Genomic DNA, 117,354 nt, shown 5'->3' on the forward strand with positions numbered 1-117,354 from the left:
AGAGAAAAAATAAAACTCCTTATGCAGAAGAACGATGTTATAGAAAGGAGTCAAAGGACCTAATACAAGGAGAAGAAAGAGAAGCCAAAGAAGAAGTATAGTCAAGAGAAGAGAAGAGGAAGCTGATCTGGGAACCAAAAACGCTGGGTTTGGTATAGAGAAGAAAGAAGACAGAAAGTGAATCATGGCATTAGACGGCCGCGAGTAGACATGAGGCTATATGAAAGGAAGTAAAAGATGAGGAGAGGATCAGTTCCCCTCTAATATTGTCGTCTTCTGTGACATGTTTTTTACCGTAACACCCGTAAGTTTTAGCTCATAACGTCCGTGAGTATGCAATTACTGATTACCCCAACTTATTCCAAATTAGTGGATATGCTTGCGCCACCTATGCCCTTATCAGTGGCTGTAAGTTAGAGCCAGCGCATTCCAGCCTCCTCCATAGAAAGTTAGAAACGACACCTAAAACGTTAAATTAGAAAAGGAAATCATTTTGTCTAGACTCAATAATTCTTAACAGCCAACTGATATACAGATAAACTGTGGCACACAGAAAGAACCTTGAAATTACGGATGCCCATTCACCACAAAAGTATTAGCCTGGAAGACTGGTAATCATCAACCCATGCATGCATGTAATTGAATGGTGTAGACAGAGACTGGAAGGCCAGCGGCGGAGCTAAGAATTTTACTTTGGGGGGGGGGGGGTGGTCTGATAATAGAGGACTAGATTTAGAATTTTAATTATTTATTTTAGTTAACTATATGTTAAATGTAGTATTTTTGTAGATTATTTTTCATCATGATACTCATAAATAAATAATTGAATACTTTAGAGAGCTAAATCTACAAAATCTTATAAAACCATATCTGTTTAATCAAGAATGAATTTCAAAAAATTTAGTTCCACACCATTGTAATCGCGGACTCGAAATAAAAAGTAAAGGCACAAAATTGACAGAAAACTTCTCATTCAAAACCATTAAAAACCCTAACATCTATTGCATATTATATATTTCGTTTTATTAATCGGGGTCGTCTTGGGTACATTGATGTATGCAATACCCTTATTTTTTTAATTTTTTTTAACTTTTAGTAAATTAATATAGTGGAAACCAACTGAACTGGTCAACATGTTACCCAATTAAATATCGACATGTGTCATTTTTAAAAATAAAATTTACCATATTAACAACACACTCTTTCTTGATATGTAATATTGTTAAAAATCATGTAACAAGTATTGTCAAAATAATAAATTACACATAGTTGAACTACAATTACGATTTATGACAACAGTTGTTGTGGTTCTTGTAATTGAGTGGTCAAAAATGTAAATATCATATTTAGACAACTTTTATCAAATTTAGAACCTTGATTATCAAGTGGAGAAGCTCCTTACAATACTAAGTTTTTACATATCTTTTGGTCTAATTTTAATTTTACCATGTTTACAACACAAATGTTGTCGGAATTGTAAAATGGTTGGTAATCTTGTAAATGGTATAGTTTTTGAAGTAGTTACTACAATCAGAACAAAATTTACCGCTTTTACACCAATAGTTGCGAGTTATGGTAAAATATGTAGTGATTGAGTAATTATTCCATTAATGATAAAAATATAACGATTTACCCCTTTGACAACAAATTTGTTGTTGCACTTGTTAAATTGTCCATAAATTAGTACATTAGTTTAGGTTGAGTAATTACTATAAATAGGACAAAAGTTACCGCTTTTACATCAATTTTTGTGATTGGGGTAAGATGTGTAGCCATTGTAGTAATAATTTCATTAATGATAAAAAGATAAAGATTTACCACTCTGACAACAAATTTGTTGTCATACTTGTTAAATTGTCCATAAATTAGTACATTAGTTTAAGTGGAGTAATTACTATAATTAGAACAAAATTTTTCATTTTTTTGTCAATTGTTGGAATTTGTGGTAAATTACGTCGATTAAGAGTAATTACTAATTCGACGATGGACATTACACCATATATTACTTTCATTACGCAAGGGAGAACGTTATTACACAAATGAGGACGGGTAAAGCTATGGACATTAACATTTCTCATACATGTTCTATTTTATATAATATTTACCACTCTGAGGACTCATGTAACCACTTTGAGGACACATGTGGTAATTAGAAAAAAAAATCCTCATTAAAGTAAATAAGGTCTTCGTTAGAGTAAAGTATGTTCTCATTTGAGTAATTAAGTCCTAAAAGTGGTAATTGTAATAGGTTCTCATTAGAGTAAATTAGATTCTCATTTGAGTAAATAAGTCCTAAAGTAGGTTCTCATTTGACTACATTTAAAACAAATATTATTTATTTTTACACTAATTGTTGTGGTTGTCATAAAATTAAATGCATGTAAAAAGAATTATATTTGGTTAAGGAAACTACTAATGATATAATTAATTGGTAATAAAGACTACTTAACTAATACTAATTTTGCAAACTTAGGTTAGAAGGTTTTGTTTTTAATAAGGAAAAAGCATAATTTTCAATTGTGTAATTGTCCATTAATAACAAGCATTAATCAAACATTAATTCACTAATAATAAAATTAATTAGTAATATAGACTATTTAACTAATAGTAATTCGGTGAACTTAGGATAGAAAGTTCTTTTAATTTTTTTTAAAAAGGAAAAATCATAATTGTGAATTGTCAATTGATAATTAAATATTAATTGGCTTTATTGTTTTCAATTCAATTAATAGTTTGTATTAACATTTTTGCATAATTAGAAAGGCTAAGCAGCTAAGGGCTAAACAAGTTACCAATTTGCTAAATATTTTGAACCATTAGATATATTACTAATCCAATGGTCTAAAATATTTAACAAAATGAGGGTATGGCAAACACCAAGATACCCAAGAATTCTCCCTATAACTAATTGTTAATTATTTTTAGTTAATCAATTTCAATTCAATAAAATATTATATATAGAATAGTAATCAGGGGGACATTTATGGCTGTTTTCTTTCTCTTACCTAGCAAGTGGCACATGGTAGTGTGGGATTGGGTTTGGGGGAGGAAGGGAAAGGGCCCCTGTGGAAGACTATCAACAATACCATCTGAAAGCTTTGAAGAAAAAGAAAAGGCTTTTGACTAAGACTGAAAATTAATGTTGATGGGGCTTTTAGGCTGGAAGTGAATGTACTGGGGTGGTGGTTAGAGATGATTTGGGCACAGGTATTGCTGCTATTGCAAGGCATTTTTTGTTTCCACACTTGGCTATTAATATGGAAGTCGAGACGTGTAGAGCTGACATTCTTCTTGGTATATACCAAGGTTGGATGGAAATTGACATTGAAAGCGACTCTGCCATTCTAATTGCTGCTCTCAATTGTGAGGAGGAGAATTTTCGGAGGTAAGTCAGGTTTTGGATGATTGTAAAGATTACTTAACTGCTTTTCAATCATTTAAAATCGACATATTTACCGTGAAGCAAATAGTGTAGCACATAAACTTGCTCATCTTGCTAGTGTTGATTGCTTAGATGATGCTTGGTTAGATGAGACTCCTGCTATTATTCATAATGTACTCTACGAGGATTATTATAATTGTTCTAATGTACCACGAGGTTAAGGTTTTATGTCCCTCCATTGCAAAATTTTATTTCAATAAATGAAACCGGGCGTGGAGCTGAACCTAGTTCAAACTCCTATTTCATAAAAAATAATATAATAACGGGACCTGTTGTGGTCTTCCCTCCACTAAATCAAGATGTTTATAGGTTGAGTTCTATGGTTTAGATGGAAACTTGGTTCTTATGGCTTCGAAAAATTATGAAAAAATTTGCGTTGTGATTTTTGTGTTCCGTTAATTTGGGTGTTTAAAAATTATTATTTGAGGGTTGAAAATTTTTTGATGAGAAAACAAAAACATGGGATTTTGGCCAAATATCGTGTGCGTTCAGGTCAGGTCAGTCTCTATTCGAGTATTCTCTCCACGGATGGCAGCACCCCCAACGAGGACGTTTTCTGACTAATCGGCGTCCCTTGGTTGTTTGGCAGCAAATGGATTGACTGTTTGGTTGGTCTGACTTCCAAGACGTTTACGTTGGTTTGGATAGATGGATTGGTTCGCACCCTCATTGCTGGCAGGTTGATGACACGGTGGATGCTAGCGTCTTCTCTCTGCCTGGGTCGTCTGGTGGTACGAGAGTCAGGAGTTCTCTGGTTTCGTGGTGCAGGTCGACCGGAGGCGTGGTGGCAGTTTGGTGCGGTGGTGGTAGTATCACATACACTATTTCTTTGGCTACAAGGCTGTTTGGCTCCAAAACCAGTCGGCGTGGAAACTGTTTCTTTTAAGTGTGTGCCCAGGTGTGCCAGCACCGTGGGGTGCAGTCGTCGGGGGGGGGGGGGGGGGAGGGGTCCCTTGACCTGACTTCTTTTTCAAGCGTTGTGGACGAGGAGAGCACCAACCTCGCCACAAGGTTCTTCTCTAGCCTTTCGAGGAAGGACTTCTTGCCTTACAGATAAGGGCTTTGGATGTGATCTCTTCGCGTCACCGAATCGATACTCAACATTGCAGGTTGAGCAGAGCAATCACTGGGAAGTCCGGAGAAAGCACGGGTTTTGCTAAAGCGTGACTTTAGCTTCGTTGGGTTGCGAGGGCGTTACGCTTGCTTCGCTGGTAGTATCGGTGGCAGTAGCACTGGCAGTAGGCTCTTGGAGAGACTAGAACTAGAAGTACGGTCGCCGGGTTTCAACAAGGTTGAAAGTTTGCTCCGGGGAGGCTTTGTAATCGCTGGGATTGATTGATTCGAGAGAGACCCTTTGCTGTGTCGTCTTTAGCCTCTATATATAAGCTGCTCGTAGATTTACTTTCCAAATATGAATGAAATACTATATTTTAGGCCACAGTTATTAGCCTTGAATCAAATCAAAACTCTTAATATTTTTGATAACTAATCGTAGGTAATAATTAATATTATCCGCCTCTGTCACCGCTAGAATATAGGCAAAGATTAATTGCCTTTTAGAGTCTTAGACGTAGTCTTCCTCTTAGCAACGTAATTGCCCCAAGGACTGATTCTTGGATATTGCCTTCGCGAGCACTACGTAGCTCGAGGCATGCAATCATGTATCCCTTGTTTGTTGCAATTAAGGATAATTACATCCTTCCATTTTATTGGCAGCGAAGAGTGATGGTGACCCACCAAACTTCCTTCCTTAATTGTCTCACCATGCATGATATATATGTGAATATGTTAGCCACGTATTGGCCTCTTCCTGTTGAGTGCCATTAAAGGATAATTATACCCTCCCTTATATGTTGCATGTCCAGCACACTTCTTAATTGCATGGGAGATCTTTGATTGCTTGCACATATATATGTACTTGAAGAATGATAGCATTCCTCAGTTGATTAAGGCCACAAGAATCCTAACCAAAGGCATGCACGTAACCATGACTCTAATCTAATGCAATATCTTTTGCCAAATATGCTCCGTCTTTGTAGCCAAGTAAACCACCATTAATTATCAAATCTTGATAATTACTAGTTAATCCATGAATATCACGATTCACCCCAGGATTGCTTGATCCCCAAGTAGGCCTTATTTAGCCTCTAAATAATATATTCTGAACTTGTCGAAAAATAAATACTTGGGCCACCGGTATTGGCCCGGTTTTCTTCGAATCCCCCTTATCGGGAAAAAATGTTAATTTTGGGTTCAAACAAAGGCAAACCCTAATTGGGTTTGGGCTATGATCTATTTTCCTAATTTGGACTTGGGCCCTAATGGGTTGACTAAGGCTGCAGCTTGTGGGCTTATTCTGTTATGGATTCGGATTTGGGATTCCGGTGGATTTTCCATAAAAATTTGGGATCCAGGAGGATTTTCATCTCGATGCCTTTACTTTTTATTTTTATTGGGATCAATACCCGCGAGAAACTGCAGAGATTATTGGTCTGAGGTTGTCAGCGAGTCTATTGATAGATTCTGCAAAAAAAAAATTATTGTCAGTTTCTTATTAGTTTACTCCCCCCCCTAAGCTTTACTCAATAGGTGGGGAGTAAACTAATAAGAGCAAATGCTCTGAAATTAATTATTGTTAGTCTTGTTCAAGGAAATCTCTATTCTGTGTTTGGCCCAAACTCTAGGTTACTTAACCTAGTGGTAATAGGGTTACATTAGAAGGATTTAGATTCCCATTCAATGTACGATTACTTTCCTTGTATGATTCAGACTCTGTGCCTTGTAATCCTCTATATAAAGAGGCCCATATTATCAATGAGAATACACATAAATTTTCTCTCAATTTCTGATTCCCTAAAACACGTTATCAGCACGAGCTCTAACCCTAGCCCTAAAAACCAAAACCCTAAATCCCCCGCAGCTCCTACGCGCCCTTGCGCTGGCTGCACCCCGCAAGCGCGCACTGTATCCTCGCGGCATCCCCGCAGCAACCTCTGCAGCCACCCCGCAGCATCCCTGTACAATCCCCTCAGCTGCCCCTGCAACGACCTCACGGCATCCCCGCAACAGTTCTCACGACATCTCCGCAGCATCCTCGCGACATCCCCTCAGCATCTTCGCAACCTCGCTGCATCCCCGCTGCGGCCCCGTAACAGTCCTCACAGCATCCTCGCGACATTCCCTCAGCATCTTCGCAGCCTCGCGGCATCCCTGAAGTGGCCCCGCAACAGTCCTCATGACATCTTCGCATCATCCTCGCGACATCCCCTCAGCATCTTCGCAGCCTTGTGGCATCCCCGCAGCGGCCCCGCAACAGTCCTTGCGGCATCTCCGCAGCATCCTCGCGACAACCCCGCAACAGTCCTTGCGGCCTCGAGACAACCCCGCAGCATCCTCACAGTGACCCTACAGCATCCCTACACAGCCCAGCCAACAACTTTTCCGGCCAAGATTTCTGGCTATTTTTTCCAAGGTAAACTTTTCTAAAAGTTCATGTTTTTGAAGTTTTTATTACTTTTCTGTTTTTTTTTTCTCAAGGACTTCCAACATCCCTTCTCCTACCCCCCTTTCTTCTTCATAGGGGAGACCAATAGCCGAACTGTGGGGGTTCGTGCTCACTCCAAGCTTGGAGCTTGTAGAGTCCTCCAAACTTAGAGTTTGTTGAGAAGAAAACGATCGACCACATATATCGTTGTTTCGATCTAATACAAAACCCCTATTGGAATCAGATTTTCTTGGAAGCGACTACGCTAAGAAAATCCCTAAATTTCTTGGAAGCAACTACGCTCAGAAATTTTATAATTTTTTGTGGCAACATTTTTCGCTCCGAAACTAACCCTAATCTTGTGTTGTTGTTCAGGATGAGTAACCTAAACAAGCTTAACTTTGTTCCACTAGAGACAACTGGCGCAGGATACCATAGGTGGGTCTGAGATGTGCGCCAACATCTTAAGGCTGATGGACTTCTTGAAGCCATCCAAGAGCCTAGTTAGAACGTGCTCTCCGTTGAGCAAGCTATTGCTTTCAAAGCAAATCAAGCTAAAGCCATAATTCTCATGACAAGGCACATGAATGACGCGCTCCAAAGTGAATACCTCAATGAGGAAGACCCCAGAAAACTATGGGTGGAACTTGAGCAACGATTTGGTAACGTTCATGACTCCTTGCTTCCTGACTTAAAAGTGAGATGACATAGCCTCCGCTTTTGTGATTTCAAGTCTGTGCTTGATTATAACTCGGAAGCTATTCGAATCAAGTCTTTGATGGAGTTTTGTGGACAAACCATAACTAATATTTGCGACCGCGAGCCCCTATTGTGCCAATTCAGAGGCCGTCACCGCGGCCTTTATCAACAATACCCACGACCTATAAAGGAGAGATTGGTTCTAGGTAGTACCTTGCGTCCACGTAGCTGGCGGACATCGAAAAAGATCGCGGGTCTGCTTTGAAAATTTTCGCCTTGTCCGCGACTCTGTCCCATATGATCAGGATGAAGGGTGGATGGGACACAATAACTTCTGTGGATCCAGTTGCGGCCCAAAATTGCGCTATATGCCTCATAGCAATCTGTAACAAAGAAAGCGTAAACCCCTTCTGCTGGACCCACCTTGACTTGTAGGAAAATCAAACCCAATGTTTTGGTTACAGTCCCCACGAAGTTCTTTAGCGTAAGGGACGTGGATTGGATCTTCTCTTTCTTGATACCTAACAGATGCATGGTTCTGGTGGTTAAGACGTTGACTGCAGCGCCTGTGTCTACCATGATCTTGCTAACCATGATGTCGTTCACATCGACGAAGATATACAATGGCCTCATGTGTTGCGCCATTGCTGGCGTTGGCTTGCTGAAACCCATGTCCTGGTCTCTCACATTGGTGTTTGCTGCCTCTGCTGGTTCGACCTCCTTTGGCGTGGGTTTCTTCGCGAGAGATGACGCCACTAAGGTGATCTCGAACGTTCATTTGTCCAATGATTTATCATCCTCTGCTTGGAATTCCCGAGCTACCACTGGCAAGGCATATTTTGATGATAGGACATACACCATGTTACATATAATGTCCAACATGTCTGCTTCTTCTGATTTCACTGCGGGAGAGCTCAAGTCCACTTCCTCCGTGAAATTGCTTGCGACGTAAGTAGCCAGCGATCCTTCTTTTTGGATCATGACCTGCTCTTGCTAATCCGTCGCTGAGGTAAATTCCTTCTTGGGTGGGTCCTGCCTCTGCTTTACTGATGAAGCCCCTTTTGAGTTCGCAACTACTATGCTTTGAACCTTCTTAGGCCTCCACTGCACAATTGCAGACCGATTATCTTTGCCCCCCAGCCTGTCAAAGATTGAAGGCTCGTTATCTCTTCCTTCGCGAGATATTCTCCGTCAAACATTGACTTTACAAGCTGGCAGCGATTCTCATCTCGTGGGAGTTAGGGACTTCTCCTGACTGTCCTTCAGGCGAGCGCTGGTTTTTGGAGCCCGTTGCGACATCTTAGGACGCCGCTGGAAAACCTGCGGGGCGATGAACCTTTTGGAGGTCAGTGTCTTCACCGGTCTTTGGTATTCTTCTGGAGATCTCACCAACTGCGATGGTTTAATCAACCCCTGATCCAGCACTTCTAAGGTTTGCTTTGCTTCTCCAAACCTCCGTTGGAGTTTTCTCTTCGTTGAAGAGCTCATCTCCACCGCCTTGCCTTTCTTCTGTGTATACCATCTTCCTTCTTTGACGGAAGACGTCGGCACTGGGGGAATATAAGGTCTGGTCTTAACATCAGGCCGTTCATTCGCCTTTTCTCTTTCTCTCGCAACCTTCAGCTTCTTGAACAAGTTAGAATCCTTTGGGGAAGAAGTTCCTGACCCAGCGTGTGTTCTTGGGCTACCTGGCTGGAAGCTTCTAGAATGTGCCAGTAACTTCATTGGCGATAAGGAGCCAAAGCGAACAGTCCGTTCGTCCTCTTCATGCAATGCCTGGATATCACATTCCTCCTTGCACCATGAGCATAGAATAATAGGTGGAGCCGTCTAGGATCTCCGCTTCACGAACTGTTCTGTCACCTTTTCTAAGCCCCCGATGGTACGATCTAGGCTCCGCCTCTGTTAATCCTTTGTATCCCAAACCACGTCAACCATGTTGACTCCAGTGTTTGGGAAGGGATCAAAATCTACCAGCGCCGCTGCTGTTGCTGGCGCTTCAACCTGTAAGCTACCATTATTCAACCAGATCTAGATCTGATCCTTTAACCTGACCAGTCAGCTGTGTTATGATTCCACAAATTGTGGAGCTTACAGTATTTCTTTCTCCTAAGCTGATCCGGTTTGGGGAATCGCCCTAAGTGGGTCTTCACCATCTTCGCAGTGATCATCTCATCTAAGATCTCATGAGCTTTATTTGCATCATAGGTATGACTTGCGAATTCAGGTTTGGTAAAGACCATCGACTTGAGTTTCACAGGCTCTTTGCACAGTTTCAGCTGCTTTAGCACTGATGCCTTCTTTCCGGTGAGCTCGAGTGCTGCTACTTCATCTTCCTCGGACTCTTCAGCCTCTGCCAGGCTGGATTCCTCGCTCCTATAGTAAGGATCATAGGAACTTGATTGATGGCTGAGCGCAGCCACTGTTATGCTTTTCCCTAGGATGTATGTCCCTTTTGAGGCATTTTTCATAGCATCCATCTCCCTGAGCAAGTGCTCGAAACTTCCTACTTCTGTGATCAGTTCCTTTATGGAGCTGAACATGCTTCCATGCTTCCATGCTGCTTCTTGCGTTGGCGAGGCTCTAAGCCAACTTCACCAGTTATTTCTCTAGAAGAATCACGTTCAACTTCCCCTTCTGTATCTGGAAGCGCTGAAGGTATGTGACAGCAGATTCAGTTGGCTGTTGAGACATCTGAGTAAGTGAAGCCAGATCTACCTTAGGCTCGATAGTCCCGAAAGTTTCCTTGAACAACTTTTCCATTGCGGGCCAACTCGCAACTTATCCTGGTTGCAGCTTAGTGAACTAGGTGGAGGCAGTCCCCAACAAAGAAGTGGCGAAGATCTTACATTTCAGATTGTCATTGTTCTGGTATTGGCCACACTGTACTCGAAACCTGACCAAATGGGCCGCGACACTTTCGACTTCCTCTCCCGAGAAAGTAGAGAACGTGATGTTCTTATATCCCCTAGGATAAGGTGAGTGCATAATGTGCTGTCGGAAAGGCCCCTGATAGGCCTCTAGTTCGCGGCCCTGATCATCTTCTCTACCTCTTCTCTCCTTATGTACCAGGGATCTGGGGGCAGATGAGGGACGTGGAATATTGTTTCACCAACTAGCCGGATCAAGGGTGGCTCCAGTGATGTTTGACCAGTCCACGATATGCCGCCTACACTAGCCGTCTTGGGTTGGGCTGATGTCTGCAATGTAATTCTTGCTGCTATTTGACTCTTCGCGGTCGCGGTAACCTTTGCTGAACTTCTAGCATGGTCAACCCCTAGAGATTCTTCGAATACGCAATCGTATCCATTGCTGTCGTATTGGGTAGCTATGACAGGCTCAAGGTCGATTCCCCTGGCGCTATTAAAAGTCCCCCTTTAATTTCTGCATGACCGTTGGTGCCTTATTAACTTTTTCACCGATCGTTAGAGTATTTGCCTTACTCCTGGCCGACGTGGTGGTTGTAGCCAGAATGTGGGTTGCCGCGCCACTACCGATGACTTTGTCTCGAGCATTCGGCGGTACATACTTGCCTGACCCTGTGGGTTGGCCAAGCGAACCAAGGATGGCATTAGGATCTCCCAGATCTTTATTCAGAACCTCTTTAGCCTGGTCTAAGTCAGCTTTCTGCATGGCAACCTGGGTCGCGAGATTGGATCCCTCATTTTTGATAGCCGCGACGTCTGTGGCGATGTGTTTGCTTGCGGCTAAAAGCTCTTCGTGGTTCTTCTGCATTTTTTGGTTCATGCCATCCAATTGCCCTTGTGTTTGTTGTGCCCCTAGCTCAAGCCTCTTGACCGAGATCGTGAACTCATTAAGCCGTCGGTGGTCCTCCGCAAGGGCTTTTTCCATCTTCTCATGGTATGCGGCAGAATTCTGTTGAAGGATATTAAGCCGCTCTTCTATGGTGGCATTCTCTGGAACAAGAATAGGCACAAAGTCAATAGTTGTAACCGCCCATGCGGCTACCTGGGTGATGCTATCGCCAGTCTCATTAGGCTGGGCGGCGGGAACTTTGTAGCCTTCAGTAGTAGGCTGTCGATTTCCTCCTTACTCGGTTGTCATCTAAGTCGATGGCGGATTGAGGGAAAATCTCTGGATTACCAGTTCTTCAGAAAGACCACGACAGTCTGCACGCGAGTGCTGTCTGTAACTGGAGGTCTTGTGTTTCGGGCAGTTAACGTAAACCTTTTGATAAGGGTTTGCGTTTGACTTCCCAATGGCTGCGATCGTGAAGAAACGCTATGCAGTAGGTCCCATTGGGCGTGCCAAAATGTTTGGCTCCAGTTTTGTTGCAGCTGGTCAACAGTCTCTTTTCTGCGCGGGCGTGCCAGCACCGTTCGGGTGCGGTCGTCGAAGGTGTCCCTTGACCTGACTTATTTTGAGCAATTGTGGACGAGGAGAGCACCAACCTCGTCGCGGGATTCTTTGTGCCTCGTGGTGAGGACTTTTGCTAAGCTTCTTCAAAATCACACAATCGATACTTGATGTCGTAGATCGAGCAGAGCGAAAATCACTAGGAAGTGAGGAGAACTTGCTAAAGCGTGACTTTAGCTTGGCTGGTTTGCGAGGGAGTTACCCTTGCTTGGCTGGTTCTGTAACCGTTGTGGTCGCGGTACTACAGTCGGCTCCCGAGGAGACTAGGACCGAAGCACTTTGACAGAGGGTTTGGTGGCACTGACAGTCGGCTCCTGAGAAGACTAGGACTGGAGTGTGATCACCGGTAAGAGAAAGAGAGGGGTTCTCCGGAGAGACTTGAGTAGTCGTAGAGATTAGTTGATGAAAATTGGCTGTCTCTGTTACTTCGTCGTAGCCTCTATATATAAGCTACCAAGCCATAGTGGTTGGCCTTAAACAAATCATGATGGGTTAAACACTTAAGCACTAATGGAATCATGGTGGGTTAAACACTTACGGAATCATGGTGGGTTAAGTACTTATAGAATCATGGTAAGCACTTATGGAATCATGGTGGGTTAAGCACTTATGGAATCATGATAGGTTTTCCCTGTTGGTCACCATGAAATGTAGTTGAATGCTTTCCCACGTGCATGTCATATTCCTTAATTGGATGGAGTTAGTGTTCTAAAACTTGGCCGCCCAGCCCACCTAGGCCCTAGGCGGCGAGTGACTGCCTCGATTAATGGGTAGGCATTAATGTTGGGCGGCCTAATATTGGGCGGGCGAGTAGGCGGCCTAGGCGGGCGATTAAGCGCTAGGCGACTGGGCGGAAAATGCTAGGCGGTTGGGTTTAGGGTGCTGTGGTCAGATTTCGGGTAGACCAGGAGTTCAGATATGGAAACATGCACAGAGAGGCGGTCTGGGAGTGAAGATACTGAGATGGGTTTGATGGGTAGATATGAGAGGAGGGTGGATGGCATAGCAGCTTTGAAGAGATTTGAAGGATTTCAAAGATGGGAGCTTTCTTGTTTCAATGGCCAGAGCTTTTTGGATCAGAAACAGAAAGAAATGAGAGAGAGAGAGAGAGAGAGAGAGAGAGAGAGAGAGATGGTTTTGGGGTTGATGAAGAAGAAGAAGAACGAGAACAGGAATATGGTAGGTTTGGTGGATCCACTCAAAGATAAGAAGATAGAGATTGGAAAAAAAAAATTATTGGATTTGAAAATGGGGATAACGTGCTCAACTTTTTTTATTTCTTTTGTTGACACAGTAGCTAGATAATGGGCTCTGTGCCTCTTTTGGGGATAACGTGCTCACTATATCATTTTTTTGTATTTTATTACTCTTGCAATTCTTTATAGTTTCTTATTTGGGTTATTATCACAAATGGTACATGAACTTATCATCTATTTTATCAATAAACTTCAATTTTGATCACAACCAGTACCTAAACTTTTCAATTTCATTTTAAATGGTACCTAAGGCCACCTTCGATACTATTCCGGCCAAAAAAGTCAAATCTAAAAAAACAAAAAACAAAAAAACAAGTTCAAGGCAAGTTTATTACCAAAAAATCATCACTATATATGATTGCAACCCTCGAAATCATCAAAAATCATTACTATGATCGCCTCCCATGCCGTTTTTAGTGGGAATAGTGATCGGAGGTGGCTCTAGGTACCATTTAAAATGAAATCGAAAAGTTTGGATACTAGTTGTGATCAAAATTGAAGTTCAGGTACCATCAATAAGATTGAGGTATAGTTCATGTACCATTTGTGATAATAACCCTTCTTATTTATATAATTATATGCTATCAAAATAAAATAAAAATTAAAAAAATACAAAACCGCCTAGGCGCCTGAGCGCTAATCCCCTGCCCACCGCCCGACTAGCGCCTAACTTTTTTTCGAACTATGGATGGAGTATGAATATTCGCATGAGCGTGCCTTTTCTTACAGCTTGCATAATCTTCCATAATTCTGAAAGTCTACTTTATTTAGCCTCTAAATAATATATTTCAAACTTGTCGACAATATATAGCTTGAGCCACATACATTGACTCAATTTCTCCAAGACACGCCTTGTCAGGCCAAAATGCTCATTTTGGGTTCAAACAAATATATCACTAATATACTTATAAAAAAAAAAAAAACAAGAAGAAGAAGAATATATCACTAATTAATGATCTCTATTAGTAAGAGTCATGTCTTCAAACTGGTTCTGTTTATGATGGTTTTGGCGGCCGGACTAATTTGTACTAGCCAAATGAAAAAATGGATTTACCTTGATTCTATAGACAAGGTACTTGACAGTTTAAACTTTTTAAGAAAAAATAACTTTCGGCCATTTTTCTTGTTCATGTGAAATTCAGTATTGTTCAGGTAACTTAACATATTCAACATCTTACTGGATATCAGCAAATGAAACGTTATAATATCGTTGGCTGGGCTGACTTTGAAGACAAGAGAAAAATGGGGTCTAAGGTATTCGCCCTTCACCATCCGATCGATGTTCATTTCATTTTCTCATATACAAGTATAGTCAAAGGCATACGAAGATTTTTCTCAAAAAAAAAAAATTAAATAAATAAAAAGGCATTTATGTGAAAATGTATTTATTGATTCTTGGATTGTTTTGGAGATGAGTATTGTGTTAGATACAGTTACTGAAGGAATTCAACCTTTTGAATTTGTTTACTGCGGGAAGGTGAGAGATATGCTCCAGAATTGGTATGTCTTGAAACACCTGCAAAAACTGTGCATTATGGCAATGAGCTCGATAAAATGCTAATTTGCATAAATTAATCTCTATTTTCTAGCTCCACATGTCAGTTTAGATTTCTCTTATTTGAAATATTTTAATCCATTGCCAAGCCTTACAAGACCTTAATTACCTTAAGCTGATCAAACAAGAGGTGACACTACAATGGGGCTCCTGACTTTGTATTTTCCATTTTCTTCGACCCAAACAAGTTCACCAAAAGAAACCTTTCTATTCTTTTTGTCCCCCTCATACTTTATAGTAACAGTGTAGTTTTGCTTTTCATATATATTTGCAAATTTCAGTATCTCAGGCGACACTGTTACCGTAGAACCCTTTGGAGCTGTTACCACAGCCTTGTACTTGGCTGCAGCATCTCCCACATTTGTTGCTGTCCTCTGAAACTTTTGAACCCTTAATTTCTTTGGATGATGTCGACCATACAAAGCGACGAACGATGGGTAGTTCAGATCACCCGATGGCTTGGAACAATCGTAGTCATGTGATCTAGTGATGGCTGAGATTTGCTTGCGGGTAAAGTTTGTGGAGCACAAGAGATTGATATAGTCTTGAGTGGTTGCATCATATATCAAACCAGGTTCAAGTGCTCTGTTAGGATCAATCTGGCCTGCTCCCATAGCTAGAGGTGAAGCAAAGTTGAAATTGTCACCATTGTCACGAATTGGATTCTGAGTATTGTCTAATGGGTTGGCTGTGGTGACCAAAGCAGACCTAATGGCAGCTGCACTCCATTCTGGGTGTGCACCTTTCAGTAGAGCAGCTACTCCTGAAGCATGAGGGCAAGACATGGATGTTCCAGATATCAAATTATAGTCACTTGGTAACATCACATTTTCACCAATTTGGGCAGCTGCTACATTCGGAGGCCAAGCAGCCAAGACTAATGACCCCGGTGCCATTATGTCCGGCTTTAAGATACCTGGATAACTTGATGAAGGACCTCTTGAAGAGTAAAATGCAGCAGCCGGTGCAGGCTTTGTCCCAACAAATGTTTGTTGGAAAGTTATGCTAACGATAGGGTCAGCACTTTTTGCATATTTGAAAAGAGCTGGTCCATCATCTGGACTTACCACCACCATAGGAGTTCCAACATATCCTAACTCATGAATATTAGGATCGTTCGAAATAAAGACAGCTCCAAGCACCTCTGCAGCAATGATATGAGATATTTGACCACGGATATCCGAAATGTCATCACATATGAGGATTGCACTGGGGCCAGTATATAATAGTTCTGTGTCGTTGCAAGCTGATAATGTCTTGTTGTAAACCAGTGGAAGCTTATTTATCAGAGCATTTTCTGGGAACAAGGTAAATCCAGGAACGGTTAAACCATTACCAAGACTTAATGTTCCACCAAATGATCGGTCAATCGTGCCAGCTGCAACAGTCAGGGCCCAAGGGATGCCATTGTGCAATTTCCCAAGGCCCTTTGTGCCTTCATTTCCGGCTGAAGATGAAACTACTACGTTCTTCTCCATAGCGGCAAAGGATGCTATTGCTACGGGATCCTCGTACAATGGCGTGTCATCAAAGCCCAGTGAGATTGAAATAACATCCACACCATCCGCAATAGCTTGGTCCATGCCTGCTAGAACATCAGAGGCATATCTACCTTCATCCCAAAGGACCTTGTACATGGCAACCCTGGAACGTGGTGCTACACCTCTAGCTGTTCCTTTAGCATAACCGAAATAAGATGCCCCATTCACGAAGTTCCCTGCAGCGGTCGAGGATGTGTGAGTCCCATGGCCTTCAGAGTCTCTAGCAGAGTTCATGCTAAGTGTGACACCGGGGTTTGCAGCCCTCACACCCTTGTTAAAGTATCTTGCTCCTATTAATTTGTTGTTACACAAAGAGGCATTGAACTCTTGTCCAACCTCACATCTTCCCTTCCACTTAGCTGGAATGTTCTTGGTCAGACCTGTTGGGAAATTAATCCCCCGTCACGCAAGTACTACTAGTAGAGATGGAAATAAGAAATAAGCAAGCCAATAAGACAGCAAGATTTAACGAGGTTCGGCCAATATCCTTGCCTACGTCCTCGGAGAGTTTCACCTTCACTAATGAGAGATTTACACAAGTACAAGATTACACCGCTCAAATTTATACACAATTCGAGCACTCAAGTTTATACCCAACCCGAGCCCTTGTATCCAATCGGATACCCCTTGTACACCCTCTCTCAACCTAGAAGATTACTCTACCCCAAGAGCTATTCACACAACTCACTTTATCTTCTATACACGAAGACCCGAGTTGCTCACAAAGAAAGTTTCTGCTCTCTCCTTACTCTCTTTGTGCTTCTGCCCTCTCTCCCTCCATGTTGCCGATATGGGGAATATATATCCCCCTCTCTCACATTCTCTCTCCAGCTCTTTCTCCAAAGCCGGCATGCTTTCTCCTTTTCTTCTTTTCCCTTGCATGCTTTCACTTTCCTTGTTTGCTGCCTTGTTTTCTTGCATGTTTTCATCTTTCTTGTCTCCTCCAATAAAGGAAGTGTGAAAGGAACCATTAGAAAAACACTCTTGTTTTTCTTCAATGCCAGCAACATGCCTACGGGCTAAAAAAGAAAGAATCCAACTCTAGCTTTATTCTTTCTTTATTTCCTACAAGACAAACATCATTAATAATGATGTCTCTAGCATGAGGAGGGAACCCAACAATCTCCCCCTCCCGACTTAGGTGGAGAGCTCCGCATCACTACTTCAATTCTTGAAGTCATCTCAATCCGAGACACAACTTGTTATACCCACAAGCATTCTATTGGCCTTCTAGTTGCGCAGTTACATATAATCAGAGTCAATTGCATTTGGTCCTAGCTCCCCCTGATTCAGTCGGCCAATACCATGTGTAACTGCCCCGAGGCAACGATTACCTGTTGACTCTGAAGAGGGACCTCGACTTGACCCCTTCCCTAGCAGGATTTACCCTCTCACCATCGTCTAAAACTTGGAAACTTGTCACTGGAGTCTCTGCTATGCTCGCAAACGAGACCCGCTTCAGGTACCTGCATCCTCGTGCACACCGTTTCCCTTCAACCTTCGAGGTCTGAGTTTTTCCTATCAGACGGAACATACTTCCACACTTTTCTCCCTTCATTAGGACCATGCAGCCACGTGATATTTTCATAGCTCCCCCTGCTGATGAAACCCTGCAGCCCTTGGAGTCTAGCTGGCTCAAGGATACTAAATTTCTTCGGAACCTTGGGACGTATACAACATCACCCAAAGTACGAACCGCTCCATCAAACATCTTGATCTTCACTGTTCCAACACCCATGACGCAACGCCTTGTGCCATCACCCCAAGTCACAAATCCTTTGACTTCTTGGAACGTATCAAAATATTCTCTCCTGGAGCAAAGATGATGAGAAGAACCAGTATCCAATATCCAATCACGTTGAGAACAAGTGTAATTACCTTTGGAGACTGTGAGAAATTCTCCAAAATCATTTGAAGCTTGTGCTATACCAGTCATGGAGCAATCTGAGCCCTTATCATCCTTCTCTTTCCACAAGGGACAATCCGGCCTTATGTGTCCCCACTCCTTGCACTTGTAGCACTGCTTGCCCTTTCCCCTGCCTCTGGATTTAGACCTGCTATGTCCACTAGATCCCCTGGCAGTTGACCTTCCCCATCGATTCTGATCTTGAGCAACAAAGACGGAAATTTGGGAATCATCGGCTTTCCTCCGCTTCTCGTGATTTAAGAGAGTCGATTCCACCTCCTCCATCTTTAATGTATCCTTACCATACAAGATTGTAGTGATAATATTCTCATACGAATCGGGAAGCGAGGTAAGAAGTAGAAGGGCTTGATCTTCTTCCTCAATCTTTACATCAACTTTTGCTAGTTGATCTACCAATCCTCTGAACACGTTCATGTGCTCCATGAGACTCGCACCTTCTCCCATCTTGAGCTTGTAGAGATCCCGCTTTAGATTCAACTTCGTCTGCAAGCCTTTCCCAAGATGAAGCTTCTCCATTTTTTCCCAAAGCTGAGTTGCCGAATCAACATTATTAACATTATTGATAATATTGTCAGCAATATAAAGCCTAATAGTGCTGACACACCGGGACTCCAACTCTTCCCAATCTTCATCTGACATCTTCACCGGCTTCGCATCCTTTCCCTTCAAAGGTTTTGCAAGACCTTGTTGAACTAGGATGTCCTTCACCCTCCTTTGCCATAGAGTGAAATTTCCCTTTCCATCAAACTGCTCCACCTTGAAATGTGAGACGCTAGAACTTGCCATGACAAACAATCCACGACCGATAAGCCGAAGCTCTGATACCACTGTTGGGAAATTAATCCCCCGTCACGCAAGTACTACTAGTAGAGATGGAAATAAGAAATAAGCAAGCCAATAAGACAGCAAGATTTAACGAGGTTCGGCCAATATCCTTGCCTACGTCCTCGGAGAGTTTCACCTTCACTAATGAGAGATTTACACAAGTACAAGATTACACCGCTCAAATTTATACACAATTCGAGCACTCAAGTTTATACCCAACCCGAGCCCTTGTATCCAATCGGATACCCCTTGTACACCCTCTCTCAACCTAGAAGATTACTCTACCCCAAGAGCTATTCACACAACTCACTTTATCTTCTATACACGAAGACCCGAGTTGCTCACAAAGAAAGTTTCTGCTCTCTCCTTACTCTCTTTGTGCTTCTGCCCTCTCTCCCTCCATGTTGCCGATATGGGGAATATATATCCCCCTCTCTCACATTCTCTCTCCAGCTCTTTCTCCAAAGCCGGCATGCTTTCTCCTTTTCTTCTTTTCCCTTGCATGCTTTCACTTTCCTTGTTTGCTGCCTTGTTTTCTTGCATGTTTTCATCTTTCTTGTCTCCTCCAATAAAGGAAGTGTGAAAGGAACCATTAGAAAAACACTCTTGTTTTTCTTCAATGCCAGCAACATGCCTACGGGCTAAAAAAGAAAGAATCCAACTCTAGCTTTATTCTTTCTTTATTTCCTACAAGACAAACATCATTAATAATGATGTCTCTAGCATGAGGAGGGAACCCAACAAGACCATCATCTCTGAAGCTATCGCTCTCTGGCCAGATCCCACTATCAATGACACCAACAATGATGTCTTCACCATAATTCGAAGCAGGTAACAAACCAGTGGAAGGGTTGAGGGAGAGGAATGTAGTGGTATGGGTGGTGTCAACTGTGACAGTTTTATCCTTGTAAGCAGAAACAAAAGCTGGAGACTTTTCTAAATTCAACAATTCATCTGCGGACAGAACTGCAGAGAAACCATGAAAGGCATTATCGTAGGTGTATAAAAGGGATGGCATGGACCTGTTACGATCCAAAGAGGTGTGAAGATCAGTTTTGAAGGAATCAACAATGGATGAGTACCAATGTTGATGGCTAGTGAAGGACTTGGGCATGAGAGACTTGTCCATGTGGACAATATGAGTAGACCTCTCTGCCAAAGCCATGTTGACATGTACAGTTAACAGAAAACATGAAAGAACAGAGAAAATGCAAGGAAGAGGAATCCCATTGTTATTCCTCATTGCTTCTTTAGCAACTAGAGCTTTACTTGAGTTTCATGATAGGCTTCTATCTGCTGTTATATAAACGTTTGAATGTTAGTGTGAGTGACCTTATTAGGGAAATAACGATGAAAAACAGTACATTGAAAATTTCTAACATACAAGAAGCCAAGAACAGAGGCCGGCGTCTGTGTAAACATTGGTATCATCAACTTATGGCCAAAACAAGAAAGTAGCTAGGTCCCATCAAGGAATAATTAGCAACTAGGTCATTGTTAATTGATGAAGGGCAATGCTTACCATACAGAAGACCAAGTACTTAATTAAAAATGCTACTTGCAAAAACGACGTGCTGTCAAATGAGTGTCAAAACAAGAGGCATCAGTTCTTTATGCAACTGTTTTTATTTCTTTAATCGTCATTCTATTACATGCATTGATTCTACAGAATGAACCACTGAAACAAATTCTCACTCTTTCTCTTTCGCTGGTAAAAAGGAATTTGGTACAAGGATTATGGATATTCCAGCAATTCATAAAGTAAGTTATAAGTTTGCTGCCATAAGGCACTGAAGTATTAAAGAGTCAACAAAAAAAAACAAACACTAACCACCTTGGCCGGTTTTTCCATTCAGCCATGGCCATTGGCCAAGTTTTGTAGTACTTCAAACATAATCGAAGTGGTATCAAAGAGACAACAACAAAAAACAAAACAATTAAACACTAACCACCTTGGCCGGTTTTTCCATTCAGCCATGGCCATTGGCCAAGTTTTGTAGTACTTCAAACATAATCAAAGTGGTAATCCCCATTGATGAACTGATTTGAAAGTTATATATATATATATATATATATATATATATATCCTAATCTATGCTTTGCAAAAGCTCAAGCTTAAGAAGAATGGATTAATAAGCTGGAAAAATTAACTAATAGATATATGTTTCCTCAATTGGCCTGAGGCTTGAGAATCTACCGGCTTGAGCCTTGAGAAACTACCAGCTTGAGCCTTCAATTCCATTTGTTTCCACTATTGGCTCAAGGCTTGAGAATCTACCAGTTTGAGCCTTCAATTCCATTTGTACTTGATCAAGAGAACTGGCAATAAATTCATCTCCAGGAAACTCCTTGCTCAATGCAGAATAGTCCTTTAAAGAATCCTCCCATCTTCTAAGCTGGTCCAGTAAAAATTGGCTAGTTAGTTATTTTGACCAAGAAATAAGAAACCTAAAGAAAATGGGAAATGTGTACTTTATGAGGGCCATACTTTAGCATAAGAGTGAGCGCGCCATAGAAGAGCTTTGTGGAAATTAGGCCGTTCTCTTAGAGCTGCATTGCAATCGTCAATGGCCATTTCCCACTGTCCAAGCTTAGACCTGCAAGCGGCTCGATCACAAAGTAAGACATTGTTTGTAGGAACATACTGCAGACCATGGCCAAACATTGTGCATGCCTCCAAGTATTTTTGATCCTTGTAGAAAGAATTTCCACATTTCCTGGCATCTGCGGCACCCCTAGCTTTCTTCAGCCAATTTAAAGACTTCCGGGTTGAATCCATGTCCACAGCTCTTTCTGCAGACTTAAATCCTTTCTCAAACCTGAAACACAATCAAAAATTTAGTGCCATTGTAATTTCTAGGGATGAAAAGCATAATCAAGTAAAATATCCTACGTACAGAAAGCAATCAGACAACATATGATATATCCGTTTTTGGTGCTTTTGAGTGATTAAGAATTCATGTATTAGCATTACATATTAAAAATAGCTCGCATAGCGTTTTCTGTATTTCTAGCTTTTCTTAATATATTTAGGGCTAATTACATTTTACTACCCTCTATCTTAAGATTGCTTTCATTTCACAACTTTCTAGTTTTTCAACACATTGCAAACAAACTACTGTTTCAAAATTGAACAATTTTGTACTTCAGTCTTTTTGGCTATTAATTAAGGAAGCTTGGGTTTCAAAGTGTAATGTAATATTGGTAGTTCACTTTCAGGCAATCAAAGTGACTGAGGTGTGATAAGAATGCAATGTGTGTAAATGAAAAGGAAAAGAGGCCAGAACAGGGGTGGGATATAGTGTACTTCGGCCATATATTATGTGACAATCCACAATTCAGAATCTTATATTAGGACAATGAACCTTAATCTAATTAAGTAAAGCGCCGTTGCATACCTTCCAAGATACAGATTGAGTTTAGTTTCAATTATCAGCAAGCATGCTGTCCCCTTGCAAGGTTTTGTGACTCTACTTTCTTCTGAATGACTTGCAGCATTTACTAATTCAAAAGCTTCATCTACCCTTCGAAGCTTAAATAGAGCCTCAGCTTTTAAAGCAACCAACTGCCTCAAGAAAGCATAGAATATAATCATATAATTAAATGTAAACAAAGTTACTTGCTTCAAGCCATAAAACTTAGTCAAGTAATTTCAAATCACCTGGTTTGATGCATCTACTCCAGCTTCAATACATAAAGTGCTTTCTCTCAAAACCCCATCCCAATCTTTAACCTTCTTGGCCTTGTTAGTATTTACGTAGTGAGCTTCAATACGTGATAGACGCTGCCTAATTTCTGAGCCAATATTCTTCCCAGATAACTCGAAATGCCAACTTGCATTATCAACTTGACCAAACCTGCATAAAAGGTCAAATCTCATAACAAATTTATGATAAGAAGAAAGGAAACTAATTTCAATAATACAATCACAAAGAATACCTAGTATAAAGAGTTCCAAGCCTATAATGGGCTCGAGAACACGATGGTTCACATTTGATTGCCTTTAGGCACTCTTCCACAGCTTCAGTTAATCTACCAAGGCTGATAAATGCTGCAGCCTTATTGGAATGGAAAGCAGCATTTTGAGGGCACAAGGCAATGGCCTTATCATATAAGGATATTGCCTCCTTAAAGTACCCATTTCTATATTTCATGTTGCCCAAATTGTTGATCTCTTCCACACTTTCAGGGTCTTGGGGTTTTGTTACGCTATTTAACCCCTTTATGATATTTCCATGGCCGTAATACTGACATCTGGTAGAACTTAAACACTGCTTCGCAGCTTGATTTGCATCAGATGCCCTTCTCGGGACTAAATTATTTTGAGGGTTTTCATAACAGTTACCTTGTGAAAAACTTCTTTGGTGATGAAACTTCTTCTCGGTGACCAAATCTCTGTCAGCTTGACTTGCCCACTTTACAGCTTGACTTGCATCAGATGACCTCCCCGAGGTCAAAATATTTCGAGGGGGTTTATGTATGTTACCTACTGAAGAACTTCTTCGATGACAAAACTCCTTCTCAGTGACCAAATTTCTGTCACTTGGGGATTTAGAACACAACATATTAGTATTTGAATGAGAAGGAGAAGACTCAAAACTATCAGAAACATATTTCCGAGGATTGGGGCTCAAATGCTCATGACCTACACTGGTCTTTTTCTTTCCAAAAGGGACATAAAGGCCACAGGTGCCTAAACCCATTATCTAGTTACGAATACTGGATCACAAGAACTCGCTAGTTTGATTTCGAAACTAATCAAATTAAAGAAAAAGTAGGATTATATTTGAGGTATATAGCTTGAGATGTATATATACATATATATATAGCAAGGCATTGGAGATGGACGAAGAGTCGAAGAAATTACAGAACAAGTGACTCACCTCCAAGGAAACAGGCATAGACTGAATTTTTTTTTAACATGAGCGAGTGAAAATTGGAAATTTGAAATCTGAATGATGCAGCAATTAGAACCTGATCCATTCGATACTCCTATCTATAGATTCCTTACCAAGAAAACCCAAACACTGTTATAATTAAGAAATTAATGCATAATGAATTCATTCGCCATCAAATCTTTTCCAAGATTATTTTTCTCCTTTTGCGTTCACGCGGCGGAATGAATCTTGATTTGCTCTTAAAACATTTATTTTAATTACAACATATACATAGAAAGTACTGCCACTAAGACAATCAAAATCCTAAATTCATGTATATATAATTTATATTACCCACTTTTCTTGATATACTATACTATACAGGGGAAATTAAAAAAGAAAAACGTTATAGAGGGAGATCAAGAAACAGATATTTCCCCTTACTGATTCTGAACCAAAGTAAATATGCATTTCCAAAGAACAATCAAACATGCATGAACTTCAGATAGATTAGATGGAGCTGGTTTTTGTTCCATCAAACAAGGATAAAGAAGAGAAGGATTACAATCTGAACAAATTATAACAGGTTGCAGAAACTAATTAATTAGTTACTAGCTAAGTCACTAAATTTTTCCAAATCAAGAACATATATGGCACCACCTATCTGAGTCGTAAATGCGTCGATGACATTGCCATCCTCCATTTCAAAATGTTCCGGAATATGACTCTCCTGTACTCTTTTTCCCTCAAAGGAAAACCTTACCGTTTCGAAGTCGAGATATGTGCGTCTGCATTAATCTCGCAACACATGTCTGAGCGGCATACTAGGACTGGTCATGTAGGATATGTCAGGATGTTCTTGACTCTGAACTCGAAGAAGAATCGTAGGATCTTCTTCTTTCGGAAGAGAAACCCTAACTAGGGTTTCCTGTGTCAGTGTGGGTATGTGATAGAATTCATCGTCCGTTATCGGTTCTTCTTTTGGGTTAGTAGTACTCATTGTACGTTCTTACTTCCTAGTCCTCCTGCTACTCTCTGACGTTGAGTTGTGGAATGTGGATTTATAGACTAGACTTTAGCATATCTTCTAGAATGGTAGAAGGAGTAAACGTACATTTGGGAAATGTATTTTCAGCGTCGTCTCTTCCAGTCTTCCAATGCATTTTTTGAGGCAAGTGAAATTTTAAATTTCATTGAATATATTAACTAGGATATAGTTGTAGACCTACCTCCAACAGTGTTATTTAAATTTAGGTAAAACTGTTTATTTATTTTTATTGACTGATTAGTGAAAAAAAAAATTAACCTTTAAGGCGTTATTAAATGTATTAGGGCATTTTACTAGTGTAGAGTAGCATGGTTCCACCAAATTTCAACAGCCACATTGGCTCCTAAATTTCATTAAGAATATCTACACTAACAATCGTGAATTAATTTCTCTTTAGAAAATTAGATAACAACTCCCAATGGCCAAATCTCAGAAAATGTGCTTTCATTTTCATTTTCCTACGAAGCACAAAACATTTCTTTTCCTTTAGATTATGACAATGTATGGTCCTATATGAAGAAATATTTCTTCCGCTTTGCACGCTTGATACGAAAAGTTTTGCCTAAATTTTTGAATTGTGTTTGCTAGTGTTAAAAAGAAAATTGGGAGTCGGGAATAGAGTTCCGGCAGTTGCGGCATATTCTGCGAGTCTTGTGCGAGTCTCAGAATCCTAATTTTACAATCAAAATAGTTTTTTGCTTGAGCTTAAAATTTGACCCAATTTGTGTCAAAATGCCTTGCCATACACGCGTTTTTTCATCAAAAATCCAGCTTCTTTGAGTTTGTTGGGATTTTTTGTCCAGGCTCGAGGGAGTATCGTCGTAATCTCACATTCTCATGGAGACCGGTCCCAGATCCCATACATATTGGAGTACCAAATTTTTTTTTTTTGTAGGTAGCCTTAATGTCGAGTTATTAGATGTGGAGTAATATGGAGGGTTTTGGTTATGTTACTCTAATGTCCAGATATCGCTGATCTTAAATGTATAAAGAGTGATTCCTGATGCTCCTGTTCTTTTACACTGTCCAACCAATGCCTGAGTAACCATGACATGAGTGTAAACTTAATTGAAGCCAACTTTCATCAAAGTTAGTGATGCTGCTACCTTTAATCAAACTAAATCTCGAAAAATTGTAGAGGATTTCAGCTATCCTCCTCTTATATGTTAACAAAGAGCAACCGATGGTGCTATATGTCAACATAGGACAATCAATGGTGCTCAAATTCTTACAGTGATGAAAACTGCTCCTCCTCTTGGATATTAACAGAGTGATCAATAGTGCTCCTTCTCCTGTAATTGGAAAAATAGGTCGAACTTTGCATTGCATTATTCGTTCCTTCGGCCTGGTGATACAGATGCAGTGTTCTTGTTTATAAGAAGGTGGAGACTCCAAGTCAACACCATTTGTATAACTTCCATCCTTCAACAGTCCATCACGCCCAATGTTTATTCTGCAAGATCAAGCCCCCACCGTTTCAGCTTCAAACAACCAACGTCTGTAGATGATTCAGAAACACAACAACTCAATTGAGGATCAACATCGGCATCAGTATCCGCATCTTCAGTCTCCGCTTCTTTCCAAATCAAAGGCATCACATTTCCTCGCAATTTCCACTGCCAAAACCCTAAACTTCCTCAGTCCCTAATCAAACTTGTTCCTATTGCTCCTACGTCTCACAACTCCTCTCCACCCAGTCAGGGATTAAGGAACCCAGTAATCGGTCAGAACTTCCATAGCAAACAAGTAATTGGACCAGAGCGCAACACTTTGCTACTCAGAATCAGTATCTGTGTGGACTCTTTGCTCACACTGGTAGCAAGATAAATATTCATGGGATGACGAAATGATGAAGCAGTAGGAGCACAGCTCCATGAAATCAACATGAACGACGCATTTCTTGCATAAAAAGACGATAAGCCACTCGCTGTACAGGATTTGTAGCTTGTTCTTGGCTTTGGCGAGGTCAGATTTTGAGAGATTTGGCGAGTCCCCTGTTTCCTTGCTTGGGTTTCACTGCTTGTCACTGAATCATAATTAGGTTAAGGAACACATATTCCTTTACTCTGCCCACCTTCCAATATCCATTGCAAAGTCTCATTTCAGAAAACTAAAATGTCCAACAATTGCAAGGAAAAAACAGAAGAATCCTATACAAAAATTAATAAGAGCGTTCTGTTTTTCACAGTCCAACCAATACCTTTGGAAACATGCCAAGTGAAAAGGATCTTTAACATAGTCTAGAATCTTATCATGAATTGAAGTTACTTCCCCTACCATTTAGAAAAGGTTGTAGCTTTCTAGTGGTAGACTTGTTGTTTGGCTTTAGCAGGCATGCATCTGTATTGACATTATACCAATTTACATTGATATTAGACTTCTAAATCTTGTGATATTTGATCATTAGTTCATTACCATTACAATCCAAAAAAATAATAAATAAAAACATTGTGAGTTCTTGTCTGAGCACACAATATGATATTTGAAACTGCAACTACACGAAGAATCATACAGTGACTATGCATTCAAGAAAACAGAAAGAACTACCAGAATTCAGGAAAGGCCCTCAAGACTAGTTATTCGGCAAGCATGGAGAATTTGGTTCTCCTACTCCTATATACTAACATAGAGCAACCATTGGTGCCTGTGCTCTGATATGTTAACTTAAAAAGTGTGATTAATGGTACTCTCCTACTCTTTTTACACTGTCCAACTAATTCTTTTGAGTAACCGGGACAAGAGATTGTAAACCTAGTCTAGAAACCTCAGATTTAATTACGGTTAGTTTCTCTGCTTCTGACAAGAGACTGTTTCTTCCAGCTATCAAACTAAACTTTTTCCTTCAGCTAGCACGCATATGTGATCACAACAATGAATTAGACCATATATAGTATATCTTTAATTCTTAAATGTAAATCAATGTTATCTTCATCATTACGAACCAAAATGCAGGAAAAATGAATCACATTGAACTCTGGCATGGCAACACAACATGATATCTGGATTAATACTAGATGAATACTCATACAGTGTCACTAAGCATTCAAGAACAAGCCAATTGGAAGCACATGACTGTCAAAAAAAAAAAAAAAACCAAAAAGGAAAGCGCAAAATTCAGCAAAAGCAAGAGGTTCTATCCTACCTCTGAACTATGAGGATTCAGCACTGACCCTCGAGCTGCATCTTTGAACTCGCGTAAACGATTTCAGGTCTCCTCCTCTTATATGTCAACATAGATTGATCAAAGTTCCTCCTCCTCTTATACGTAAACATAAACCGATAGTCAACACTGCCTCTCCTCTTATATGTCAACAGAGGGCAATCAATCTTAAAGCAGTCAACAATGCTCCTCCTCTTGTATGTCAACAGAGACAGATCAACACTGCTCCTCCTCCTGTACTTGAAATAATAAGGATCAAGCTTTGCATTCCCAATTTCGACTTTCGGCAAAGCGATGCAGTTGCAGTCATCTTGTTTATAAGACGGTGGAGACTCCGATTCGACACCATTTGAGCAACTCCCTTGTCCTTCCTTCAACGGCTCATCATCCCCAATCTCTTCTTCTTCTTCTTCTTCAACACCATCAAGTCTCAAGCACCCGGCCTCCTCCTCTGTAGATGAATCAGTCGAATTTGGATCACATTTCCTCTCATACTTCAAAACCCTAGATCTCCCCAATCCCAAATCCGCCCTACTCTTTCTACCACTACCGACGTTTCTACTTCTCCTCCACCTGGCCAGCGACTCCGACACCCAGCAATCGGCGCAGACAGAGACCTCGTCGGCGGCCGCAGACGACGACCCGGACCAGACGGCGGCGCTGCGGTACTCGGAATCGCAGTCCCTGTGGACTCGCCGCCTGCACTGGCGGCAAGAGAAGCAGTGGCCGGACGACGAGTCGTTGAAGCAGTAGGAGCAGAGCTCGGTGGATTCGACGCGGGCCAAGCACTTGTTGCAGAGGAGGACGATTCGCCACTCGCTGTAGAGAATCTGAAGCTTGTTGTTCTGGGAGGATTTGGCGAGGTCGACTCTGAGGTGGCAGCAATGGCACTCCGTCAGGTTCGGCAACTCCCGAGTCTTCTTCTTCTTCTCACTGCTCGTCGTCGTCGTCATTGAAATCGAAGAAGCCCTTTGGGCTTTGGAAATTTTGGGGAAGACGACCGATTTAGGGCTCCCTGTATTTAATTGATACCCCAACACGACGTCGTCTCCAGCATTTAATTACTGAATTGGAGTACGAAAGCGACGTCGTTTTTGTACTCTAACATGACGTCATTTTTACTGTTATACATGCATTAATGTATCTTGGATACATCAAATTAAATAAATTTGATATAGGAGTAGACTGACTACATGCATAAGTTAGACCAACTTAACTTGAACTCAAATTAGTCTACCTTTGTGTAGAGCTAGTCTATCTCTGTATCAATTGTAGTCTACTTAATGTATCGCATGAACTAGTCGCTTTGTTTTGGTGAACTTGCTGAGTGGTCGTCTGTATTCCACAATCCTTCCGAGTTCCGACCATCTTTAATGCTTGCAATTTGAATCACCCAAAACAACAACATACTTTACATTCAAAATCAAGTTCATTACAGCTGCAGTATCATCCATTCTTTCTCCGCAATGAGAGCAAGAAATGGCACTTTACACAGAATTATACTGGAAGATATTTACACTTTAAAGATGCCGGTACAAGCTCCTGAAGATATTGTTTTTTAGCACGAAAATGTTCATCTGGTCAGTTATTGACTAGGAAAATAATGTTAATAGTTATATCCTCAAAGATAAAAGGGCATAGAAAACAGAGTTGTGTATGCTTGCCCAGCTACAAGAGAATACTAGTGTAAAGAACCAGTAAGCACCAACAGCATATGTCATCAGCTCAAGCCACAAAGTCTTCATGCCGAACAAATGACATTTTTGAATAAGAAATCAATTGCAGGAAGTAGAATCCAGGGAGTAGGTACTCAGAACATATTCGGGTATTATCAGGGTGACCATCATATCTTCAAGAACTGTTGCAATGAAGCAACACGCAATGTACAAGAAAACTACTTGGATGGAAATAGTGCGAATGTGGGGAAACAACAACTCACAAGAGCACCATCTCTTTGATGTATTATTTAGCAAGACCAAACAAGCAGTCTTGCATCCGTTGGTTGAGCATTCAGTCTCATTCTGGGTCATGGACGCACATTGAAGCTGTCAAAACAATCAAGTAGATAAAAGTTGTGAAGGGTATGAAGTTAAGGCAACAAATATATGGACATATAAATCTATTATACTTCTGAATCCAATAATGTCACAAAGTACAACAATATGTTCATACTTACCAGAACTTTGGAAACACCAGTGAATCACCAGCAGATATCGATAGAGAAGCACTGAAGGGTATCCCCATTGACTGACAAAACCAAGTGACATTTATGCCTGGACAAAAATAAGAGAATTGATCTAACAAGAGGAGGACATTGTAAACAAAATCAAAGAGCATTTCAGATATACAATATAACTTCGCCATGCTTAGGTATAGAGCCAGAAAACCACAGAGATGCTGCCACTATGTGCACATGACAAATAGACAGAACTGTGCCGAAAAGGACTGAATCCTTATTTCACATTTATAGAAACTACTTAATTAAAACATACATTATCATTACAAACATCCCACTGACTCTATTGCATTTTTCGAACAATGAAAGGAAAGTGAGCCAGAAACAAGGGAGGGAAAAAGAAAGAAAGATCTAACGAGCTACTTCAGGTCATATTGGCAAGGTGCATTTCTTTTGAGAATGTCCTAACATATGGCACCGACCACATTGAACAACTCTCTTTGGGCGCTTGAAGTTCTCTACACGAAGGACCTTCTTTTTCGGTCTGCCAGGGGGACGCCTAGTCTTGGGTGGACGAATCGTGATATCAACCTTGGCGCTCCCACCCTCTGTTCCTTCACTGGGCTCATTCCATAAGCTCTTGTCTGGAATAGGATGAATCATTTGTGAATAGGTCTCTCTGTAACTTGCTACTGTGAAGCAAGGCTCAGCAAATAAAGGGACATTGTGTCCACAAGAAATAAGTGCAGCAGCAGCATGCGCACAAGGTAAACCATATATATGCCAACGACGACATGAGCACACTCGAGTTCTTATATCCACGATATTTGTCCGTTCAGTTGATACAATTTCAAATTCAACTTCATTTGCACGAAGCACTTGATAGCAGCGAGCATCAGCAATTGCCTCTAAAATTCGCTTCTCAGCAGAAGGTACTAGAATCGATGTCAACCTCATGCCCATATCCCTACGATCATTAAACCACGATGCCAACTGATGACGAATATGCTCCATCATTTGCACAATAGGGAGCTCATGGCATTCAAGGGCCCAATTATACAGCAGCTCTGTCACCCCGAGGGTAAAATGGCCAAATCGCACACCTTCAAAGTATGCTACAGCCCAAAGTTGAGGAGGGAAGTGTTGAAACCATGGAATCACGTCTTGTGAGATCTCCATCATCTCTGCAATCTTGCTCTCAAATTCAACTGCAGTGAGAGCATAAACAGCATTCCAGAAGATATTCACCAACTTTGTGTTCTTAAATGTATCACGGAAATTTTCACTTACATAACGCAGACAAAAACCATGAAAGGCACTTGGGAAATGAGTTTCCACGGCTTCCACAATGCCCTTTTGTCTTTCAGAGAGTATTGTAAGTCTAGGCATGTTGTCAGTGTTTACTCCAAGAAGCTTTCGTAATTCTGACATAAACCACATCCAATTCTCGTCACTTTCAACATCAACAATAGCTATTGCCAGTGGAAATAATGCATCATCAGCATCAACAGATGCAGCACAGAGTAATGTACCCAGGTATTTGCCTTTAAGATGTGCTTTGTCAAGTTCTAAAAGTGGTCTACAAGCATGTATAAACCCATAAATTGATGCACGGTAGGAAACAAAGAGCCGCTGGAAACAATTTTCTTGTCCAGAGGCAAAAACTGAAGCAATGCTTCCTGGATTGTTTTTCCTTATTTGCTCACAGTAGGCAGGAAGAAGGCGATATCCTTCTTCAAGAGTTCCATGAAGCGCTGCCATGCTACGCTCCTTGCCACGCCACGCCTGCATGTAAGAAACAGCAACCCCATGCTGATCACGGATATCTTGCAGGATCTCTTTTGGTTTATATCGTGGATTATCCCGAACTCGAGCTTCCACAGACCTAGCAACCCAACCTACTGATGCTTGCTGATGATGAAGGTGGCGGACTCCTTCACAGGTATGCTCACCATGCAGGGTTCTTATTGTAAAGGTGGGAACTCCAGGACATTTTGCTACATGGACACGCCATGGACAGCCTTCTTTGGAGCACTTGGCTATAAACCGGCTTCGATCTGATTTGACGATACGAAGATCAAAATGCATTGCAATGGCAACATCCTTCAATGCTCTTCGGCAGGTTTCAACATCAGGAAATTCTTGCCCAATAGCTAATGCATAGTCTGTCAAGCTTAGAGAATCATCGGGTACAGGAACTAGAGAATGATCTTCCATGAATATATCGGCAGAAAGAGCAGAAGTATCACAGGATTCTAACCCCTCATCCTGACGCACATTAAAACTTGTCTCCACGGGTGTGTTGTAAACACTGCACGACATGACACCTCCTGTTAGATATAGAAACATCAATAAAAAGACCAAGGGAGTAGTATTTCTATTTGTGTGCGTACATATGATAATGCACATGAATAACGAAAAAAAAACAGGAGAACAATACCAGTACTAACTAATAACTAGTTATAAAAAAAGGGTGCTTTTGTTGATTCAATAACATCTGCATTTCACGGTGTATACCCTTCCTTAGATATTGAATGCATTATATCCTTTCACGATTAACCTCACCTGTAAGGCCCAAAAAAAAAAAAAAAAAAGACCAATCAGCAGTTTACATTGACTTTAAGAAATATAAAAACAACAGTTTCCGGACAGAACAAAAACCCACTCTTGCCTTAAGTTTCACTTTAACAGTTAATAAGCTTTACTTTAACAGTTCTAGGCTACAAAACACCTCATTCCCCAAAGATATATGGCAAATCATCCTAATATTGAAGGATTATGCAGAAGTCGAACAATTTGACTTTAAGACAATCTTCTAGGAACTCTGAGAGTTATCACTTCTTATCCATTACCCCCTGAACACAATGTAGGCCAAACAGCTCTAGAACTAAGACCAGATTCGACTGCATAAAAGGCAGAGTTAGGCTGCATAAAAGACCATATTCCTTCCTCAAGCCCGAACATCAATTTCCTAAGCCAGATTTACAGCTAACAATGGAATTACTCACTCATCATCCTAACATTGGCAGACTGCGCATGAGTCCAAGAATATGACTTGAAGACGTCTTCTAGGTACCCGAAGAGTTTTTGCTTCTCATCCATTACACGCCGAACACAATGTAGGTCAAATGACACTAGAACTAAGACCACACTCGACTGCATAACAGCCGCAGCTCATAGAACAGTAAATGTGACCATTTGAGTCAGTGAACTAACTCACCCACAACCCAATGCTCCATAACAATTCCCCAGCTCAACTCCCAAAACCAGAACTTCAAAAACCCAGAATTTTAAACCAGAGAATCTGACATTTTCCATTGAAGCAACAATTGGGTTTCTCAGAACGGATCTAAAACAGTAATCCAGAGATCCCAATGCCCCAGAGAGCATGAAAAATCAGGACTTTCAGAAATGGGTTCTCCTCCTTTTCAATTGAAAAGACGATTCCTCGAGAATAGTATCAAAAGGAAAATCAACAAGTTTTCTGCTTTGATTTCATTCAACTTTAGTGTTTCATATTTTGGTGGAGAAAAAAACTATGTAAGAGGGAAAAGAGGAAGAGGGAGAAGAAAAGGGGAGAGGAGAAACAAAAGTACCTGGTGTGTGAGATTAAGTGGGTTTCTGCTTCTTCTGATGAAGATGAGAAGATGCAGTTCGCCTGTTCAGGTCTTCTTCTTCTTCTTTGTCTGTTCTTCGAGTCCGGCAATTCGAAGAGATAGATAAACCAAACCTAACAAAACCTTTTGTCCTTCTTTTCTTTTTTATGTCCTTTTCTTTTTTTTCTTGTTTCTCGTTTTGGGTTTTTCTCAGTAACTCTATATTTTCAAAATCGTCAAACTCGTATTTGAAAGAAAAAAAAATTATCTGAATGTGAATTAGAGATTTTTATTTTGGAATGCCTCTTATTTTATCTTCCCAGATTTAAAAAGAAAATTAACTTTTTTTATCTTTTAGAGAAGATATTTTCACTCTTTTATGCCGATTATGTATTCTTTGAAGTTTAATTTTGATTTTTTGTCAAATTTTATTTCTTTTGTAAAATACTTATGATTGCTATAGCGTTGCATTTTGTTTTTTACGGTAGCTCCATCACATTAATTGAATTTTCATATTGATTGTGCTCAACTCACGTCATCATACCAATTAAATTTACATATCAGTTTGAATTTATATGTCGGTTGCGCTTTGATTCAAACAATATAATAGTCAAATCAAAACTTACACCGAAGGAGTTAATCTATTGGAAATGAAGAGCTTGTTAGAAAATAGAAGAACAATATAGTTGTCACATCAAAACTTTCACACTGAGGGAGCCTATCTATCGGAAACGAAGAGCTTGTTAGAAAATAGAAACAGCGAACTCGAATGGCAGCATGTACGACAGCGGACAGAAGACAACAGGATATGGGAATTCTTACACAGAGCCAGAGTTTTGGCTCTGAGATCAAAACTTGAAGTAGCTATATGAAGTATCAACACCAACCACATTCAAGCATACAAGCTAAAGTTCAATCATACTCAATTCTTGACAAATGAGGTCAGTTGATAGAAACCAATACTATTATATACTGAGGAACCAATACTTTTATCTTTATACTTCACACATCAAAGTAATGCAGATCATTCATTAATCTCAATTGCAGCAAATTACAATGTAAAAGGAGTCCTTCTTTCCTTTTTCTTAAATTACAGAATAGTAACAGCAAATAAATAAAAAATCAAACCCTTAATTCAGACGAATCCTACTAAAGCTAGGACTTCCTCTTTGGCCTGACCTCAATGCCTTGAACAATAAGACCACCCTTCCACTGACCACCGCTGGTTTCCAAACAAGTCATTTCCAACTCCCCATCTACTCCTCCTTCACAGAAGAACTCACCCAGCTCAATCTCCAACCACCCGTCTGCTCTTTCCTTCGGGTATTGATTGTCATTGGTCTCTCTGGGCTGGGATACTTGCACCAAAATGCGGTTTCTCAGGTGTAGGCCAAGACGCCTTGGCACAATCTGGGAGCTCTGAGTCCGGCCACTATCGGCGACAAGAAACACTGGGTTCTTTGTGGGTTCTTCTCCTCCAACCAGACCTACACTGACCTCGGCAGGTTGGTAGTCAAATCCATAAGCCGCTGCAGTTGACTTGAACACAAGGTAAGCTTTGTACACAGTCGATGGGGACAGCAAGCGAGTGTCAATTTTGCCACGGATTTCAAGCCAGCAAACACCAACAAGCTCAGCAACCTCCTCAAATCTGTTTTTGCTTGATTACATTATAAAAAAATGTTAGATTGTAAGTCAAAAGTCAAAACCAACCCCTATACAAAGAAGCAAACTAAATTTAGACCTGGACTCGGGCAGAGAAATCCACTTCCAATAGTTAGGAGTATCAGCCCAAACAATCACAAGGTCCCTTGCAGATACCATGTAACATTTTTTCCCACTCCATTTGTCTAGTGAAAAGCTCTGCACAATGTCAAGAAGAGTCACCATCATAGGAATATAGCACATATATATAGGCATATAGCAAATCGAAATAACAAGACAGCTGAAACCCTATTTATTACAGTTTGATCACACACTACAAGAATCGAACTCTTAACCTAACTTAATCCTATATATCATTATCGATCTAAGGCTGCACAAACAGGCACATTAACAATGTGCAGAATATCAATCAATTAAGTATCAATCAACTAAGGTACAGCCATGTACTCACAATCATCCAACAAATCGATAGATTTAGGTTTCATGTGTACATTCGAAATCAATGAATAAACCAAACTAATTCGACAATTCACATCAATGTATCTTGATAATGCCAACACAGAGACAAAATAAGTCCAAACATGTTTTAATGTTCACCCTAAAGTTTGACACAAAGTTCCGCAACCCGTAGTGGTGTAGTAAATTTACCATTTTGCCATCGTCAATGAGCACTGGATTGTCGCAGAGAGCGAGGTAGAACTCCTTGGATTTGGATCGGCAACTGGGGGCGTGAGGCCCCGAGTGAGACAGGATGGTGGGAATCTCCGGCGGCAGGAACCTGCTCCAAACGGAGTCGGATTCGGCGGCCGACCTGAAACTCCTCGAAACCGACGACAGCCGGCACGCATCTGGAGGAGTCGTCAGGGAGATGACGTTGGCTATGCATCCCTCCGGCAAAGCCTGCAGATCCAGCCCCACCGTCACAGCACCGCAGGTGATTCCTCCTCCTCCTCCTCCTCGTCCATCTTCTTCATCGTTACGCATGGTTTTCTTGCTGCTCTGTTTCACTGCGTGGTGCCTTGTTCTTGTTCTTGTTCTTGTTCTCGTTCTTCCTTCGTGTGTTCGTGTCAGCATGGAATTGTGTGGAAGTGTTGGATCTGGTTTTGGAGGATTTATAGCTAGGGATGATATCTTAGCGGTTAAGTCTCTTTTGTTTTTTCCATTATCAACCGCTGAAAAAGATAGGGGGAACCATTTTTATTATTAGCTATAAAAGTTATATCCTTTTGGCATCAGAATCCATTCTATTTCCTCTTTTTACTTTCTCTTTCCATGTGCAGCTAGTGCTTTCTGGTAGAGACCTAGTTACTGCATGTAGAAATGAGTAACATGCAGCAATGGTGGGTTTTTCCTTTCTTTTTCTGCGAAGATAAAAGAAAATAGGAGATCAATGGGGACAACCTTGGATAGTAAGGAACATGAAGAAGAGCTTATAATAAGAAGAAAACAGTTGTGCGGTCAATCATAATCCACGGGGAAGAAGAAGAAGACCTTATGAGTGCCACATCAGCGTTGGTGAGAAGCTTGGGCTCAATGACACCACATCCCACCAATGTAGACTCTACCTCCCATAAAATGGACAAGATGACAACGCACATAGAGTCAGAAGTTTGAGAGGTCGCCACGTTTCTAGACTAATAATCCATGTATCCATCCAATGATTTTGTTTTTTTTTTTTTGTAACAGTTAATGTGGTTATACTATATAGTAATTTAAGAACATGACGTTCGGAAGAGACACTTTGTATGTGTCAATTCTATCTGGTTTGCATGTTCTAGCTAGCTCTTTTTTTTTAACACTCCTAGGAAAATATAGCGGCCACGCAAGTCGCAATCTTTGTGTACATTGATGGATCCATCTTTTCATTCTTTCTTTTTCCTTTGAAGTCGGAATCGCACTTCTGAAATATGTTCTGACTTTCCACTTCACCCCTCACAATCCCATGCTCAATTTGTTTCCTCAAAGAAAGAAAGATAGATTACAACTACTATTAACAACAAATGATAGTAAAAGTCCAACTCTTTTGCGTAATTTGAGCAAAAGAAACTGATATGGAACTAGGAATAGTGGTCTCATCCGGCAGTAACTCGCCCCAAGCGGCGTCAATTAGGCGGCCGACTCGAAACATAGAACGTCGGGGAACACCCACTACTACAAAAAACGCATCACACAACGGTGGAAATCTGTTGTGTGATTTGGACCATGTCTGTCGTCTATCTCGGTGTTGTGTGATAAGCATACTCACACAACGGTGAAACACCGTTGTGTGAATATTATATCAAAATTTTGTGATAACTGATCAGAGAGAGCTTGCCTTTTCGGTAACTTTGTTATTCTTGACGAGGAGGATTGCTGGATAAACACGTCCCTTGATGTTGTACCTATGACTACAACACATTCCAGATTAACCAATCAATCAAATTTCAGTTTTCTCTCAAAAACAGAAGCTAGAAATTCATTTTGAGAGAGAGAGAGAGAGAGACTGAGACTTACTAGCCATTGAGGGTAGTGAGCTCAAATCAATGTGAGATGCAGATCCAAGGAATGCCATGAATTGCATACCTTTGTAACAACTTGGACAAGGTCACCCGAAAGAATCATAAGAGTATCTATCAAACTGCCCATTTGCTACGTTCGCATTTTGGAGTTCTTTGGTGGGATTTGGTAGGATCCAATGCTTCACGCGATCCAAACGGTATAGTTCTTAAACATGTTGATTCCTGCAAAAACTCTATCTTCAATAGATGAAAAACATACAAAAACTTAAACCAAACAAGCATAAAAATATCAGCGCGCTGTTTCGAAATCAAACATCAGCAGGATCATCAGACTCTTATACAAGATGCCACTGATTTCACTGCCAATCAAGTAATCAGATACTTTTCCTTCCGCAATTCTCATAAAACCAAATATATAATGAGTTGTGTCTCTCTCCAAAAGAGTTACACCCAACTCATAAGATCAAACAATTCTTATGAAATCTATATAGACAAACAAAATCCAACAAACACAATACCTCAAGAGAATGGCTTTGCATATGCTGCTCGAGATATTAAGGTTTCTTGAAACTAGCACCACATTCTTCACATGTATTAGAATTCTCCACCACAACTTCCTCACTAGCCTTTGCCATTTCCATCTCATCCTACAGACCAAAACACAAAGAAGCCAAATTTAAACCACAATCAACAGACCCAAAACCAGAAACAACCTAATTTCAAAATCTCCAAACCCAGAACCCTATCTCCCTCATAATCAAAAACCCAATCCTAATAATCACAACTTTAATTGTCCAAACAAAACCTTGACAAAAGTGTAGAGAACGGTGACGAAGGAGATGGCGGTGGTGAGGACAAGCTGAGCGGATAAGATGCCGCAGACCTTGCTGGTTCACGCCTTTACTGAGGGGCCGGGCTACAAGACCTCGCCGGACTCGATGTCGACCTCGTTGAGCTTGTCGGTGGCGCCAGTGGTGTTCACCTCCATGTAGTGCATCCTGTTCATGGATTCTCTCTCTTTTTCTCTCGTTGATGTCGTCCTACCAACGAGATCGATTTCAATCAAAGATGAAGAGCGAGCCCTAATTGGTGAATTAGGGTTTAAGGATAAGAGTAAATCGAAGGTCAAGCAACACAGTGACAGAGTAAATCGGAGTAGAGGTAGAGAGACAATTGGGAGTGGAGTTAGTGAAGAGGAGAACAGTGACGAAGAGAATTTGGATCGAGAAGCTATTCTGAGGGTCGAGATGTCGAGAGAGAGGGTCGAGAGAGACGAGAGGTACATTTCGTTTTGTTTTCTTTTTTCTTTTAGACATGATATGGTATGGCAAATTGGCAATTAAACCTTGAAATTTTCTCAAAGTCACTCCCACAACAGAAACTTAACAAACTGTTGTATGAGTGCATTACGTAAAATCAAAATGTGAAAACATGGAGGGAAACATGCCGCCCATAACATTTTGGCTCAAAGTATTGTCGCCTATGTTCCTACTTCACACAACAGAATAGCTTAAATCTGTTGTCTGATTTCTACAACTTGCACTTGGCGTACCTAGTGGATGACATTCAAGCAAACTTCCTCAAAATTTTGTGCTCAGTTTTTCAATCACACAACAGAAATAGTTATACCGTTGTACGTGGTAGCCCAAATTTCAGTGTTTCAAGAGGCAACCAAGACTCCAGAGTGAAGGAAAATCTGCCGCTAAAATTTTTTAAGACTCAGACAACGGACAATACTTAATTCCGTTGTGCAATGTAGTTCTGATAAAAAAGTTATCACTTTGTTGACATTCACACAACGGAACATCACTAATACCGTTGTACAATAGAGTTTACTTAAACACACAACATATGATTTATGTTCCGTTGTGTGATTAACTTTTTGTAGTAGTGGCCAGAACTACAGATCGATCCGACCACATCCGCAATCACTGTCCCGCAGGTGATCGATTACTCCTCATCCTTTATCACGTACGTATCCTAGCTAGCTTATGCATCCTTTGAAGGAATTGTGTCCTAAAACAATCATTTTGATGTAATTATTATTGTAATTATTATTAATCAAAAGGGCAAGTTTATTGTTCATTGCTTATATTTGATATTTGATTGAACAAGGTCCAAGGAATATGAGTTAAAGAGAAAGTAATCTAAAGAGTTAGATGTGTGAGACCTTTACTCTTTCACACTCTTATCCTAAAAGGTTCCTAGTCATAGGATTATCACTTGGACATTGATAATCCGGAAAGACTAGCACATACTATGTATGCTCAATATGGAGGATGATATGTCTCTTGTCATTTGTGTGGAGACACTAATACAAGTATGTGGGTGCTCTTAATTTAAAGAGTACACTGAACGCGATCATTAGAGTTCTTGTATGGAGTCTTACTTACATGTCAAACTTGAACTCTAAATTGCAATAATACAAATTAGTCCTTTGACCTGAGACACCATAGTTGTCTTATGAGTGAATTGATTATTTCTTGATGATGCAATAATATTGTGTCCCTTAATGGATATAATAGATGCATTTATTGGTATAATCAATTCGGTCATGGAGACATGTGAGTGTACAATAAGAAATCTCTATCCTTAAGTAAATAAGGTGTATGTTCAAAGATGTGATTCAATGAGTCTTCGGCCAAAGCATTGAATGAGATTAAAAAGGAGTTTCTAATCACATTCTAAGAATCACATAAGAATGAAAATCACATTAGGGGATTGACATATCAATTCCATACCCCGATGATGTGATTTAGAACATAGTGTTAGAGAAGGACTGTATTGTATTGTAATTCCAATTGAATAGATTCTTTGTCATTCTACATTAACTAGGATAGTCATGATATGTTGCAAGACGTCACTCATGACTTGTGAAGTCCCCGAGGATTAGTAAACATTTATAATCCTAATAACAAGGGAGAATCAAAAATGGAGTTTTTGATTCGTAAACAAAATAGAATGGTTTCTATAAACTTCACTGCCTTGTTAATTAGAACCTAAGAGATCGCACACCATATAAGTGGATCATTGAGATTGTATATGAAGAAGATTAAACAAGAGTTGGTTATGACCAAATAATTAATTAGATTTATTATTTGGACATAATTAGGATTTTCGGGTAAAATCGAACCTATTTGGCCTAAACGATTGTCGGGTTTTTTGGTGTGGACTTGGGCTTCACTAAATGAGATTTAAATGAAAGCCCAAGACACATTTTTAGTGCCCAATAACATGTTTGGACCAGCCAACATATTGGCTTTATGAAAGCCAATATTTTTCTTTTAGTAATTGGAGTTATTTCCTATTATATAAAAGTGAAAGCATGGACATAATAATTTAAGTGTGTCTCCACACTATTATTTTCAGATTTGAGAGAGAGAGAAAGAGTTCTCTCTTGGTCCATTACAAAATTAAAGGAAAGAAGAACACTTGCATAATTTCTTCTTTTCTTTCATCTTTCTTCATCTCTTGATTCACTTGGTGAAGATCCTTAGAGGCCATATCTTTTTGTGGCTTTCCTTACTACATCAAGGAGAAGATTACAAGCACAAGAAGGAGTACAAGAAGGAGTTCTTAATTCAAGGTGCTTCAAGGTGGAGGAAACACACACAAGGAGAGATCAAGGAGAGGAACTTTGGTGGTTCACTTGGATCGGATTGAGATCACGCTTCAAGGGTGAGTAGAACATAAACTACTTCTTTGTTCTTCCTTACTATGCATGCTATGTTTATATACATATCACAATAAGCCAAGATCATGGGTTAAAGGAATGGATTTTATGTTTAGTTAGTAGTTTAATGGTTAAACTAATTCCGCACTAATTAAAAATTTTTGAAATCCATCCATTCCTTCATCGTTGTCTTTCGCCATCAAATTATTCTTCTTTCTCGACCGTGTCTTGAGAGAGAGAGAGAGAGAGATTATCTTGGTAAGAATGGTCATAACCTTGCTCTAAATCATGACCTAGATAACTTTTTTTTAAAGGGAGGGCGTCAATCCATTATAATGAAACTGTAGGCAGAATTACACAATGACCCAGTAGGGCTACGCCAATATTGAATCGCTGGCGAGACTAAGAGCTAGCTTAGATGAATGTCGCTATAATAATAAGCACCGATATGGTAACCAGATGGAGGAGGGTCGCAATCCGAAGAGTGCACTTATTCACCCTACATTATTCTTAAAGAACTAAAGAAACCAAACTAACCCCAATGATAGGAGCATTTTAATGTGATATTTTAATAGTTAATTCCTCACATTTTGCTTAGTTAATTCCTTAACTGAATCGATTTTAATTCAATTTCTATTTTTAGGTACATTGGAGTAAATGAAGGTGAAATGAGCGTTAGGTCCATAATTACCTAGAAATGATGGAGAAGAATGAAAATGCACTAAAAAGTCAACCTTGAATATTTTCTTACTCCGGCTAGGAGAATCAGAGCCAAGCAAGGAAGAAGGAGCGGCCGCCTGACCAAATGAACTTCAAATGTGCTGAAACCTTCCAGATCCATTCTAGACACCCAAATGATCATTTCTTATGAAGAGTGCCAGAGAAAAATATGAGTGGAAGGCCTTCAAACAATCAGCCCAATTTTCTACAGAAGCAAAACCGGAAAACTGGACCTGTAAGAGGTCCAGCAGCATTTCCGGCCCAACCACATGGATTGAAGCTCTGAAAATTTGTCAGGATGATCTACACTCATAGTGGAACATTTCATATGAAGAAGTCAAAGGCATATAATGAAGTCTTGTTGGAGAAATAATTGAAGGAATAAAGGGGAAGAAACTGACCTGAAAACAGCTCAACACCACATATTCATGTTTCCCACCCACATGAAGAAAGCTAGATGCTTTTCTCTTTTTCCTTGGATATATTTTTTCTACAATCTCTTTAATAGATCATCATCACTTCCATGTTGCTGCACCTTCATGCTTTGCTTTCATTTCATCATTTCTCTTTCTTTTCCATATTTTACAAATCACTTTCATACTCCACTTTCATTATTTTCTTCCACTCATCATTTCACTCTTCTTTTTCTTCCCTATATAAACACCTTCTCCTCTCATTCTAAAAACCAATTCCTTCATCCATTCCATCTTCTTTGTCTCTCCATTTCCTTTCCATTTTCTCTCACAAAATTCCTTCATCCATTCCATCTTCTTTGTCTCACCATTTCCTTTCCATTTTCCTTCTCCATTCTCTAGTTGCAAAGTTCTGCGTTTTCAAGCAAGGAGAGGAAGAAGAAGAAGGAGCCGTGAAGATCATATCCTCCATCATCCACCTTGAAGGCTTGCTTCCAAGATTCAAGATCCAACCATCTAGCTCTCCATCTCCATCTCCACTCACGGTGTAATTCGTTCCTTTTCCTTGTAACCTTTTTGGTTTCCTTGTTTGATTTCGTATGAACTTGTTTCTAGTTAACCTAACGTTTAGGGCAAAGTTTAAGCCCAATTTCTATGTTTAAATAAAGTTTTCGAATTCTATAATTGTGATTCTAAGTTGCTTATGTGAGTTTGTTCGATTAAATTTGCTTTACAGAAAACTTTTATATGTTTATCTTATTTGGGTCGACACTTATAGGATTTGCATGTAATTGGTGCTAGGTTTAAGAACATGAAATCGACTTTTCGTTTTGTGTAACTTGAATCAAAAGTAGTAAAGGTTCTGTACAAGAATCGAATTTAATTGAAGAGGATTGCAATTAGGTGGACTTTTCCATAACTAAGTTGTACACTTGAGTTGATAGCCTTTCTCTATGTCTAATGCGTTGAACATGTCATGATTGACTAGCTTTCTAGGGCTTGATTGCATGTTTGATAGGATTAATCTAGGTGCTTTCGCTTAGGTTAATTAGCATTGAAAAGTAAAATATGGGAAATCATTTGCTTTCGAATGTTTCACATGATCAACTCCTCTCTCATGACTTGGAAGAACAATTATAGGGTTTGAATCGAATTTGATTACATGGAATTGATTTTTATCTTTGTTCCTTGCGTTCCACTCTTGTATATATGTTTTTACGTTTTCTTTATTTTATTTATTTTAATTTTAATTTTAAGAATCCTAAACCCCCCCTTATTTTTGTTCACTTGTATATATTTCTATTCTTTATTTTATTTTTGTAAATAATACTTTATTATTTTAATTCTTTATTTGTTTATACAATTGTATATATTTATATTCTTTATTTTATTTTTGTAAATAATACTTTTCTTTATTTGTTTCACAATTACAGGTGTACCCTCAATCCCCGGAATAGAACGATCCCTATTTGCTTATACTACTAACGATATTTCAGGGTTAAATTATGCGCTCGCTTTGAGCGCATCACCCAACCCATCAGCAAAAAGCCCAGACCCAACATCACATAGCCCATGCTCGATCAGTCACATGAGAAACCATCCCAGAAGCCCAAACCCTAGCTTCCACATTGTCAGCCACAGCACCTGCACCACGATCGACCTCCCGCCATGAACACGGAGCCATCATGAACCGTCTACTATCCCCGGCAGAACTGACCACCTTAGAATACCTAAGCTTGTCCCTCCTCGAGTCCGCATCCACCAGACGAACGAAGTCTGGATTGTCACACCGCCCTTGCATGGTTTTCAGCAACCGCCCAAAAGTTGTCGCTGTAGCACCCTGCCACCAACCGAGTAGCCCTCCATCTCCAAAAGAAGAAGAAGAGGCCAGTGAAAATAGGACGCCAGAGCGCTTGGGTGCCAGAGCGCGGACATGGCAGCCTCTCAGGAAGTGATCGGGACCGATCTGTCAAGAAATTAAGGCTAGCTTAGCCTAGACCAAACCCTAGACAGTCATGGGAGAGAGACGAGAGCTCTACAGTTCGACTTTTTAAAGTAAATTTGGTATGACCTAGATAACTTGATAGCAAAGTTGAATGTGTTCTTCATTCCAAATTTCAAAATGGTACTTATATTATTATAAATTGGAAAAGTGGTATTTTCTGCCTTAAAAAATAATTCTTTTGTATTGTTGTTAAAGACTTATTGAACACATGATAGACAATTTTAGACACCTTTATCCTATAATATATATCTGTATATATATATATATATATTATATATATATATATTTATATAGCCCCCTTTCAACGAGGGATACCTATTTTTGGCCAACTTGAGGGATAAGCTTCCGGCCCTTGGATCAGGTTTAATGAGCTTGGACGGCTCAAATCGTAAACAATGATAAACAGTGATTTAACCCTTATCTAACCCCAATTCCTGAACTCAGGCGTGAAAATGGATCCTCAATTCTTTCGATTTGGCGCTCAGAGAAGATCGGGAAGCGGAGTGAGAGAACGATCAAACAGTCCGCTCAAGAGAGAGTATCAACAACGATCAAACAGTCCGATCAGATTAAGTCAAGGGTTTTCACCCTTTTCTAAGCCTCCAACCCCGAATTCCCTATCTCCCCGATTCGTTCTGGAGAGTATCAACAACGCTCAGAGAATTCACCCGACCAATTCTCATCTCAAGCACCATCTATTTCTTCAAGTGGGTTTTCTCTTTGTAGTGAGTATATGATTTCTTGAGTTTGATTTAATATTTTGACCTTGATTTTGAATTGGCTGAAACTTTCTCGGCGGATCTCTGTTATTGTAACAGATACTTGTATTCTTCTTAGCTTGTTTTTTGTTTTGGAAATTATTTGGCTAGTAGATCTGTTTCAGCATTAGTTTGTTCCTTAGATTTTAATTATGGAAAGCTTGATGCGTTTGATTCATGAAATCTGTTTGTTCTATTGTTTGTTAATTTCTGGATTTCTTAAATTGAGTTTGTTGAATTACTGACTGTTTATTTGCTTCTAAGGGATAGGAATTCATGAGTTCTAGATGAATGAAGAGTTGAAATGTGTTCAGAATTGTTTTCTGATTCTTTCTTTGCCAATTATATGGTTGTTTTGATATGGTTTGTGAATTAATGAATTTCTATACATTTTCAATTTTAGTATCTACTGAATATCCTTACTCTCATACATGAATAAGCAAACTTTGTTTTGACAAACTGTGTAATCATATATGTTTTGTTTGGATTTGATTGTCTTTGGCAGCTAATGGGATGTTAGCAGTCCCCATGAGAAAGAAACTAATGAGATGTCAGTGCCTCTGGAATTAAAGACTTCTCGAACTCAAGCTATCACTCAACACTGAAGTGGGGTAGGTTCTCATATGTTGCCTATTCGTTTGTACTGATTTGCTCACTAGTATTTGTTGCCTAATTTTGAGCAGCTACAGGACGTGACAAGAGATTCCAAGGTTGATGATACTGAGGTTGAAGGGAAGGATCACAAAGAATCAGATGTATCAAACCCAGAGGATGATGTTAAAGAAGCTGAAAGCTAGATGGGTCTTATTGTGGAGCAGACATCATTTATGTTTCTTCCTTAAGGAAAGATGATTGTATTGAATCTCTATATGTTGTGTCTGTCTAGTTTTGGATGCGAACACAACCTTGTTGTCTTACATTATGTAGAACTCTTCTGAACCAAATTATGTGGAATTTTGTGTAGTTTTCTAAATTTGAAGAATCTTTTGAAGTAACTTTGATTCCATTTCAATTAGTGGAATTCCATTTGCTACTATTATACTACCATATCAGTTCATATCAATAGCAAATGGAATTGAAATAAGCACAAGAATTACAATTCACATTGTCTGTCTCTACAAAAATTAGCATGCAAGAATATGAATTAAAAAAAAACACTGATATTTAAGAAAACAACTTTGATCATTGATCTGCAGCTGCAACAGCACAGCTGTTACAATTGTCTCATTTTGGCTAAAGAAAAAACTGCCTCAAAAGCATCTGCAAGACTACAACAAATTGTAACCTACAACTAGTCAATTGGCATATACAAGAATATATATACAATCAACATCAATGCTAGACTTGTGACTTTGCATCAGTGAGAACTGAGAAGGAACCTGCATTTGCACTGTCAGTAAAATCAAACATATGTAGGGATATATAACTTCATCTGGGATTGATAAAACTCAATGACTCATAAACGTAACTGAAAGAAACTGAAATTGCTGAAACAGTAGACCATCATGGTATCCCATCGTATGGAATTGATCATGTCTATAAGCCAATATTATGATCTGCCTTGTCCATATCAAATACTTCATTCACTTCGTCATTAGGACCATACCATAAGGAGCTTTAATTTATTCTCTGTCTACACACAACATAAGCTTCGTGTAATATCAACATGACCATTGATCCAAAAAAAAAAAAGGTAATATCAACATTACCTCTGCATACACAGATCATAAAAAGGAAATGGCAAATCTCCAATTAAAGTTGGTGTCTCAAAAATTGGTCATCTTTGAAAAAAGCCTGCATATAACTTGGCACCATTTACTCATGATCAACCTAAAAGTAGACATAAATTACTTCAAACAAAGAAAAGATTGGGATTTAATAAAGAAAATATACTAAATGGTCTAAAGCTGCTTGGAGATCAAATTAAGCACCTACATTCCTCATCTGAAAGAAAGTCTATAAACTTGAATGTATATAAAAATTGAAAAAGCAAAATCAGTGATAGTGCATCAACAATGAATTCCCAGGCAATTAATGGTTTATAATCAAAATTTAATTTACAAATTACACGGCTATATTGATTATATACCACTATTTTAACATGTGCCTCTTCCCATGTTTTAAATTGCTAACCCTTGAAGGGTTTAAGCTCATTCCTTACTTGAGGATAGAAAGCTGAAGTAGAGACATTTTCTTTTGACGGAGGGATAGCTTGAATAGGTTCAGTTTCCATTTCCGCAGGTACAATAATCCCATTAGTCTCCATTTCTGCAGGTACAACCATCTTATTATCTGTCATATATTCAGCTCTTCTATCAATTACAGAATGCCACAACACATATAGGAAAACTAAAAGTTTTCGTTAAACTAATGAATGCAAAGTCAATTTTAAATGAATGAATGCAAAGCCATTTTCAAATGAATGCAAAGCCGTTTTCAAATTGATGAATGCAAAGTCATGAAACTAAACACATGCAGCAGGACTAAAAAGTTAAATACAAATGTTAAAAGATCACAGAATTGAAAATATTGTGGGCCAATTGCAGCAACCACATCATTTTCAATGAGCTGCAAAGCTACATGGAGAAAGAGTGAAAGACATCACCATTACAGTTTGTTTTAAAAGAGAAATAAAGGCACATATAACAATTATAAATATGTCCTAGTTGATTCTTTCTCGTCCATAACTTCATGGATCTTCATTACTGGTTATCAGACAAGAGGTGAGTCAGTCGTGGGATCAGCTTAAATGAAGGTCCTATTTGATAAATAACTTTAAGAAGCAAAAGGTAGACCTCTTTAGCTTCATACATGATATAAGGACATATTAACTCTACAAAATCAGAACCAGTGATTATTATATAAAGACAAAATCGCAGATGAACAGAACATCAAGAAATTCATGCTAACTATAGTGTTCAAGCAGGAAGAAACACACAAACCATACCATCTGCAAATTATAAGAAAAATACAAGGACAAAATCTTTATAAAACATCACCAAACGTATCCTTGACTAAGAAACAAAAGGGCCTGATTTAACATTTGTATTTTCAAGTCTGTGATCTTTTAGAACTTGTTTCGAGCATAAGCTCATAGCACAGAACTTCATCGATTAAAACATACAAAAGCCAAAGAGTTTCAGGTCCTCCATATTAATCAAATCAAATTCCCATGTAAACTCAAAAAGTTTAATTCTTTTCAAATAGACAATCAAAGATAAAGAGTGAATTGATGACAAAAATTAGAACAACAAAATAACAAATGTGAATAAACCCATAAAATTGAGCATCAAACAAGCATCAGAACAGAGGTCCTTGTACATAATTGAAAAGAAATACCATAGCAGAAGAAGAGCCATACCGGATTTGTCTTAGAAAGTAAACATCAGGATACCACAAGCCTTTGTTTCTTCGACGCTCTCTATCTCTCTCTTGAGCGGACTGTTTGATCGTTCTCTCACTCCGCTTCCCGATCTTCTCTGAGCGCCAAATCGAAAGAATTGAGTATCCCTTTTCGCGCCCGAGTTCAGGAATTGGGGTTAGATAAGGGTTAAATCACTGTTTATCACTGTTTACGATCTGAGCCGTCCAAGCTCATTAAACCTGATCCAAGGGCTGGGAGCCTATCCATCAAGTTGGCCAAAAATAGGCATCCCTCATTGGAAGGGGGCTGTATATATATATATATATATATATATATATATATATATATATATATACATATTTACTATTATTAAAAGAAGAGGGTTTTTTAGCCAAAACTAAAAAATTTGACAGAAATGACCCTGAAATAGTAAAAAACTTTAAGAATTAATTAAATCACAAGGAAAATATGACAATTACAAATTATATTTTTATTAAAAAAAATAAACAAAAAATTCTTTTGTCTCCCACTAACTTCTCTCTACAATAACTGTTTTAATCCATTATCTTTTTTTCTTTCTGAAATTTTTTAAAAAAAAAACACGTGCACATGCAGAACATGTGTGGAGGAAAACTAGTGTGTGTGTGTGTGTATCATGAACTAGCATAACTTGTATCAGACTAAACATAATGACCGGGTCATCTCAACAAAACTTAATCGGAACATTATGTCGTGGAGAGGTTGGTAGAGTTGAACTAGTTGCCAGGTCCAAGATGTCTGAACTACATCATCAACATTAATCACATTTGAGCTCTCAATTTGTATGCCAGGTTGAGCATCATTCATAACTATGTTCATTTCTTGCTTCACTACAAATCTGTCAATCTTTCTCCACCTGATCCCCGTCACGCTCTGTCGAAGGAACTTGAAAGGAATTGGACAAAGAATCGGATAAACAAGTTGTTGCCTGATCCAAATATGTGGACTAGAAGCATCAAGTGTTTGAAGCACACCCGTATATGTATTCCTTCCAAGTTCTGAAGTCTAGATTCTAGTCCGCCCTGATGAGTGACGCATCACAAGTTCAATTTTAACAGAAACAATGACATATGAATCACCCATATTGGCCAATGACTAAAATTATATACCGAGTACTTCATACTTCACACGACAAAGCAATTCACACGAGTGCTTAGGGTTCCTTGAAGGTTGTGCAAGGTCTGTAATTTGTAAAAGACACAAAGAATTAGTAGCAAGCAATAACAGTTAACCAAACTTGAGCAAATAAAATTTAGGAAGCAAATTACCAGTTAACCAGTCATAAGCAGCTACATCCATCTGCTTAATCAGAACCATCTCCTTCCAGAAATAAGTCAGAGTGATGGATTTGGCAATTGACCAAAGCTGGACCTTTATGGCTTTTCCAGGAAACAACTTGTTGAAGTTGGTCCATAGGTGTCTGACACATAACCTATGATCAGCAAGAGGGAAAACCTATTCACATGCAGGAAGCAACCCCTTTTGCTTGTCAGAAATAAATGTAAATCCATTTCCTTCTCCAGTAATATTAAGGTCCTTTTGTAAAAGCCTCAGAAACCACAGCTAAGAATCCTTGCTCTCTTGCTCCACCATTGCATAAGCTACCGCATAGGTGGTGTTGTTTGCATCCAGCTCCACTGCAGCAAGAAGTTGACCTCCATAGGCACTCTTCAAGTGTCAGCCATCTACACCCAAAATTGGTCTACAACCACTCCTGAACCCCATCTTCAGTGCACCCAAGCAGATATACATTCTTTTAAAGACAGGGGTCTTGTCAGGATTGTTGAAATCACACTTGATTTCAACAGTTGTGTTTGGGTCCACCCTTCTCAGCTCACTTGCATATTCTTGCACCCTTGCATACTGTTCTTTCATGGACTTTTCAAGTTGTTGCACAACAGCTTTCTTAGTCATGTATGCTTGCTGAAAGGACACCATTACCTTTACCCTAGCTGACATGGACTTCATAAGTGCTTCTGTTGCAAGAAAACAAGATATACTTATGCAATCAACCACAAAATACATATTTAGTTCAATAAACTTGTAAACAAAATAGAAGTGGACTTTAACATTTACCTGTTGAGATGTCAGGATTAAGTTGTATCATGTCAGCAAACTTTTCAATAAGATATGGGGTTCTAATAGTAGTGTTATCAATAACTCTTGCACATCTATGCTTTTTTTTGGTAGGTCTTAATCTAAAATGTATTCTCATGTTACATCTTGGATGCAAAGAGCTCAAAGTCACAGTTCTAAGCCATGCATATAGCCCTCAGCCTTTTTTGTCATTCTTTACAAAAATAGAGACCCAACCCTTCTGAATTGTCTGCTCCCTTATAACTGCTCTCAGGATTTGAGGGGTAGCAAACAACATACCCATGTAGAAATGTGGGTCCTTCATGTCCACCTTAGGGTTGAATTCTGGAAATTTAGCTTCATTTCCATCATCATCAGAGTTGTGTTCTTGCCCTATTCCTTCTTCATCAGAGTCAATAGCCCCAAACATATCCTCATTGTCATCATCCTTACCTCTTTCATCCACATTACTTTTCCCCACATAAGCAATACCACATCCCTCCTCTGGAGCCCTTTCACATCCCTCAAGGTCTGTTAACCAGTCAAACAAGAAGTCATCATCAACTCCATAGGCTGTATCATCATCATCATCATCAGCGGGGTTATAGTCATCATCTTAACTATCTTCTTTTGAACTGAACTTCAATAATCCTTTAGACACACATTCATCCCCATCCTTACCTGATCCCCAGCCATCCTTAACTTCATTTTCTACATCCTCTCCCTCTTGTCCTCCTAAATCCTCACCATCATCTCTAAACCCTAAACCCTTACCATCATCATGTCTTCCTAAACCATCACCATGATATTGTCCTTCTAAACCCTCACCATCATAGTCATCATTACTATCACCATCAACTTGCTCAAGCTCCAATTTACCCTTTCACTTATCAGTAGGATCTATGACAGGAACTCTGCTTGCTTGAGTTAGCACATCCTCTTGATGCTCAATAATCTTCACACCAGGCAAGGCCTTCCTAATTGCATGCCTCTTATACCTTTTTCCCTTCACTTGTTTTGGCACTTGATGCTGCTTCTTAGGAGAATCAGGCAGCTCCTCAATCTTGACACTTGTTCTTAGCTTTCTTGGTGAATCTGGTAGCTCTCTATGACAACATTGTTTGATGCAGTTTGACTCCAACCAGGTATTTGGTCTTCATACATGAACAGATCATCTAGAGATTCTTCATAAGCAGGGTCCAGCTCCAAATGGTCAAGGTAAAGTATCACCAGCCTTATTTCAGGCACCATGCAGCACATTCTGATTACATTACTGTCACAGCTCAGCTTTGTCTTTCCATCCTCCTCACTGCCAATGGAATACCAGTAATCTATCCTTGTCCCAGCGTATTTAGGGTTGATGCTCCTCACCATGCCATCCACTTTAGCCAACGACATTATGTCTTTGTCAACGTTATCGTAGTAACTGATGCTTCCTCCAATGTACTTACCTTCAATGTGATCTATATAGCCACCATGGTATACATTGGTGGTAAAATAATCAGGGTGAACTGAAAGTTAAAAAATACATTGTTATAACAGCATACCACTAACCAAACGGTCACAACACCTTGTCAAAAGTAAACCATAATATAGCCCTAAACATGGTACGGTTGCATAAAACAACAATAAGCACAATAAAGGACAATAAATAAGCCAACAACATAGTTTAATTGCTCCAACAACCAAAACCGACCAAAAATAAATTCTTTAGTAGGACCACTGGCCCTGCAGGACCACAGACCCAGTCTTAAATCCTGTAATTCACATACTCAATGATTACACTCATTTTTATGCGCGTAATTACGTTCTAAACACTATAATTAAGCTAATCACCAAAGTAATTATTATGTAATTAATCTATTTTTATTTATATTGTAGTAAATAAGCGGAGTTGTGGATTTCGAAAGAAGTTGTGCGAAATTGGAGCAAAATGGGGTTTCTGACAAAAGGACGAAAAGTCAACTTATTGACCATCGGGTCAACCAAGTCAACTTGACCCAATACCAAGAAGTCCGAGACCCAAGCCCATTTTTATTACATCTTTGTATTCAAATTTCAAATTCAAAATTAATGTAAGGACAATAATAATTAGTGGACCACACACCTCATACATGTGGATGAAGATATTTATTTTTGTTCACACTAGCCACACACTCACTTACAAGTTTTCTCTCCTATTTTCTTTATATTTTCCAAAATGTTTTCTACACTTCTAATACTCTATATTTTTATTAGGTTGTTTTAGTCTATTTATTTTACCCATTTTCTACTTGTTTTTTAGCCATTGGATCTAGGGTACCAGTCCAATCTTGACCCTAGAACCCAAAGGGGTATTTAAGCACCTTTGCACATACATTTCATAAGCTTGAGACTTTTTTTTCTACACCATAGGTTGGCGGAATTTGGGGAGATCTCTCCCTTCTCACCTCTTCTTCTCTTCTCCCTCCTCGATTTCTTTTTCTTCTTTTCATCTTTGCCTTAATTTTATATTGTGATTTCAAGGAGATCTCACCCAAAGCTTCAAGGATTCATCAAGGACTTCAACCTCTACAAGATTCAAGATTTGGGTAATTGTAAATCAAGACTAGTCATGCTAGCTTTTTGGCTATTTGTGACTATTCTTGTTTTCTCCTACACTTCTATACTCTTTTCTCTTTGAATTTTTATCTTTGATGTTCATAATTATGGGTAGTGAGTAATTTTCTTGTTGGGGGTTAGGGTTGTGTGCCCCAGCCCAAATTTTGTGTAAAAGATGTTTAATTTAATGTAATGATGCAATTTTCATTTGATGGATGCTTATATCTATTTTTGTTGGGTTAAAATGCATGTCTAAGAACCTAGTCAACTCTAGGGTGTGTATTTTGAGCATGTCTAGGATGGAGTTAGAGGCTTGACCCCCTCTAATTCCTAAGCTAAAAACCTTCAATTTAGTATTCGAGGGGTTATAAGCATGGTGATTTACACCAGTTGCATGATTGCATGGGCGGGACGCTTAGTAGTCTAATTCATCGATCTCTAGGTCTCTTGATGTGAATTAGGGACCTTTGAACCGGCTCTAATTTATGTCAAGTGAGTTCCTACGACCCTTGAACCGGAGTAGGAATACCATGAAAGGGAATTTCGGTCATTGAGCCTTGAACCGTCTTCGATATGACTACCGCCAAAGTAGGAGATTTGCATTTACATTATATTAGCTTCCGACACATAGAATTTGGGTGAAGGAACCTCCCTAACACTCGACATTCCCATTTATTTGGTTACACTTTTATTAATTTCTTTGCATTTAATTACAATTTGTTAATCTAAAATTCACTCTCAAAATATTGAAACTCCGACTCATTGTAAATATCCACCATTGGCTCTTAGTTTTGATTAGGCTTTGGTGAGAATCAAAGCCGAGCATTACTAAGGCTTGGTGCTGTAGATTAGCATTTTTATTTGTTTTACTTTCCTTTATTTGCTTAGTGACTTTAGTTCCGACTATCCAAGGATTGTGGGTTAGCCACTAATCCCAGTGGTATGATAATTTTGGGTTTAATACTTCCCTATCTTGACACGATTCGTATGCTTGCGAGAGTTTATGCATCAAGTCACTCAACAACAAGCACATGCAACCTTGCATATTTAATTCCTTTCTTATATAAAGAGAAACAGAAGACCACAAAATACAATTCCAAACCCTAATTCTTGAAACCCCCAAATGAGAAGCTTCCGACCCTTATCTAACCAAACCTAAACCCTAAAATCACAACCTTGTACTTCGAAGCTTCCAAACCCTAAATTTCCAAACTGAGTAACCAAACAGCCAATAAATTTCAATTCGAATGCAATACGATATAGCCAAGAATAAACAAGGCCCCAAATCGAAAAACCAATAACCTCTTAATCAAACCCAAAACAGAAAACCTCGGAAAAAAAAGGCAGAAATCTTCATTTTCGAATTCAACCACTCACCGCAGTTTGGAATTTCTTCGCCTCCATTTTCCAATCGAGGTATCCAGTCATTGGACTCAGCCATGTCGATGCTCTAATCCAGTAATAGGTTGGTCTGGGTTCTTCAATCTAGGGTCCAAATTTTCAAGGTGGTTCACGAACACATAGAGAGAGCTCGAGAGAGATAGAAGGGATTACGATTTCAATTAGGGAACGGTTTACACCTTTAGGAATTGTTACTGAGGCCGTAATGGAGGGAAAACGGTTAGTAGGGTTATTTTGGACATTTCATATAAATTTAGGTTTAGAAACTGAAACATAGGCCCTCCTTGTTGAGTCCAGCTTAGTGCATGGTGTCACTTTTGGCGCCGGATTCAAATGTTGATGGAATTTGAGAGATCAAGGATGAGTTTGATTAAAAAAAAAAATGAAGGACCAAACTAATGTTTGGCCTAAAGTCTAATGGACTAAACTGAATTTAGTCCAAATTCTTATATAACCACCGTACAAAGTTGTGATAAATGTTTAAATTTTAAAGTCTTTACATAATCAACATGTGAGTCAACAAATAACACATATTTTAAGAGGAAATGAATCTTTCATGAGAATCGTCCAACCAAAAAAAAAAAAAAAAGGAAATGTATCTGGAAACAGAATATTATAAGATTTCCCACTTTTGGTTGAAATATATAATAGTAAATTAGTGTGATTAGAAAACCTTTATAAATGCGACCTCACGCTCATAGAGGCCTTAATTGTTGTTATAGAGCATTGGCTAAACAATAGTCAATGTAGACTTACACCAAAAGGAACGAACAAAATGACAATACATGAGTCTCCCAGGTAGGCTGGGTTCCAAACCCCTTTTCAAAAAAAAAGAAAAAAAAAGGTCACATGAGAAAGTTTTATATTAGACGGTCAAATCATTGGATTGGTTTGATCCACTAATAAGATCGAAAAGAGCACATAAATAGAAAAACCTTGCACCTCTTAAAACAATTTATGTATGTCACCTAAATAAGTAAATATCCAGCTAGAAACACAACTACACAAGAATTACGGTATTCCAACAAACAATACCTCTGCTCTTTATTATTTTATTTTTATTTTTTTATATTCTCTTAATTAGGGAGTTGTAAATCCATGCTGGGAGTACTCAACGGTGTGATCCTTCATGAATCCAAATCTTGCTTCAAAATAAGTCCCAAGCAGTACCCACTATTATGAATCTTTTCTATCTTCTCTCTATTTCTTCCTCCTCGCAAGATCAATCGTGACATGTTGATTATTGGTTTGCAAGTGCTCTCATTAACACTCGTAGGCATAGCGGCCATGCAAGTCGCACTCTTTGTACTGCAATCAATCTTTTCATTATTGCAACAATTTTTTTTTTTTACATTCTTTAACCCAATTTGGAGGGGTAATACACTTTTGAACAAAGACTTTCCTCTTCACCCCCAAAATCACATAAACGTTCCTTCAACTGAAAGATTATACAATAATAATAATCGAAGTACTGGCTTTTACTAATAAATTAAGCAAAAGTATATAGAATATGGTACTAATTTACTGTAATTCAGGAAGATATAATTACTGGATTGTACATCAAAGGTATTTCATTAATTTCTGGCCTGCAGATTAGGTAAATCAAAGGTATTTCATTAATGTCAATTTATGTTGTGAGTTTCCTCTCTCTTTCTGATAGCCCAAGAGTCCAAGACAAATAAAAACAGTGGTGATGAAGTTGGATTTCTTTTTACTGATAAGAATATCATCTCTGAGGATAAGTGAAAGATGGAGGGTTGTGGACATTTGTGTTAAGGTTTACAACTGTTCTTCAAATGGCAGCTGAGGCTGTTCAATGAAATTAGCTTCGACTTTTTTTTTTTAACTACTTTTACATTGTGCATACCAAATCATAGGTTTCTAGGTGTATGATTATAACTCAATAAGTCCCTTGTAATGTTTTTTTGCTTATAAATCAAGTCATTGAGATATTTGAGGTAGCTAGAATATAGAGAGGTTATCTTCGATCTATAATGATTGTGAGGTGTGAAGATTAGATTTTTGTTAAAATACACCAACAAAATGAACAATTTAGAGCTGCCGAGCTGGTTATAATGGCATGTTAAGACAAAACAATGTCCCTAAATAACTGATGACAAAGATTATTCATCCTCAATTGGTTGGACACCCTTGTATAGCCTGTATTGCTAACTGAAATTCAATTACATTCCCACAATTTCCTCTCTTTATTTTCAAAAGGGAAAGCATCCCCCTCACATCTCCCACCTTTTTCTGACGAGAAGTCTAAGGAAAAGTCTCACATTTTGTACCCTCCAAAACTTGGCAATCCCATTCGCTTTCTTCTCCTTTGTTTGTTAATGATTCAGGTTTTTTTCCCTCGTAGCTCCAAACTGCAATTAGCTGCCCTCGCCCCACCTTCGGGGTCCTCCTTCTTCACTTTCCTTGGAGGACCCTGATCCCACTCCTCCACCTCATCCTCGTCTCGTCTCATTTCATTTCTTGTCAAACAGTTTTGTACATTAAAAAACTGGAAGGAAAGCCTTCTTGCATTGTGTATGTTTGCTTTATTTTGAAAAGCATTAACTTGCTAGAGTGGACGAGATGAGTTGCTTTCCGTGTTTTGGCTCACAGAGAAATAAGAGATCAAGTATCAGGAGAGTAGATCATGCCTCTGCACCGTCTGTTGAACAGGGTAAGTGTTTTCTCTTTTGAATCATTGGTTAATTACTTCTGATATCAGAATTTCACTGGTAACTTATCCAAAAAAACAAATCTCGTTTATAAACCCTAATTACATCAAATTTGTCTAGACTACATTGTGAAATAGCAACATATATGTTCTCGAGGAATAAAATCAAGTTTCAGAAGCCAATGAGATTATAAATTTATAATGCAATTTCTACCTTTAGCCTTGTAGTGTTTACTTGTATAGAAGCTATGGGAAGAAAACAATAATATTAACTAACACTTGCAACATATATATATGAAAGGCATGGTTGCAATTTAGACAGAAATCTTCTTTGATAATAAATGTGTGGCTGAACTCTACATTCAGGTTAAACGTTTGATGCTCTCAATCCCTCTCCTTTTCTGTGATTCATAATGCTGTCAACAGCTTTTGGAACAATGGTGGAAGGGACTTCCCTTTATGTTATACTAACCTTCCTGCACGCGTCTTAAACATCACTATTTTTGTCTGCAGAAATGAAAAAACAAAGACCCGCTGAGAGACATGTGACACACTCAACACACTCAACACACCGGACACACTCAAGTGTGGAAGTTGATGAATCACAAATCAATGCAAAGTGTTTCACTTTCCGTGAGCTAGCTACAGCAACAAAGAACTTCCGTCAGGAGTGCCTTCTGGGCGAAGGTGGATTTGGAAGAGTCTATAAGGGAACTCTTCGGTCGAGTGGGCAGGTTAGAACAACTCTTACTTTCTTTTCAATATGAGTGTACAAAATGCAAGTTGTTCTTTCATGTTGGTTTATTTTATGAACACTTGTTGATGTACTTATAAGGTTTGTTTTCCTATCTTGTTTGTAGGTGGTGGCTGTGAAGCAACTTGACAGAAATGGAATGCATGGACACAAGGAATTTCTCGGAGAAGTTTTGGTACTAAGCCTCCTACACCACCCAAACATAGTTAATCTAATTGGATATTGTGCCGACGGAGATCAAAGGCTTTTGGTTCATGAATTCATACCAGGGGGTACTCTAGAAGACCGAGTTCTCGGTACATACCATCCTCTTTTCTGCTACTGTTTCCTTGATTTAGGGCTATTTCATTAGTTCCATATCAATCATGAGTGTATTTGACCTCAATAGTTATGTGCAGCTAATCAAACAGGTGAAATGACATTGGATTGGTACACGCGGATTAAAATAGCTTATGGTGCTGCTCTGGGATTGGAGTACTTGCACGAGAAGGCCAATCCACCCATTATATATCGGGACTTCAAATCTTCAAATATCTTACTAGATGAAGAATTCAATCCAAAGCTCTCGGATGTTGGACTTGCCAAGCTTGGCCAAGCCGGAGATAAGATGCATGGACCATCAAGGCTGATGGGTGCCTATGGTTTCTGTGCTCCAGAGTACTCGAGAACTGGTGAAGTCTCAATGAAGTCGGATGTGTATAGTTTCGGAGTTATTCTACTGGAGCTAATTACTGGAAGAAGAGCCATTGACACTACAAGAGCAAATGATGAGCAAAATCTAGTTGCTTGGGTAAACTACCTTCTCATTAATTAAATTTCACCTGAGAGTGTGACCTTACATGCAGTTTATCAAATTTAATGTAACTTTGTTTTGTACGTGTGACCAGGCACAACCCTTATTCAAGGACCCAAAAAAGTTTCCTGAAATGGCAGATAGTCGTCTTAACAAGCAATTCCCTGAGAAAGATCTAAATCAAGCTGTTGCAATAGCTGCCATGTGTCTGCAAGATGAGGCATCAGTCCGGCCCTTCATGAGTGACGTTGTAACGACTTTAAGTTTTCTTCACACTAGTCCTGCTCCTGTTCCAGTTGGTACAATCCCTAGTACTGAAAACCAGGGTGGTAACTCTGAATGTGGTTCTGATATTTCTGATGATGATGACAGCAATGGGAAGGCTTCAGATAATGAGATTATCAGAAGTTCAGACATTAACCACAGCCATGACAACTCAGATAAGGATGGTAATGGCCAAGACTTACGTCAATTAAGTGGTGTAGAATCCAAAGAATGGCATTCATTTGAACGAGACGTAGGCGTTTCTTCACGTGACGAGAGAAGTAAAAGCAAGAGCAACAAGGGTGATCAAGATACTAGTTTAAGCCAAGATAAATTTGAAAGTGTAACTTCTAGAAGCAACAGTGAAGAATCGAACGGAGAAGGTGTTTCTCATAGCAACAATAGAGTTCCACAAAAAGAAGAGAGTACTGTTAAGGTTGGCGAAATTAAGAGCGCAGAATCATCCGAAGTGGACCTCTCAGTCACTCCAGTCGTAGGGAACCTGAATCAATGAATGTTACACCTATAAAGAGTGATCACTAGACCGTCCTTTCTTGCACATACATGCATTCAATATCGGATTTTTAATTTTGTATGATGAGCCATGTAAGACTTTTGTCCCTCAGAGACAGCAAAGAAGAAGCCTTCACGTCTGAAGAGCCGAATCAAGACTTGGGGCAAGAATTTTATGATGAGGTTCTCCTCTATCTTTTTTTTTTTTCCAACATTTTTTATACTTGACTTTGAGGTCTTCTTGTGTGATATTATCTTCTTTCTTCAATGACAATGTAACATTAAAACTTAGAGAAACAAAGAAAACTTACTGAAGTATGAGAGGCATTAACCCTTGGTAATAAGCCAAATTATTGAGACGACAATGGGGTAAATTGGCAAGGGAATTTCTGTTATTATATTTACCCACCACACTTACCTTCTTGAGTTTTATGTATATAGTCGTCGAACTGTGGGATCAGTTGGCTAAAGTAAACTCTTGTAAATTTGTGATGCTCAAAAACAAAAGTAGAAGACTTATATTTGATTGTGGAAGCCAAGTATAGCTTGGTTGCAAGAAGGATAATATGTAATTTCAGCTTACATGCATTCTGCAAAAAATATATTAACAACAGTATGGTATAACCGAGAAGCGTATGATTCCTTCAGTCCGACTATCTAAGCTTCCGAAGAGGAAGTGTTCGTCCGAAAAGCTTTTCTACTTCGGTTGCTTCCATTTTGAGCTCGCTCAATATATCCATCTCTTCTTTGGAAAGCTCTCTCAAGAAGTTCTCCTCATCTTGTTTAATCTCATTAAACCCTTCTGCTAACTTTTGAAACAATGACCGCTCTGTCTGTTCAACCTTCTCCACTTCCCCTTCTATCTGTTGAACTTCCTCTATAATGACCCTCTCCCCTTGCTCAAGTGTCTTCTCCAACCTCTCTACAAGTGGAGGTTCAGGCCCGCAAGTATTATCTGTTTTGATAAACTTGCTGAAGTCTCGTCCCACGCTCTTAGCTGCTTTTTCAAGATCAGGAACAATGCTTTGTGGCAAAACTGAACTCCTTGTATATATCACAGCACCACCGTATCCATCCCACGCATCATTCCTGCCACGGTAGTATACAAATATATAGTCTTCCGGTTTATTCTCTATTTGTGAAGATAGAATGTACCTGCATAAGTCATATTCAGAGCTCTGGTAAAATGGTAATGCTTTGAGGTAATGAAAAAAGGCACATCGACCCAAAAAAATAAGGTATACATGTGACATGAATTACCAGTCATCTTGATAGTGAAGATAATCATTGTCGTGATTGTATAGTATGCCAGGCTGGTTTGGAACTTGCACGAATTTCTGAATAGCTGTTCGAGTAAAAAAACCACCATCGGGGGTTCTTATTCTCCAAGACAAATTTCCTACAAGTCTGCCAGATTCTGTATGGAATTCGTGCACTTGGCAATCAAAAGCATCAAAGGTAGGATTCAAGCCACTAGTAATGAACCATTTCCCATTAAACTTTTCCATATCAAAGCTTTGAACAAGAACAGAAGGATCTGGGATAGGAAATTCTCCCACATCGGATTTCATAGGTACACACTTCTTTCGTGACACTGCACATTCATTAAATTCATCAACGACACTGTTCTCAAACAGGTCCCCGCATTTAATCTGAGATAAGAAAGAAGACAAAGACAAAGACATATATGACATATCAGATTTTCCCTCCTATTGAGTTTGGCACTGTGAAATTGATCAACATAGAGATACATGTGAAACAAACTTAACCTGACATTCCGTCTCATCAGGTCGATTGTTACAAGTTTGCAGACAAGCAACATTGGCAGCACAGGACGGGTTTGAAATGCACTTTGCAAGTTCTACCCTGACATGAACAAAAGCTCCAGTAATCAAATTAAAGACCAAAAAATAAAATAAAAGAACTGCAGACATGTTAAAGAAGCCAGCTGATTGAATTACCTGCATTCCTTAAGTAAGCAAGAACAAGTTTTGAGAGCATCGACAGCATTGGCTGATGGAATCACCATGAGAGTGCATACCAGTAAACCAGCTACTTTCATGAAGTGAAACTGACTCGACTCTTTAATGAAGCTGAGTATTTCTTCAAGTATAACATTAATCACCTGTTTAGTCTTGAAATATGAAGAACAACAAATCATCAATTACAAGCTAGATTAGAAAGAAAAACCAATGGCAGATGCATTGCGCAAGTTACCTCAGTTTCACTAGTTCTTGTGCCACTTTTCAAAAAAGCCTTCTCTGTCCTGCTAGAGAGCAGAGAAGACCATTTTGACCCCAAACCAGAAGAGTTTCTATCAGAACTAATGAATTGGGAGTATCTTGATTTTCTGCTATTGGGACAAAATTTCACAACCACTTGAAAATCAACCATCCTTCTCTTCTGAAACCTTTCCTCACTTGTAAATCCCAACCTCATACATGTATTGCCAATACTATCATTATGGGACAGCAAGATTGAACGCGCAGCCAGTGCCATACTTCAGTAACTTGGCTTCAAATTCGGACCTGAACACCGTTCATTATATGAGTTGGTAGTCATTCTCTTGTTTTGTATAGTATGCACAAAATGAGAACTTTATTCCCTCAATTCTTTTGATACAATTGATTCAACAATAGTAACCAAAAAAATGAAAATTGGTCTTACCTAGTTGTTTTCAGAGAATGATGATCCAATCATCCAATTGTTCCAATGGAGAGAAGATCTATATGGCATTTTGAACAGAACATAGTTATTTTCCTTACAATTTTCAAATGACAGTACATAAAAACTCATAAATCTTCATACCAAATGCAAAGAAGATAACTTTCCCTATTTTTGTCAATACCAAAACATACAGATAAATGAATCAACACTAAATTCTCAAACTTCACTAGTGACTATTGTCAAGCAATGAATTCTTCAACATGCTCTAGAGTCTAGATAAGACCAACTATTGTAGAGAGATTGAAACCCAATAGCTGAAAGTTTCAAATTTTCACTACCCAATCTAAGACGCAACAAGTTTGGTACAACTAGAAAGTGAAATATAGAATCTATGCAATGTGCAATATTGGGTACATAGGGGGAGAGAGAGAGAGAGAGAGAGAGAATACCTAGGGGTGAGTTGGAGAAGATTATATGCATGGCAGCAGCAGCTTATCTTAGTTTTGCAGGAAGTGAAATGAAGAGGACAAGTGCATGTAGTGCACAAAAAGACGACGCAGGCAAAGAGAGGAGGTGTGTGTGAGGAAGGAAAGAAGGGAAGGGCGCCAAACTCTTATCCAACAACAGAGTAGCAAGCGTGTGGAAACCAGGGCCGTAACGTATCCAATTGGGCTTTTTTTTTCTTTTTTTTTTTTTTCTTTACCTATTAATTATTGTTTGTTTCCTTTGTCTTTTCTTTGGACTACACTATTGAGCCTTGAGGAGAAGGCATTGACATGTACCATTTTTGCCCGTATCATACATAGAAAGTTATCTCTCCAAAACTCGAGTCAGAACAAATTTGAACAATTTCTTCAATGAACAAATTTGAACAATTTCTTCAATGAACAAATTTATGAAAATACCCATTGTCCTATATGGGATGGTTGGAGTCCCTTAGCCATCTGGCCCTGAACTACCAAAAGTGATGCACCAAACTCCAAACAACGTTATTTGGAATAAGAACAATTAATAGATGATGATTTGATCAACACGCCCGAATCCTAAAAGACACGACAACGATCAAAACTACGACCAAACCCCAATCACAAGACAAGACTCGATCCGGCAACGAAGATGGAGGGAAAGAGTAACTAGAAGCTAAAAAAATGGGCACTAAGCTCCACCTATCCTAGCTTTGAGTTTTGAAAAAGAAATTCACACTTGAGCCACACTGAGTTTTGAGAAAAGAATTCACACTTGAGCCATATTTGAGCTCATAAATTACATCCAAGCTGAATTCTGAAACACTAATTCGTCATTTTTTTTCTATGGACTCCTAAATCCTAATAGATTATATGTGTCAAAATCATCAATCTATTTATAAATAATTGGTGTAATAGATCATAATAGTCGGTTTTAAGGATTGTTTATCAAAAGAACAAGACCCAAATTTTTCTTTTCAATTTCTTCTTCATCCAAGAAGATATTATTAGTTCATGCTTAGTGTTGGGAATTTACATGGCATGATAACCATCAAAGAATGACCAAATAATAACATATGAGATATGATTGTACGTACGAACATTTCATAGTAACTAGAAAAATGGCCCATGCTTTGCCACGGGTTTTGTTCTTGTAAAGAAATTAGAAGGATCAAATAAAAGGAGGCTATGGACGGGAGATCATGGCTGTGTACATATCAAACAAAGTCCGTATCAATTCAAAACTCAGACACTGAATAATAAAACTACCAAAAGATGGCAGCTTGTAATTAAGAAACAATGAAAGGGTAAAAACGTTTTTTTCATATGTATATGGCAAATGCGAAATTGTGGTAGAATATCGAGGATAAAATCGTCAGTTTACTGTTACATGAACAGTTGTGAATAGTAAACTCATCTTTCGTATATAGTATGACTACAGCGATGCGGCGATGTGTTTAAGGATCTACACCATTGGTTCAACATTTTTTATAAGCATATTGAATTCCCTTGGAGCTATTCCCCTAGTGGATGGTGTTTTTAATTGTCATTCAAAAATATACATCTCTCTGAATAAAGGGTTCAAGTACACGATCAAAGTCCAACCGGAAATTACAAGGTTTGCAGGAGCTAGCTGTAAGAACCATCTACCAGAGATACTAAGAATATGCCTATTTCTTTATCTCTTCGATGGCTTCAAGGATTTCCCTCTTCTATAAGCTAGTATTCAGTTCCATTCTTTCCTTGGAAAAATTTCGGTCGCATTGTTAGTCTCTCACTTAATTACTAATTAAACAGCTAGCATTTTCTTTCTCATGGGCTATGGTATGATCTAGGGTGAGGTTTAGGGTTTAGGGGGATATGGCGTTAGCAAGACACCTCACCATTTTGTTCATTGCCACTTATCTTGTCCAAACCCTTTCACTATCACCAGATGATCGCTCAGGTTGGTTTATTGTTTTGTTCAGTTAGATTCATCAAATTATATCGAGTAGCATATGCATGTTTGAAATAAGCTATATGTTATTTTAGATAAATTAAATTTTGCAAGGCATGTGTTCGATGAAATCGTACGTATTAGTTAGTTTGATATACATTATTAATTAGTTTTGATAGTTTAAGCTTTCGATATTCAATGGTTATCTAACATGTTATATAACTCTAACTATAGAGATATATTATTGACTATATATTTTTTGATAGCTTTAATTAGTTTTGAGAGCTTAGTGGTTATCTAACATGGTATAATAGCTCTTAATCTCGATTGAGTTGAAGTATAACGATTCCATGCATGCATGACTTCTGCAGGAAGTTGTGTGCTCAACTTTACATCCTACCCATACCAACCAACTGGGGAATGTATAAGTAAAAATGCCAAGCTGAAAATAAGCGTCTGGAACAGCTGGACAACAAATCTGTGCTGTCGAAATGTGCTCACCACTTTGTCTCGAGCCTTGGCCTTCCAAGCATTTATAAGGCAGGGCGGTGTCTTTGTTTCCGATGTGGAATGGAATAACTGCACTGGCTCATTTGTTCGTCAGGACGTGTCTGCCGATCAGTGTGGCTTTAATGGTCTTTACTATGGCAGCAGCAACTGCGCCAACGTAAACTTGGCAGACATTAAGCAAGAGCAGGTGTACCAACAGGCATTGAACGATTGCTCTCAACTCAGCAATGCTTCATCATCATTCAATGCTTCTTGTGGCACTTGCACCACTTCCTTGTTAATTCTTAAGCAACATTTATCCAATAAATATTATCAGAAGAATGATGGAAACAAAACTGAAAATTCCATATGCGGTGTGGCGGCAGTTATCTCTGTTGCAGCCGGGAACATCAACAATTCCCTTTCTATGGACAATTACTTTGCGTGTTTGACAAAGTTAGAGAAGTTCGGTAAGAAAATAAACTACTTCATGTTGGTCACTAATTAAATTGAACTCTATCCACTAACTGTGTGTTTTTGTTTTTGGTCCACATGCAGAACCAGGTTACTTCAAACTCACGTGTAAGTACTGATGTTTCTATCAGCTTCGTGCAATTTCATGATTTGCATATTTTATGTCGGGTTATTATCACAAATGATATCTGAATTTATCTTTTATATTATCGATGGTACATGAACTTCAATTTTACAACCAGTAACCTAAACTTTTTGATATCATTTAAATAGTACCTTATCACTAACTTCTTTTAATCTTCCATTAAAAAGTGACATGTGCAAAGCACATGACCTATATTCAATAATAGTTTGACGAAAATACCCATTTAAATAATTTTGTTTACCAAAAATCCTAAGTAATAATTTGATGAATCAATATGTTAATAAAAATAGAAATTAAAATATATCTCCACCCTCTAATGAAAATAAAATTGTTTTAAGATCTCATCAACCTTAATTTGCTTTATAGATAGAGACAAAACATTTCAAATAAAACTATAAAACATTTTTTTTGTACAAACTTTAAAACATTTAAAACCAAAAACTTATCAAAACTTTCGTAGTTTTTTCTTTTCCTGTCATATTTTTAATTGAAGTTGAAAGTTCCTTTTTGATAGTCTCATTTTTTGAAGCCACAATATAAGTGAAAATAAGTGACGTTACAAAATTGAAGTTCAAGTACCATTTATGATAACCCTTTCATGTTTATAATTTTATAGAAGTTAATCATTTAGCTCAACAGATGCCCTGGTAGAAGCAGTATTTTCGATCTTGATAGCCATCACTGGAATATGGCTGATAGTCCTGCTGGTAAAATACGTGACGAAGAAGAAGCCCCTAAAACCGGTCCTCTCAGGATCGACTACTGCATGGTCTGGCCTGTACAGATTCTCCAAGGCTGAGATTGAGAATGCCATAAATTATGGACCTGAAAGAAAGAACCTCGGACGAGGAAGTGCCGGTCATGTTTATAAAGGGGTTCTTCCGAGTGGACAAGTTGTGGCCGTTAAGCACATAAACAAGAGTAACATATCTGATTCTTTTACAAGAGAAGTGGAAGGGCTTTCAAGGGTTCGACACCCGAACTTGGTTTGCCTCTTTGGTTGCTGTGTTGAAGGCGGGGAGCAATATCTTGTGTATGAATATTGCTCATCAGGGAATCTAGCTCAACATCTCCTAAGTATATACTCAATATGATCGATCCTTACTTATTTCCTGATTAGATTAATTCCTTAGCATCTTACTAATCAAAACTCGTGTTTATGTGTCTTTACATTCAGGAAACGACCCTGTGTTAACATGGGAAAGAAGGGTTAAGATTCTCAGAGACTGTGCACTTGCTTTGAGGTATCTCCACCACTATATTGATGGCTGCATAGTTCACAGAGATATCAAGGTAACCTGTCTTTGAGGCGTACGAATTTCTAACTTCAATCGAAATTTAGTGTATAAAAGGCTATCACTTGATGTTGATGCATGTTAATTTCCTTTTATAGCTTACAAACATCCTTTTGACTGCGAACATGGACCCCAAGCTATCTGATTTTGGGTTGGCAAAGATGTTGGGGATGGAGGAGAGCAAAGTATTTACAGATGTTAGAGGAACAATAGGGTATATGGATCCAGAGTACATGACCAATGCTAAATTAACCTGTGCCAGTGATGTCTATAGTTTTGGTATCGTTTGCCTGCAACTTCTTTCAGGCCAAAAAGTATTTGAGCTTGATCTTGATGCGAGAGATCAACTCACAAGAAAGGTATATACACATACACATACGCATACACATGTTCATATGTACACCTATACATAGAGCTAGATATAGAAAGTGAGAGAGATCTGAATTTTGGTTTTGTAGGCAAAGGATGTGAGTATGAACAAGCGTCCACCCGAGGATCTTGAAGATCCAAGACTAAATGGAAATGTCAACAAGGCAGACTTTGAATCGATTCTACAAATTGCAGTACTTTGTGTTGCCAAATCAAGCAAGGGTCGCCCTACGATTGACGTTGTCTTTGAAGAGATGGAAAAGGCTTGGAAGAACACTGCTGCTGAAATGGTTAGCATCTAATTAGATACTCATAATTGTTTTATATCCCAGTTATAATTAGGATATGGAGAACTAGCTAGTAAGTACTAATATTAATATCTTGTCCATCAATTTCTTTAATTCGAGTGCAGAAGGCACACAGAGGGGTGAGTTCATCGGCCACACCATTGTCTTTATCTTCAGGTGTGTTATCAGTTTGACATACGAACATGATCGAGATGCTGGTTTTATCTGCAGGCTGTTTTTAGATATATTAATATTACTTTTATTATTTGAAGAGTTAAAGTGGAGTTTATTAGGAAATAAACGATGTAATCTAGGTTGCCACTGCATAGTACTTGTCGTACGTACGTAGTCCTACAAAATTAATGATGTATATATTTTTGTCATCTTTATTGAAAGTCCAACTTCAATTAAAAGGAAAAAGATACAAAATTAAAGCTAGGTAAGAAAATTCCTATACTTAATTTCCAGTCTTCTACAAATCCTAAATTAATTAGGAATAAATCCAAATTTAACGTACACCTATCCTATATATATATATACATATGCTCGACTTTTTGTCCGGCCGTCTCACTTGTATCCAAGTTCTAAATTGAGTTGGTGGAAAGGGAGACAATCATGGGGAAGCGACGCCGGTGTGATAGTGAAGAAGATAGTGGAGGAGAACCCATGCCCAAGAAGATCGATAGTGGATGACGAATTTTCGTATGAGGAAGAGGAAGATGGGTGTTGTTCTCTTCCTCCTCTGAAGAATAAGAGATGAACCAAGAATTGCAAATAGACTATGAGCTAGAGGAAGAGCCAAATAACGAACCAAGTACTGGTTTTGGTTCATTCCCACCCGTGAAGGAAGATTCTGCGGTCAGGACTTTTACTGAACAAGAAGTGCTTCATTGCTCAATTTGCAATGAACCCATGAACACCACCACCCATATTTGTTAATGTGATCAAAATAGGCATATAGCCTGCTCCTCTTGCTGGAATCACGACAGTGATTATAAATTATCTAGCTTATGTTCCTCCCCCTTTGGCGCGCTCTAATCGCAACCGCGCCATGGAGAAGGTTCTTGAATCAATTACAACTTCTGCTACTAGTACTGCAAGGGTCATAACCCTAACAGAACCAGAAGTGCTTGATTGTCCAATTTGCTGTCAACCATTGACCATTCCTATTTTCCAATGTGACAAAAATGGGCATATAGTCTGCTCCTCATGCCGAGGTAACATCAAAGATAAATGTCCCTCTTGTGCCTGCACCTTCAGCTCCAGTCGTAATTTGGCCATGGAAAAGCCCAGAAGCTATCTTGTTTTTGTTCAAAACAACCTTAATTTAACTAATTAAGACAAATGTACATTGAAAACAACAGGCTCAAGGTTCACTGATATATATTTTTTTAATATTTTTTTTTATTTCACCGGTTACTAATACAAACCGGCTTCTATATCAATCCGTGCTGGAGTTGCAACATTTGAGGTTCTTTGACATTCTACTTTTAGATCTACGTGCTAACCATATCCCAAACTGATTCCCAGAGTCAGTGATCCTATTGCAAGGCAATGGGACTTCGTGCCTGCTAATCAGAAGTGCTCAACGGCTCCTTACAAAGTACGAGCTCGGCAACTGAAGGTTAAACTAGTGATATGAATCTCGATATATAATGTAGAGAAAAATTCAGTCACCGTTCCTAAACTATGCTGCCAAAGTCAATTTGATATTCAAACTCTCAAAAGCATCAGTGTGATACCCAAACACATATTTTGACATCAACGTGTTACTTCCGTAAAAAATTCCTAACGGCTCCGTCTATTTGCTGACGTGGCAAACACGTGGGTCAAAAAAAAAAGTTAAATGACTAACTTACCCTTTCGTTTTTGTTTATTTTTTTTGTTTCCCTCTTCATTTCTTCTTCTTCTTCTAGGATTTTCTTCTAGCCAAACCGCCACAGCCTCCAAAGCAAACTCCGCCACCACATTTTCTTACTTACCTGACAATGTCATCAGCTACCAGCCACCCACACCAAAATGAATTCTGATTTCGGCCTCGAACGCAAGCTCGGCCCTGACCACAGATACCGCCACCAACATCAAGAATCTCACATTACATGCAAATGCAGCAATTTGACAACTTCTAATCCAATTCAAATTGAGAAAAGAAGAAACTAACAATGTCTGAAAACAAGAACAAACAATTCAACTTCTAGTCCAAAATTTCAATCTCTCATCTCCACTACCAAAATTGGAATCTCACTTGAAAACTTTCACTGTTAACATGAAAGGCAGTCGGCGACACAAGCCGTCAATGAACCCACGGCCACCGCCACCATTAAGGCCGCTCGACCACTTCTGCCACCGCGACTCTGACTCCAGCAGCCTCCCATAACCCTGGTCGCATTCTCGTGCGTCAACAGCGCATTCCAGCGACTCTCATCCTCTCTGATCGCTCTCGTGATCTCTGAATCAGAACTTCCTCCAATCTCTTCTTCTTCTTCTTCACTGCTACTGCCATTATCACCCTCGACGTCATCGTTTAATCTGAGTGACGACACTCCCCTCTGCCCCTGGTTCACAATTTGCCATTGGGAAGCAGCTGCGAGTAGGAAACGACGGCGTAGTTTTGGGGATGGTGATCCTCGTCGTCTTCGGAATTGACGACTGCGGCTGCATCGTAGTCGTCGATGTTGGTGTCCGAATCGACTGGTCGTGGAGGAGCACCAATAGCTACTATGGATATGGAGGCATGGTGGACAACGAAGAAATCACGGATGAAGTTGGTGAGAGAGAGGAGACGGGGGCTCGAGAGAAGGAGAGAGAGTAAGAGACTGATAGCCTCCAAAGCCATCAAAACCCAGAAACCCGAAAACCAGAACCAAGAGAGAAAGATAGATGAGAGAGGAGAGAGAGAGAGAGATGGAGCTATGTGCTCCGTTCTTTTTTTATATTTTAATTAGTTAGTAGTAAAAGACAATTCTGTCTTTGATACAAATATTACACAGGACCCACGCGTTGATGTCAAAATATGTGTTTAGGTATCACACTGATACTTTTGAGAATTCGGGTATCAAATTGGCCTTAGCAGCATAGTTTAGGAACTGTGACTCAATTTTTCTCTATAATGTATAATTCGTATGTTCGGCAATTAAATTAAACTTACATCAAAGAAGTGTCTCACTTGTAACCAAAAGGTCATCAAATCTCAAGACCATCTTATACCTGAAGTAGACAGATTAAATACCAAGTAAATAGCTTTATGCATTACACTACAGCATTGCATGAACAGTGAACCAGCTGTGGCAATCTATTTTAGTTTATCCTCACTCAGCAACGATGAAATAACAATAGAGAGATAGGTTTACAACATGTACTTTCATGTGAAAAATCTTTCACAGCTTAAGAAGTTGTCATATATGAACTTCATATTTTCCTCCAGCATCTCAGAAACCGAGCCAACTTCAACCTTCTCTTCCTGAAAATTAAAAGAAAAAGAAGTTACTCAGGATGCTTAGAGGAGCAAAGTGTATAAGGTAGGCAGAGTGAAAGTCACAGAGGAATGTTAGCACTTACCTTCAACTTTGAGACTAGCTTTTTCAACCTCAGGCTGATCTCCCAAGAAGCTTCACCAATTGAGGTTCTGAAATCAAATCGATCGGCATGCCTGACATTAAATCTTAATGACTGATTTTTATATACTTTGGCTCTTACATGCCAGGCCCCAACAACGTTGTACTTTCCAGAACATGTCTTCTCCAGGGGCCATCTCAACCCACCCTTCACATCTGGATCTGTAATTGCAGAATCAACCAGATCCCTAATGCTTTGCATCTCATCATCCTGAAACAGAAAAGATTAATCCGATTACACAACCTCATTACAAGGTACAAAAGTTCATCCCTTGATCCAATGTGATTAACTCTCATCATCCGAACACATAGATAACATTTCAACTTTTTCTGTAGCTTGTTTTGGTTGTGGCTGCTATACTAATATATAATAATTAGTTTCTTCTTTTTCCAAAACAACAAAGAATAGAAATGAAATTTCCAATGGTACGAGGTGAAGTAACTTACAGTGTGAGTTGTTACGACTCTCTTCATGTTTAACATCAGTCTCAGGTCCAGATTCTTATTAGGGACGGACATATCCACCACCATATTACGCAGTTGGTTTAGTTCGACCTGGATGAAAGTTGAATATTGATACAAGTAAATAGAACTATGACAAGCAAAAGGGAAACTTAGAGGGGAGAACTTGATTTCATTCACATCAACAGTTGGTCTTCTTATAAAAATCTGATCATTTTGCAGTAAATATATTATATTAAATATGATGCAATAGAAGCATGATCATCATGATTTATGAAACACCGAATTCAATATAGTTGGATGATTAGAAAACATGCCTTGTAGAGTTGTAGCTTTCCATCTGCTTTCACACTACATTTGCAGAGGAGAGTTGAATCTGGTGTTGTGGAATCAGCCAACTATACAAGAAGAAACAAATGAGGGTTTCAATAGCCAAGATCAGAATTTTGGAAAGCATAGATTCAGTAAGTCTATGGATATAGGATTAGAAATACCTTTACTTGGTACATATCTTTCTCCCATTCAAGATCAACCCCAATATTCGGGACAACTTCGTTTACAATCTTCTCCGTATAGGAAACAGGAACATTTGTGTAAAATGATCTCTTCCAATTTTTCAACATATTTGTAGTCAAGTTTTCTCTCAGAGATTCCTGGTTAACTGAAGGGCTCCTGAATTGCAAAGATTACCATTTGGTTTACATATGTTCATATACAACTGAGTATAATGTGCTTTTTCATTGTTGCATATATGAAGCAGCGGGACATTGACAGTAATTAAGCATCGATATCAAGGCATAGTTCTATTAAGTAGGTTTTAGTATCTATACTATTATATACAAACAAGGGCAGGGTCTCAGAATCACGGGTCACCTCTCCAACCTAGCACCCTACTTTACAAGCTAAAATGCGAACATTTACCCTTTATATAAAATGGACTATAGTTGGCATTTCTTTCTTTCTGTTCACTTCAAATCAGCAGTAGGTTGGACTAAATCTACAGGACCTTCTCTCCCACATAACAAGTAGGTCCTAGTGTTTTACAGTTTGTTTGATCAAATCAAATTTTGGGCAGTCATTTGGCTATTACAAAGACAACCTACTTCAACTTAAGATGAAAGTGCTTGACATAATCTTCAAATGTCACCTATCACTCATAAGCTCATGCACCCATGATACAGGATTACTCTCAGCAGATAGGTATTGTCATAGATCTATTACAGTTTCTTTAAATACATGATTGTCAAAATCATACGCAGCTAAAAGAACAAGAAGAAACAGGATAAATATAAGAAATGTTCAAGTTAAATGGATGGAAGAATAACAAATTAAAATAAGAAGGAAGCGTAACCTATGGAAGAGAACTTTTCCAACTCGAGCAACCAAATTAGGCTTCAGTTCTTCTAACTTTGGGGACTCCATTTCCTTCCTCATATTGTCAAAAGACGCAATTAGGTCTTCAAGCACATTCTCGGCTATATACACCCAAGGACTCTTTGGCAAGTCCCATTTCACCTCACTACCTTCTATCAAGTATCAACCATATAAAACATTACCAAAAAGACTAATAACCCAGAGTAAAGAAAGTTTCAACATAAATGCACTAAAAGAAATTTTACAGTACTAACCAGTAGCAAGACCAGAATTCATTAAAGCTAGACGCTTTTCTCCGATTTTGTGCTCAATGGTTTCCAAGGAAATGAGTTCAAGATTAACAGAAGATGGAAACTGGGTGTCATCATCCAAACCGAGTGCACACCATTTCGAAATGGCTTGGTCTGCCCAAACTACCTTCCCAGTCCAATTATCATTAGACTTCGATGACCTTACATTTACATTTCTCTTAAATAAAGGAGCAAGCTTGTCCGGAGTTGGCCACGGCCTCTCAGCTCCATTTGAGTTTCGCTTGTGTGGTGGGATGTAAGCCATTATAAAACTAGCACTTATGCCTAAACAAAAAGAATCCTGTTAAGACAAGAAAAACAGAAATGTTTGTGTAAATAAGATACAGAGTGGGCAAAATTTAACTCAAAGTACCAAAATTTATAAGCCAAGAGGTGTCCTTTGTTATGTTTATTGAAGAAAATCAAACTAATTTCATCTTCTTGTAGTTATAGTTCAATCAGCAGTGACTACAACACTAAATTTTAACTGGGTAAATTATCTTGATCACTTTTCTGGAGCCAGAAACACTGTCAAATTGATACTAAGTTACTAACACAAAAACAGAGCAGATGGGCAAAATCTAACCAGAAAGTACTCAAATTTATAAGCCAAGAAGTGTCCTTTCTTATGTTTATTCAAGAAAATCAATCTCATTTCAGCTGTAGTTTTGGTTCAGTCAGCAGCAAATATTACACTGAAAATTCAACTGGGTAATTATCTTGATCGCTTTTTTGGACCCAAACACACAATCAAATTGATATTAACACAAAAACAGAGCAGATAGTTCATTCACAGCAACATTCTCATAGTAATCATAAAGAAAATGGAACAACAAATCATGAAAAGGGTTTTGAGGTACCGACAATTACAGTTTAGCTGATAGTAAAAACTGGGTTTTGTTGGTAAAGTAGTAACAAAAATGGAGTAGGAGAACATAGAAGAGCAAAGGGTTTGGGGTTCTACCCAGAGGTAGAGAGAATTGAAGGCAAAGCACCAGACTTGCAAGCACGATCGGAATTCGGAAATGACGAAGAATCGAATGAAAAAGCAATTTGCTTTGTACTCCTGCTTTTCAGTGAGTCACTCATTGGCTGAAGAAAAAGAAAAAGGCACTATTTCTGAGTAGTAATTCATAAGTTTCAATTCCCACTATTCACTTTAATTGGCGAAAAGGTAGACAATCATGGGGAAGCGACGCCAGTGTGATAGTGCCCAAGAAACCTCGTCTAATGTAAGTTCTATGATAAATTTGTTGCAGACGAGAGATTACACGTTAGAAAAGTAACACATAAGTATGTGAATCACACTCAATTGTGTACCAAGGTCTTTTATAATTAAAACACAACACCTAACGAGTGGTTAAATTAAGACAGTATCGATACAAATGCGGCCCACCAGCCACACTTGTCGCTGTTTAACAGAATTTTCGTGCGTATGAAGAAGAAGATGGAAGTGTTGTTCTCTTCCTCCTCTGAAGAAGAAGAGATGAACCAAGAATTGCAACTAGACTATGAGCTAGAGGAAGAGCCAAATAACGGACCAAGTACTGTTTTTTTACCTTCCCACCCGTGAAGGAAGATTCTGCGGTCAGGACTATTACTGAACAAGAAAGTGCTTCATTGCTCAATTTGCAATGAACCCTTGACCACCACCACCACCCATATTTTCCAATGTGATCAAAATGGACAAAAAGCCTGCTCCTCTTGCTGGAATCACGACGGTGATTATAAATTATGTAGCTTTATATTCCACCCCCTTTGGCTGTAATCGCAACAGCGCCATGGAGAAGGTTCTTGAATCAATTACAACTTCGACTACTGTACTGCAAGGGCCATAACCCTAACTGAACCAGGAGTGCTTGATTGTCCAATTTGCTGTCAACCATTGACCATTCCTATTTTCCAATGTGACAAAAATGGGCATATGGATGCTTCTTATGCCGAGATAACATCAAAGATAAATGTCCTTCATGTTCCTGCACCTTCAGCTCCAGTCGTAATTTGGCCATGGAGGAAGTTCTGAAATCGGTTACAACTTCATGCAAGCATGGTTGCAACCAATTGCAGACTTACGACGAGGCAAGAAAACACGAAGATTCATGTCTACATTCGCCTTATAATTGCTCATGCCCCCATCCCGATTGCAAATTCGCGTCTCCAACCAAGGACTTGAAACAACACTTCAGTACAAATCATATGGATTCTACAACACAATTTAAGTACCTGGACAATTTGGACCTCACTTTGGAAAAAAACGAAAGCTTCCTTGTTCTTCAAGAAAGGTATAATGGTACATTGTTTATCCTCAATAATCACATTATTGAAGGACTACGGAATGCTGCGACACTATTTTTGCCATAGGCTGTGTGGTTGTGGTTGTGGTTGTTGGGCAGAGGCGTTCACTGGCCATCTCCATGACATGGTCGGGGTGTGTAATTGGGTCTCACTTGTAACCAAAGGTCATCGAAACTCGAGAACATCTTATACATGAAGTAGACAGATTAAATACCAAGTAAGTAGCTTTATGCATTACACTATATATTCAAAATACACAAACCCCAGCATTGCATGAACAGTACGCCAGCTGTGGCAATCTATTTTACTTTGTCCTCACTCTGCAATGATGAAATAAAAATAGAGAGATAGGTTTACAACATGTACTTTCATGTGAGAAAACTTTCACAGCTTAAGAAGTTGTCATATATGAACTTCATATTTTCCTCCAGCATCTCAGAAACCGAGTCGACGTCAACCTTCTCTTCCTGAAAATTGAAAGAAAAAGAGGTTACTCAGGATGCTTAAAGAGCGTAGTATATGAGGTAGGCAGAGTGAAAGTCACAGAGGAATGTTAACACTTACCTTCAACTTTGAGCCTAGCTTTTTCAACCTCAGACTGATCTCCCAAGATGCTTCACCAATTGAGGTTCCAAAATCAAATCGATCGGCATGCCTGACCTTAAATCTTAATGACTGATTTTTATATACTTTGGCTCTTACATGCCAGGCCCCAACAACATTGTACTTTCCAGAAGATGTCTTCTCCAGGGGCCATCTCAACCCACCCTTCACATCTGGATCTGCAATTGCAGCATCAACCAGATCCCTAATGCTTTGCGTCTCATCATCCTGAAACAGAAAAGATTAATCCGATTACACAACCTCATTCCAAGGTACAAAAGTTCATCCCTTGATCCAATGTGATTAACTCTCATCATCCGAACACATATATAACATTTCAACTTTTTCTGTAGCTTGTTTTGGTTGTGGCAGCTATACTAATATATAATAATTAGTTTCTTCTTTTTCCAAAACAACAAAGAATAGAGATGAAATTTCCAATGGTACGAGGTGAAGTAACTTACAGTCTGAGTTGTTACAACTCTCTTCAGGTTTAACATCAGTCTCAGGTCCAGATTCTTATTAGGGATGGATATATCCATCACCATATTACGCATTTGGTTTAGTTCGACCTGGATGAAAGTTGAATATTGATATAAGTATTAGTAAATAGAACTATGACAAGCAAAAGGGAAACTTAGAGGGGAGAACTTGATTTCATTCACATCAACAGTTAGTCATCTTACAAAAATCTGATCATTTTGCAGTAAATATATTATATTAAATATGATGCCATAGAAGCATGATCATCATGATTTATGAAACACCGAATTCAATATAGTTGGATGATTAGAAAACTTGCCTTGTAGAGTTGTAGTTTTCCATCTGCCTTCACACTACATTTGCAGAGGAGAGTTGAATCTGGTGTTGTGGAATCAGCCAACTATACAAGAAGAAACAAATGAGGATTTCAATAGCATACATTCAGTAAGTCTATGGATATAGGATTAGGAATACCTTTACTAGGTATATATCTTTCTCCGATTCAAAATCAACTCCAATATTCGGGACAACTTTGTTTACAATCTTCTCCGTATAGGAAACAGGAACATTTGTGTAAAATGATCTCCTCCAATTTTTCAACATTTTTGTAGTTAAATTTTCTCTCAGAGATTCCAGGTTAACTGAAGGGTTCCTGAATTGCAAAGATTACCATTTGGTTTATCTGTTCATATACAACCGAGTATAATGTGTTTTTTCATTGTTACATACATGAAGCAGTGTAACATTGACAGTAATTAAGCATTGATATCAAGGCATAGTTCTATTAAGTAGGTTTCAGTATCTATACTATTATATACAAACAAGGGCAGAATCTTAGAATCACGGGTCACCTCTCCAACCTGGCACCCTACTTTAGAAGCTAAAATGCGAACATTTACCCTTTATACAAAATGGACTATAGCTGGCATTTCTTTCTTTCTGTTCACTTCAAATCAGCAGTAGATTGGACTAAATCTACAGGACCTTCTCTCCAACATAAAAAGTAGGTCCTAGTGTTTACAGTTTGTTTGATCAAATCAAATTTTGGGCAGTCATTTGGCTATTACAAAGGCAACCTACTTCAACTTAAGATGAAAGTGCTTGACATAATCGTCAAATTTCACCTATCACTCATAAGCTCATGCACCCATGATACAGGATTACTCTCAGCAGATAGGTATTGTCATAGATCTATTACAGTTTATGATTGTCAAAATCATACGCAGCTAAAAGAACAAGAAGAAACAGGATAAATATATGAAATGTTCAAGTTAAATGGACGGAAGAATAACAAATTAAAATAAGAAGGAAGCGTAACCTATGGAAGAGAACTTTTCCAACTCGAGCAATCAAATTAGGCTTCAGTTCTTCTAACTTTGGAGACTCCATTTCCTTCCTCATATTGTCAAAAGACGCAATTAGGTCTTCAAGCACATTCTCTGCTATATACACCCAAGGACTCTTTGGCAGGTCCCATTTCACCTCACTACCTTCTATCAAGTATCAACCATATAAAACATTACCAAAAAGACTAATAACCCAGAGTAAAGAAAATTTCAATATAAATACACTAAAAGAAATTTTACAGTACTAACCAGTAGCAAGACCAGAATTCATTAAAGCTAGACGCTTTTCTCCGATTTTGTGCTCAATGGTTTCCAAGGAAATGAGTTCAAGATTAACAGATGATGGAAACTGGGTGTCATCATCCAAACCAAGTGCACACCATTTCGAAATGGCTTGGTCTGCCCAAACTACCTTCCCAGTCCAATTATCATTAGACTTTGATGACCTTACATTTACATTTCTCTTAAACAAAGGAGCAAGCTTGTCTGGAGTTGGAAACGGCCTCTCAGCTTCGTTTGAGCTTCGCTTGTGTGGTGGGATGTAAGCCATTATAAAACTAGCACTTATGCCTAAACAAAAACAAACAAAAAAATCCTGGTAAGACGATTTAAACAGGAATGTTTGGGTAAATAAGACACATAGTGTGCAAAATTTAACTCAAAGTACCCTAGTCGAAAAAAAAAACTCCAAGTACTGAAATTTATAAGCCAAGAAGCTTCCTTTGTTATGTTTATTGTAGAAAATCAAACTAATTTCATCTTCTTGTAGTTTTAGTTCAATCAGCAGTGACTACAACACTAAATTTCAACTGGATAAGTTATCTTGATCACTTTTCTGGAGTCAGAAAAACTGTCAAATCGATCCTAACACAAAAACAGAGCAGATGGGCAAAATCTAACCCCAAGGTGCTCAAATTTATAAGCCAAGTTCAAGAAACTCAATCTCATTTCAGCTTCTTGTAGTTTTGGTTCAGTCAGCAGCAAATATTACACTGAAAATTCAACTGGGTAATTTATCTTGATCGCTTTTTTGGACCCAAACACACAATCAAACTGATACTAACACAAAAACAGAGCAGATAGTTCATTCACAGCAACATTCTCATAGTGATCATAAAGAAAATGAAACAACAAATCATGAAAAGGGTTTTGAGGTACAAACAATTGCAGTTTAGCTGATAGTAAAACTGGGTTTTGTTGGTAAAGTAGTAACAAAAATGGAGAAGGAGAACAAAGAAGAGCAAAGGGTTTGGGGTTTTACCCAGAAGCAGAGAGAATTGAAGGCAAAGCACCAGACTTGCAAGCACGATCGGAATTCGGAAATGACGAAGAATCGAATGAAAAAAAGTCTCTTGCTTTTATTTAAATGCTTTTCAGTCAGTCACCCATTGGCTGAAGAAAAAGAAAAAGGGACTATTTCTGAGCAGTAATTCATAGGTTTCAATTCCCACTATTCACTTTAAATGGTGATATATGGGTGAAGGCAATTTGATATTTCTGAAAGCATATAAAGTTCTTTTTGGATATTAAGAATCATGGTGTTAGCATTCTAATATCATCTTAATTGGTTTTTTTTTAATTAATCATCCACTAAATTTATATTATAATTTGAGTGATTGTATTATTCACCGTTAATAAAACAATAGATTTCAGGTTACTAATGAATTTCAATTTCACAAGACATTAGTTACTATCATCGTTGTAATGCAAAAAAAAACAACAATTCGACATTAATTTACTATATTATGATACATGAACATTATTTTAATTGCATAATCATCATCATCATTTTACTAACGAGTAGTAGACACCTAAGAATAAAATCACTTTCATAACCACTTAAGAAGAATCAGTAACCCAAAGGTCCATGTCCAAGATGGAGTCATCCCACTCCCATTTCTTGTTTTTGTTGTTGAACTCTTGATCATATTGCTCTATAACTTGTTCAAATTGATCAAGGTCTACCATTCCCAAATCACCCATGAAGTCATTGTTCCCCTCATGTTCTTCTTCCACACATAGATTGTTGCTATCCTCTCTCTCAACTATCTGACTGATCTGCCCCTGATCTTTATCAATATTGCAGAGCATTGCCACTGATGCATTGCTACATTCTTCCAAGGCTTGGCAAGTTTGATCCTCAAGAGTACTACTTATCATTGACCTCTTTGAGTTTGAGCTGGCGTATTTTGAAGCTTGGGGTCTTATGACTTGTAAATTATTATTCCCTGCATGATTAATCTTCTGATGATCACCATGAGTTTCTTGAGCATTTAGCTTTTTGCTCAAGTGACAATTCCAATAGTTCTTCACATCATTACCAGTCCTTCCCGGAAGCCTAGCTGCAACTAATGACCACCTGAAAATTTAAAAGCTAATAAAGTTCAATTGGGTATGTCATATATGTAGGCATATATGCCCAAACAAACGGCTCTTTACTTCAAAAACTGTTAAAAGCACTTTCAGATCATCAAAAGTACTTATAGCACTATTCATTTGAAATAGTGAAAAGTGTTTGTAGATGTTTCTTCAAGAAGCACTTCTCGATGGTAAAATTTTAAGATAAACATATCAACTAACAAAGAGCTATGTGAGTTTGAGATGAACTTGCCTGTTTCCCAAGAGCCTTTGGAGCTGGATGATGAGCTCAACTTCCTCTTGTTCAAAGCTCCCTCTCTTGATGTTCGGCCGAAGGTAGTTTAGCCACCGAAGCCTGCAGCTCTTACGGCACCTGTTTAGACCTGATTTCGAACCTTAAGCGTGTCACTGATCAATCTTTTCCTAATTTCCATAATACATACAAGCTAGAGTTGTGCAGAAAACAAATTAACATAACTCAAATTATTTACCGGCTAAGTGAGGAATTCGATGCCATTTGCCTTCTCCATACTTCTCTATGCATTTCCTCAGCAACTGATCCTCTTCCTTAGTCCAGGGAATACCACCCATCTCTCTCTCTCTGATATTGCAATTTTGAGTTGTTGAATCTCTACAGTGAGTGTTTGATGTTATATATATATGGATTTTCATATTGTACTCTTGTGGCTCCTTCTGTCCTTTTCTTTCTGATTAGTTCACGCCTACTCCTTAGCTGAAACGCCATAATGTACCAGCACATGGTTGTTATCGAAGTTAGAAGAATATACATAGTCAATGGTCCATCATCTTTCTAAGTGTGTGTGGCTGGAGGTGGGTTTATAATGAAGCAGCATTACTATGTCTCCATTGACACATCTTTATCGATATATAGCCCCAGTGGAAACTTCAATAACTATTTTGCCAGAAGTGATGAAAATCTGCATGCTATTTCTGCCTTTGCTTCTTATCTTGGTTACTTATATCACCAGAGTACACACACTCACAACTCACAGGTTCACAGGTATTTATCATACTTCATCAATGATCAAGCGGTCCAGACTTTGGTTCCCCAATCATAAATGGACCTTGTTGATGCTACGGCACTAAATTAGACATTCAACTACTAGTGCATTCAACATTCAAGGAACGGGCCACAATACATTGAAACATGCAATTTGATGATTTGAATCGCCTATAAAAAAAATCAATCAATTTATAATTGTTTCGATATCTGATTATACGTACCATCATTCATAATATGTAAAGAGCTATCGCTTAACTCTGCATAAATTAGATGACTAAACAGTTATTTCGCACTTTGAAAGTTTACTCTTTTTAACATGGAAACAACAAGAAAGAGGGATCTACATGAATCTTGCGCTTCACAAAGTGTATCTCGCTCAACTTACTTTGACACCACACTAGTTGCTCTTGTGTTATAGTTGACATGTTCAAAACCCTTGAAACTAATCTGATGTCCACTTGAGAAAAGAAGTTATGGTGACCATGATCTCCGCTGTCTTCCTCTTCTTCTCCTCCTTCTTCATGCTTTTGGAATCTCTTTATGATCCGGTTCTCACTCCTCAATAGCTCTTTAAGCTTCCTCTCTTTCTTCCGAAGATCTGCTTGAACTTCCACTAAAAGCTCTGGATCCAAGCAATCTCCATCAAGTGATCTTTTTCGACAAGCGGTGGTTATGTTGGCATTTTTATCAGCTCGAATGAATCGCCAAATGGTCCTTATCGATTCTCTCAACATCTCGACAAGACTGTCAGTGGTAATTGCATCCTCTTTCTTTCCTTCCTCCGATTTGTCCTCTCTGATTACTGGAACTTGTAGAAGTTTATGCATAGCACATCGATTTTTAACGTAGTTTTCGACCCTTGCCCCTTGAAAATGCTCATCCTCTATAAATCTTTGCAGGAGCACTTGAAAATGTTGCAATTCTTCTGCAACTTCATTGTATGAATGTATTTGATTAGGGGCAGATTCCAATAGCTCCAAGGCCTTCTCATATTGCCATTGAAGGAACTCCCATGAAAGGCACAACTGCCCTACATAGACCAATTCCAAGTCACTATGCACATCCTTAATGAACTTAACAATTGGATCACAATCTATTTTGGGTCTACATAGCCTCCAGTTGGAAAGAAAGGACTTGATTGCTGGAGTTGAGGATTTGTAGCTCGAAAACGGTCTAAGTGGATTCTTAGACTGCAGGACACCTATTGCATATGACTTCTGGTAACTCAAAATATCCAACTTGCGCATTCGAGTCCTGTAACTCTTGTAGAACTTGTGAAGCACCCTCATTCTATCTCCGTGTTGGTATTTTTCATCAATCTTGAGTGGCTTCAAGTCATCCATATCCAGAGACTCGGATTCTTCAAAAATTGTAGGCAGACCAGTTGTAGCTCTGACTGTCTTGAGCTCCATTTTCAACTGGTCTATCAACTCTTGGTGTTCCCACAAAACATCCAATGTGTCTGAATCCTCGGAACCATTATAATCATCCACTAGCTTTTCTTCTCCTTTAGGTTCGGACCCTTTCGAGTTTTGACCATCAGTCGTACACAACTCTTCTAGTTCTCTAACTTGTTCCATTATATCATCATCTTCTTCATCAAAACCATCAGGCTCGTGCAATCCAATGTCTTCCAAAGCACCTACTTCATCCTCATCTAGACTTGAGCAAATCAAATCAGAATCAGATTCCGAACTAACAAAGTTCTCTTCCGAAACCAACTCATCTTCATGACTAGTAGCCAGTTTCTCATCACCAGTACTATCACTTTCCTCATCTGAATGAGACATTTCTTCATTATTAACATCTACTTCTTCCTGACTCTCCGATCCTTCTTCGTCGTCCGAAACAGAATCTTCTTCAATCACTGATTTCTTCTCTACCTCCTCTTCCTCAAATGCACCATCTCCAAAACCCTGATCAGCACCTTTTTCCTCATGAACTTGTACTTCTCTAACCAATTGGTCAAAACCCTCGGTAAAACCCTGAGCACTTTTTCCTTCATCAACATCAGTTGCTTCGATAGAACCACAATTTGATTTCTGAGCAGACCCATTTTCTGATTCTTCAATGAAGCAACTACTACTAGTATTCTTTTGGGCCTGAAAAGCTACATAATCACCAATTACATCCGCTTTTTCCGGTGTTTTTAATATTTCCCAAGTCTGGTACTCAAATTTAAACACGAAATTTGGCTCTGAGATCTCTATATCACCAACATCAAAGAATTCTGAATCATCATCATCATCATCATCTTCTTCGTAACTTTTCCGAATCTCAGATTCAGCTCTTTCCGGTACAGTGCTAGAGAAACCGGAATTCCTCATCGGAGAAATCTCTTCTTCGACGAAGAGTGTGCTGAAGAATCTGAACACAACGGAGTCGGAAAACTGAGCAATCATTTGTGGGTATTGGGAGAGATGGAAAATGAGGGATTTAATATGGGAAATGCTGGGTTGCTTTGGAGAGTGGAAATATGTGAATGAGAATTTGGGTGTGGCAAAGATTATATATAGACAGGGTTGTGATTCCTGTGGGCTGAAGGAAGGATATTTAGGAGAATACCCAAAAGAAATTCCTAAACAAAACAGGACGTGTTTGGGTTTATTAAATCCCTAATCAAATAGGAAACTACCGAAAAGAAAGGAAAAGTCAAGACTTTGGGTTGGAAATGGTTAAGATTCACCCAAAAAGATTTACCAAGTACCCCCATGATGGGCTTCACTCCAATTGTGAGATTGTGGTTATAACCTATAAGCCCAATGGAAATTGAATTTTCCAGCACAGCCCAAAGCTTCTTAAGACAGTTCTAGCCCATGTTTATGGACTCATTATTTGCATTTGTAGGTCCAAGTCGTCAAATTTGTGGCATCCAGACCCAAACTAGAACCAAAGCCTAAGAGAAGAATAAAATAAAATAAAATGTATCTATGGTATAACTTTTTGAATATCATGTAAAAATATTAATAAACTCAAGTTAGATTAGGCCATTAGATATCCTCCATCTACCGACTTAGGATATATATAGAGTTTGTGGTAACACTACAGTGATATATAGATCTAATTTGACGGTTTCATGCTTACTTATTAAAGAAAGCATATAAATTATGTAACATAAAGATATAGTAAATAGGCAAAATTAAAAACTTAAATAAAAGCCAGCCCCAAAGGGCTAAGTCACTCCCATGAAGTGCAAGTTGAGGCCCAAAGGCCCTATCCCAGACCCAAAGAGAGCAAGCCAGCCCAATAGACAAGCTTGACTGCAACCATGACCCGCCGCCATCACATTTAATTTCTCACTTGGACCAAACAGCGCCACCTCAACCACCGTGCCTAGACTACACCCCAGTAGGAAGACGACATAGGAGCAGCCCAGAACAAAAGGCGATCATCATTAACCTGTAAAATTCGATTAGGCCTTGTCGGAACTAAACCACCCCCGGTAGCAAGAGATAGAGGCCCTTTCCAAGACAAAGCTGAAGGATCTGAAACCCGAACCCTTGCAGGGCTTCATCCACCATCTACAGATTGCATCACTGATCAAATCTTTTCTTGATTTTCAAAATGTTGGAACTTGTGGGACTCTAGAGTCCCACATGGAAGAAATTTTGAAAGATCATACCCTTTATAAGAAAACACTCATGTAAAGATTTAAATGGCCAACAAGTATATGTGGGCTTTCCTATTGGGCTTACCATAGGAATATGGATGGATATATATATATATATATATATATATCCTTGGGGCTCTTGGGCTCAGTTTGACTAAATCTGATTTTATTTTTTGCTTTACTGTTTAATTTTCGGATAAAATCTAACAGTTGCAACAGATGGAATCAAACAACTGCCGACGCAACTTCTCATCTTGGCTTCTATATGGTCATTGATCAATCAATCAATCTTCTTCTTCCTCCTCCAAAAAGTTATTCTGAGAAACATAAAGTAAAATTCGTCAGGGTCAAGTTCTTGTGTAAGAACTTGTACCAGATAGTTGAATCCTCTAGATAGACGTCCGAAACTACAGCACAAGTGGGGACGAATTTCTGTCTTAGGTGACTGCAGTGCAGACCTCTATCTGATCAAGTTAGTGAATTCAATTTTGAATTAAAGTTATTTGATTTCAATTGATTACTTATTATATTAATTGAGTTTGTGTTCTATATTTAGATTATATATATTGTTACGGACTTACGGTTCGTATATACTGATTGGTTCTAACACAAAATACATACAAGCTAGAGTTGTGCAGAAAACAAATTAACACAACTCAATTTAGTTTACCAGGGATATGATGCCATTTCCCTTCTCCATACTTCTCTATGCATATTCTCAGCAACTGATCCTCTTCCACTTACCCATCTTTCTCTACTATCTGTTATTGCAATGTTGTAGTTGTTGATACTCTACACCAAGTGTTTGACATTATATATACGAAAATTCTTCTATATATAGGAGTGTTTTTTTTTTTTTTTTTTTTTTTATTTATTATTTTTTAGAAAATAAAGAGGATCAAAGGATTTCACTCCTACCCCCATGGTGACTCGAACCCATGACTTCGTCAGTACGTAGTGGGTGCTCTAACCACTGAGCTAAATTAATTATGCAATCTCAGCCGTCTATATGTGGGGTCCGTTATTTATCACTAAAAACCGTCCAATTTCAACGGTACGTGTATCTTCATGCCGTGTACCGAAAACTCTCCTAATACTGGGCTAAACATCATAACATATACCAACACATGATTGTTAGAAGATTATACATAGCCAATGGTCCATCATCTTTCTGAGTGTGGCTGGAGGTGTGTTTATAATGAAGCAGCATTACTATATGTCTCCATTGATACATCTTTATCAATATACAATGGAAACCTCAATAACTACTTTGCCAGATGTGATTAAAATCTGCATGCTATTTTCCTTTGCTTCTTATCTTAGTTACGTATATCACCAGACTACCAGAGTACATACCCACAGCTCACAGGGTCACACGTATTTATCTTCATATTTCACCAATGATCAAGCAGTCCAGAGTCCAGACTTCGTTTCTCTAATCATGATGAACCTTGTTGATGCTATGGCACCAAATTACACATTCAACTACTTTTTCATTTAACATTCAAGTAACTAGCCACACTACATTATTGAACAATTTCTCATATATTTAATTTCAAAGTGTTCTTTTATTGGGCGGGAGTCATTTAATTTCAACTTCGTTGTATTATGAATTAATGTATTCGAGCCTTTGAAGGAACTCCCATGAAAGGCACAACTACCCAACATAGACCAGTTCCAATTCACTATGTAATCCTTAATGAACTTAACAATTGGATCAAAATCTATTTTTGGGTCTACATAGCCTCCAGTTGGAAAGAAAGGATTTGATTGCCGGAGTTGAGGATTTGTAGCTCGAAAACGATTTAAATGGATCCTTAGACTGCAGAACACCTATTGCTTGTAACTTCTGGTAATTCAAAATACCCAACTGATGCGCTCAAAGCAAGCGCATAATTTAACCCTAAAATATCGTTAGTAGTATAAGCAAATAGGGATCGTTCTATTCCGGGGATTGAGGGTACACATGTCATTGTGAAACAAATAAAGAAAAGTATTATTTACAAAAATAAAATAAAGAATAAGAATATATACAATTGTATAAACAAATAAAGAATTAAAATAATAAAGTATTATTTACAAAAATAAAATAAAGAATAAATATATACAAGTAAACACAAATAAGGGGGGGATTAGGATTCTTAAAATTAAAATTAAAATAAATAAAATAAAGAAAACGTAAAAACATATATACAAGGGTGGAACGCAAGGAACAAAGATCAAAATCAATTCCATGTAATCAAATTCGATTCAAACCCTATAATTGTTCTTCCAAGTCATGAGAGAGGAGTTGATCATGTGAAACGTTAAAAGCAAACAATTTCCCATATTTTACTTTTCAATGCTAATTAATCTAAGTGAAAGCACCTAGATTAATCCTATTAAACATGCAATCAAACCCTAGAAAGCTAGTCAATCATGTCATGTTTAACGCATTACACATAGAGAAAGGCTATCAACTCAAGTGTACAACTTAGTTATGGAAAAGTCCACCTAATTGCAATCCTCTTCAATTAAATTCGATTCTTGTCCAGAACCTTTACTACTTTTGATTCAAGTTACACAAAACGAAAAGTCGATTTCATGTTCTTAAACCTAGCACCAATTACATGCAAATCCTATAAGTGTCGACTCAAATAAGATAAACATATAAAAGTTTTCTGTAAAGCAAATTTAATCGAACAAACTCACATAAGCAACTTAGAATCACAATTATAGAATTCGAAAACTTTATTTAAACATAGAAATTGGGCTTAAACTTTGCCCTAAACGTTAGGTTAACTAGAAACAAGTTCATACGAAATCAAACAAGGAAACCAAAAAGGTTACAAGGAAAAGGAACGAATTACACCGTGAGTGGAGATGGAGATGGAGAGCTAGATGGTTGGATCTTGAATCTTGGAAGCAAGCCTTCAAGGTGGATGATGGAGGATATGATCTTCACGGCTCCTTCTTCTTCTTCCTCTCCTTGCTTGAAAATGCAGAAACTTAAAACTAGAGAATGGAGAGAAAAATGAAAAGGAAATGGAGAGACAAAGAAGATGAGATGGATGAAGGAATTTGTGGGAAAATGAAAACTAAGGAAAATGGAGAGGAAATGGTGAGACAAGGAGATGGAATGGATGAAGGAATTGGTGGGAAATGGTGACTAAGGAAAATGGAGAGGAAATGGTGAGACAAGAAGATGAAATGGATGAAGGAATGTGGTCTTTTGAGAGTGAGAGGAGAAGTGTATTTATAGCCCAAAAAATGATGAATGGAGGGTGGAGATGAACATAAATGAAGGGCTAGATATCTTAGACAAATTTGTAAAAAATATCTTCCCACTTGTTTATCACTTGTTCAACTTGAATTGATTTTCCTCCTCAAGATTTTCCACTTGGTTGCAACTTTGATTTTCCTCCTCAAGATTTTCCACTTGCTTGCAACTTTGATTTTCCTCCTCAAGATTTTCCACTTAGTTGCAACTTTGATTTTCCTCCTCAAGATTTTCCACTTGGTTGCAACTTTGATTTTCCTCCTCAAGATTTTCCACTTGGTTGCAACTTTGATTTTCCACCTCAAGATTTTCCACTTGCTTGGAGGTCCTAAAAATAGAAACTAATAAGAAAAATAGAAACTTTCCTAAAATGAAAAATGGCAATTTACTAAAAATGATAAATAGAAACTACAAAAATATAAACTTTCTACAAATAGGAACTTTCCCAATCAAAGAATGGAAACTTTCCTAAACAGGATTTTAATAAGGAAATAACGTAAGAAATGTAGGGAAATGCAGTTAAAACGTCGCATTAAAATGCTCCTATCAAATTCCCCCACACTTAGCTTTTGCTAGTCCCTTAGCAAAATCACACTAAGACACACACTAACACTCAACGAAAATTAAAGACTCTACAAAAACAATGACTCTATTGCCCTTCAACTTTTTGTCTCAGAAATCTCCTACTTTCACAACATCAAGATTAGCACTCAACCAAGAATCAATATGTAGATATTCAAGAGTTAATTAAAACATATAATCCACACATACACAAGTAGGACTTGGTTGTAATAATGGTGATGGTTTCTGTTAAGCATGCTTCGAACAAGTATGATTCATATCCTCACAAGGTATATCCACTATTTCTTCTCTCAGAATTCAAGACAATGCTTAAAAGCTTATAATCACTCAATTATATGTGAGAGAAAATATTTTGAGGCAATCAAATAGCTCACATATATAAGAAACGAAAAGCACTTTGTGAATATAATTTTTTTGAAAAGATCTCATGAAGGATATCAATTACTTGCACGGATGGACCCAAGTCATAGGTTCAACTCTTGTAACTCATCTCCACATCAAGGGCTGTCCCATCTTAAGGATCAAGAAGGTCTTCTCAAAGGTTGTAATGGGGCTAAGGCTCAAGGTTTAAAGAAATGAAAGGTAAGGATTTATCAAAGTGTCCTAAAAACCTAGCAGAGCACATGTAGATGTAGAGACCTCAAGAAATCCACCAAGGCATTGCAAAAACGTCACTTTCCCTAGAGGTAACATAAAAGGGCCTAATGTCTTCATGTTGGGCCAAATCTTCATTGTAAACTTCCCTAGAACTATAGTGGAATGGACAAAGGCCAAATTTTTCTGTAGTGGGCCTTCAGTTCAAAGTAAACTCCAAAATCACTAAGTATGGGGGACTAAAATCCATAAACGTTTTTCTTTCTTTTCTTTTCTAGCCGTACACAATTTTTTTCTTTTCTTTTCATTTTTCACGGCTTTCACAAATTTTTTTTTTTTCATGGACAAGTCTACCCCCACACTTGAACTTTCACCTCTTCTCAATCTTCTTTCTCAATGCCAAATCCTCAAGTAAAGTCCCAAAATATAGCTCCACTAAGTTTTTAGAACAAAGGGTAGGAGTGTAGCTATACTAAGGTTCAGGGTTAAGGATTTAAGGGTGATGAAAGAAAAGGCTTAATGTAAGCTCAAAGGGGTTTATCTAAGGGAGTCCCATGACGGGCACAAATATGGACACATGCTTATTTGGCAATGGTGATAATTCCTAGGTTGCCTCTATCCCTTCCAGAATCAGGGCCATGTATTGACAAACGTCTCAACAAGCACAAGAGCGAATTCTAGCATTCTCTAGTCCATCAAACTTAATCTATGGCAAGCAATCAATCAAATGAAAGAGTAATGAGATCATCAAAACATCGCCAAGAAATTAAGAATATGTTTTTCATTAATCACTCCAAGAAAAAGGGACATGGCTCAAATATCTCACATGGGCTTTTATGAATCAAAACTCATCCTAACATGCTCATATTCTGTACCAAGGTTACGAAATCCATATCCACTACACATGCATGCATTTTTCATATATCTCAATTAACCAAAGAATACCATTTTAAAAATCATCTCAATTTTGTGATCCTCTTTTAATCATGATTTCAGAGATATAGAATCATCCTAGACAGTTGAAAGGGCATCCTAAGACTCAAAAACAAAAACAAAAGTAAATTTTTTTTTTTTTTTTTTCAACAATTTAATTTAATTTCAACACTAATTAGGTACGGGAACAGGGAGTCTCGATGTGCAATGGGACTGAAACAGCTACCCTTTTTCAAGACTATGTTTAATCCAATATACCTTAGTGTATCACAACATCAATTAAAAACACAATCCAACATCAACTATTTTTTTTTTTCTTTATATACTAACTACTAAAAACACAATAAAGCAATAACCCTTCCCCCATACTTAATTCATGCATTGTCCTCAATGTATAAACAAATATAAATCATGCAAAGCATAAATCAAGCATAGAAGAGAAAGTTAACACAACGAAATCTAAAACAACTTAAAATTCATGAAAATAAAATAGAAGGAAGAGTTCAAGAAAGCAAATCTGCGTTTGATGTCTCCTCCACAGCTACAGTTGAAATGGGTTGCCTCCCATGCAGCGCTTAATGTTTAAAGTCTTTCAGCCTAGACTTGTACCTCTATTTACTCCTTTGGAGGAGCGGTATGCGGGCGAGTGACAGCCCTCTTGCTAGTTTCAGCCTTCGGAGGCGGGTCCTCATGTTGTGATGCAGTAGCGTCCTTGCGAGGAAACCCAGGAGGATAACTCTGCAAGTTATTGACTTCCTGAGCAAGCTTGTTTATTGCAGTGTGACAGCGGATCAAAGAGCAGTTCATCTCAGAGATGTAATCGATCATGCAATTGACTCTCCAATCTGTCACCATAATACCATCGCGGAGAGAGGAGCGCAAATCATCAATAGAATCCGACAAGCTTTCCAGGGTGGCTATAGGTCGAGGAGCACGAGCAGCTGGTGAGGAAGAAGACTCTCCGGGATGCAGTCTGGGAGAGCGACGAGGCAGAGGAGGGGGACTGCGGGTACGCTCACGGATAGGACGACGGTCCCATGGACGAGTAAGCCCAGCTCTAGTGGCCGCTTGACGACCTTCTTCTTCCAAAGAGAGAACACGGCGTTGATTGACGCCCCTGCGAGGGGTTACCTTGGTTCGAGCCATGAGGAAGTAGAAGGAATTTGAAACTGCACGCTTAGACAAACCTTAGTAAAATCTGGAGGAGACAAAAAAAGATGTATATGTAAAGCACAAAATAGGGTAGAAATCTCAACAGGCACACGGTTTTAACAAAGCTTCTCCGGGAAGGAGAAGAGTTATGACAGTTCACGGCCCAAGAAACACGTATGCACATGAAAAACTCCCCCACGCGTAAATATTCCTTTCTTTTCCTGGATTTATGGCAATTAGACTTGCTTTCGGCTGTAGCTTGTCTGTCACAGCTCCTCGAGATTCGTTTGGTTCCCCCACGTGTCCTTTCTTTTCCTGGATTTATGGCATGCTTTCGGCTATAGTTTGTCTGTCACAGCTCCTCGTGTCCTCCACGCGTCAACAGCTTTTCCGTGTTTTCGGGTGACTTTAATCCAACGCGTAGATTTAATTTCAGAGATCGTCCATCCAACGGTGGAGATATGCTTACTCGTTCTATAAATAGGTACATTCTGAGGGAGCGACTGTTCACTCCAAAAGAAAATTCTTCCGAGTTCCAGCATTTCTCTCTCAATCCTTCAGCCTTTCTTTCGAAACTCAAATCCTTTCTTCATCAACATGGAACCACGAACTCTGCAACTAATGGAGTTACAAACCCAGCAACAAATGGAATTACAAGCCCAGCAACCAACCGAGGAGGGAGGAAGCATCCAAGCAGCCGGGAGTAGTAACCGGTGGGCTCCCACACCGCCTCAACTAAGAATCCTCAAGGGCCTTTACTATGATAAGGGTTTTAAGTACCCAACTCCAGAGCAGATTCAAGAGATCTGCCTTCATCTGAAACAGTATGGGCAGATCGAGGACAAAAACGTCTTCTTTTGGTTCCAGAACCTCAAGGCTCGTGAGAGGCAGAAGTTGAAGGAATTTCGGAACGTTCCGGTTGGTGGATCTCTCGATCTCAATTTTGGTTCCACTGGTTCTACTAGTAATGACAGATCCACTGACAGATCCATTGATCTAAACTTTGGGTCACGTGTCGGCTATGGTGCTGATGGATCGATCATGGAACAACGAGGAGAATATCACCAGGAGATTGAAACCCTTCCACTATTCCCCATGCATGGTGAGGACATCTTGGGCAACATGAAGACTACTTCCGAGGGAGGTGGCGGTTATGGCGGTGGCTCTCACATTTCCCTTGAGCTTGATAGGAGCATTTTAATGTGATATTTTAATAGTTAATTCCTCACATTTTGCTTAGTTAATTCCTTAACTGAATTGATTTTTAATTCAATTTCTATTTTTAGGTACATTGGAGTAAATGAAGGTGAAATGAGCGTTAGGTCCATAATTACCTGGAAATGATGGAGAAAAATGGAAATGTACTAAAAGATCAATTTTACACATATTCCTACTCCGGCTAGGAGAAACCAAGCCAAGCAAAGAAGAAGGAGCGGCCGCCTGACCAAATGAACTTCAAATGAGCTGAAACCTTCCAGATCCATTCTAGACACCCAAAGGATCATTTCTTATGAAGATTTCCAGAGAAAAATATGAGTGGAAGGCCTTCAAACAATCAGCCCAATTTTCAACAGAAGCAAAACCGGAAAACTGGACCTGTAAGAGGTCCAGCAGCATTTCCGGCCCAACCACATGGATTGAAGCTCTGAAAATTTGTCAGGATGATCTACACTCATAGTGGAACATTTCATATGAAGAAGTAGAAGGCATATAATGAAGTCTTGTTGGAGAAATAATTGAAGGAATAAAGGGGAAGAAACTGACCTGAAAACAGCTCAACACCACATATTCATGTTTCCCACCCACATGAAGAAAGCTAGATGCTTTTCTCTTTTTCCTTGGATATATTTTTTCTACAATCTCTTTAATAGATCATCATCACTTCCATGTTGCTGCACCTTCATGCTTTGCTTTCATTTCATCATTTCTCTTTCTTTTCCATATTTTACAAATCACTTTCATGCTCCACTTTCATTATTTTTCTTCCACTCATCATTTCACTCTTCTTTTTCTTCCCTATATAAACACCTTCTCCTCTCATTCTTAAACACATTCCTTCATCCATTTCATCTCCTTGTCTCACCATTTCCTCTCCATTTTCCTTAGTCACCATTTCCCTACAAAAATTCCTTCATCCATCTCATCTTCTTTGTCTCTCCATTTCCTCTCCATATTTCTTCATTCTCTAGTTTTCTTGTTCTTCATTTTCAAGCCAAGAGAAAGAGAAGCCATGCAATACATCAATTTCCTAACCGCCATCCACCCTTGTGTCGTCCCTAGAAGATTGCTTGCTTTCAAGGATCTTCAAGTTCTTCGTCTCAAGGCTTTATCATTCATCTTTCAAGGTGTATTATATCCTTTCTCTTGTTTTCTTTGTTTGATTTTGTAGAACTATGAATTCTATTTAACAAATAATGTTAAGGGCAAAGTTTAAAGCCCGTTTATATGTTTTGAGATAAAGTTGTGATTTCTATATGTTGATTTTTATGTTGCTTATGTGGGTTTGTTTAATTAAATTTGCATGATAGAAAACTTTTGTATTTTAATCTTATGTGGTTGCAAACACTTAGGGTTTTGATATAATTGGTGCTAGGTTTAAGAACATGAAATCGACTTTTCGTTTTGTGTAAACTTGAATCAAAGTAGTAAAGGTTTTGTGCAAAGACCGAATTTAATTAAAGAGGATTGCAATTAGGTGGACTTTTCCATACTAAGTTGTACACTTGAGTTGATAGCCTTTCTCTATGTCTAATGCGTTGAACATGTCATGATTGACTAGCTTTCTAGGGCTTGATTGCATGTTTGATAGGATTAATCTAGGTGCTTTCGCTTAGGTTAATTAGCATTGAAAAGTAAAATATGGGAAATCATTTGCTTTCGAATGTTTCACATGATCAACTCCTCTCTCATGACATTTAAAATCAACTATAGGAATTGTAATTGGATTTCTTGCATATGGATGTGGTTTTGATCTTTGTTCCTTGCGATCCACCCTTGTATATATGTTTTTACATTTTCTTTATTTTATTTATCTTAATTTTCAATTCTATAAATCTTAAACCCCCCCTTTATTTGTGTTTACTTGTATATATTTATTCTTTATTTTATTTTTGTAAGTATATATTATTTTAATTCTTTATTTGTTTATACAATTGTATATATTTATATTCTTTATTTTATTTTTGTAAATAATACTTTTCTTTATTTGTTTCACAATTACAAGTGTACCCTCAATCCCCGGAATAGAACGATCCCTACTTACTTATACTACTAACGACATTTCAGGGTTAAATTATGCGCTCGCTTTGAGCGCGTCAATTTTTGGCGCCGTTGCCGGGGATTGAAAAATCACTTGCTAAATTGTATCATTTATTGTATATATATTTGTTGTATATAAATTGTTTGAAACTTAGTTTAAATTAACTAGAATATTATTTATATTATTGAACATGAATTTTAATTGTAGGTTGTAAATTGAGAGGAATAGGTGAAGTCTCTTTTGTTAATATTGGCCTAAACCCCTTATTGGTACCTAGCTCAGGTCCCTTAAGGTTGAGGGCGGCCTTTATTAACACTTGTTGAACTGTCTTCACACTTATGAACTTTTTCATCTTAGTAAGTATAGCCTATGTGGAATGGTGTCTAGGAAGGGGACAACGTTCATGACGGGTTTTTGAATCCAGAAGTGCTTGCAAATGGGCCTAAACCACTATGTGGGAGTAGCTCATGCCAAAATGGATTTTTCCTCTCGTGTTCGTCCTCCCCACCTGGCCATTTTAGTAAGGTTGCCCAAACGATTTGAAAGGGAGTTTGTGTCTAGGCGACTATACTTGGGCCGCACGTCCACTTGATTTACCGCTTGGAATTTGATTCGATATCAATAATGTTTATAATAAAAGAAATACTTGTGAATACTCTATACGTGTAAATTATTTTGTTGTTTCACACTTTAAACTTGTAAAAATACTTTTCACGTTTTATACTCACTTGAGTACTTAACTTGTGTCTTATGTACATTATACTTGTTAATACTTGTAGTTTGTAATTAATAGTTATACTTGTTTTTATTTTGTATTTCTTTGTTAATTATAGTTACTAACTTTATTTAATGTAGGTACCGTCTGGCTGCAAGACGTAAAATACAAGCGCTACTTGGGAGGCAACCCAATTCAGAATATAATCAGATTTGCTTTCTCTTTCCCTATTTCTTTTTATTTTTCATTTTTTTCTCTATTGTTTTTATTTTAGGATTTGTTTTCGTAAATGTCTTCTATCTATGCTTACTTATTTCATTGCATGCTTTTAATTGATTACATTGAAGATAATGCAATATTTAAGTGTGGGGGAAGAGATTTATATATTTGTCTTTCATTTTGAGTCCTATATATATATTTGTCTTTTATTTTTGAGTCCTTTATATAAAAAAATAAAAAAAATTAAAAAACTGCATTCATTCAGTCTTATTAAATTCAGCTATTTACAAAAAAAAAAAAAAAATTAAAAAAAAATATATATATATAATAATAATAATAATAATAATAATACTAAGCCATGTCTACATCTCTGTAGGAGTTGAGACTGAGCTCAAGGGAAATGTGAGAGCCACCGCCATAACCGCCACCTCCCTCGGAAGTAGTCTTCATGTTGCCCAAGATGTCTTCACCATGCATGGGGAATAGTGGAAGGGTTTCAATCTCCTGGTGATATTCTCCTCGTTGTTCCATGATCGATCCATCAGCACCATAGCCGACACGTGACCCAAAGTTTAGATCAATGGATCTGTCAGTGGATCTATCATTACTAGTAGAACCAGTGGAACCAAAATTGAGATCGAGAGATCCACCAACCGGAACGTTCCGAAATTCCTTCAACTTCTGCCTCTCACGAGCCTTGAGGTTCTGGAACCAAAAGAAGACGTTCTTGTCCTCGATCTGCCCATACTGTTTCAGATGAAGGCAGATCTCTTGAATCTGCTCTGGAGTTGGGTACTTAAAACCCTTATCATAGTAAAGGCCCTTGAGGATTCTTAGTTGAGGCGGTGTGGGAGCCCACCGGTTACTACTCCCGGCTGCTTGGATGCTTCCTCCCTCCTCGGTTGGTTGCTGGGCTTGTAATTCCATTTGTTGCTGGGTTTGTAACTCCATTAGTTGCAGAGTTCGTGGTTCCATGTTGATGAAGAAAGGATTGGAGTTTCGAAAGAAAGGCTGAAGGGTTGAGAGAGAAAGGATGGAACTCGGAAGAATTTCCTTTTGGAGTGAATAGTCGCTCCCTCAGAATGCACCTAATTATAGAACGAGTGAGCAGATCTCCACCGTTGGATGGACGACCTCTGAGATTAAATCTACGCGTTGGATTAAAGTCACCCGCAAACACGGAAAAGCTGTTGCCGTGTGGAAGACACGTGGGGGAACCAAACGAATCTCGAGGAGCTGTGACAGACAAGCTACAGCAGAAAGCAGGTTTAATTGCCGTGAATCAAGGAAAAGAAAGGACGCGTGAGGGAATCAAACGAATCTCGAGGATCCGTGACAGACAAGCTATAGCCGAAAGCATGCCATAAATCCAGGAAAAGAAAGGAATATTTACACGTGGGGGAGTTTCTTGGGCCGTGAACTATCATAACTCTTCTCCTTCCCGGAGAAGCTTTGTTAAAATCGTGTGCCTGTTGAGATTTCTACCCTATTTTGTGCTTTACATATACATCCTTTTTTGTCTCCTCCAGATTTTACTAAGGTTTGTCTAAGCGTGCAGTTTCAAATTCATTCTACTTCCTCATGGCTCGAACCAAGGTTACCCCTCGCAGGGGCGTCAATCAACGCCGTTTTCTCTCTTTGGAGGAAGAAGGTCGTCAAGCGGCCACTAGAGCTGGGCTTACTCGTCCATGGGACCATCGTCCTATCCGTGAGTGTACCCGCAGTCCCCCTCCTCTGCCTCGTCGCTCTCCCAGACTGCATCCCGGAGAGTCTTCTTCCTCACCAGCTGCTCGTGCTCCTCGCCCTATGGCCACCCTGGAAAGCTTGTCGGATTCGATTGATGATTTGCGTTCCTCTCTCCGCGATGGTATTATGGTGACAGATTGGAGAGTCAATTGCATGATCGATTACATCTCTGAGATGAACTGCTCTTTGATCCGCTGTCACACTGCAATAAACAAGCTTGCTCAGGAAGTCAATAACTTGCAGAGTTATCCTCCTGGGTTTCCTCGCAAGGACGCTACTGCATCACACCATGAGCCGGAGGCTGAAACCAGCAAGAGGGCTGCCACTCGCCCGCATACCGCTCCTCCAAAGGAGTAAATGGAGGTACAAGTCTAGGCTGAAAGACTTTAAACATTAAGCGCTGCATGGGAGGCAACCCATTTCAACCGTATCAGTGGAGGAGACATCAAACGCAGATTTGCTTTCTTGAACTCTTCTTTCTATTTTATTTTCATGAATTTTAAGTTGTTTTAGGTTTCGTTGTGTTAACTTTCTCTTCTATGCTTGATTTATGCTTTGCATGATTTATATTTGTTTATACATTGAGGACAATGCATGAATTAAGTATGGGGGAAGGATTATTGCTTTATTGTGTTTTTAGTAGTTAGTATATAAAAAAAAAAAAATGAAAAAAATAGTTGATGTTGGATTGTGTTTTTATTGTGTTTTTAATTGATGTTGTGATACACTAAGGTATATTGGATTAAACATAGTCTTGAAAAAGGGTAGCTGTTTCAGTCCCATTGCACATCGAGACTCCCTGTTCCCGTACCTAAGTGTTGAAATTAAATTAATTTAAAAAAAAAAATGTTGGTTTTAGAGTGTTTTTGTGTGTTTGAGTCTTAGGATGCTCCTAACGTCTAGGATGAACATGTCTCCGAATTCATGGCTGAAGGTTTTCACAATCAAAATAGGACTTAATTGAATTCTGTGGTTAATCGACATTGTGATGCTTGTATGAAGATTTGAGATAGGATTGTAACTTGGTTCATTAAGCATGCTAGGATTAAGTCTGATTCATTTGACCCAAGTGAGCTGTTGAGCTAAAATACTTTCTTTTTGAGTGCTTACTGATAATTTCAGAATTTCATGGCTGTATTTGTAAAACCTTATCTTTCTTTGAAAATCCAATGATCATGTGCCATAGATTTTAATGGACTAGAGAGTACTAGAACTCGGCTGTTGTGACTGTCAAAACTTGTATGCCATAATATGCACTGATCCTGGATAGGATAGAAGGCATTAGGGTAACCACCATAGCCAAACAAGCATGTGTCCCCAATTGTGCCCGTCGTGGGACTCCTTAGAATGAACCCCTTTGAGCCTACGTTGAAAACCTTTGTTTCATCACCCTCACTACCCTACCATGAGCTTAGTACAGGATATCTCTACCCTTGTCTTAAGGACTTAGTAGAGCATGACATAGTATGTAGGGGTGACGATGAAAGACAAGTATGGGGTGGGAAAAATCCAAGAAAAAAAAAATTTTGCCTTGAAAAAAAAAAAAGAAAGAAAGAAAGAAAAGCGGCAAAAGAGAAGAAAAATTGAAAAGAAAACTCTTGGGAAAATGTTGAAGTGTGGTTTTGGACTTGCAAATTTGTAGAAGGCTCAAAGTTGAAAATTATGCCTTTGTCCATTCCCATGTTGGTTAGAGTGAAGGTTTGGCCCAAAACAATGATATTTGGTCTACAAAAATAATGACATAAGGTGGTCCTTATATGCTCTGCTAGGTCCTTAGGATTTTTTTTTTTTGTATCCTTAATCTTCATTTCGAAAACCCTAGCTTAGCCCCATTACAACCTGTTTTAAGTGCTGACTTGATCCTTGAGATGGGCAGTCTTTGGTTAGTGGAGTCAGTTACGCAGTCGAGCTTATGGTTTAGGTCCATTTGTGCACTTAGTCATTTCATGAGGTCTTTAAAAATTCTTCACAAAATGTGTTTATTGATGAAATATGCAAGTTGTTTGTTGCCTTACAATTTGTTCTTTTGCATATACTTGAGTGTGAAGCTTTTAAGCATAGCCATTTCTGAGAGAAAAATCGAGAGTATGCCCTGTGAGTTTGGATTGGACTTGTTCGAAACATGCTATCATTCACTGTATAACTTAAGTTCTCCATATCTTGCTTAGTCATATGAATGTCACAGGTTTATTAACCATGGAATTATCTTTGTGATTTTGATTAAGTGTTTAACGTGAAAGCCATGAGTTTGGAGTCTCTGAGACAACAGTTAGGAGCAATAGAGTCATTTACTTACTTTTTGTCAAGTCTTTGTTCTGTTTTGGATTTTTTTTGTTTTGTTTTGCTAAGGGACTAGCAAAAGCTAAGTGTGGGGGAATTTGATAGGAGCATTTTAATGTGATATTTTAATAGTTAATTCCTCACATTTTGCTTAGTTAATTCCTTAACTGAATTGATTTTTAATTCAATTTCTATTTTTAGGTACATTGGAGTAAATGAAGGTGAAATGAGCGTTAGGTCCATAATTACCTGGAAATGATGGAGAAAAATGGAAATGTACTAAAAGATCAATTTTACACATATTCCTACTCCGGCTAGGAGAAACCAAGCCAAGCAAAGAAGAAGGAGCGGCCGCCTGACCAAATGAACTTCAAATGAGCTGAAACCTTCCAGATCCATTCTAGACACCCAAAGGATCATTTCTTATGAAGATTTCCAGAGAAAAATATGAGTGGAAGGCCTTCAAACAATCAGCCCAATTTTCAACAGAAGCAAAACCGGAAAACTGGACCTGTAAGAGGTCCAGCAGCATTTCCGGCCCAACCACATGGATTGAAGCTCTGAAAATTTGTCAGGATGATCTACACTCATAGTGGAACATTTCATATGAAGAAGTAGAAGGCATATAATGAAGTCTTGTTGGAGAAATAATTGAAGGAATAAAGGGGAAGAAACTGACCTGAAAACAGCTCAACACCACATATTCATGTTTCCCACCCACATGAAGAAAGCTAGATGCTTTTCTCTTTTTCCTTGGATATATTTTTTCTACAATCTCTTTAATAGATCATCATCACTTCCATGTTGCTGCACCTTCATGCTTTGCTTTCATTTCATCATTTCTCTTTCTTTTCCATATTTTACAAATCACTTTCATGCTCCACTTTCATTATTTTTCTTCCACTCATCATTTCACTCTTCTTTTTCTTCCCTATATAAACACCTTCTCCTCTCATTCTTAAACACATTCCTTCATCCATTTCATCTCCTTGTCTCACCATTTCCTCTCCATTTTCCTTAGTCACCATTTCCCTACAAAAATTCCTTCATCCATCTCATCTTCTTTGTCTCTCCATTTCCTCTCCATATTTCTTCATTCTCTAGTTTTCTTGTTCTTCATTTTCAAGCCAAGAGAAAGAGAAGCCATGCAATACATCAATTTCCTAACCGCCATCCACCCTTGTGTCGTCCCTAGAAGATTGCTTGCTTTCAAGGATCTTCAAGTTCTTCGTCTCAAGGCTTTATCATTCATCTTTCAAGGTGTATTATATCCTTTCTCTTGTTTTCTTTGTTTGATTTTGTAGAACTATGAATTCTATTTAACAAATAATGTTAAGGGCAAAGTTTAAAGCCCGTTTATATGTTTTGAGATAAAGTTGTGATTTCTATATGTTGATTTTTATGTTGCTTATGTGGGTTTGTTTAATTAAATTTGCATGATAGAAAACTTTTGTATTTTAATCTTATGTGGTTGCAAACACTTAGGGTTTTGATATAATTGGTGCTAGGTTTAAGAACATGAAATCGACTTTTCGTTTTGTGTAAACTTGAATCAAAGTAGTAAAGGTTTTGTGCAAAGACCGAATTTAATTAAAGAGGATTGCAATTAGGTGGACTTTTCCATACTAAGTTGTACACTTGAGTTGATAGCCTTTCTCTATGTCTAATGCGTTGAACATGTCATGATTGACTAGCTTTCTAGGGCTTGATTGCATGTTTGATAGGATTAATCTAGGTGCTTTCGCTTAGGTTAATTAGCATTGAAAAGTAAAATATGGGAAATCATTTGCTTTCGAATGTTTCACATGATCAACTCCTCTCTCATGACATTTAAAATCAACTATAGGAATTGTAATTGGATTTCTTGCATATGGATGTGGTTTTGATCTTTGTTCCTTGCGATCCACCCTTGTATATATGTTTTTACATTTTCTTTATTTTATTTATCTTAATTTTCAATTCTATAAATCTTAAACCCCCCCTTTATTTGTGTTTACTTGTATATATTTATTCTTTATTTTATTTTTGTAAGTATATATTATTTTAATTCTTTATTTGTTTATACAATTGTATATATTTATATTCTTTATTTTATTTTTGTAAATAATACTTTTCTTTATTTGTTTCACAATTACAAGTGTACCCTCAATCCCCGGAATAGAACGATCCCTACTTACTTATACTACTAACGACATTTCAGGGTTAAATTATGCGCTCGCTTTGAGCGCGTCAGAGCTCAGTCTCAACTCCTACAGAGATGCAGACATGGCTTAGTATTATTATTATTATTATATATATATATATTTTTTTTGAATTTTTTTTTTTTTTGTAAATAGCTGAATTTAATAAGACTAAATGAATGCAAATTTTTTTTTTTTTATATTTTTTTATATTTTTTTTATATAAAGGACTCAAAAATAAAAGACAAATATATATATAGGACTCAAAATGAAAGACAAAAATATAAATCTCTTCCCCCACACTTAAATATTGCATTATCTTCAATGTAATCAATTAAAAGCATGCAATGAAATAAGTGATGCGCCTAAAGCAAGCGCATAATTTAACCCTGAAATATCATTAGTAGTATAAGCAAATAGGGATCGTTCTATTCCGGGGATTGAGGGTACACTTGTTATTGTGAAACAAATAAAGAAAAGTATTATTTACAAAAATAAAATAAAGAATATAAATATATACAATTGTATAAACAAATAAAGAATTAAAATAATAAAGTATTATTTACAAAAATAAAATAAAGAATAAATATATACAAGTAAACACAAATAAGGGGGGGATTAGGATTCTTAAAATTAAAATTAAAATAAATAAAATAAAGAAAACGTAAAAACATATATACAAGGGTGGAACGCAAGGAACAAAGATCAAAATCAATTCCATGTAATCAAATTCGATTCAAACCCTATAATTGTTCTTCCAAGTCATGAGAGAGGAGTTGATCATGTGAAACATTCGAAAGCAAATGATTTCCCATATTTTACTTTTCAATGCTAATTAACCTAAGCGAAAGCACCTAGATTAATCCTATCAAACATGCAATCAAACCCTAGAAAGCTAGTCAATCATGACATGTTCAACGCATTAGACATAGAGAAAGGCTATCAACTCAAGTGTACAACTTAGTTATGGAAAAGTCCACCTAATTGCAATCCTCTTCAATTAAATTCGATTCTTGTCCAGAACCTTTACTACTTTTGATTCAAGTTACACAAAACGAAAAGTCGATTTCATGTTCTTAAACCTAGCACCAATTACATGCAAATCCTATAAGTGTCGACCCAAATAAGATAAACATATAAAAGTTTTCTGTAAAGCAAATTTAATCGAACAAACTCACATAAGCAACTTAGAATCACAATTATAGAATTCGAAAACTTTATTTAAACATAGAAATTGGGCTTAAACTTTGCCCTAAATATTATTTGTTAACTAGAATTCATAGTTTTACAAAATCAAACAAAGAGAACAAGAGAAAGGATATAATACACCTTGAAAGATGAATGATAAAGCCTTGAAACGAAGAACTTGAAGATCCTTGAAAGCAAGCAATCTTCTAGGGACGACACAAGGGTGGATGGCGGTTGGGAAATTGATGTATTGCATGGCTTCTCTTTCTCTTGGCTTGAAAATGAAGAACAAGAAAACTAGAGAATGGAAAAGAGATATGGAGAGGAAATGGAGAGACAAGGAGATGGAATGGATGAAGGAATTGGCGTTTTTGGAAATTGGGAATTGGTCTCTATTTATAGGCTTCCAAGCAACACTATTTGGCCTTTAAACAAATCATAATGGGTTAGGTTTGAGCACTTAAACACTTGGTGGATTTGTTAGGTGAGAGCACTTAAACACTTAGTGGATTTGTTAGGTGAGATCACTTTCTCTTCCTTTATTCCTTTAATTTTTATCTCCACTAAGAACTCAGTTTTAGCCTTTGACTTCTTCATATGAAATGTTCCACTATGAGTGTAGATCATTGTGGTAAAATTTCAGAATGTATTGCCATGTGGTTGGGCCGAAAATGCTGCTGGACCTCTTACAGGTCCAGTTTTCCGGTTTTGCTTCTGTAGAAAATTGGGCTGATTGTTTGAAGGCCTTCCACTCATATTTTTCTCTGGCACTCTTCATAAGAAATGATCCTTTGGGTGTCTAGAATGGATCTGGAAGGTTTCAGCTCATTTGAAGTTCATTTGGTCAGGCGGCCGCTCCTTCTTCTTTGCTTGGCTTGGTTTCTCCTACCCGGAGTAGGAATATGTGTAAAATTGATCTTTTAGTACATTTCCATTTTTCTACTCCAATGTACCTTCATCTTTGCTCCCCTTGGTGTTTGCAAGCTCCTCTTTCCATTTATGAGTTCATTTCCATATTTTAGCTCGGAGGTCCTGAAAATAGAAACTAATAAGAAAAATAGAAACTTTCCTAAACTGAAAAATAGAAACTACCGAAAATGGAAACTTACTAAAAATGATAAATAGAAACTATAAAAATAGAAACTTTCTACAAATAGGAACTTTCCCAATCAAAGAATGAAAACTTTCCTAAACAGGGTTTTAATAAGGAAATAACGCAAGAAATGTAGGGAAAAGCAAGTAAAACGTCGCATTAAAATGCTCCTATCAAATTCCCCCACACTTAGCTTTTGCTAGTCCCTTAGCAAAATCACACTAAGACACACACTAAGACTCAACGAAAATTAAAGACTCTACAAAAACAATGACTCTATTGCCCTTCAACTTTTTGTCTCAGAAATCTCCTACTTTCACAACATCAAGATTAGCACTCAACCAAGAATCAATATGTAGATATTCAAGAGTTAATTAAAACATATAATCCACACATACACAAGTAGGACTTGGTTGTGACAATGGTGATGGTTTCTGTTAAGCATGCTTCGAACAAGTATGATTCATATCCTCACAAGGTATATCCACTCTTTCTTCTCTCAGAATTCAAGACAATACTTAAAAGCTTATAATCACTCATGTATATGTGAGAGAACATATTTAAAGGCATTCAAGTAGCTCACATATATAAGAAACGAAAAGCACTTTGTGAATATTTTTTTTTTTCAAAAGATCTCATGAAGGATACTAATTACTTGCACAGATGGACCCAAGCCATAGGTTCAACTCTTGTAACTCATCTCCACATCAAGGGTTGTCCCATCTTAAGGATCAAGAAGGTCTTCTCAAAGGTTGTAATGGGGCTAAGGCTCAAGGTTTAAAGAAACGAAAGGTAAGGAATTTCACAAAGTGTCCTAAAAACCTAGCAGAGCACATGTAGATGTAGAGACCTCAAGAAATCCACCAAGGCATTGCAAAAACGTCACTTTCCCTAGAGGTAACATAAAAGGGCCTAATGTCTTCATGTTGGGCCAAATCTTCATTGTAAACTTCCCTAGAACTATAGTGGAATGGACAAAGGCCAAATTTTTCTGTAGTGGGCCTTTAATTCAAAGTAAACTCCAAAATCACTAAGTATGGGGGACTAAAATCCATAAACATTTTTCTTTCTTTTCTTTTCTAGCCGTACACAATTTTTTTCTTTTCTTTTCATTTTTCACGGCTTTCACATATTTTTTTCTTTATGGACAAGTCTACCCCCACACTTGAACTTTCACCTCTTCTCAATTTTCATCCTTAGCACCAAACCCACGTAGTATGTCTCAAAAGATAGCTCCACTGAGTTCTTAGAACAAAGGGTAGGGTTGTAACTATACTAAGCTTCATGGTTAAGGGTTTTAAGGGTGATGAATGAAAAGGCTTAATGTAGGCTCAAAGGGGCTTATCTAGGGGGGTCCCACGACGGGCACAAATAGGGACACAAGTTTATATGGCAATGGTGGTAATTCCTAGGGTGCCTCTATCCTTTCCAGAATCAGGGCCATGTATTGATATAACGTTTCAACAAGCACAAGAGTGAATTCTAGCATTCTCTAGTCCATTAAACTTAATCTATGGCAAGCAATCAATCAAGATGAAAGAATAATGAGATCATCAAAACATCGCCAAGAAATTAAGAATATGTTTTTCATTTATCACTCCAAGAAAAAGGGACATGGCTCAAATATCTCACATGGGCTTTTATGAATCAAAACTCATCCTAACATGCTCATATTCTGTACCAAGGTTACGAAATCCATATCCACTACACATGCATGCATTTTTCATATATCTCAATTAACCAAAGAATACCATTTTAAAAATCATCTCAATTTTGTGATCCTCTTTTAATCATGATTTCAGAGATATAGAATCATCCTAGACAGTTAAAAGGGCATTCTAAGACTCAAAAACAAAAACAAAAGTAACCAAAATTTTTTTAAATTTTTGACATTTTTCGATTTTTGTTGTATTTTTTCAATATATATGACTCAAGATAAAAGTGTAAATCCCTTCCCCCACACTTAAATATTGCATTGTCCTCAATTTATTCAAGAATAAGCATGCAATGAAACACTTAAGCATATAGGGATGAAATTTACGAAAATAATACTAAGTACAAATAAGTAAAAACGAAAAAATAAAAGATAAGGATAAAGAAAGCAAATCTGATTTGCATGGGTTGCCTCCCAATTAGCGCTTGTATTTTACGTCTTGCAGCCAGACGGTACCTACATTAAATAAAGTTAGTAACTATAATTAACAAAGAAATACAAAATAAAAACAAGTATAACTATTAATTACAAACTACAAGTATAATTAACAAGTATATTGTACATAAGACACAAGTTAAGTACTCAAGTGAGTATAAAACGTGAAAAGTATTTTTACAAGTATTAAAGTGTGAAACAACAAAATAATTTACACGTATAGAGTATTCACAAGTATTTCTTTTATTATAAACATTATTGATATCGAATCAAATTCCAAGCGGTAAATCAAGTGAACGTGCGGCCCAAGTATAGTCGCCTAGACACAAACTCCCTTTCAAATCGTTTGGGCAACCTTACTGAAATGGCCAGGTGGGGGAGGACGAACACGAGAGGAAAAATCCATTTTGGCATGAGCTACTCCCACATTGTGGTTTATGCCCATTTGCAAGCACTTCTGGATTCAAAAACCCGTCATGAACATTGTCCCCTTCCTAGACACCATTCCACATAGGCTATACTTACTAAGATGAAAAAGTTCATAAGTGTGAAGACAGTTCAACAAGTGTTAATAAAGGCCGCCCTCAACCTTAAGGGACCTGAGCTAGGTACCAATAAGGGGTTTAGGCCAATATTAACAAAAGAGACTTCACCTATTCCTCTCAATTTACAACCTACAATTAAAATTCATGTTCAATAATATAAATAATATTTAAACTAAGTTTTAAACAATTTATATACAACAAATATATACAATAAATGACACAATTTAGCAAGTGATTTTTCAATCCCCGGCAACGGCGCCAAAAATTGACGCGCTCAAAGCAAGCGCATAATTTAACCCTGAAATATCATTAGTAGTATAAGCAAATAGGGATCGTTCTATTCCGGGGATTGAGGGTACACTTGTTATTGTGAAACAAATAAAGAAAAGTATTATTTACAAAAATAAAATAAAGAATATAAATATATACAATTGTATAAACAAATAAAGAATTAAAATAATAAAGTATTATTTACAAAAATAAAATAAAGAATAAATATATACAAGTAAACACAAATAAGGGGGGGATTAGGATTCTTAAAATTAAAATTAAAATAAATAAAATAAAGAAAACGTAAAAACATATATACAAGGGTGGAACGCAAGGAACAAAGATCAAAATCAATTCCATGTAATCAAATTCGATTCAAACCCTATAATTGTTCTTCCAAGTCATGAGAGAGGAGTTGATCATGTGAAACATTCGAAAGCAAATGATTTCCCATATTTTACTTTTCAATGCTAATTAACCTAAGCGAAAGCACCTAGATTAATCCTATCAAACATGCAATCAAACCCTAGAAAGCTAGTCAATCATGACATGTTCAACGCATTAGACATAGAGAAAGGCTATCAACTCAAGTGTACAACTTAGTTATGGAAAAGTCCACCTAATTGCAATCCTCTTCAATTAAATTCGATTCTTGTCCAGAACCTTTACTACTTTTGATTCAAGTTACACAAAACGAAAAGTCGATTTCATGTTCTTAAACCTAGCACCAATTACATGCAAATCCTATAAGTGTCGACCCAAATAAGATAAACATATAAAAGTTTTCTGTAAAGCAAATTTAATCGAACAAACTCACATAAGCAACTTAGAATCACAATTATAGAATTCGAAAACTTTATTTAAACATAGAAATTGGGCTTAAACTTTGCCCTAAATATTATTTGTTAACTAGAATTCATAGTTTTACAAAATCAAACAAAGAGAACAAGAGAAAGGATATAATACACCTTGAAAGATGAATGATAAAGCCTTGAAACGAAGAACTTGAAGATCCTTGAAAGCAAGCAATCTTCTAGGGACGACACAAGGGTGGATGGCGGTTGGGAAATTGATGTATTGCATGGCTTCTCTTTCTCTTGGCTTGAAAATGAAGAACAAGAAAACTAGAGAATGGAAAAGAGATATGGAGAGGAAATGGAGAGACAAGGAGATGGAATGGATGAAGGAATTGGCGTTTTTGGAAATTGGGAATTGGTCTCTATTTATAGGCTTCCAAGCAACACTATTTGGCCTTTAAACAAATCATAATGGGTTAGGTTTGAGCACTTAACACTTGGTGGATTTGTTAGGTGAGAGCACTTAAACACTTAGTGGATTTGTTAGGTGAGATCACTTTCTCTTCCTTTATTCCTTTAATTTTTATCTCCACTAAGAACTCAGTTTTAGCCTTTGACTTCTTCATATGAAATGTTCCACTATGAGTGTAGATCATTGTGGTAAAATTTCAGAATGTATTGCCATGTGGTTGGGCCGAAAATGCTGCTGGACCTCTTACAGGTCCAGTTTTCCGGTTTTGCTTCTGTAGAAAATTGGGCTGATTGTTTGAAGGCCTTCCACTCATATTTTTCTCTGGCACTCTTCATAAGAAATGATCCTTTGGGTGTCTAGAATGGATCTGGAAGGTTTCAGCTCATTTGAAGTTCATTTGGTCAGGCGGCCGCTCCTTCTTCTTTGCTTGGCTTGGTTTCTCCTACCCGGAGTAGGAATATGTGTAAAATTGATCTTTTAGTACATTTCCATTTTTCTACTCCAATGTACCTTCATCTTTGCTCCCCTTGGTGTTTGCAAGCTCCTCTTTCCATTTATGAGTTCATTTCCATATTTTAGCTCGGAGGTCCTGAAAATAGAAACTAATAAGAAAAATAGAAACTTTCCTAAACTGAAAAATAGAAACTACCGAAAATGGAAACTTACTAAAAATGATAAATAGAAACTATAAAAATAGAAACTTTCTACAAATAGGAACTTTCCCAATCAAAGAATGAAAACTTTCCTAAACAGGGTTTTAATAAGGAAATAACGCAAGAAATGTAGGGAAAAGCAAGTAAAACGTCGCATTAAAATGCTCCTATCAATAAGTAAGCATAGATAGAAGACATTTACGAAAACAAATCCTAAAATAAAAACTAAAGAGAAAAATTGAAAAATAAAAAGAAATAGGGAAAGAGAAAGCAAATCTGATTATAATCTGAATTGGGTTGCCTCCCAAGTAGCGCTTGTATTTTACGTATTGCAGCCAGACAGTACCTACATTAAATAAAGTTAGTAACTATAATTAACAAAGAAATACAAAATAAAAACAAGTATAACTATTAATTACAAGCTACAAGTATTAACAAGTATATTGTACATAAGACACAAGTTAAGTACTCAAGTGAGTAAAAAAAAAACGTGAAAAGTATTTTTACAAGTTTAAAGTGTGAAACAACAAAATAATTTACACGTATAGAGTATTCACAAGTATTTCTTTTGTTATAAACATTATTGATATCAAATCAAATTCCAAGCGGTAAATCAAGTGGACGTGCGGCCCAAGTATAGTCGCCTAGACACAAACTCCCTTTCAAATCGTTTGGGCAACCTTACTGAAATGGCCAGGTGGGGGAGGACGAACACGAGAGGAAAAATCAATTTTGGCATGAGCTACTCCCACATAGTGGTTTACGCCCATTTGCAAGCACTTCTGGATTCAAAAACCCGTCATGAACGTTGTCCCGTTCCTAGACACCATTCCACATAGGCTATACTTACTAAGATGAAAAAGTTCATAAGTGTGAAGACAGTTCAACAAGTGTTAATAAAGGCCGCCCTCAACCTTAAGGGACCTGAGCTAGGTACCAGTAAGGGGTTTAGGCCAATATTAACAAAAGAGACTTCACCTATTCCTCTCAATTTACAACCTACAATTAAAATTCGTGTTCAATAATATAAATAACATCCTAGTTAATTTAAACTAAGTTTCAAACAATTTTTAAACAACAAATATATACAATATATGACACAATTTAGCAAGTGATTTTTCAATCCCCGGCAACGGCGCCAAAAATTGATGCGCCTTTGGCAAGCGCACAATTTAACCCTGAAATGTCGTTAGTAGTATAAGTAAGTAGGGATCGTTCTATTCCGGGGATTGAGGGTACACCTGTCATTGTGAAACAAATAAAGAAAAGTATTATTTACAAAAATAAAATAAAGAATAAGAATATATACAATTGTATAAACAAATAAAGAATTAAAATAATAAAGTATTATTTACAAAAATAAAATAAAGAATAAATATATACAAGTAAACACAAATAAGGGGGGGATTAGGATTCTTAAAATTAAAATTAAAATAAATAAAATAAAGAAAACGTAAAAACATATATACAAGGGTGGAACGCAAGGAACAAAGATCAAAATCAATTCCATGTAATCAAATTCGATTCAAACCCTATAATTGTTCTTCCAAGTCATGAGAGAGGAGTTGATCATGTGAAACGTTAAAAGCAAACAATTTCCCATATTTTACTTTTCAATGCTAATTAATCTAAGTGAAAGCACCTAGATTAATCCTATTAAACATGCAATCAAACCCTAGAAAGCTAGTCAATCATGTCATGTTTAACGCATTACACATAGAGAAAGGCTATCAACTCAAGTGTACAACTTAGTTATGGAAAAGTCCACCTAATTGCAATCCTCTTCAATTAAATTCGATTCTTGTCCAGAACCTTTACTACTTTTGATTCAAGTTACACAAAACGAAAAGTCGATTTCATGTTCTTAAACCTAGCACCAATTACATGCAAATCCTATAAGTGTCGACTCAAATAAGATAAACATATAAAAGTTTTCTGTAAAGCAAATTTAATCGAACAAACTCACATAAGCAACTTAGAATCACAATTATAGAATTCGAAAACTTTATTTAAACATAGAAATTGGGCTTAAACTTTGCCCTAAACGTTAGGTTAACTAGAAACAAGTTCATACGAAATCAAACAAGGAAACCAAAAAGGTTACAAGGAAAAGGAACGAATTACACCGTGAGTGGAGATGGAGATGGAGAGCTAGATGGTTGGATCTTGAATCTTGGAAGCAAGCCTTCAAGGTGGATGATGGAGGATATGATCTTCACGGCTCCTTCTTCTTCTTCCTCTCCTTGCTTGAAAATGCAGAAACTTAAAACTAGAGAATGGAGAGAAAAATGAAAAGGAAATGGAGAGACAAAGAAGATGAGATGGATGAAGGAATTTGTGGGAAAATGAAAACTAAGGAAAATGGAGAGGAAATGGTGAGACAAGGAGATGGAATGGATGAAGGAATTGGTGGGAAATGGTGACTAAGGAAAATGGAGAGGAAATGGTGAGACAAGAAGATGAAATGGATGAAGGAATGTGGTCTTTTGAGAGTGAGAGGAGAAGTGTATTTATAGCCCAAAAAATGATGAATGGAGGGTGGAGATGAACATAAATGAAGGGCTAGATATCTTAGACAAATTTGTAAAAAATATCTTCCCACTTGTTTATCACTTGTTCAACTTGAATTGATTTTCCTCCTCAAGATTTTCCACTTGGTTGCAACTTTGATTTTCCTCCTCAAGATTTTCCACTTGCTTGCAACTTTGATTTTCCTCCTCAAGATTTTCCACTTAGTTGCAACTTTGATTTTCCTCCTCAAGATTTTCCACTTGGTTGCAACTTTGATTTTCCTCCTCAAGATTTTCCACTTGGTTGCAACTTTGATTTTCCACCTCAAGATTTTCCACTTGCTTGGAGGTCCTAAAAATAGAAACTAATAAGAAAAATAGAAACTTTCCTAAAATGAAAAATGGCAATTTACTAAAAATGATAAATAGAAACTACAAAAATATAAACTTTCTACAAATAGGAACTTTCCCAATCAAAGAATGGAAACTTTCCTAAACAGGATTTTAATAAGGAAATAACGTAAGAAATGTAGGGAAATGCAGTTAAAACGTCGCATTAAAATGCTCCTATCACCAACTTGCACATTCGAGTTCGGCAACTATTGTAGAACTTGTGAATCACCCTCATGCTGTCTCCATGTTGGTATTTTTCATCAATCTTGAGTGTCTTCAAGTCATCCATATCCAGAGACTCGGATTCTTCAAGAATTGTAGGCAGACCAGTTGTAGCTCTGACTTTCTTGAGCTCCATTTTCAACTGCTTTATCAACTCTTGATGTTCCCACAAAGCGTCCAATGTGTCCGAGTCCTCAGAACCTTTAGGTTTGGACCCTTTCGAGTTTTGATCATCAGTCCTACACAACTCTTCTAGTTCTTTAGTTTGTTCCATCACATGATCATCTTCTTCATCAAAACCATCAGGCTTGTGAAATCCAATGTCTTCCAAAGCACCTACTTCTTCATCAAATCCATCAGGCTTGTGCAATCCAATGTCTTCCAAAGCACCTACTTCATCATCATCTTTACTCGAACAAATCAAATCAGAATCAGATTCAGCTTTTTCCTGTACAGTGCTAGAGCAACCGGAATTCCTCATCAGAGAATTATCTTCTTCCACGAAGAGTGTGCTGAAGAATCTGAACACAAAGATGTCGGAAAACTGAGCAATCATTTGTGGGTATTTATCGCATATTGATATTGGGTCGGAATTTGGGAGAGATCGAAAATGAGGGATTTAATATGGGAAATGCTGGGTTGCTTTGGAGAGTGGAAATATGTGAAGTGGCAAAGATTATATATTTAGGGTTGTGTTGTGCTTCCTATGGAATGAAGGAAGGGTATTTAGGGTAATCAATTCCTAAACAAAACAGGATATTTATTGGGTTTATTTCATTAAATCCCTAAACAAATAGGAAACTACCAATAAGAGAGGAAAAGTCAAGAGTCAAGACTTTGGGTTGGGCTTTTCAGCTTTGTGGAAATTGGGTAAAGTGTATCGGCTCTATCTTTCTCCTTTACTCTGTTGTGAGATAATAACAACCTGCAAGCCCAATGGGAAATGAACTTCCCAGCGGAGGCCGAAGCTCTGTCTTAACAAAAGTTTTAGCCCATGTATTATGTAGGCCCAATTTCTAGCCAAACCCAAACTCGAGGCGAAGCCCAAGGAAAGAATTTAAATACGGGTAAAAAACCAGTAGAGTCCCGTACGAGTATAAGGTGAGCAGATCAACAGATAGTGTGCATAGCACGACATTTGGCAGAATTAAATACGAATCATTCTACATCACTTTTTTCTATTTGAAATACATTTAAATCAAATAATTAAACCTCTTACAATATAATGTCTATAATGAAATTGTGATGAGAGCCGTTAAAAACAAACTTAATTAGATAATCACTAACCATGTCCAACCACACAAGTTTTTTCAAACCAAGAAAAAAAAAAAAATTTATATAAGCACCAATCCTTATAAAAACACAAATACACGATAGGACAACACTCGACCACAACCGCAACCGCAACCGCAGCCGCAACCACAACCAGGACCTTAAATGACTGACAAGACCGGGGTCCGTCACATCTTCACATGAAACTATGAAAGAAGTCGGTGTGAAAAATGGCCATTTTGACCTGGCCTCAATACAGGGGAAAATAAGAAATCGTGGGCTTTAGGACACGCAGGGTCCGCTCTTCCTTTCTGGACTTCTTTCTTTTATTAATCGTTTGGTCGGTTGGCGATGTCGTTTACTCACTCACACACTCACATGTGTCTAGGATGTGATAGTGTTGACTTTTTAGGCCACGCCACATCACTTTGGTCAATTTGGGTGGGGTTAGGTCCATTTCATATCTTGCATTCCAATCCAGTAGCGACACAAACATGTTTTTGCGGTCCCTAATGTTAGGTCAATATTTGCACCTCCCCCAAAGCTCTTCGCTTGGAGTCAATTTCTCTTTTTAACAGTTTCAGTTTTTTTTTTTTTTTTTTAATTGAGATGTGGTAACAAATTATTGCGACTACATTAGCGAATCAATAGCACGCTCATTCCGTTAGTATTCAGTTTATTAAGGTATTCCGATAACAGCAGACTAATCTCCCACTGCAAATCTATCAACCTAAAGACTCTCAAACTTGTTGTGAAATTTTTTTATGCACCGACGGTGTAAGAGCATCTCCAACAGTGATACTTATATTCATAGCTAAAAGTAGCAAAAAGTGAAATATAACTAGTTAGCTATTAAGTTATACTCCAACAGAATACCTAAATCTCAAGTTAAATTTAGGTTTTAGTTAAAATTTCTCTCATCCTAGCTAAATATAGCTAGAGTGTTTAGCTAAAGCTAAATTTAGGTATTGGATAGCTATTCTATTGGAGATAGATTTTATCCTAATATTTGTTAAATTTCAATTTTTTTAAAAAATAGCTACACTCTTGGAGATGCCCTAAGTAACGTAACATTTATAAAATTATCTCAATCCTTAATATTTATAATTAATTTTTTTAATAACTAAAAAGCGTATTTGATGTAATCTAACTACTCATTCATGTGAAAATTCTTCTATGTATGAATGGTGCAAGTAACCCAACGTAATTCATTTGGCTACAAACTGGTGGGAGTTACCCACAGTTTCAGTTTATTGATAAAAAAATTTTAGCAGTGTAAAAATGTAAAAGAAAGAAAGAACGAAAAAGTCAAAATTTAGGGACTCCTCGATGGAAGCAATTCTCGATGCCCCTTCCCTTCTGCCGCGCTTGGGTTTTCTTCTTCCCCATAAATAAATGAGAAAAGAATCTGTTAAACTCTCTGGGGAGGATGTTTTTCAAGATCTAAATGTTCATAATCTTGACTGTATATAAATATTAGATTAGATTATAGTTTGATTTTGGTAGTCACAGATTCTCAAGCATCTTCACATGCATGAGCTTCTGGCATTGGTGCTCTGTCATTCAAATGGAACTTCGGGCGTTGAGCCCCCATAACTTCCAAAAAGAAAAACCTTTTACTAATAATAATCACCTCCTCCTCGAGTTTACTGTAAAACCATTAACAATCGAGATCCCCATTCGGGTATTTTCAGTAATTGACTTTGGTTGTTTAACTAGAAAGTGTTCATCATTAGCTTTTTAATTGGGTAGAACTCATTTCCTCATTTGGTCCGTCTTTTCTTTTGGTAATTCACTCACTAGGCTTTTCATCTTGGTGACAAAAATTAGTACTTTTATTAACTCATAATGAGGGAAAATTTAGACCATCATTCTCGTATAATCTTAAAAGTGTTTTCATCTTATCTCATCTTCATACACGATTTAATACAAACATTTTATTTTTGTAATCATGCAAAATATATTAGATGTGTGCATTTGATTTAATTGCTTGGTAAAAATTTGATTACATGATGAGAAGGGAAAAAGTCACAAACAGTACCCCAATTTAAAGTCATTCTATATTTTGGGATCATATTTTCTAAATATATCACTTTGATACCTCAATTTATTATTTATGCATAAAATTCATACACGCCGTTAATAATACCGTTAACTCAAGTGTTATATAGTTTTTTGCTATGGGTATTTTAGTCAATTTATGTTTTCCCACCAAAAATTCCATGGGAGATGATCTAAAATTCCTTTCTTTTTGCTGAAAATAAATCTGTCATCAAGGAAAATATTATATTTGGGTTTATCGAAGATCAATTCAAGTTATTGTATTAGAAATTTTGACTTATTGTCATGATCCCAGGAAACATAATAATTAAAATACAAAGAGGTGAGAGATTTATCGTTTTCATGCTAATTCACAAATAGAGAGTGATCTGGATAAGATCAGATTGTCTGCTAGTTTTATTAATTGTTGATTCTATATCATCTTATTTTAGCTCTTTAAATGTAATTTGTTAGGTAGACACTAGTTTTCTTTCAAGTTTAGGGTTTGAATCTTTCCCTTTTTAATTGAAGAACTCTTTAGACAAAGAAGGAAAAATGCTTGTTCAATTCATTATGCATAATCAATTTCAATACCAATCATGGCAGATTGTCTCCAGTAGAGTTGTAGAAATTGCTTGAAACTTTTAGTATTTATGGTTGTTGTAGTTATTTGCTTATTCTTTAAATATAGATCCATAGTTATTTGGTTTCATCGGCAATGAAGAAAGATGTAGCAAGTGTTTTTGTTTTTTAATAAAAATAAATATTAATTAACAGAGTGAGTTTTTGTTAAATGGCAAATAACATAAGATTTTTGGTGAGAAAATATTAATTGATGAAAATACCCATGACACAAGCCTTGAGTTAACCGTGTTATTAACCGCGTGTATGAATCTCATGCATAAATAATAAGTTGAGGTATCAAAGTGATATATTTAGAAAATGAGGTACCAAAGTGTAGAATGACTTTAAGTTTGGATACTGTTTGTGACATTTTCCCAGATGAGAATATTAAACTTGCAAAAAGTTTCTCAATACATGAGTGCATTCTATAGCTTGTCTCCCAATGCTTCCAACCACACAAATTTCAGTGTAT

The 117,354-nt window shown here is 37.9% G+C and overlaps 12 protein-coding genes and 1 long non-coding RNA gene across 25 annotated transcripts; 3 read left to right on the forward strand and 10 right to left on the reverse strand.

The window, feature by feature from the left end:
* Nucleotides 1-14,902: 14,902 nt before the first annotated feature.
* On the reverse strand, nucleotides 14,903-20,349 carry LOC112192787 (subtilisin-like protease SBT3). Its single transcript, XM_024332660.2, has 2 exons — nucleotides 19,854-20,349; nucleotides 14,903-16,734 (listed from the first exon to the last, which is right to left on the reverse strand). Exons 1-2 carry the CDS (start codon nucleotides 20,347-20,349, stop codon nucleotides 14,933-14,935), a joined length of 2,298 nt encoding a protein of 765 aa, XP_024188428.1. The 3' UTR covers nucleotides 14,903-14,932.
* Nucleotides 20,350-21,123: 774 nt separating this feature from the next.
* LOC112192426 (TPR repeat-containing thioredoxin TTL4) lies at nucleotides 21,124-23,809 on the reverse strand. The gene is made up of 5 exons (XM_024332165.2): nucleotides 23,046-23,809; nucleotides 22,768-22,963; nucleotides 22,505-22,671; nucleotides 21,595-21,925; nucleotides 21,124-21,502 (listed from the first exon to the last, which is right to left on the reverse strand). The coding sequence occupies exons 1-5, from the start codon at nucleotides 23,807-23,809 to the stop codon at nucleotides 21,323-21,325; spliced, it is 1,638 nt and encodes a 545-aa protein (XP_024187933.1). The 3' UTR covers nucleotides 21,124-21,322.
* A 2,215-nt stretch (nucleotides 23,810-26,024) lies between these two features.
* Nucleotides 26,025-29,227, reverse strand: LOC112194207. Of its 5 annotated transcripts, XR_002934098.2 has the most exons (3): nucleotides 28,174-29,227; nucleotides 27,232-27,371; nucleotides 26,025-27,105 (listed from the first exon to the last, which is right to left on the reverse strand). XR_002934098.2 is itself a non-coding variant. In XM_024334453.2 (2 exons), exon 1 carries the CDS (start codon nucleotides 29,142-29,144, stop codon nucleotides 28,191-28,193), a length of 954 nt encoding a protein of 317 aa, XP_024190221.1. In that variant the 5' UTR covers nucleotides 29,145-29,227; the 3' UTR covers nucleotides 26,027-27,047; nucleotides 28,174-28,190. The 5 variants fall into 5 exon arrangements, 4 of the variants coding, with proteins under 4 accessions (XP_024190221.1, XP_024190220.1, XP_024190218.1 ...); XM_024334453.2 differs by lacking the exon at nucleotides 27,232-27,371 and having other exon boundaries at nucleotides 26,027-27,047; XM_024334452.2 differs by lacking the exon at nucleotides 27,232-27,371 and having other exon boundaries at nucleotides 26,027-27,057.
* A 1,391-nt stretch (nucleotides 29,228-30,618) lies between these two features.
* LOC112192910 lies at nucleotides 30,619-34,116 on the reverse strand. Of its 4 annotated transcripts, none has more exons than XM_024332834.2 (3): nucleotides 33,964-34,116; nucleotides 32,808-32,932; nucleotides 30,619-32,678 (listed from the first exon to the last, which is right to left on the reverse strand). In XM_024332834.2, the coding sequence occupies exon 3, from the start codon at nucleotides 32,582-32,584 to the stop codon at nucleotides 30,797-30,799; it is 1,788 nt and encodes a 595-aa protein (XP_024188602.1). In that variant the 5' UTR covers nucleotides 32,585-32,678; nucleotides 32,808-32,932; nucleotides 33,964-34,116; the 3' UTR covers nucleotides 30,619-30,796. The 4 variants fall into 4 exon arrangements, with proteins under 4 accessions (XP_024188602.1, XP_024188600.1, XP_024188603.1 ...); XM_024332832.2 differs by having other exon boundaries at nucleotides 30,619-32,697; XM_024332835.2 differs by lacking the exon at nucleotides 32,808-32,932 and having other exon boundaries at nucleotides 33,964-34,115.
* An 856-nt stretch (nucleotides 34,117-34,972) lies between these two features.
* LOC112193156 (putative F-box protein PP2-B12) lies at nucleotides 34,973-36,790 on the reverse strand. The gene is made up of 3 exons (XM_024333210.2): nucleotides 36,277-36,790; nucleotides 35,708-35,826; nucleotides 34,973-35,614 (listed from the first exon to the last, which is right to left on the reverse strand). The coding sequence occupies exons 1-3, from the start codon at nucleotides 36,700-36,702 to the stop codon at nucleotides 35,119-35,121; spliced, it is 1,041 nt and encodes a 346-aa protein (XP_024188978.1). The 5' UTR covers nucleotides 36,703-36,790; the 3' UTR covers nucleotides 34,973-35,118.
* An 8,480-nt stretch (nucleotides 36,791-45,270) lies between these two features.
* LOC112193817 lies at nucleotides 45,271-46,687 on the forward strand. The gene is made up of 2 exons (XR_002934041.2): nucleotides 45,271-45,644; nucleotides 46,201-46,687. It is a non-coding gene; the product is annotated as an uncharacterized LOC112193817 (long non-coding RNA).
* Nucleotides 46,688-57,410: 10,723 nt separating this feature from the next.
* On the forward strand, nucleotides 57,411-60,488 carry LOC112192428 (probable serine/threonine-protein kinase PBL24). The gene is made up of 5 exons (XM_024332166.2): nucleotides 57,411-57,829; nucleotides 58,340-58,560; nucleotides 58,687-58,876; nucleotides 58,979-59,370; nucleotides 59,468-60,488. The coding sequence occupies exons 1-5, from the start codon at nucleotides 57,739-57,741 to the stop codon at nucleotides 60,149-60,151; spliced, it is 1,578 nt and encodes a 525-aa protein (XP_024187934.2). The 5' UTR covers nucleotides 57,411-57,738; the 3' UTR covers nucleotides 60,152-60,488.
* Nucleotides 60,489-60,642: 154 nt separating this feature from the next.
* On the reverse strand, nucleotides 60,643-63,434 carry LOC112194871 (violaxanthin de-epoxidase, chloroplastic). Of its 2 annotated transcripts, none has more exons than XM_040517106.1 (7): nucleotides 63,267-63,434; nucleotides 62,818-62,875; nucleotides 62,368-62,678; nucleotides 62,112-62,275; nucleotides 61,920-62,016; nucleotides 61,411-61,802; nucleotides 60,643-61,305 (listed from the first exon to the last, which is right to left on the reverse strand). In XM_040517106.1, the coding sequence occupies exons 3-7, from the start codon at nucleotides 62,647-62,649 to the stop codon at nucleotides 60,804-60,806; spliced, it is 1,437 nt and encodes a 478-aa protein (XP_040373040.1). In that variant the 5' UTR covers nucleotides 62,650-62,678; nucleotides 62,818-62,875; nucleotides 63,267-63,434; the 3' UTR covers nucleotides 60,643-60,803. The 2 variants fall into 2 exon arrangements, with proteins under 2 accessions (XP_040373040.1, XP_024190884.1); XM_024335116.2 differs by having other exon boundaries at nucleotides 62,112-62,284; nucleotides 63,267-63,432.
* Nucleotides 63,435-65,141: 1,707 nt separating this feature from the next.
* LOC112194717 (probable receptor-like protein kinase At1g11050) lies at nucleotides 65,142-71,088 on the forward strand. The gene is made up of 8 exons (XM_040516416.1): nucleotides 65,142-65,226; nucleotides 65,589-66,176; nucleotides 66,265-66,288; nucleotides 66,965-67,402; nucleotides 67,503-67,618; nucleotides 67,719-67,979; nucleotides 68,079-68,279; nucleotides 70,861-71,088. Exons 1-8 carry the CDS (start codon nucleotides 65,142-65,144, stop codon nucleotides 71,086-71,088), a joined length of 1,941 nt encoding a protein of 646 aa, XP_040372350.1.
* A 354-nt stretch (nucleotides 71,089-71,442) lies between these two features.
* On the reverse strand, nucleotides 71,443-75,137 carry LOC112193161. 3 transcript variants are annotated; one of them, XM_024333225.2, is made up of 8 exons: nucleotides 74,981-75,137; nucleotides 73,981-74,317; nucleotides 73,704-73,878; nucleotides 72,847-73,024; nucleotides 72,670-72,750; nucleotides 72,338-72,445; nucleotides 71,835-72,101; nucleotides 71,443-71,736 (listed from the first exon to the last, which is right to left on the reverse strand). In XM_024333225.2, exons 2-8 carry the CDS (start codon nucleotides 74,279-74,281, stop codon nucleotides 71,638-71,640), a joined length of 1,209 nt encoding a protein of 402 aa, XP_024188993.1. In that variant the 5' UTR covers nucleotides 74,282-74,317; nucleotides 74,981-75,137; the 3' UTR covers nucleotides 71,443-71,637. The 3 variants fall into 3 exon arrangements, with proteins under 3 accessions (XP_024188993.1, XP_024188994.1, XP_024188992.1); XM_024333226.2 differs by having other exon boundaries at nucleotides 73,981-74,301; nucleotides 74,981-75,122; XM_024333224.2 differs by lacking the exon at nucleotides 74,981-75,137 and having other exon boundaries at nucleotides 73,704-73,875; nucleotides 73,981-74,301.
* Nucleotides 75,138-76,500: 1,363 nt separating this feature from the next.
* LOC112193162 lies at nucleotides 76,501-80,168 on the reverse strand. Of its 3 annotated transcripts, none has more exons than XM_024333229.2 (8): nucleotides 80,005-80,168; nucleotides 78,993-79,313; nucleotides 78,716-78,887; nucleotides 77,872-78,049; nucleotides 77,717-77,797; nucleotides 77,379-77,486; nucleotides 76,876-77,142; nucleotides 76,501-76,778 (listed from the first exon to the last, which is right to left on the reverse strand). In XM_024333229.2, exons 2-8 carry the CDS (start codon nucleotides 79,291-79,293, stop codon nucleotides 76,680-76,682), a joined length of 1,206 nt encoding a protein of 401 aa, XP_024188997.1. In that variant the 5' UTR covers nucleotides 79,294-79,313; nucleotides 80,005-80,168; the 3' UTR covers nucleotides 76,501-76,679. The 3 variants fall into 3 exon arrangements, with proteins under 3 accessions (XP_024188997.1, XP_024188995.1, XP_024188996.1); XM_024333227.2 differs by having other exon boundaries at nucleotides 78,716-78,890; nucleotides 80,005-80,167; XM_024333228.2 differs by having other exon boundaries at nucleotides 78,716-78,890; nucleotides 78,993-79,338; nucleotides 80,005-80,167.
* Nucleotides 80,169-80,457: 289 nt separating this feature from the next.
* Nucleotides 80,458-81,753, reverse strand: LOC112194873 (transcription factor MYB113). The gene is made up of 3 exons (XM_024335119.2): nucleotides 81,593-81,753; nucleotides 81,355-81,484; nucleotides 80,458-81,102 (listed from the first exon to the last, which is right to left on the reverse strand). Exons 1-3 carry the CDS (start codon nucleotides 81,690-81,692, stop codon nucleotides 80,583-80,585), a joined length of 750 nt encoding a protein of 249 aa, XP_024190887.1. The 5' UTR covers nucleotides 81,693-81,753; the 3' UTR covers nucleotides 80,458-80,582.
* Nucleotides 81,754-82,410: 657 nt separating this feature from the next.
* On the reverse strand, nucleotides 82,411-84,997 carry LOC112195086. The gene has a single exon (XM_024335438.2). It carries the CDS (start codon nucleotides 84,525-84,527, stop codon nucleotides 82,437-82,439), a length of 2,091 nt encoding a protein of 696 aa, XP_024191206.1. The 5' UTR covers nucleotides 84,528-84,997; the 3' UTR covers nucleotides 82,411-82,436.
* Nucleotides 84,998-117,354: the final 32,357 nt, after the last annotated feature.

This window comes from Rosa chinensis, chromosome 3, assembly GCF_002994745.2.
Source record: "Rosa chinensis cultivar Old Blush chromosome 3, RchiOBHm-V2, whole genome shotgun sequence".
In the NCBI taxonomy this organism is placed as follows: domain Eukaryota; kingdom Viridiplantae; phylum Streptophyta; class Magnoliopsida; order Rosales; family Rosaceae; genus Rosa; species Rosa chinensis.

Coding starts and splice junctions, on each gene's coding strand:
- LOC112192787 (XM_024332660.2), bottom strand. CDS start 20,349: ATGAGGAATAACAATGGGATTCCTCTTCCTTGCATTTTCTCTGTTCTT. Junction 16,735..19,853: donor CGATAGCTTCAGAGATGATG/GTCTTGTTGGGT, acceptor ATTTCCCAACAG/GTCTGACCAAGAACATTCCA.
- LOC112192426 (XM_024332165.2), bottom strand. CDS start 23,809: ATGGGTTTAGGCACCTGTGGCCTTTATGTCCCTTTTGGAAAGAAAAAG. Junction 22,964..23,045: donor CTTGGAACTCTTTATACTAG/GTATTCTTTGTG, acceptor CCTTTTATGCAG/GTTTGGTCAAGTTGATAATG. Junction 21,926..22,504: donor CTCAATCTGTATCTTGGAAG/GTATGCAACGGC, acceptor ATTGTGTTTCAG/GTTTGAGAAAGGATTTAAGT.
- LOC112194207 (XM_024334453.2), bottom strand. CDS start 29,144: ATGACGACGACGACGAGCAGTGAGAAGAAGAAGAAGACTCGGGAGTTG.
- LOC112192910 (XM_024332832.2), bottom strand. CDS start 32,689: ATGTCGTGCAGTGTTTACAACACACCCGTGGAGACAAGTTTTAATGTG.
- LOC112193156 (XM_024333210.2), bottom strand. CDS start 36,702: ATGCTGACACGAACACACGAAGGAAGAACGAGAACAAGAACAAGAACA. Junction 35,827..36,276: donor TCATTGACGATGGCAAAATG/GTAAATTTACTA, acceptor GACATTGTGCAG/AGCTTTTCACTAGACAAATG. Junction 35,615..35,707: donor ATTTCTCTGCCCGAGTCCAG/GTCTAAATTTAG, acceptor AAGCAAAAACAG/ATTTGAGGAGGTTGCTGAGC.
- LOC112192428 (XM_024332166.2), top strand. CDS start 57,739: ATGAGTTGCTTTCCGTGTTTTGGCTCACAGAGAAATAAGAGATCAAGT. Junction 57,830..58,339: donor TGCACCGTCTGTTGAACAGG/GTAAGTGTTTTC, acceptor TTTTGTCTGCAG/AAATGAAAAAACAAAGACCC. Junction 58,877..58,978: donor TCTAGAAGACCGAGTTCTCG/GTACATACCATC, acceptor AGTTATGTGCAG/CTAATCAAACAGGTGAAATG.
- LOC112194871 (XM_024335116.2), bottom strand. CDS start 62,649: ATGGCACTGGCTGCGCGTTCAATCTTGCTGTCCCATAATGATAGTATT. Junction 62,017..62,111: donor TGCTTACTTAAGGAATGCAG/GTAATTCAATCA, acceptor TGTTCATGTCAG/GGTAGAACTTGCAAAGTGCA. Junction 61,306..61,410: donor CTTCACTATCAAGATGACTG/GTAATTCATGTC, acceptor TGACTTATGCAG/GTACATTCTATCTTCACAAA.
- LOC112194717 (XM_040516416.1), top strand. CDS start 65,142: ATGGCGTTAGCAAGACACCTCACCATTTTGTTCATTGCCACTTATCTT. Junction 67,403..67,502: donor TCTAGCTCAACATCTCCTAA/GTATATACTCAA, acceptor CTTTACATTCAG/GAAACGACCCTGTGTTAACA. Junction 67,619..67,718: donor TAGTTCACAGAGATATCAAG/GTAACCTGTCTT, acceptor TTCCTTTTATAG/CTTACAAACATCCTTTTGAC.
- LOC112193161 (XM_024333225.2), bottom strand. CDS start 74,281: ATGGCTTACATCCCACCACACAAGCGAAACTCAAATGGAGCTGAGAGG. Junction 73,879..73,980: donor GAATTCTGGTCTTGCTACTG/GTTAGTACTGTA, acceptor GATACTTGATAG/AAGGTAGTGAGGTGAAATGG. Junction 72,102..72,337: donor GAGTCGTAACAACTCACACT/GTAAGTTACTTC, acceptor TTTCTGTTTCAG/GATGATGAGATGCAAAGCAT.
- LOC112193162 (XM_024333227.2), bottom strand. CDS start 79,293: ATGGCTTACATCCCACCACACAAGCGAAGCTCAAACGAAGCTGAGAGG. Junction 78,050..78,715: donor GGAAAAGTTCTCTTCCATAG/GTTACGCTTCCT, acceptor TTTGCAATTCAG/GAACCCTTCAGTTAACCTGG. Junction 76,779..76,875: donor AGCTAGGCTCAAAGTTGAAG/GTAAGTGTTAAC, acceptor TTCAATTTTCAG/GAAGAGAAGGTTGACGTCGA.
- LOC112194873 (XM_024335119.2), bottom strand. CDS start 81,692: ATGGGTGGTATTCCCTGGACTAAGGAAGAGGATCAGTTGCTGAGGAAA. Junction 81,485..81,592: donor TCGAATTCCTCACTTAGCCG/GTAAATAATTTG, acceptor GTTCGAAATCAG/GTCTAAACAGGTGCCGTAAG. Junction 81,103..81,354: donor CAAAGGCTCTTGGGAAACAG/GCAAGTTCATCT, acceptor TTAAATTTTCAG/GTGGTCATTAGTTGCAGCTA.
- LOC112195086 (XM_024335438.2), bottom strand. CDS start 84,527: ATGATTGCTCAGTTTTCCGACTCCGTTGTGTTCAGATTCTTCAGCACA.